Raw genomic sequence first — 144,179 nt, 5'->3', positions numbered from 1 at the left:
ATGGAGTGGAACTTCCTGGAAACAGCCTAAAACTTTATCTCAAATCGCTTGGCTCAACTGCCAAGTTTTCTTGGTGACCTTTACTCTTTAATGCTTTCAGTTCAGTTCAGTTCTGTCACTCAGTCGTGTCCGACTCTTTGCGACCCTATGGACTGCAGCACACCAGGCTTCCCTGTCCATCATCAACTCCCAGAGTCTACTCAAACTCATGTCCATCGAGTTGGTGATGCCATCCAACGTTCTCATCCTCTGTCATCCCCTTAGCCCCCAGCCTTCATCTTTCCCAGCATCAGGGTCTTTTCCAATGAGTCAGTTCTTCACATCGGGTGGCCCATGTATTGGAGTTTTAGCTTCAGCATCAGTCCTTCCAATGAATACTCAAGACTGATTTCCTTTTGGATGGACTGCTTGGATCCCTTTGCTGTCTATTTTCATAATTAACCATCTGATTATCCCTATCTACTGAAGAAAAATGTAAAGTTTTTCTGTTTCTTCACTCTTTTTGAGTTTGTGATGACTACCACCATTTCTCTTCCCTACTGAATTCAAAGCATTTTCTAAGAGCATTTGGATTTACACCTTGAACTAGTCCTAGTGTTTCCCCACCAGCAGACATGGATATGGTAGAAATTGTCACAATCTCTATGTGAACAGCTGACACTCAGGAATGGAAACACGTTGTTCCACAAACATCACACCAAGCACTCTGGTATATTCTCTCCCTCCAGTAGCCACTTATGTTTCTCTTTGACTCTCGTTTTCTACACAGTGCATCCCAAACCATAGCAACTGTGTGGACAGGATGATGGTAAGCTCCAGATGACGGTGGCCCTGGTGCTTTGGTCATGTTCCCTGGCTCCTGCTTCTGTTCCGTCCCCTCCACGTCTCAGAAACACTACCTGTTCTTCTTCATCTTTGTATTCTTGCACTTACTGGATCTCAGGGTTTGTGGGAACTTGAAGACCAGTCACAATCAGAGGATAAGTGTGATCAGATCACAACAAAAATAAAGTGCTACATCAATAAACATCTTTATTATAGAAGGAGCTGATAATAATGCAAAAGAAATCTCAGATTTGCAAGGAAGTGTTCAAGGAGCTCTTATTCAGTTCAGTTCAGCTCAGTCCCTCAGTTGTGTCTGACTCTTTGTGACCCCATCGACTGCAGCACACCAGGCTTTTCTATCCATCATCAACTCTCATAGCTTGCTCAAACTCATGTCCATAGAGTCAGTGATGCCATTCAGCCATCTTATCCTGTTGTCTCCTTCTCCTCCTGCCTTCACAGAATAAGTGTGATCAGATCACAACAGGAATAAAGTGTTACATCAGTAAACATCTTTATTATAGAAGGAGTTGATAATAATGTATAAGAAATGCTCAGTTCACAAGCAAGAGTTAAAAAAGCTTTTCTTTGGTAACGTGCATTTCAACATCTGCTGAATGTTCATCCTATCCATCTTCAATGAGAACAATTTCTTCATGTCCTGGAGCAAGCACACCTATTGTTCTTGTTCTGATAACTGGAAAATTCTCCTCAATATAGTGTTCATGATTTCCACCCACAAATTCAGATGAATAAGAAGAAACACAGTTATTCGTCCTTCTTGAAATAGATCTTTCTTAGAAAATGGTAGCTGAAGAACATACTCTAGTCTAGATACAGAACCAAGACTTGGGAGTACCCCCATCATCAGGGACTAGCTCCACAGAGATACCCATTGTCCCAAGTCCTTTGTGCATTCAGGCCCAGCTGCCTGCATGGTGATCAGCCCAACTTCAGAAGGACAGGAGAGGGTTACTGCTTCAAGGTCTCAATGTCTAATTGTTGATACAAAACAGAAATAAGAAAAAAATCTTAATACAATTGCCTATATGAGTGTTTGGAGAGAAGACAAATTTGGACCGTGCTGGGAGAAAAGATCCCACATCAAGTCACAAAAAGTCTCTCTCGGGCAGTATGTCGAAGGTTTCATGTCTGAATTTTGGCATTCACAGTAGAAACATATCAAGGACTACTCCTCAAATATACAGAAATTCAAGATCATTCATCTTATTATTTGGTCACAAACTTTTTAAGTTGCTTTCAGTCAAGCCTGTGTTCTCATCTCTAAAGCCTCTTTAGTTTCCCTTTTGGGGGAGAACCCTGACCTGGTGGACACAACACATTTAAGGTACGCAACACGTCTAGTGGATCCAAGGAAGAGAGCTCGTTACTCACCACCCAGGTAACACTAGATTTACTTTCACATGTATGCAGACGTGGCTTTGGCAGTTTTGATGCAAAATTGCTCTTGCAATTCTTATTCAGTTCCAGGGTCAAAGACACAAAGCCCGCCCCTATTAAGAAAAATTCACTCATCCATTCACTATAGCCCAGAACTATGGCAACATTTTCTTTTTTATGAATTAAAAAAAAATTTTTAGGGAGAAATTTTTGGAGGAAAATTGCTTTATAACGTTGTTTAGGTTTCTGCCATACAACGACATGATTCACTAATAATTATATTTTCTTAATTGATAAGATTTGAACTTATATCAACCTGTGCTTCATTTTTATGTTTATTTAGAAATTAGAACAGTCAGAATGCAGTATGACTGGAGCAAAAGTTAGAACACAAGAATGGTTGGACAATAGTGTATTGCATTGGGGATGTTAGATTCCTTATGAGGAAAGAAGCAGGTAATAACTCATTAAATACACATGTGAGGTGTTGTTAGACATCTCCAAAGGAAAAAACAACAACAACAACAACAACAACTCAAACTCTAAATGGTCTTCCCAATGGGAGGAAAGGATCTTTAGGCATTTGGGATGGACACATACACACTGCAATATTTAAAAGAGGTGACTGACAAGGACCTACTGTATAGCACAAGAAACTCTGCTCTATGTTATGTGGCAGCCTGGATAGGAGAAGTTTTGGGGGGGAAATGGATACAAGAATATATATGGCTGAGTCCCTTTGCTGTTTGCCTGAAATCATCACAACGTTGTTAACTGGCTATACTCTAATATAAAAAAAGTTTAAAAATAAATAAATAAAAGGGTCTTCCCAAATATCAGTCTACAGAATAGCTGCATTCAACTTACTGCTGAAATTTTTATAAAAATGCAAAATCCTGGGCCCACATTGGGATTTAGGAGAAAACAAAGAGGAAGTTGGTCTGACTTCCTGTCAGTAAAAATCCAGTTTGTGGATTTGGCTGCAGCGTGGGCTTGAACTGGAGAAGACAGAGATGGGAGGGAACCATGCTCCCCACCACCGAGGACCCCTTCAGCAAGGAAATGATCCCCCTTTTCCTTTCATTTATGTCCCATAAGTACACTCTGGTTGACTCTGCTCTTAAAATATATTCCAATTCTAACAATTTCTGACCGCCTTTACTACTCGCTCATTCCATGGTCCAGGTCAATATCATCTCTCATCTGAATTTTTGTAGGGCCCTAAAAGAGGACTCTTTTTCCTCCTTTTCTCCCCACAATGTAACACCTGTGCTTAGTTACTCAGTCATATCTGACCTTTTCTACCCTATGGACTGTAGCCTGCCAGGCTCCTCTGTCCATGGATATTCCAGGCAAGAATACTAGAGTGGATTGCCATTTCCTCCTTCAGGGAATATTCCTGACTCAGGGATTGAACCCATGTCTCCTGTGTGTCCTGCATTGGTGGGCAGATTATTTACTACTCTGCCACCTGGGAGGCCCACCAGGAATTATTCCATATCCCCAGTATGACATAAAATGTAGAAATGATATTTTGGAAATGATATTTTGGAATAGCATTAACCTTGGAGAACCTATGGAAAGGTGCATGTAAGAATTATAAATGCATGCAAGAATGTATTATGTGCCAGAATAGTATGGACTGAAATGCAAATGCTTTTTTCCCTCAGGGAAGTCATTAAGAATAAAAGCCAATAGGTTATTGTGACTTGGTGCTGATTTTATGGCTGTTTGGAAAAAAAAGCAGAACCTCTTTTTTCTTAAAAAGACCAGTTGAGATACCCTGAGCAAAGTCCAGATAGAGTGGGTATGTGGATATGCCTTAGATCTGGAAGAAAAGGAAAAGGAAAAATACATACAGATACGCAGATCACACACACACACACACACACACACACACACACACACACACACACTGATCTTCCACTTAGTTTCTCTAGCCTGTCATACAATCAGGAAATCATAGAACATAAGAACTGGAAGAGATGATTCAGCTATCTGAGTTATCAACCCTATCTATAATAGTTCCTCTAAGGGTTATCAAATGTTTGCATGACAGAGATAATGAGATACTCTTTTTCATTGCTGTAGAACTAATTCGGGTCATCTGGGAGGCCTTGTATCATGATGAAAAAAACACAGATTTTGGAAGCAGAATCAGTACAGTTCAGTGGCTCAGTCATGTCCAACCCTTTGCAGCCCCATGGACTGCAGCACGCAGCACTGTAATAGCTGGAGTGATTTTTTTTTTTTTTTTTTTTTTACTTCTGATCATGTAACTACCCTGTTCGAAGCCTGAAATATTGTTGTCCATTTCTCTCAGCCTGAAGTCCTTTCAAGAGCCTACATGACACAGACCCCCTAGCCTCACTAGCTTTCTGACCTTATCTTCAGCTCCTTTCTCCATCCCTCACTAAACTCCACCCACATAAGCCAACTTGCTTGCCCTTAAATGTGACAGAGGCACTCCTCCTGGACTTAGGTTTTCTATTCTGTGCCTGATGTGTCCATTGTTTGCCTTCACTTTTGCTCAAGTGCATCCATCTCAGTGACATCTATTCTAACTCTCTTGTAAGAGCACTCAACCATTTCACCTCCCAGCATGACCCATTCCCTCCCTGCTTTCTCTTTCCCCTTATCACTATTAGAAGTCATGAAGAATATAAGATTTTAATGTGACTTGCAGGCCTTCAAATCACCTTACCCTGGGTTTCAGAGAATCTCTTCCTAGGTAGGTTGATAAAAAGTCCAGGTTTCCCCAAGAAGACAGGGGTCTGAAATTCTCAAGGAGGATGAAAGGACAAACTTTTTTTTTTGTCTACATTCCTTCAGTTCAGTTCAGTTCAGCTCAGTCACTCAGTCATGTCAGACTCTTTGAGACCACATGAATTGCAGCACGCCAGGCCTCCCTGTCCATCATCAGCTCCTGGAGTTCACTCAAACTCATGTCCATCGAGTCGGTGATGCCATCCAGCCATCTCATACTCGGTCATCCCCTTCTCTTCCTGCCCCCAATCCCTCCCAGCATCAGAGTCTTTTCCAGTGAGTCAACTCTTTGCACAAGGTGGCCAAAGGATTGGAGTTTCAGCCTGAGCATCATTCCTTCCAAAGAACACCCGGGACTGATCTGCTTTAGAATGGATTGGTTGGATCTCCTTGCAGTTCAAGGGACTCTCAAGAGTCTTCTCCAACACCACAGTTCAAAAGCATCAATTCTTCGGAGCTCAGCTTTCTTCAGAGTCCAACACTCACATCCATACATGACTACTGGAAAAACCATAGCCTTGACTAAACTGACCTTAGTCGGCAAAGTAATGTCTTTGCTTTTGAATATGCTATCTAGGTTGGTCATAACTTTCCTTCCAAGGGGTAAGTGCCTTTTAATTTCACGGCTGCAATCACCATCTGCAGTGATTTTGGAGCCCCCCAAAATAAAGTCTGACACTGTTTCCACTGTTTCCCCATCTATTTGCCATGAAGTGATGGGACCGGATGCCATAATCTTTGTTTTCTGAATGTTGAGCTTTAAGCCAACTTTTTCACTTTCATCAAGAGGCTTTTTAGTTCCTCTTCACTTTCTTCCATAAGGGTGGTGTCATCTGCATATCTGAGGTTATTGATATTTCACCTGGCAATCTTGATTTCAGCTTGTGTTTCTTCCAGTCCAGCGTTTCTCATGATGTACTCTGCATAGAAGTTAAATAAGCAGGGTGACAACATTCAGCCTTGACGTACTCCTTTTCCTATTTGGAACCAGTCTGTTGTTCCATGTCCAGTTCTAACTGTTGCTTCCTGACCTGCAGGCAGATTTCTCAAGAGGCAGGGCAGGTGGTCTGGTATTCCCATCTCTTTCAGAATTTTCCAGTTTATTGTGATCCACACAGTCAAAGGCTTTGTCATAGTCAATAAACCAGAAATAGATGTTTTTCTGGAACTCTCTTGCTTTTTTCATGATCTAGCGGATATTGGCAATTTGATCTCTGGTTCCTCTGCCTTTTCTAAAACCAGCTTGAACATCAGGGAGTTCACGGTTCACGTATTGTTGAAGCCTGCCTTGGAGAATTTTGAGCATTACTTTGCTAGCATGTAAGATGAGTTCAATTGTGCGGTAGTTTGAGCATTCTTTGGCATTGCCTTTCTTTGGGATTGGAATGAAAACTGACCTTTTCCAGTCCTGTGGCCACTCCTGAGTTTTCCACATTTGCTGGCATATTGAGTGCAGCACTTTCACAACATCATCTTTCAGGATTTGAAATAGCTCCACTGGAATTCCATCACCTCCACTAGCTTTGTTCATAGTCATGCTTTCTAAGGCCCACTTGACTTCACATTCCAGGATGTCTGGCTCTAGATGAGTGATCATACCATCGTGATTATCCGGGTCATGAAGATCTTTTTTGTACAGTTCTTCTGTGTATTCTTGCCACCTCTTCTTAATATCTTCTGCTTCTGTTAGGTCCATACCATGTCTGTCCTTTATCTAGCTCATCTTTGCATGAAATGTTCCCTGGTATCTCTAATTTTCTTGAAGAGATCTCTAGTCTTTCCCACTCTGTTCTTTTCCTCTATTTCTTTGCATTGATTGCTGAAGAAGGCTTTCTTATCTCTTCTTGCTATTCTCTGGAACTCTGCATTCTGATGCTTATATCTTTCCTTTTCTCCTTTGCTTTTCACTTCTCTTCTTCTCACAGCTATTTGTAAGGCCTCCCCAGACAGCCATTTTGCTTTTTTTGCATTTATTTTCCATGGGGATGGTCTTGATCCCTGTCTCTTCTACAATGTCATGAACCTCATTCCATAGTTCATCAGGCACTCTATCTATCAGATCTAGGCCCTTAAATCTATTTCTCACTTCCACTTTATAATCATAAGGGATTTGATTTAGGTCATACCTGAATGGTCTAACGGTTTTCCTTACTTTCTTCAATTTAAGTCTGAATTTGGTAATAAGGAGCTCATGGTCTGAGCCACAGTCATCTCCTGGTCTTGTTTTTGTTGACTATATAGAGCTTCTCCATCTTTGGCTGCAAAGAATATAATCAATCTGATTTCACTGTTGACAATCTGGTGATGTCCATGTGTAGAGTCTTCTCTTGTGTTGTTGGAAGAGGGTGTTTGCTAAGACCAGTGCATTTTCTTGGCAAAACTCTATTCTTTGCCCTGCTTCATTCCACATTCCAAGGTCAAATTTGCCTGTTACTCCAGATGTTTCTTGCCTTCCTACCTTTGCATTCCAGTCCCCTATAATGAAAAGAACATTTCTTTTAGGTGTTAGTTCTAAAAGGTCTTGCAGGTCAACTGTAGAACCATTCAACTTCAGCTTCTTCAGCGTTACTGGTTGGGGCATAGGCTTGGATTGTGTGATATTGAATGGTTTGCCTTGGAAATGAACAGAGATCATTCTGTCATTTTTGAGATTGCATCCAAGTACTGCATTTTGGACTCTTTTGTTGACCATGATGGCTACTCCATTTCTTCTGAGGGATTCCTGCCTGCAGTAGCAGATATAATGGTCATCTGAGTTAAATTCACCCATTCCAGTGTGTTGTAGTTCGCTGATTCCTAGAATGTCGATGTTGACTCTTGCCATCTCTTGTTTGACCACTTACAATTTGCCTTGATTCATGGACCTGACATTCCAGGTTCCTATGCAATATTGCTCTTTACAGCATCGGACCTTGCTTCTATCAACAGTCACATTCACAGGTGGGTATTGTTTTTTAAACTCTGTACTAGGGATTATACAACAACAATGTATCCTGCTTGAGGACAGTTTCTCCTTCCTGAAAACCTTCAGACTAATCTTGTTATCTTAAAATGTAAATTATGGGAGTGAGTCTAGTAAGATCTTTACAACCTCCAGACATTCTATTGATTCATTGTAATAACTAATTAAAAGTATGTAACTCTATTGCTAAGACTAACGAGAGGTGTACTCTTTCTGCCCCCTTCTGATCTCTATGTCAGAATCTTTCTTGATCCCTTTTATACTTTAATAAAACTCTATTACACAAAAGCTCTGAGCCATCAAACCTCGTCTCTGGCCCCGGACTGAATTCTTCTCCTCCAGAGGCCAAGAATCCCAGTATCTTTCATGGTTCAGCAACAACCTTTCAGTCATGGATGCTGGTGAAAGATGGAATGTTTATCACCCACAACAAATGCCATAGTCAACCTAAGAATATTGTTTTTCAGCTTTGCTGAGACATAGTTGACATGTCTCATTATGTAGTCTTAAAGATTACCATGTGATGATCTGGTGTACATAGATATCGTGAAAATGTTCACCACAGCAAGATTCATTCTTATCTCTTTCTTTCTAAAGATTGAAATGGTGGGACCAGGTGACACCTAAACAGGCAATGGATAGGAGGAAAAGTTTAAGTCTAGGGGCCCTGGATGAACTGCACTAAGCACTCAGTATGTCTGCCCTTTTTCTGGTTTTCTTTATATCACTGGACAGTGAGCACACCCTCCATTTCTCTGGAGGAAGCCACTGTCTCTATGTTGCAAGGCTGTTCCCTGTACAAATAAGAATTAGTGTGGCAGGAAGGTTAGTCAGTGCCTCTGCATCTCAGCTCTCAGAAATGCAAGATGCTGTTGGCAGTCATCTCCCAAAGGGCAATGATCCATTTCTAACAGCTAAATACTCGTGACTTCATTTATCATCTTCACTCTCCACTAGACTATTATTTCAAGACACTTCTTACTTTCATTTCATTCTTGTCTGCTTTATGTATTGACAAAACACTGTCTTATTAAAAGTGTTTGATAAAGTTTTGTTGAGCAAATCAGTGAATGAATGAAGAACTCATCAAAACACTGACCATGGGAGAACAACGTGGCAGAGGAGTAGGTGGACGTGGAGTACATCTCTCTCCTCGGATACATCAGGAATACACCTTCAAACACAGAAGTGCATGCAGAACACCAGCTGAGAGCAGACAGGCGTACCTGACCAGTGGAAAAGAATATACAGAATCATGTAAAACTCGGTAGGACAGAGGAACTAGGGGAAAACAGGAGTGTCAGTAGGACTGCACCTGCCCTTGCTGGGTGTGGGAACTGAAGCAGGAGTCTGATCCCCACAGCAAGGCAATTGTCTGAGTCAGAGGGGAAACATTTAAGGCTGAAAGTGAAACAGCTGCTCTGTGGCAGCCTAAATGGAATGAGAATCAGACAGTCCTTGCCACAGCCATACATACGCTGGGCAGGAATGCGGGTTTCCAGGAAGGGACAGTGGCTGGGAGCTGAAGTTTAGGGGTTATGGAGCAATTCCAGTGTGCGGGCTACTGTTGACTGTGGAGAGATGGATTGAGGGGATGTGAGGGAGGAGACTGTGGTGGGAAATGCCTGTGCAGGAAAGCTAGGCAGCCACGGAAGTAAGGTGATACTGCTGAGTCATGCATAGGGGGTAGAGCCATCACCATAGCCTCTCTCTCCCCACCCACCAGAGTCAGCAGATGAACAACAGAGAGGCTGGCCCATCAAACCCCTGGAGCGCTGAACTACTGAGTAGGACCCAGGGTGCCCCTTTAAGTGCCTGATGTGCCAAACAACAAAGAAGGACCCCAGGCAAAGGAGCCCTCTAAGTGCCTGAATGGGCAGAGCTATGAACAAAGGCTGGACAAAGAGGTCTGATCGCGAGCTACAAGAGACTCGAAAAAAGACTCTGATGGGGCCATAACCCCTGCCACGGAGGCAGTCCGTGTCCCTGCACATCTGGTGCCATCAGGGTCCCTGCAAGCCAAGCAGCTGCACCACCTTCACACTCAACCCTCACTGTGGTAGAGCTGCAACGGTGGGGGCGGGGGGTGGGTGGGGTAGGGGGGGAAGTCTTGTGTTTATGCACACAAGGTCGCTTTGGCCATGTCTGACTCTTTGCGACCCTGTGGACTGTGGCCTGCTAGGCTTTTCTGTCAGAGAGGGGGTTCTCCAGGCAAGAATACTGGAGCGTATTGGCCAATAATTGTTGCCACACCTTCTAGAGCACTTTATTTTCTACTACCCTAGCTAAGAGTTGGATACAACTGAGCGACTTCCCTTTCACTTTTCATTTTCATGCATTGGAGAAGGAAATGGCAACCCACTCCAGTGTCCTTGCCTGGAGAATCCCAGAGATGGGGGAGCCTGGTGGGCTGCCATCTCTGGGGTCGCACAGAGTTGGACATGACTGAAGTGACTTAGGAGTAGCAGTAGCAGTAGCAGTGAACTTTCCTAAGTACCTGGTGCTGCCAGAACCCCTGCAACCCAAGCAGCTGCACCACCTCCACACCTGGCCCTCACAGAGGCAAACCTAAACCCTCTAGGACAGCCTCAGGAGCTAAACCCCAGTGGACGACCCATATGTAGATGTGGAAATAAAACCACAATTGAAACCCAGGGGTAGTGTGGCTAAGGAAGAAGACTCAAAATCTTCCCACCAGCTGTACAAGCTGCAGATTAAACCCACATGATCAACTAAGCAGACTCTGTGTCTATGGAATACATAAAAGGCCATTGAGAGCTCCCACAAAAGAAAACGCACTAGCTCTGATAACTGTGGACATTGGAGGCAAGAACCCACAGGGGTAGGACCAGATTAGAATCTGAGCAGCCCCCACAGCAGGTCCAGAGATCAGTACAGTGTTGGAGGGCATCCTAGGGAGGTGAGGTGAACTGTGATTTCCAGCAATGGGAAGGATTCTGACAGCAGTGACTCAAGAAAAGCATTTATTAGTCTTATTTTTTTACTTGTTTTGTAGATTCTTTGGATTTTCTTTTTTTGTCTCCTTTGTTGTAGTTGATTTTATTGCCACTAAGAAATTCAACTAAATTTTTGAGCTTTTTGTTTTTCCTCAGTCACATTATTTTTATTGTTGTCATAAACCTCTGCCTCTACATTGGGCTTTTGCAGTTCTGTGGAGTTTTCCTCTTTCATTTTCTTTTCTCTTTTTTTAATTTTAATGTTTAATTTTTTAAACCTACTCCTATTTTTTTCTACATTTGTTCCTTTCTTTGCTTTTCCTACTTTTTTCCCCCTTGTAGTTAATCTTTAATGTATATAGCTCTTCTTTGTCTACCTCTATTTAACTTTGCATATCTGTTCTTTCTTTCTTTTCTTTCTCTCCTTTCCTCTCAACATATTTGTTAGTTTCATTTTCATTGCTTTATTCCCCAATTGGCACCTTGCTTTAGTTTCGTTTTCCAGTTTGTGCTTTAATTAGTTTTGTTTGGGTAGATATAAATTTTGGTTTCCTTTGTTCACCAGGTCAATCTATTGTACTTAATTTTTGTTGGACTGCTTTGATTTTGTTTATGGGTGTATATGTATATGTGTATATTCAATCACATCTTCTATTGTTATAAAACCTCTGCATCTGCATTAGGCTTTGGCAGTTCTGTGGAGGTTTCCTTTTTCTCCCTTTTTTCTTTCTTCCATTTTTTTCTCTTCTCTATTTTTCATAATTTTAATTTTTAATTTTTTGAACCGATTATAATTTTTCTACATTTATTCAGCATTTGCCTTTCCAACAGTTCTTTTCCCCTTACAGGCAATCTTTAATGTATATAAATCTTTTTCATCTATATATATTTAATTTTGCATATCCTTTCTTTTCTTTCTTTCTTTTCTTCTCAACATGTTTGTTAGTTTTGTTTTCATTGCTTTATCCCCTACTTGGCATCCTGCTTTAGTTTTGTTTTCCAGTTTGTGCTTAAGTTAGCTTTGTTCTTAATGGATAAATACAATTTTTTATTTCCTTTGTTCACTGGATTAATCTGCTGTACTTTATTTTTGCTGGACTGTTTTCACTTTGCTCATGGGTGTGTATGTATATATTCCATTATTTTTATTATTATTTGCCTGATTTTGTAACTGCCATTTATCTGGGCTTCATCTTTGGTTTCTTGTTTTTGGATGTCTGTTTTACTCTCCCTTAATGCCATAATAAACCACCTGTGGAATCTTTGTTACTGACCAGAGATCAAACCCTGAGCCTTTGGAGTGGGAGCACTGACTCCAAGACCCTAGACTACCAGAGAGCTAACCCTAGGGAGTTATCAAATAGTGAAAATTCACACAAAGGAAAGCACTTGAATACAAGACCCAGCATCACCCAACCACCAGTAGCACCCTGTGCAGCATGCCTCATCTAAACAACAAACAAAGCAAAAACAAACCCAATCATCAGCAGACAGGAGTACCACCTCACTCAGCCTTGCCCATCAGAGGAAAACCAACCAAACAAACAAAAATTCAGCACATATCTCACTGTATATGAAGCTCACACAAACCACTGAACCAACCTTAGGAGGTCAGAACCAAAAGGAAGAAAGAATTCAACCTTCTTCAAGGAAAGAATTCAACTTTCCTTGAAGCTTGGGAAAAGGAGACATCAAACACAATACCTTTAAAAAAAAAATGAAAAGGCAGAGAATTACTGCACAAATGAGGGAACAAACTAGAAACACAGAAGTCCAAATAAATCAAGAGGAAATAGGAAAATTACCTAAAAAAGAATTCAGAATAACGATAGTAAGGATGATCAAAAACCTTGAAAACAAAATGGAGAAAATGCAAGAATCAATTAATAAAGACCTAGAAGAACTAAATAATAAGCATAAAGAGACAAACAACACAATTACTGAAATCAAAAATACTCTAGAAGGAATCAATAGCAGAATATATGACTCCGAAGAACAAATCAGTGAGCTGGAAGATAAAACGGTGGAAATAACTTTTGAAGAGCAGAATAAAGTAAAAAGAATGAAAAGAGCTGAGGACATTTTCAGAGACTTCTGGGACCATATCAAACACACCAACATTCTAATTATAGGGGTTCCAGAAGAAGAAGAAAAAAACAAAGGATATGAGAAAATTTTTTGAAGAGATTATAGTTGAAAATTTCCCCAACATGGAAAAGGAAAGAGCCAATCAAGTCCAAGAGGCACAAAGAGTCCCATATAGGACAAGCCCAAGGAGAAACATGCCAAGACACATACGAATCAAACTAACAAAGACTAAACACAAAGAAAGAATATTAAAAGAAGCAAGAGAAAAGCAAGAAGTGACATGCAAAGGAAACCCCCTATGCTTAACAGCTTATATTTCGGCAGAAACTCTTCAGGCCAGAAGGGAATGGCAGGATATATTTTAAGTACTGAAAGAGAAAAATCTACAACCAAGATTACTGTACCCAGCAGGGATCTCACTCAAAATTGATGAGGAAATCAAAAGTTTTTCAGACAAGCAAAAGTTAAGAGAATTCAGTACCACCAAACCATCTTTACAACAAATGTTAAATGGACTTACATAGTCAAGAAATATAACAGAAGAAAAAAGATATACAAAATCAACCCCAAGCAATTAGAAAATGCCAATAGGAATATATATATATATATATATATATATACATACATATACTTACTTTAAATGTAAGTGGATTAAGTTCTCCAACTTAAGACACAGACTGGCTGAAGGGATACAAAAACAAGACCCATATATACGTTGTCTACAGGAAACCCACTTCAGACCTCAAGACACATGTAGACTGAAATTGAGAGGATGGAAAAATATATTCCATGCAAATGGGAAGCAAAATAAAGCTGGAGTAGCAATTCTCATATCAGACAAAATAGACCTTAAAATAAAGCAGATTCCAAGAGATAAGCAAGGGCACTACACAATGATTAAGGGATCAATCCAAGAGGAAGACAAAACAATTGTAAATATCTATGCATCCAACATGGGAGCACCTCAATACATAAGACAAACAGTAACAGACATAAAAGGAGGAATTGACAGTAACACAATAACAGTAAGAGTCTTTAACACCCCACTCACACCAATGGACAGATCATCAAAATAGAAAATTAATAAGGAAGCACAAGTCTTAAATGATACATTAGATGAGATGGATCTCACTGATATCTTCGGGACATTCCATCCAAATGCAGAAGAATACACCTTCTCAAGTGCACATGGAACATTCTCCAGGATAGACCACATCTTGGGTCACAAATCAAACCTCAGTAAATTTTTAAAAATTGAAATTGTATCATGCATCTTCTTCGACCACAATGCTATTAGATTTGATGTCAATTACAAGAAAAAACTGTAAGAAACACAAACACATGGAGATTAAACAACACATCTCTAAATAACCAACAGGTTACTGAAGAAATCAAAAGAGAAATCAAACGATTTCTAGAAACAAATGACAATGGAAACATGACAACTCAAAATTTATGGGATGCAACAAAAGCAGTTCTAAGAGCGAAGTTTATAGCAATAAAATCCTACTTCAAGAAACAAGAAAAATATCGAATAGACAACTGAACTTTATACCTAAAGCAACTGGAAAAGGAAGAAGAAAATAAACAAAATTAGGAGAAAGAAAGAACTTATAAGATCAGAGCAGAAATAAATGGAAAAGAAATGAAAGAAACAATAGTGAAGATTAATAAAATTAAAAGCTGGTTCTCTGAGAAGATTAAAAAAAAATTGACAAATCCTTAGCCAGACTCATCAAGGGAAAAAGAGAGAAGAATCAAATCAACAAAATTGGAAAAGGAAAAGGAGAGGTTACAACAGACACTGTAGAAATACAAAGGATTATAAGAGACTATTATGAACAACTATAAGGCAATAAAATTGATAACCTGGAAGAAATGGACAGACTCTTAGAAAAATTCAATCTTCCAAGACTGAACCAGGAAGAAATAGAAATTATAAACAACCCAATTACAAGTACTGCAATTGAAGCTGTCATCAAAAATCTCCCAAAATACAAAAGCCCAGAACCTGATGGCTTCACGGGAGAATTCTATCAAACATTTAGAGAAGAGCTAATGCCTATCCTTCTAAAACTTTCAAAAAATTGCAGAGGAAGGAACACTTCCAAACTCATTCCACAAGGCCACCATCACCCTAATACCAAAACCAGACAAAGACAACACAGAAAAAGAAAACTATAAGCCAATATCACTGATGAACATAGATGCAAAAATCCTCAACAAAATTTTAACAAACAGTGTTCAGCAACACATCAAACAGCTCATACACTGTGATCAACTTGGGTTTATTCCAGAGATGGAAGGATTCTTCAATACATGGAAATCAATCAGTGTGATACACCATATTACCAAATTGAAAGATAAAAACCATATGGTAATCTCAATAGATGCAGAAAAAAAACCTTTGACAAAATGACAAAATTCAGCACCTATTTATGATTAAAACTCTTCCAAAAATGGGCACAGAAGGAACCTACCTCAACATAGTAAAGGCCATAAATGATAAGCCTACAGCAAACATTATTCTGAAAGCATTCACCTTAAGATTCCCTGATCCTAAGATCCCCAAGACAAGGGTGTCCACTTCCTCCACTATTATTCAGCATAGTTCTGGAAGTGCTACCTACAGCAATCAGAGAAGAAAAAGAAATAAAAAGAATCCAGATCAGAAAAGAAGTACAGCTCTCACTGTTTGCAGATGACATGATACAGTGCATAGAAAACCCTAAAGATATTATCAGAAAATTACTAGAACTAAGACTATGGTTTTTCCAGTAGTCATGTATGGATATGAGAGTTGGACTATAAAGAAAGCTGAGCACTGAAGAATTGATGCTTTTGAACTGTGGTGTTGGAGAAGAACTGTGGTGTTGGAGAAGAACTGTGGTGTTGGAGAAGAACTGTGGTGTTGAGAGTCTCTTGGACTGCAAGGAGATCCAACCAGTCTATCCTAAAGGAGATCAGTCCTGGGTGTTCATCGGAAGGATTGATATTGAAGCTGAAACTCCAATACTTCAGCCACTTGATGCAAAGAGCTGACTCATTTGAAAAGACTTTGATGCTGGGAAAGACTGAGGGCAGGAGGAGAGGGGATGACAGAGTATGACATGGTTGGATAGCATCACCAACTCAATGGACATGAGTCTGGGTAAACTCCAGGAGTTGGTGAAGGACAAGGAGGCCTGACGTGCTGCAGTTCATGAGGTCACAAAGAGTCGGACATGACTGAGTGACTGAACTGAAGTGAAGTGAATCAGTGAATTTAGAAAAGTTGCAGGATACAAAATCAATATGCAGAAATCACTTGCATTTCTATATACTAACAATGAAAACTATGAAAGAGCAATTATGGAATCAATCCTATTCACCACTGCAACAAAAGGAATTAAATATCTAGGAATAAACTTACCTAAGGAGATGAAAGAACTATACACAGAAAATTACAAGACATTAATGAAAGAAATCCAAGGTGACATAAACAGATGGAGAGATACTCCATGTTCCTGGGTAGGAAGAATCAATATTGTGAAAATGACTGTATTACCAAATGCAGTCTACAGATTTAGTGCAATCCTTATCAAATTACCAATGGCATTTTTCACAGAACTAGAACAAAAATTTCACAATTCATATGGGAACACAAAAGACCCTGAATAGCTAAAGCAGTGAGAAAGAAGAATGGAGCTGGAAGAATCAAGCTTCCTGACTTCAGGTTATACTACAAAGCTATAGTCATCAAGACAGTATGGTACTGACACAAAAACAGAAATACAGACCAGTGAAACAAGATAAAGTCCAGAAGTAAACCCATGCATCTATGGGTACCTTATTTTTTACAAAGGAGGCAAGAATATACAATGGGGCAAAGACAGACTCTTCAATAAATGGTGCTGGGAAAACTGGACAGCTACATGCAAAAGAATGAAATTAGAACACTTCCTAACACCATACATAAAGATAAACTCAAAATGGATGAGAGACCTAAATGTAAGACCAGAAACTATAAAACTCTTAGAGGAAAACATAGACAGAACACTCAGTGACATAAATTAAAGCAAGATCCTCTATGACCCAACTCCTAGAGTAATGGAAATAAAAAGTAAACAAGTGGGACTTGTTTACTTTTAACTTAAAAGCTTTAAACTTAAGATTAAACTTAAAAGCTTTTGCACAGCAAAGGAAACTAAGAGCAAGGTGAAAACACAACCTTCAGAATGGGAGAAAATAATAGTGAATGAAACAACTGATAAAGGATTAATTTCCAAAATATATAAGCAGCTCATACAACTGAATACCAGAAAAACAACCCAATCAAAAAGTGTGAAAAAAGACCTAAACATTCATTTCTCCAAAGACATATAGGTGGTTAACAAACATATGAAAAGATGCTCAACATCGCTCATTATTAGAGAAATGCAAATCAAACCTACAATGAGATACCACCTCATATCAGTCAGAATAGCCCCCTCAAAAAGTCTACAAACAATAAATGCTGGAAAGGGTGTGGAGAAAAGGGAGCACTCTTGCACTGTTGGTGGGAATGTAAATTGATACAGCCACTATGGAAGACTGTATGGAGATTCCTTTAAAAACTAGGATTAAAAGCACCATATGACCCAGCAATCCCACTCCTAGTCATATACGTTGAGAAAACCAAAATTGAAAGAGACACATGTGCAAACTGAGAGTTTTACTTCTTCTTTTCCAATTTGGATTCCTTTTATTTCTTTTTCTGCTCTGATTGCTGTGGCCAAAACTTCCAAAACTATGTTGAATAGTGGTGATGAGAGTGGGCACCCTTGTCTTGTTCCTGACTTTAGGGGAAATGCTTTCAATTTTTCACCATTGAGGATAATGTTTGCTGTGGGTTTGTCATATATAGCTTTTATTATGTTAAGGTATGTTCCTTCTATTCCTGCTTTCTGGAGAGTTGTTTTTTTCTTTATCATAAATGGATGTTGAATTTTGTCAAAGGCTTTCTCTGCATCTATTGAGATAATCATATGGCTTTTATTTTTTAATTTGTTAATATGGTGTATTACATTGATTGATTTGTGGATATTGAAGAATCCTTGCATCCTTGGGATAATGCCCACTTGGTCATGGTGTATGATCTTTTTAATGTGTTGTTGGATTCTGATTGCTAGAATTTTGTTAAGGATTTTTGCATCTATGTTCATCAGTGATATCAGCTTGTAGATTTCTTTTTTGTGGCATATTTGTCAGGTTTTGGTATTAGGGTGATGGTGGCCTCATAGAATGAGTTTGGAAGTTTACCTTCCTCTGCAATTTTCTGGAAGTGTTTGAGTAGGATAGGTGTTAGCTCTTCTCTAAATTTTTGGTAGAATTCAGCTGTGAAGCCATCTGGACCTGAGCTTTAGTTTGCTGGAAGATTTCTGATTACAGTTACAATTTCCGTACTTGTGATGGGCCTGTTAAGATTTTCTATTTCTTCCCGGTTCAGTTTTGGAAATTTGTACTTTTCTAATAATTTATCCATTTCTTCCACATTGTCCATTTTATTGGCATATAACTGCTGATAGTAGTCTCTTATGATCCTTTGTATTTCTGTGTTGTCTGTTGTGATCTCTCCATTTTCATTTCTAATTTTATTGACTTGATTTTTCTCCCTTTGTTTCTTGATGAGATTATTATTTGTCAATCTTATTTATCCTTTCAAAGAACCAGCTTTTGGCTTTGTTGATTTTTGCTATGGTCTCTTTTGTTTCTTTTGCATTTATTTCTGCCCTAATTTTTAAGATTTCTAAAGTGCTGCACTCAATATGCCAGCAAATTTGGAAAATTCAGCAGTGGCCACAGGACTGGAAAAGGTCAGTTTTCATTCCAATCCCAAAGAAAGGCAATGTCAAAGAATGCTCAAACTACCACACAATTGCACTCATCTCACATACTAGTAAAGTAATGCTCAAAATTCTCCAAGCCAGGCTTCAGTAATACATGAACCATGAACTCCCTGATGTTCAAGCTGGTTTTAGAAAAGGTAGAGGAACCAGAGATCAAATTGCCAACATCTGCTAGATCATGGAAAAAGCAAGAGAGTTCCAGAAAAACATATTGCTGCTTTATTGACTATGCCAAAGCCTTTGACTGTGTGGATCACAATAAACTGTGGAAAATTCTTCAAGAGATGGGAATACCAGACCACCTCACCTGCCTCTTGAGAAATCTGTATGCAGATCAGGAAGCAACAGTTAGAACTGGACATGGAACAACAGACTGGTTGCAAATAAGAAAAGGAGTATGTCAAGGCTGTATATTGTCACCCTGCTTATTTAACTTCTATGCAGAGTACATCATGAGAAACGCTGGACTGGAAGAAACCCAAGCTGGAATCAAGATTGCTGGGAGAAATATCAATAACCTCAAATATACAGATGACATCACCCTTATGGCAGAAAGTGAAGAGGAGCTAAAAAGCCTCCTGATGAAAGTGAAAAAGGAGAGTGAAAAAGTTGGCTTAAAGCTCAATATTCAGAAAACGAAGATCATGGCATCCGGTCCCATCACTTCATGGCAAATAGATGGGGAAACAGTGGAAACAGTGCCAGACTTTATTTTGGGGGGCTCCAAAATCACTGCAGATGGTGACTGCAGCCATGAAATTAAAAGACACTTACTCCTTGGAAGAAAAGTTATGACCAACCTAGATAGCATATTCAAAAGCAGAGACATCACTTTGCCGACTAAGGTCCGTCTAGTCAAGGCTATGGTTTTCCTTGTGGTCATGTATGGATGTGAGAGTTGGACTGTGAAGAAAGCTGAGCGCCGAAGGATTGATGCTTTTGAACTGTGGTGTTGGAGAAGACTCTTGAGAGTCCCTTGGACTGCAAGGAGATCCAACCAGTCCTTTCTGAAGGAGATCAACCCTGGGATTTCTTTGGAAGGAATGATGCTGAAGCTGAAACTCCAGTACTTTGGCCACCTCATGTGAAGAGTTGGCTCATTTAAAAGACCTTGATGCTGGGAGGGATTGGGGACAGGAGGAGAAGGGAACAACTGAGTATGAGATGGCTGGATGGCATCACGGACTCAATGGACGTGAGTCTGAGTGAACTCTGGGAGTTGGTGATGGACAGGGAGGCCTGGCGTGCTGCGATTCATGGGGTCGCAAAGAGTCAGACATGACTGAGCAACTGAACTGAACTGAACTGAACTAACCCTGGGGTTCTTCATTTCTTCCTCTTCTAGTTGCTTTAGGTGTGTAGCTGCTGCTGCTGCTATGTCACTTCAGTCGTGTCCAACTCTATGCGACCCCACAGACAGCAGCCCACCAGGCTACCCCATCCCTGGGATTCTCCAGGCAAGAACACTGAAGAGGGTTGCCATTTCCTTCTCCAATGCATGAATCTGAAAAGTGAAAGTGAAGCCGCTCAGTCATGTCCGACTCTTAGCATGTAGAGTTATTATTTATTTGACTTTTTTCTTGTTTCTTGAGGTATGCCTGTATTGCTATGAACTTTCCCCTTAGCACTGCTTTTACAGTGTCCCACAGGTTTTGGGTTGTTGTGTTTTCATTTTCATTCATTTCTATGCATATTTTGATTTCTTCTGTGATTTGTTGGTTTTCAGCAGCATGTTGTTCATCCTCCATATGTTGGAATTTTTAATAGTGTTTCTCCTGTAATTGAGATCTAATCTACTGCATTGTGGTCAGAAAAGATGCTTGGAATGTTTTCTTTTTTTTTTTTTAATGTATCAAGGCTAGATTTATGGCCCAGGATGTGATCTATCCTGGAGAAGTTTCCGTGTGCACTTGAGAAAAAGGTGAAATTCATTGTTTTGGGGTGAAATGTCCTATAGATATCAATTTGGTCTAACTGGTCTATTGTATCATTCAAAGTTTGTGTTTCCTTGTTAATTTTCTGTTTAGTTGATCTATCCATAGGTGTGAGTGGGGTATTAAAGTCTCCCACTATTATTGTGTTATTGTTAATTTCCCCTTTCATACTTGTTAGCATTTGTCTTACATATTATGGTGCTCCTATGTTGGGTGCATATAGCAACTGACAAACAACTAATATCAAAAATATGCAAACAACTCCTGCAGCTCAATTCCAGAAAAATAAATGACCCAATCAAAAAATGGGCCAAAGTACTAAATAGACATTTCTCCAAAGAAGACATACAGATGGCTAACAAACACATGAAAAGATGCTCAACATCACTCATTATCAGAGAAATGCAAATCAAAAACACAATGGGGTACCATTTCATGCCGGTCAGAATGGCTGCAATCCAAAAGTCTACAAGCAATAAATGCTGGAGAGGGTGTGGAGAAAAGGGAACCCTCTTACACTGTTGGTGGGAATGTAAACTAGTACAGCCACTATGAAGAACAGTGTGGAGATTCCTTAAAAAACTGGAAATAGAACTGCCATATGACCCAGCAATCCCACTGCTGGGCATACACACCAAGGAAACATGTGTGCCCCAATGTTCATCACAGCATTGTTTATAATAGCCAAGACGTGGAAACAACCTAGATGTCCATCAGTAGACGAGTGGATAAGAAAGCTGTGGTACATATACACAATGGAGTATTACTCAGCCATTAAAAAGAATACATTTGAATCAGTTCTAATGAGGTGGATGAAAGTGGAGCCTATTATACAGAGTGAAGTAAGCCAGAAAGAAAAACACCAATACAGTATACTATTGCATATATATGTAATTTAGAAAGATGGTAATGATAACCCTGTATGCAAGAGAGCAAAAGAGACACAGATGTATAGAACAGTCTTTTGGACTCTGTGGGAGAGGGAGAGGGTGGGATGATTTGGAGAATGGCATTGAGACATGTGTAATATCATATAAGAAATGAATCGCCAGTCCAGGTTCAATGCAGGATAGAGGATGCTTGGGGCTGGCACACTGGGATGACCCAGAGGGATGGTATGGGGAGGGAGGTGGGAGGGGGGTTCAGGATGGGGAACACGTGTACGCCCATGGCAGATTCATGTTGATGTATGGCAAAACCAATATAATATTTTAAAGTAAAAAAATAATAATAATAATAAAAGAAAGAGACACATATATCCCATTGTTCACTGCAGCACTATTTACAATAGCTAGAACATGGAAACAACCTAGATGTCCATCGACAGATGAATGGATAAAGAACTTGTGGTATATACACACAATGGCATATTACTCAGCCATAAAAAGGAACACATTTGAGTCAGTTCTAATGAGGTAGATGAATCTAGAACCTATTATATAGAGTGAAGTGAGTCAGAAAAGAAAAATAAATACTATAATCTAACACATATACACAAAATCTAGAAAAATGGTACTGAAGAATTTATTTACAGGGCAATAATGGAGAAATAGGCATAGAGAATAGACTTATGAACATGGGGAGAGGGGAGGAGAGGGTGAGATGTATGGAAAGAGTAACATGGAAACTTATATTACCATATGTAAAATAAATAGCCAATGGGAATTTGCTGTATGGCTCAGAAAACTCAAACAGGGGCTCTGTATCAACCTAGAGGGGTGGGATGGGGAAGAAGATGGGAGGTAGTTTCAAAAGGGAGAGGATATATGTATACCTATGGCTGATTCATGTTGAGGTTTGACAGAAAACAGCAAAATTCTGCAAAGCAATTATCCTTCAATAAAAAATAAATTAATTTTAAAAAAACGCTGAGCATGGGCAGATGACTTAAAATTGGATAATTTGATATGATGCACTGCTTTACAATAGACAAAATATAATACTGGAATTTTAAAATACTATGCTATAGCTTACCAAGATACTTAAGCTAAGTAAAAAGAAAACATGCAACCTGTGTGTTGAAGATTATTTCAATTTATAAATAAATACACAAGGTGGCGCCAGTGGTAAAGAACCTGCCTGCCAGTGCAGGAGACGCAGGTTCAATTTCTTGATCGGGAAGGACCCTTGGAAGAGAGCATGGCAACCCACTCCAGTATTCTTGCCTGGACAATGCCATGGACAGAAGGGCCTCACAGGGTACAGTCCATAGGGTCGCCAAGAGTCAGACACGGCTGAAGTGACTTAGCACGAACGCACACACAGTTGGAAAGGAAAATTACGAAAGTGTGAAATAAATTACATATTTTGTGAAAAGACAAGACAAACTTCAGCAACAAAAAATTCTTCTCTGTCCTTTGCACTCCTCTCTCCTCACTATGAGTTGTGTGTCTGCATGACCTGTGGATCAGACCTCCCCCATCAGAGGGAAGACCTGCTCATCCATGAAAAGCAACATTTTCCCAGAATCAGTAAGACAATTCCTTAAAAGAGAGCGTTCTATCTTGACCTTGTTAGGGGTTACATGACCCAGCACGATGATGCTTAGATCTGGATTGTACACTGTCAATAATAAGTCATTTGATGTACAGCCTTCTTTCTAAAAACTTCCATAACTGTACCTAGACCTCTAATGGACAGAACAGCTCTCAGAACTTTCTGAGATGCTCTTCCTTGAAGGTATTAATCCTCACATTTAAATCAAATAAAATTTTCCATTTCTTTCTCAGGTCGACTGACTAACATTTCACTGACAAAGGAAAATGCACCAAAGTTAAGTATTACTAAATGGATTAATCACAGGTTAGCCTCATTTTCTAAACTTTCCCTTTTATTTTCCAAATTTTCTGTAGCTTTTACATGTATTATTTTAATTATTGGGAAAGACAAGAATCAATACTTTCAAGACTTCACTATTTCATAAAATGTTTTTTAATAAAGGAAAGGCAAGTTTTTGAAATGGAAGACGCTTTTTTTAAGCACCTCTACCAAGTACAGAAATCCTCTTCACAGCCCTAGAAGCAAGTCGTTCTGGTATAATGCGCGTATACAGCTCACAGTCAATATTCTTCAAAAAATGGATACTCAGGGTGACCAACACCCCTGAAAGAGAAAGATGAGTGTTAATTTATTAAATCTGTCATGTTGTCATAGAGAGCTTGACTCTGTGTTGCAGTCAGGATGGGTTGACACTCTGAATCTACAAACACGTCCCTCCTTCTCCCCCAGCAAGAACACACGCAGATGCCATCTCCATGTGCACACTGGACCTGTACGTCCAGTCCCAAAATCTACACAATGACAGGTAATTTGACCCAGGTTACAGTTTATAAAAGGGCCCAAGAACTATGGCTAGGGGCTTCCCTGGTGGCTCAGTAGATAAGAATCTGCCTGCCAATCCAGGAGACACGGGTTTGATCCCTGGTCCAGGAAGATCCCATATGCCATGGAATAACTAAGCCCATGCATCACCACCACTGAGCATGTGTTCTAGAGCCCGGGGACCACAACTCCTGAAGCCCATGCACCCTCGAGCCTGTGCTCCACAACAAAAGAAGCCACTGCAATGAGAAGCCCATGAAGCACAACTACAGAGTAACCTCCACTCACCTCAGTTAAAGAAGAAAGCCCACGCAGCAACAAAGATCCAGCATAGCCAAAATAAATAACTTTTTAAAACTTTTAATAGTTTTTTAAAGTTTTTAAAAAATGAACGATGGCTAAAGATGGAGCCATAGGTAAAACATAGGACGCTAGATGATGAAAAGTAGAACCCTTAAGGAACTAGTTGATCTTTTTCACACAACATTCAGAAAATAACTACTGAAGCCAGGACACAGGGTGCCCCTGGTGAGGAGCTTCTAATATAATGAAGAGTTACCACATTCATCTGAGTGATCATAACTAGAGAATAAATCATTGCATAATTTATGAGAATGCTTATTGTTCATAATTGGTATTACCATTGTCTTCTGCTTCTTGTGTTCCCATTTTTCTTTCTAAATTTGTCCTTTTCACTTCAATTCATTAAAGAGTGTATTCTGAGCAATTCCATATCAAAAGAACCATGCTGTTTACCTAAACCCACAAATATGAGCAAGTCTAGGCATTCACAGCTTAATGAAGGAGCACATAGAAGTATACTTCAAAGGCTGAGAACAGAAAAGGATCCATCTTTTTTCATTTATCAAGATACAGCTTTACAATCAAGAGAGAGTTTTGAGATCTTTCATTCAAAACTAAATGTTTGTTTTATCACTAAATTGTATGTTCTTCTCTTTAAACTCCTTTCAACTTCTTTGTGTTTGATTAGCCTTCTGTCTCTTCAATTCTGACAACCACCTGCAGTAATTAAGCAGCTGAAATTCCATGGTACTGATTAAGTCAAAGTCAAGGAGGTATGGGCTCTCCGTGGGATGGAGCCCTGGTTGACAAAGGCTATACTGGGGTGAGTCTGAACTCAAAAAACCAGAGAGACCAGACGATCTTACCTGAGTGTGTCCTGCCAAGGACACAGCCATCACTCACTGGAGGGTCAGTTAAGCTCATGATCTACTTATGATTCATTTGGTGACATTATAAGGATGAAGAAATGGAAATTGGAACAGGGGAAAAAGGCCAATGAAGAGATAAATTTGAAAGAAATGAATGATGGCTTGGTAAAGAAATGCCCACTAGGGAGAAAAGCGACTAGACTCTTGGCAGGGGGCGGGGGTGGGGCAGAGTTGAAGCAGGCCCACTGTGACCTCTCAGTACCCATACACAGTGGCCTTTGTGGGCCCCTCCTCCATAAAAACATAAGCATGGCATTTAACAATTGTATTAGGATAAACATGAACGTGCTACAGGATGGATTCATTATTACGTAGTAATCATTAATATAATCATTTCCCCCTGATATAAAAAAGAATTGAAGATGAAATATTTTCATAAGTCCTTAAAAGAATAGTGGGCTGAAAGCTCTGTGCTGTCTGTGTCCACAGGGTGCCTGGGCCCTGAGAGGAGGTGCACCAGACACAGGGATGAGAGGTACAAAGTAGTGAATTTACCACCATATCATCTCTGGGCTGGCCTGGGCCCCAGTCACATTTCTGTTGGTCAGAGATAGAGCCTTGGAGGAAACCTCTGGTCTGAGGTCTACAGGAAGCCCCTGGTTTACTCCTATGCTGGAAATTAGGACTGTCTCCCTAAAACTAAGCTTTGAAAAACATTAGTTCCCTGTTGACCTGCCTGCTACAGAAAATCGTGAAACATCTGCAAGTCACTTACAGTAGTAGCTCATTATATCTTATGCTGCTGTTGAGGCCATCGATTGCTTTCATGTCTTCTGGAGTCAGTTCAAAGTCAAACACCTGGGAGGAAGGAACAATCACATTACCTCTCCCCCCAAGGAGCCAGCCTTCCCCTGGGGACTGGAGGACTTTCCAACTGGATGGGGACAAGAAGAGGGGACAGGGAAGCCGTATCTGTCCTCAGTTGGACAAAGAATGACCCTTGTGAAGGATATTCCTTAGGAGCCCTCTGCCCACAGCCCCACTCATCACCTGTATGTTCTCTTTGATCCGCTTCTTGTTGTAACTCTTGGCCAGAACCACAACCCCACGCTGTATCTGGTAGCGAAGGGCAACCACAGCTGGGGTTTGCTTGTGCTTTTTGGCAATGGCAGAGAGAACTGGGTCCTCCAAGAGAAAGGGGAGGTTTGGGTTCACCCTGAAAGGAAATTCAGAAATGCTGAGGAGCTGAGACTTATTTGTAAGGTGACTTCCCAAACAGACCAAGTAGGTCCACTCTAGACAGTGCTTCTCAAAGTGTGGTCCATGGACCAACAGCATCAGCATCACTTGGGATCTTGTTAGAAATACAAATTCCATGTCTGAGCTGAATACCAACTGAATCAGAACCGCAACTGTGTCACTTCCCATTCTGTGTTTACAAAGCTGTGCAGGTGATTCAGATGCATTTTTGAGTTGAGGCCAGTGCTGCCAAACAGGTGGAATTTATTTCTGTTTTTTACTTTTTTTCTTCTTTAACCACCATGAATAGAAAAAGAGAAGGAAAAGACTAGGAATTTTTTTTTTCACTTTTCTAGGGTATTGATCAAACTTGAATAGTCTCAAAATGAGAACTATTCATTTCACCATTAGTCTTCTATGGATGTTTAAAAAAAGGCTTCATATTTGAATTTTTTCTATCATGATAGATCTGGGAGTTGCATATTACTATCCCAATTTTAAACATAAGGTAAGTGAGGCTAGAAATGCATATTTTTAGAAATATGTTCACGAGTTAATAGATAAGTAAATCATGACATAAGCTTGTGTCTTTGGTCTCAAAGAGAGATTATATAGAGATTTTAATACAGACACTTGTTCCTGATGAATCTATAAGGCTAACACAATGTAGAAAAATTGTCTGAGAGCTGGGAAAATAAAAGAGAAGAATTCTTTCCATCCTTCCCCTTTCTCCCCTCTGCCTATGAGAGTTATCTGAGTACTGTACGATTTAAACTATTTCATCAAAAATTGAATTTTAGGGAAACTCCCACTTGTCTTCAATAGGATTCAATACCATTCTTTTAGTCTTTGGGATCCCAGAGCACCATAGGCAACAAGAACAATATCATGTGACTTGCAGAAATCCAACAGTTTGCTCTGATTGAGATAAGGGTGACATTCCACCTGTAGAATGCCAACAAAGAAGAGTGTCAGATTATATGAAAAGGCAATATTAACAGGAAAGAGGAAGATTAAAAGTTTAAGAGGTGCTAAAGGAAAAACTGCAACTTAAATGTAAACTGGAAATATCAATATCAAGAGAAAAATAGAGAAAGTGTGTTTATATAGTTAATTTTATCATAGACACAGGTGGGAGAACTAATCCAAGATGGAGAAAATCACAAGGTGGGCTCTACATTTGAGTAAATATTTCATCTAGTGTTAGCATCACCATGATCCTTTACCTTCACCCTCTTACCTGGATGATTTTCATCATCTCCAGTACATTTTTGTGTACTGTGCTGCTTGTTTCTCTACTGTGCTCATAAATGCCAAGACATCAAGACTAAGGATTCAGTCATTCAAACCCCATACAAACTCTGAAACCCATCTTATATGACTTTTCTTTGGTGGTGGTGGTTTAGTTGTTTAGCTGTCCAACTCTTGCAACCCCCATGAACTGTAGCCCACCAGGCTCCTCTGTCCATGGGATTTCCCAGGCAAGAATACTGGAGTGAGTTGCCTTTTCCTCATCCAGCAGATCTTCCTGACCCAGGGATGGAGCCTGCTTCTCCTTCAGTGCAGACAGAGTCTTTACTGATGCTCCACTTGGGAAACTCATATGTTCATTGTCTTTCTTCCTGTACACAGTTCCCTCTGAGCACTTTCACATCAACCTCTGGTCATGCTTTCAGCTCAGGGAAACACCTCCTTCCTTTAGTTCTGCCTGTCTAGTCTAACCCCTTTCACCTCCATTACCTCCCCTCAGTCCCTACTACAATTTAACAGAAAGGTCTCCCACATTTTCTACCCAGACATTAGCAGACACAGATACCACTGTGAGTCCTATTCTCTAGAATCTTCTGTCCACAAAGGAGTGGAGGACAGACAGACATCAGGCTCCAGTGCAAGAAGGAGGTTGTGAAGAGCAGGAGGGAGAGGAGCCGAGCTGCTCACCTGGTTGCAGACGGGCTTGTACTTGAGCCTGGGCTTGTTCAGGATCTTCTCCAGCTGCTTGTGGTTAAAATTGGACACCCCGATGGACTTGGTCAGCCCCGCATCCTTACACTTCTCCAGGGCCTGGGAGAGAGGGGTGGTGAACAGTCACGAACAATCACTTGGAATGGTCAATAGAACAAGAATAAAAAAGCTGAAAAACAATCTGTAAAAAAAGCTGAAAAACAATCTGTAAAAAAAAGCTGAAAAACAATCTGTAAGAAAAGCTGAAAAACAATCTGTAAGAAAAGCTGAAAAACAATCTGTAAGAAAAGCTGAAAAACAATCTGTAAAAAATGTCTCCTGTCCAGAATTAGCATTGATTATAAGGAAGGAAAAAGGGGAAGAAGGTCATGACACACAAAAAATTACTATCTCCTAAGAAAAAGCTCAGAGAAGACATATCACATGGAAGGAAATAGATGCCTGTCTTACTGGCCAAAATTCTCCTCCTCTATTCCTTTCTGTGAACATTTCAGCAATGGTTTCCTCCCCCACAACCCTAGCATCACAGCCCTTAGATTCATGAACTGCTGAATCTGATGGTCCACAGCCCATTCTCACAGGTGGAAGAAAGGAAGGAGGTTCCCCCTCTCCTGGTTCCTCCTCTGGTTCTCTCCTCCCTAGACTCACCTCCCACGTGCGACAGAGATCCACTGAGTCAAATATTGGTTTTCCATTTTCATCTTTTGGGAAAAGTGCCTCTCCTGGCTGAAATGGAAGCAGTCATTTTGAGATGTCACAAATTAATTTCTCCACATTTAGCCAGCTTGCCAGGCACCAGGGATTAAACCTTCATGAGGTAGGTTTATAAATTTCTAGATACTAATATTTGCAGTGATTGTATATGGAGTTTTAAGCAATGTCTTTAAAGGGAGGCTTATTCTAATCTCTTATACATACTATCTATTGTAATAAATATAATTTTTCTAGATCCTAATGGGACTCATATTGGCTTATGTGAAATTTGTTTGTTTCCTATAATTGCCTCTTTTGAAATGCCTCTTTTGAGCTGGGAATGGAAGTAAGCTACATGGCTTTATTTCCAGAATAAAAATTGCAACCTTGACCTGGGCTAAATATTCAGACTTCCTTTTCCCTCTGAGCATCTGATACCCTAGGGCAGGCGTATGAACTAGCAATGCTCTCCTTAAGTTGATATGGAATGTGGATGATCCAGACGTGCTTTCAAATGTTCATGACCATGAGCTTTGAGCTGCCCCAAGGCCATATTTGCCACCAATGGAAAATGTTCAGTAAAAGTAAAGCAAACCTAGAGGATTGCCTTGATAAAGGTTTTTTGTTTTTGTTTTTGTTTTTAAGACATTTCTGAAGAGTACTGCAAATCCTTAGATCTCCATGGTTGGGACCTGCCATCTTTATAGTCCTCCAAGCTATTTTGCATTAGGTGGCTTGAGTAGATTTCTGTAACTTAAAATCAAGAGTTCTACATGATACAGTTCTTAGTGGTTGAGTGCAGTCTACAAACATCATGAAAATAGACATTAGTGTAGGCAAGGCTTCCCAATTCCCTATAAAGGCTGGGAGGTTTAGACCTACACAGAAAGAGCACCAAATCTGCTCAACTCGAAAGAAAAGATAAACTCATCATGTTCAATGTAAGGCAGTGTCATGCTCACCATGGCTGCACCAAACTCTGGGTTCATGAAATCCCCAGAGACTCAGGAGTCATAATCTTGACGATGTTGAACTTGCCTATTTTTATTTTCACAAGTTTTCGAGTCAGATTATTTAACTCCTTTCTCTGGGAAGCAAGTAACGTATTCAAAGAAACTCAGTAAAAAGATTATCACAAATGATTATTTGAAAGGATTCTGCTGTAGTGAGGGCTTCCCTACAACCTACTAAGAAAAATCTTGTCACCCATCCATGCAAGTTTATAATCATTCTGAGGCAAGAAAAAATATATATGCGACTGATTTTAAAAATAGATTGCCAACCTTCAGAGCCACTGGAAAATGAATAATATAGAGGTCGACATAGTCCAGTTGAAGATTATTCAGTGACTTTTCCAAGGCTGGTCTGACCAATTCTGGACGAAGAGAAGTGGACCAAAGCTGCAGAGGTTAAACAATAGAAGCTGTGTTAAATTAATTCTTTAGGTAATTTGGTGGGGGGAATGGTGGGCCCTAAATGTGAGGCTGAAGAGATCTTAGTTCCCTAGTTAGGGATGAAACCCAGGCCCATGGCAATAATACACTGAGTCCCAACCATTGGACCCCCAGGGAATTCCAATACTTCAGGTAATTTTTTTTCTTCTTTCATCTAATATTTAGACATTTGGGGGCTTCCCTGGTAGCTGAGACAGTAAAGAATCTGCCTGCAATGCAGGAGACCAGATTTGATCCCTGGGTTTGGAAGATGCCCTGGAGAAGGGAATGGCAACCCACTCCAATATTCTTACCTGGAGAAGATCCCCTGTAGAAGGAGACCCACTCCAGTATTCTTCTCTGTACAATTCCATGGACAGAGGAAACTGGCAGGCTGTAGCCCATGGGGTCACAAAGAGATGGACACAGCTAATGGACTATGTCTAACACTTTAGACATTTTTATTGATTAAAACAAATGACCTCAAGAAAGATGCTCATTTTCCTTTTGAGGTCCTTTTTGATCTAACTTACCCATGTAAGCTTTATTATTTGCTTAAATTATCATCAGCTGAATCAGACATAGTTACATCACTCACAATGGAGTGAAATGAAGGAAGAGATAAAAAGAATTATTGAAAAATTACCATGTTCATCATCTGATTATGTTTGATAGAATGTGAAACCTGCTCACAAACTTGCTCTAACTGGATCAAACAATCAGATCTCTCAGAATTAATTAATATCTTGCTGTTTACGTAACTGTAGGAAAAAGACCTTGAACATATTAACATGGGCAGAAGATAAGTCAAGACACTTTGGCTAGGTCTTGTGTGATACACAAAGTGCCTGTCCTAATGCTCTCATACTGACAGATCTAAGAACTGATTCAGAATGAGAAGAAATTCTAGAAAGTCTACCAGGTGATAAGGAAAGCTATAATCTGACAACTGTTCTCTCTGATTCATTTGCCCATACTAAATCACATTGCTCTGGTATAGGCTCAGAGAAGCAAGTGACTAATTTAAAATTAAAATTTGAACACACCGATGATGAGAAGGGTACAATCACATTCTTCCTTTGGTGGGAGAGTATGGTTTGGTGGAGAAAGATATTAGATTTAATATATAAATATATGTGAAAAAAGTTGTAGCAATAAGTACCATTGACCAAATAACTACTGATCCTATTACCTAATTGTTACCTGCACACAATCACTTACGCACATGTGCACACAGAAAACACACAGCACCTTTGAAGTGTAGAATACATCTTCTCTCTTCACAGTGCCATCGGCAATCTTGCTTCGAATGGCCTGGCCAACCTGCTCTTCATTTTGGTACAAATGAGCACTGTCAATATGGCGGAACCCAACCTCTATAGCAAATTTGGTGACTTCCAGAGCTTCACTCTTAGGAACCTACATAAGCAACAAAAATACAAGTTAAATATCCACATGATTAAGAGATTGCTAAGGCTCAGGCTGATCTTCCCAAGAACCCACTTTTTTGTGTGCCTTTGGTTAGTTCTGTATGTGTGGTGATGTAGCCATGACAGTTTCCCTGAACATTGTTGTTGCTCAGTCACCAAGTCGTGACCAACTCTTTGAGACCTCAGAGACTACAGCAAGTCAGACTTCCCTGTCTTTCACTATCTCCTGGAGTTTGGGTCATATCCATTGGGTCAGTGATGTCGTCCAACCATCTCATCATCTGTCGTCTGCTTCATTCCTAGTAAGTAACTAAATGGACACGCAGAAACATTTAATACCAGGCAATCGGTGGTTGATTGCTGGCATCAGCAAGACCACTTCAAGTTTCAGAAATTTGCTGGAAGAAATCATAAGACTCAGTATAAGGTTGTAGTCATGGATATGATTTATACTGTGAGATGTTTGAAGCAAAATCAATAAAGGTGTAAGTTGTCTGGTAAAAGCATCAGGAAAGCAGGTGAAAGCTATTGAGACCTTTGTTTACCAGTGAAGCCACGCAGAATACACTAAATAAAAACTGTATCTATTAAAGCTGTGCAAAGCTATATTCTCATAAAAGATCCATTGTTGGTGATCACCAACACTCCTCTTATGACCAAGCTCTGAAAATTATACTTTAATAAAAACATATTACGACACCCAAGGAAACATTACAAAACCTTTCCTGTAAGACTGTAGCTTATCCTCTCAAATGACAGTATATTTTCCATTAGAAGAAGCTTCCAAGCAGAAACAGAAGTACAGGCAAAACACAGCTGGAGTGTCTTTCTTAGCACCAAGCAGGCACTCCAGAGTAGAAAAGAAATTGTCTCCCGTTAGTTTTCAGTCACCTCATCTTTGAGAACTTTAACTCAAATATTTCTCTGGGTCGTGTCTTTTCAGAAGGAGCAAATTTTTGAACTAATTAAATACACAGAGAAACCCCACCATTGCAATCCCCCTCAAAGCAAATCTGGGAAAGAGGTGGAAACTGGAGGGGAACCCAGAGTAATCTGCAGGTGAGCACAGCCTCAGATCCTGATGCAGAGTGAAGACTGGATGCTCTCTCCCCTTTCACAGGGCATGGTTCTAGCCTGGTTAGTGGAACCTCGTGATCCTCCCAGAGTCACACAGGAGTTCAGTGCTTGACAATCCAAGTCCCTTCCTCTCATGTTACATTCACTTACTATTTATATCTCAACCCGCAGCCACTAATGTTACCTCTGGAGGTGCAAAGGTTCCAAATCCCAGGACGGGAATGAAGTGGCCATCATTAAGCTTCACTCGCTGGCCTTTGGGATCCATTGTTTGTTGCTCCACTGAGTAAGCAGACTGATATTTTTCTTTTGCTTTCAGAGATTATAAATAACAGGAAGTTAACGCCCCAGCTGACTGTCCAATGTTAGCAGACACGCTGTAGGAGGAGAAGGATTAAATGAGTCCCACAGGGTAAGAGGAGTATTTAACCACTTAGCTTGTTTGCTTTTTCTTATCAGAATATCTCAAGTTATATAATGATGAGATGTGCAGAACAATTATTGACCATAGGTTACACAGAAACCTCCAATGCCTGTCATTTCATTTTTCTAATTAAGAAGCCCACTCTTGATCAGACATCATTTGAAGTAACTATCTGTAGTACATACAAACACACAAGTCACACAATTTGAAAGAATGTTTAATAAGCATTTTTTCAAAATGTAATCCCTTAATAAAGAATAAAAATATCAAATGAAAACAAACTGCCTTTTTACATTTCCCACCAGCAAAATTATTTTGCTTTACAGACCTGTACTGGTGGAAGTTTTAGTTGCTAAGTCCTGTCTGACTCTTACAACCCCATGGACTGTAGCTTGGCAGGCTACTCTGTTCATGGAATTTCCTAGCAAGAATACTGGAGTGGGTTGCCATGTACTATATCATGGGAAATTCCTGACGCAGGGAATCTAACTCACGTCTCTTACAACTCCTGCATTAACAATCAGATTCTTTAACACTGAGCCACCTGAGAAACCCTTATAGATCTGACAAGGGTAAAATCCTGAAAAGGATTCCAAAACCAGACATTTGGCAAGATGTTTATAGGAGACTAAATATTAATAATTATTGGTTACCATGTGCAGTGTGCAAACAGACTCTGAGTGTTTATACCATGGACTTTGTTGCATAATTTTTAAAAAACACTCATAATGTAGCTGACAAATATTTACATAATTTACTATCCTGCTCAACATTATTCATAAAAGGAAAACCTATAAACAACTGAAACTGCAACAAAATTGAGAAGAGTAAGGGAAATCATGATGCACTAGTACAAGGGGATGTTGTGAAGGAAAATATAGTTTAACACATAGAGTGATGTTAGCAAAATAGTGAGCTAGGAGGAGTGAAGTCTCCCTTGGAGAAGGAAGTATGGAAACAGGAAGCAGCTGAAAATGTCATAGGCATTCTGGGAAACAGTCAAAGATCTACAGCTACAAAGTGAACATGCAACAAGGAAAGATCCAGAACTATAGAAGGACATTTCTGTGTGTTTTTATTCACATTCACCTCTCCTCTGACTTGTATAGTGGTGTCTTAATCTGTAAAGGGCAGCAGCTCAGCACCTACTTGCCTCCCTCAAAACAAACTGATGACAGAAATCCTTATGTGCAAAGTTCCCACCTACTTGGGGGCTGACTGAAGACTGGTGTCCATTTCACTTAACTCTGAATTTAAACTGAAGAGCAGCTGGGGTGGCTCCTTACAGCTGCAGAGGGATTTATATATGCGGGGACAGGGACAAGGGAGTAACGGTGGAGACACAAGACTAGACCATGTTGAACACTGAGTATAACAGGTGTGGATTTGGGGGATAGTAAAGCATTCAAAAACAGTCATAAATTCCCCAGAACCAGAGTCATCCACTGGTCAGCTACATTGTTGACTCAGAAGTGAACTCGGTTGCAGATGACACCACCCTTATGGCAGAAAGTAAAGAAGAACTAAAGAGCCTCCTGATGAAAGAGAAGAGTGAAAAAGTTGGCTTAAAGCTCAACATTCAGAAAATTGAGATCTTGGCATCCAGTCTCATCATTTCATGGCTAATAGTTGGGGAAACAGCGGAAACAGTGGCAGGCTTTATTTTTTGGAGCTCCAAAATCACTGCAGATAGTGACGGCAGCAATGAAATTAAAAAATACTTACTCCTTGGAAGGAAAGTTATGACCAACCTAGACAGCATATTAAAAAGCAGAGACATTGCTTTGTCCATCTAGTCAAGGCTATGGTTTTTCCAGTAGTCGTGTATGGATGTAAGAGTTGGACTGTAAAGAAAGCTGAGCACAGAAGAATTGATGCTTTTGAACTGTGGTGTTGGAAAAGACTTTTGAGAGTTTCTTGAACTGCAAAGAGATCAAACCAGTCCATCCTAAAGGAAATCAGTCCTGAATATTTGTTGGAAGGACTGATACTGAAGCTGAAACTCCAATCCTTTGGCCCCCTGATGCAAACAACTGACTCATTGGAAAAGACCCTGATGCTGGGAAAGATTGAAGGTGGGAGGAGGAGGTGATGACAGAAGATGAGATGATTGGATGGCATCAGTGACTCAATGGACATGAGTTTGAGCAAGCTCCGGGAGTTGGTGATGGACAGGCAGGCCTGGCATGCTGCAGTCCATGGGCTCACAAAGAGTTGGACACAGCTGAGCAACTGAACTGAACTGAACTGCTCTTAATTTTCTGTTGGGCTGATCCCAGACCAGGCACATGCCATGCCACCTAGTGAAGGACAATCAGGATGTGGTACAAATCTGCAAACAGTGGGTGTGTTGTGGTTGTCCAAGTACCCAGTCATGAACATACAGAGGAAGAGAGAGAAAAAGTGTACAATAAAGAAAAGTGAAACACGAAAGCTAAAAAAAAAAAAAAAAAAAAGACAGAGTGGAAAAAGAAAGAGGGAATGACATGAGCCATGAAACTGTTGTTGTTACTGTTTAGTTGGCTAAGTCAAAACCCCTCTTTTGCGACAGCATGAACGGTAGCCTGACAGGTTTCTCTGTCCATGGGATTCTCCAGGCAAGAATACTGGAGTGGGCTGCCATTTCCTTTTCCAGTGAATCTTCCTGGATCTGAGATCCAACCTGTATCTCCTGCACTGTCAGGCAGGTTCTTTACCACTGCCCTACCTGGGAAGCCTGATCCATGAAAGGAAGAAAAGAAATCAGCACCAACTCTTCCTGAACAATCACAGGAGCCACACTTAGCAAACAGTGAGTGTCACAACTGTGCTGGGAGGAGCTCCAGGTGGGCAAGAGGACACTGAGCTCAGCTCCCCCAGGAACACATCAGGATCACATCTCCTAATAACACACGACAACAGCAGGAAGCCTTGTCCACACCATGGCTGTAAAGAACTGTCCCCATAGAGCTGGGTGGGAAAGGAAGAGAAGCCGGCAGCTCAGGACTGAACCCCAGGAGGGCCCCAGACAAGTTGGGTGACAGGGGCTCAGAGGTCCTCCCTGGAGAGACCCTTACACACCACACACTGAGCACTGCAGCCCTGGGATGACTCTGGGAGGTCGCGACCCCGCAGCTGCTATGAACCCAGGTGGACCCACAGGAAGCCCAGGAACCTGACTCCTCTCCTGAGACATGAACCCACTCCTGCTCCTGGAACAGGCTGAGAGGGTGACCAGATGCTGCCCAGGACTCGGCCAGTTTACTGGGCAGCCTGTGTGCCCCCAAGCCCACAAATGCCCCCTCAGCACCTCTGGATCCAGTTCACTCTCCCTGGGGCAAGGGCCACTCATGCTGGGCAGAGTGAGCAATGGGGCGGACAGATCCGGCTCAGACCAGCAGGATGTCTGGATGGGCCAAGGTGGTCATCAGCTATCAGAGAGAGGCCTGAGGAAGAGTGTTCTGGAACTATCCTTCTCCATTTCCCTCACAGTAAAGTCCTTTAAAAGCCTATGTGACAAGGACCCCCTGCCCCACTGGCTCTCTGACTTGTCTTCAGCTCCTGTCTCCCCACCTCACTAAACTCCACCCACATCAGCAGACTTGCTGGCCCTTAAATATTCCATGAACACCCTTCCTTCCTGGAATAAGTGTTTTCTGTTCCAGAAAAATGCAGGGAACCACTGTCTCTATTTTCAAGGCTGTTTGATACAAATGAAAATTTGTGTGGGGTGAACGGTAGTTTGTGTCTCTGCCTAACAGAAGTACAGAAATGAGAGAGATTGTGCAGAATTATCTCAACAGACACTTACCCATTTCTAACAGTTAAATTCTCCTGATTTCATTCAGTCTCATTCTCCATGAGACTAATGACTCAAGACATTTCTCATTTCAGTTATTGACATTTGTTGATACAACAATGTCTTTCTAAAGAATATTCAGTAAAGTTTTGCTGAATGACCACTGAATAAACTCAAAATGTGTAAGGATTCATCAAAATGCTGAGCACAGGCAGACAAATAAGAAATTACACATATGACTAAGATGTGCTGCTTGCTATACAGGAAGCAAAATATAATGCTGGATTTTTAAAATCATGTTTTTAGCTTACCAAGATACTTAAGCTATGTTTCAAAAGAAGTATACAACCTGTAGATTGAAGTTTATATGTCTTTGTAAATAAACAAACACACACATTTGTCAAGTAAAATCACAGTGTAAATGCACCAAAGAAAGTATTTTTGAGTGGGTGAACACAGCTGATCATCATTCCCTGTCCTGTCCCTTTTCTATCTAAATATTCTGTCATATATCTGTATTATTTTAATCATCAGGAAAAAGAGTATTCTTATTTTGAAGTCTATGCTGTTTCATAAAAAGTGTATTTTTAAAAGGAAAAGCATGGGTTTAGAAAGTTCAGACACTTTATTTAAACTTCTCCTTCAGGCACAAAAATTTTCTTAACCACTCTAGAAATAAGAAGTTATCAAAGAACTACAGTGAGAGCTGAGAGTCAATATTATTCAGAGAATGGATACTCAGGGTGACTGACACCACTGGAAGACAAAGAGATGGATTCATTCATGAAATCTGGCTTCATTATAACATAGTTTTGTAATTAATATAATCATTTTCCCCTGATGTGAAAATAATTAAACATTAACCATGTTCACTGATCCCTGAAAGAACAGTGGACTGTGGAGACTGCGCCCTTTGTGTTTCCTGGCTCCCTGGGCTGTGAGAGGAGGTACACCAAGCACAGGGATTAGGGGCACAAAGTAGTGAATTTATTTACCACAATGTCTACTGTGGGAATTTTACTGATGCGCTGTCCTGGGCCCCAATCTCATTTCTGCTGATCAAGGATGGGGCCCTGGAGGGAGCTTCTGGTTTGAGGTCTGCAGGAAGTACCTGGTTGACTCCTGTGCTGGAAGACTTCTATGCTAGACTGTCTTTCTTTTCAGTCTTGAAAAGAGGACTGACTTAAGGACTGACTGAAGCTTTTAAAAAGCTTAGTTCTCCTGCTCACCTGTCCGCTACCAAAAAACAACAACAAAAAAAACTCTGTGTGTGAAACAGCCACTTACATTAGAAATTCATAATATCTTATATTTCTGTTGAAGCCATCAATTGCTTTCATGTCACCCAGACTCAGTTCAAACTCAAACATCTGGAGGGAAAGAACAATCATTTTAACCTCTCCCAGAAGGAGCCAGCCTCCTCCTGGGCACTGGAGGACTTTCCAGCTGGATGGAGACAAGAAGAGGGGACAGGGAAGATGTGTCTGTCCTCAGCTTCCAGGAGAACAACCTGGAATCCTCTGATGAATTCTCATCTCTCCTTTCCACACCTTCTCCTACTCTGTCCACCTCACAAACATTGTGCATCAGTCCCTTATCTTTCTGAGTGAATCACTTGTGACAGAAATTAAACTAAAATTTGCTTTTTTCAAACACACTGCTTTAGACACTCCTGACTTGATACTGAACCTGAGCTGACATTAGACTGATTGCCTTTCCCCAACACTCCCTAAGGGTGACAGCATTCTGCTGAAGCAGTGTGGGAAGGAGGCTCCCTGTGAAAGCCTATTCAAGAATCTGATATGAAACTTGCTCATTATCTAATATAATAAATCTAACAAAACCTATATGTCAATGCCTTAGTGGAGAAGACCCCTGTGTTGGGAAAATGTCCTGGAGAAGAAAATGGCAACCCACTTCAGCATTCTTGCTTGGAGAATCGCATGGACAGAGGAGCCAGGCAGGCTATAGTCCATGGGGTTACAAAGAGTTGAACACAACTAAAGCAACTAACACTTTAGTGTAAACAGTTATGAATGAAAAGTGTTTTAAATATTAAAGAACACAAATTATTAAAAATTCACATCACAGTCATGAAAAAAAAAAGCTTAACTTTCTAAAGAAATACATTTTCCAGAGTGATCTAGTGATTCAGTGCAGTTTAGTTCAGTTCAATCGCTCCGTCGTGTCAGACTCTTTGCGACCCCAAGAATCGCAGCACACCAGGCCTCCCTGTTCATCACCAACTCCCAGAGTTCACTCAGGCTTGCGTCTGTCGAGTCAGTGATGCCATCCAGCCATCTCATCCTCTGTCGTCCCCTTCTCCTCCTGCCCCCAATCCCTCCCAGCATCACAGTCTTTTCCAATGAGTCAACTCTTTGCATCAGGTGGCCAAAGTACTGGAGCTTCAGCTTTAGCATCATTTCTTCCAAAGAAATCCCAGGGTTGATCTCCTTCAGAATGGACTGGTTGTATCTCCTTGCAGTCCAAGGGGCTCTCAAGAGTCTTCTCCAACACCACAGTTCAAACTCATCAATTCTTCTGTGCTCAGCCTTCTTCACAGTCCAACACTCACATCCATACATGACTACTGGAAAAACCATAGTCTTGACTAGACGGACCTTAGTTGGTAAGGTAATGTCTCTACTTTTGAATATACTATTTAGGTTGGTCATAACTTTTCTTCCAAGGAGTAAGCGTCTTTTAATTTCATGGCTCTAGTCACCATTTGCAGTGATTTTGGAGCCCCAAAAGATAAAGTCTGACACTGTTTCCATTGTTTCCCCATCTATTTCCCATGAAGTGATGGGACCAAATGCCATGATCTTCGTTTTCTGAATGCTCACCTTTTAGCCAACTTTTTCACTCTCCTCTTTCACTTTCATCAAGAGGCTTTTTAGTTCTTCTTCATTTTCTGGCATAAGGGTGGTGTCATCTGCATATCTGAGGTTATTGATATTTCTCCCAGCAATCTTGATTCCAGCTTGTGTTTCTTCCAGTCCAGCGTTTCTCATGATGTACTCTGCATAGAAGTTAAATAAGCAGGGTGACAATATGCAGCCTAGACTTACTCCTTTTCCTATTTGGAACCAGTCTGTTGTTCCATGTCCAGTTCTAACGGTTGCTTCCTGACCTGCATACAGATTTCTCAAGAGGCATGTCAGGTGGTCTGCTATTCCCATCTCTTTCAGAATTTTCCCCAGTGTATTGTGATCCACACAAAGGCTTTGGCATAGTCAATAAAGCAGAAATAGATGTTTTTCTGGAACTCTCGCTTTTTCCATGATCTAGCGGATGTTGGCAATTTGATCTCTGGTTCCTCTGCCTTTTCTAAAACCAGCTTAAACATCAGGAAGTTCACAGTTCACGTATTGCTGAAGCCTGGCTTAGAGAATTTTGAGCATTACTTTACTAGCATGTGAGATGAGTGCAATTGTGTGGTAGTTTGAGCATTCTTTGGCATTGCCTTTCTTTCAGTGCAACATGAACCAAAGTCTTAAACACATAATCTTTTGTGGAAATCAGTAAAGTAATACTAAATTTTAAATAAAAGAACAGCTGGTCAAGAGCAGTCAAGACATCCTTAAAGACAAATGTACCATTCTAAAGAAGAACACTGATTTTCCTTTTTAAAAACACAGAACAGAAAACTGAATAGTTAAATGGAAGAGAAGGGCCACAAATGTACTTATGGGCACTTATTATATGACAGAGTTGATAATAAAAATCGATGAAATACATAGACACTTAGATTTCTATTTAAATAAATAAATATATAGGCAATCATTTTTATATCATATTAGAAAGTCAGTTTCAGGTATATTTTTCAATGAAATTTCAATGGAAGCAGAAAAACAATTTTTCAGGGGACCATGCACCTAACCCTTGACATGGCCTGACCTGTAATTTGCAATGGAGATTTAAGTTTGCCAAAAGAAGTGGTGACTTAGTTCTGAGCTGAGACAATGACATGGATTTTTTCCCACTCCCTGGCTTGAAATTACAGCGTTGTCCTGAGATGAAAACCAAGTTAGTTGACCAGATTCTAGCCAAATATATATGAAAAACTACATGGAGAAGCATGCAGTCTCCTCTGACAAGAGTCATATCCACCTGCTAAAGCAGAACTGCCAAGCTGTACTGAACTGAATAGCAAATGCACGAGAGCACAGCCAAGAGGACAACAGTTGAGCTGAGTGCAGGCGGAATCTCAAACCATAGAATCAAGAGACACATGACTGATCTCTGCATTAAATCTTAAAACTGGAGAGTTTTCTGTACACCTATGCTTAAGGGCACAGTAATGCTCTGTTACACAGAAGACAAATGAGAGACACCATGCAAAAGTGGACAAAGTCTTGAAGAGGAACTTCACAAAGACAGAAACTCAAGAAGGTTAAATATATGAAGATGAAAACTTATTAGTATTCAGGAAAATGCAAAATAAAATCACTATTGTTTGGAGATTAAAGATTGCTGCCATAATTTTCATGCCCCCAAATTCACATGTGGATGGTGTTAGAAATGGAGCCTTTGGGGGTGATTAGGTTATGATGGTGGAGCCTTTTTGATGAGATTTCAACAACATCATGGTCATATAAGAAACTTGGGAGAACTCTACTGCCCACCTCAACTATGTTAAAATACAAGAAGAAGCCTGGAGGAGGACCCTCACCTGTCCAAGAGTGCTCCCTGACTTCAGACTTCCAGCTTCAGAAATGTGAGAAACAAATTTTCATTGTTTCTAAGACACCAAATCTGTGGCATTTTGTTAAAACAGTCCAAAAGGCGTAAAATAATCACATAGTAAAATTTCGTCCATTGAGAATGAAGGTAAGAAGACATCATTTGTACAAAGTGATAGGATAAATTTCAGACCTAGCACTGGAACTAAAGTCTCTATTTTCTGTATAAATTTATCTTCTTGGACTCCAAGATCTTGGACACTGAAGATCGTGACTTCAGCCATGAAATTAAAAGACCTTTGCTCCTTCTAAGAAAAGCTATGACAAACCTAAACAGCATATTAAAAAGCAGAAGCATTACTTTACCAACAAAGGTCCGTCTAGTCAAAGCTGTGGTTTTTCCAGCAGGCATGTTATGGATGTGAGAGGTGGACTGTAAACAAAGCTGAGTGCCAAAGAACTGATGCTTTTGAACTGTGGTGTTGGAGAAGACTCTTGAAAGTCCCTTGGACTGCAAGGAAATTAAACCAGTCAATTGTAAAGGAAATAAGTCCTGAATATTCATTGGAAGGACAGATGCTGAAGGTGAAGCTCCAATACTTTGGCCACCTGATGCAAAGAACTGACTCATTGGAAAAGACCCTGATGCTGGGAAAGATTGAAGGCAGGAGGAAAAGGGGAAGATAGAGGATAAGATGGTTGGATGGCATCACTGACTCAATGGACATGAGTTTGAGCAAGCTCTAGGAGTTGGTGATGGACAAGGAAGCCTGGTGTGCTGCAGTCCATGAAGTCGCAGAGTCATACATGACTGAGTGACTGAACTGAACTGAACTGAACCCTCCACAGCCAGGCCACCTCTCCTGTTGCCACAGCAGGAGGAGAAAACCATCAGGAATACACACAAGGCATTCATGCACAGGGAAGAACTGATAAATCATTTTAACTCAAGGAAAGTCTTGAGAAATAGACAAAGAATGACCCTTGTGAAGGATATTCCTTAGGAGCCCCCTACCCATAGCCTGACTCATCACATGTATGTTCTCTTTGAATTGTTTCTTGTTGTAGCTCTTGGACAGAACCACAACCCCACATTGTTTCTGATAGAGAAGGACAACCAAAGCTGGAGTTCGCTTGTGCTTTTTGGCAATGGCACAAAGAACCAGGTCCTCCAAGAGAATGGGGTGGTTCACATTCACCTTAGAAGGAAATTCAGAAATCCAGAGGAGCTGAGACTAAGTACTCAGTCTGTGAGTAGTTTTCCCAGACAGATTAAGTAGTGCTTCTCAAAGTGTGGTCCATGGACCAGCATCATCAGTATCACCTGGGATTTTGTTAGAAATACAAATTTCATGGCTTAGCTGAAGAATAACTGAATCAGCATCTCAACTGTGTCACCTCCCATTCTGTGCTTACAAAACTCTGCAGGTATTTGGATGCATTATTGACCTGAGACAAGGATTGCTAAAGTTGTCGGTTTTTTCTTTAATTCTCAGAGGTTGTTTTTCTTCCATAATCAAGGGCATGAACAGAGAAACAGAAGGGAAATTCCAGGGATTTTTTAAATTTCACTTTCCTGCTGCTACTGCTGGTAAGTTACTTCAGTCATGTCCGAATCTGTGCGACCCCATAGATGGCAGCCCAACAGGCTCCCTCATCCCTGGGATTCTCCAGGCAAGAACACTGGAGTGGGTTGTCATTTCCTTCTCCAATGCGTGAAAGTGAAAATGAAAGTGAAGTCACTCAGTCGTGTTTGACTCTTAGCGACCCCATGGACTGCGGCCTACCAGGCTCCTCTGTCCATGGGATTTTCCAAGCAAGAGTACTGGAGTGGGGTGCCATTGCCTTCTCTGCTCACTTTCCTAAGGTATTAATAAAAAGCAAGTAGTCTCAAAATCAGAGACATTTATTCCCTCATTATTTTTCTTTAGATATTTACATAAGTGGTTCAAGTTTGGTTTTTTCTATCATAATAGACCTCACAATTGCATATTATTATCCCAATTTTACACATAAGGTAACTGAGGCTTGGAATTTCTATTTTTAGAAATGTTTTATTAGTTAATAACTACATAAATCATGACATAAGCTTGTGTCTCTGGTTCCAACTAGGGGATTATATATAGATTTTAATGCAGACGTATGTTAATGATGAGTTTACGATCTAATCAGTTCAGTTCAGTTCAGTCGCTCAGTCGTGTCCAACTCTTTGCGACTCCATGAATCGCAGCTGATACAATGTACAAAAAAATGGCTGGGTGATGGGAAGTTATAAGAAAAGAAAATATTCCATCCATCCCCTCTCTCCCCTTTGCTTAGGAGAGTTATCTGAGTACTGTATTTTAAAATATCTTATCACGTGTTCCCCGTCCTGAACACGTGTATACCTGTGGCAGATTCATGTTGATACATGGCAAAACCAATACAATATTGTAAAGTAATTAACCTTCAATTAAAATAAATAAATTTATATTTTAAAAAATCTCATCAAAAATTGAATTTTAGGGAAACTCCCACTTGTCTTCAATAGGATTCAATACCATTTTTTACTCCTTGTGATCCCAGCACACCACAGGCTAAAAGAACAATATCATGTGACTTGCAGAAATCCAACAGTTTGCTCTGGTTGAGATAAGGGTGACATTCCACCTGTAGAATGTCAACAGAGAAGAGTGTCAGATTATTTGAAAAGGTAATATTAACATGACAGAGGCAGATTAAAAGTTTTAAGTGCCTAAAGGAAAGATTGCAACATTAAATGTAAATGGAAATATCAACATCTAGAGAGAAGTAGAGAAAAATGTGTTTATACAGTTAACTTTATGACAGACCATGGATGGGAGAACCAGTCCAAGTTGAGTAATAAAAAAGTGTCCTCTATATTTGAGTAGATATTCCCAGGTAAATGTTTTATCTTCTGTTAGCATCACCTCAAGCCTTTAACTTTACCCTCTAACCTGGATGACTTTAGTCATCTCCAGCACATATTCTGTTCTGTGCTCTCTGTTGAGACTCATAAAGGCTAAGACACCAAGACTAAGGATTCAGCCATCAGAACCACACACAAACACTTACCACTCATCTCAGCTGATTGGTTACTTTATTACTTTCCATTCAATGTTTTCAAGGCTTCCTGCCTATACACAGTTCGTTCCAGGGCACTCTCCCATCCAATCTTGTCATCCTTTAATCTCAGCAAAACACCTCCTACCTCTAGTTCTAGATTCTACCCAAAATTCAGAAGGATTCCCTCCCCACCTTTTCCATCCAGATTACATAGAGATACTACTTTGGGTTCTATTCACACCATCCAGACAGAGGCTCTGCTCTCTAGAGTCCTCTGTCCCACAAAGGTCAGATGAACAGGAGGGAAGGACAGCCAGATATCTGGCTTCAGTGTAAGAAGGAGGTTCTGAAGAGCTGGAGGGAGAGGAGTCGAGCTGCTCACCTGGTTGCAGACCGGCTTGTACCTGACCCTCAGCTTGTTCACAATCTTCTCCAGCTGCTTGTGGTTGAAGCTGGACACCCCAATGGACTTGAATCAGCCCTGTGTCCTTACACTTCTCCAGGGCCTGGGAGGGAGGGGTGGTGAGCAGTCACTTGGAATGGGCAAGAACAAGAATAAATGCTGAAAAAATCAACAAACACGGTCACCATCAAGAATTAGCATTGAGTATCAAGAGGAAAAAGGAAAGAAAGTCATCACATCAGTTGAACAATCACTATTTCCGCCTTAAAAAAATAAAAAAAAAAAACAAAGAAGACATATCACATGCAAGGAAAGAAATGCCTTGTCTTCATTGTCCAAAATTCTCCATCTCATTCCTCTATGTGAACATTTCAGCAATGGTTTCCTCCCCTCAACCCCAGCAACCCAGCCCTTATATTCATGAACTGCTGAGTCTGATGGTCCACAGCCCATTCTCACAGGTGGAAGAGATGAAGGAGGTTCTCCCTCTCCCAGCTTCTCCACTGGTTCTCTCCTCCCTGGACTCACCTCCCACGTGTGACAGAGATCCAAGGAATCAAATATCAATTTTTGATTTTCATCTTTTGGAAATAACTCCTCCCCTGGATGGAACAGAAGCAGGCATATTAGAGATGTGACAAAATAATTTCTCCACGATTAGCCAGGCTGCCAGGCACCAGGAATTAAATCTCCATGAGGTAAGTTTATAACTTTCTGCATACTAGTATTTGCAATGTGATTTGTGTTTGGAGTTATAAGCAATGTCTATAGGAAGGAGGCTTATTCTATTCTCTTACACTTATTACATGTTACAAAAAATACAATTTTTCTATGTTCTTCAAGGGACTTCCGTGACTTCTGTGAATTATGTCTGTTTCCTGTACTTGCCTCTCTTGAAATGTCTCTGGTCTGAGAATGGCAGTAAGTTCCATGCCATAATTTCCAGAATAAAAATTGCAAATGACTCCTGGGATAGATAATCAGGTTTCCTTTTCTCTTCAAGCATCAGATGTCCTAGAGCAGGCATGTGAACCAGCAAGGCTCTTGTTAGGCTGATATGGAAGGTGGAAGATCCAGACATGCTCTCAAATATTCATGACCATTAGGCTTGAAAAGCCTCCAAAACCATATTTTCCATCAATGTAAATGTTCAGTAAAAATATAGTAATGTCATGATAAGGGATAGAAAAAGGAGACATTTCTGAAGAGTCCTGCAAATCCTCAAATCTCTCTGTGTCTGAGATTTGCAACTACATAGTCTACTAAGCTTTTTTGCATCAGATGGCTTGAGTTGATTTCTGTAACTTGAAATCAAGAGTGCAAAGTAAACCTTTCCTTTTTTTAAATTCTTTTTTTTAAATTGAAGGATCAATGTTTTACATAATTTTGTTTTCTGTAAAACCTCAACATGAATCAGCCATAGGTAAACATATATCTCCTCCCTTTTCAACCTTCTCCCCATCTCCCTCCAAATCCTACCCCTCTAGGTTGATACAATGCCCCATTTGAGTTTTAAGCAAAACATTCTTAATGACTAATTGCAGTCTACAAATCTCATTGTAAAGTAGGGCAGGACTGTAGACAATGTCTCCCAATTCCCTATAAAGGTAGAAGGTTTAGGCTCACCAAGAGGGAACACCACCAAATCTGCTCAAGTTAAAAGGATGAAAGACAAGATAAAGTTATCATGTTCAATGTAAGGCAGTGTCGTGCTCACTACGACTTCAGCAAACTCTTGGTTCATGAAATCCCCAGAGACTCAAGAGTCATAACCAGGACTGTGTGCAGAACTCACCTGTTTCTACTTCTTCAAGTTTTTCAGGCAGAGACTCTAGATTATTAACTCCTTTGTCTGGGAGGCATGTAACAGATTCAAAGAAACTCGGTAAATAGATGACCACAAAGTGATTATGTGGGAAATCCTACTCTAGTGTAATCATCCCTTCAATCTACTAAGAAAAATCTTAATTCAACCATCCATGCAAGTTGATGCGTATTCTTTTTTTATTTATTTATTTTAGTTGGAGACTAATTACTTTACAATATTGTAGTGGTTTTTACCATACATTGATATGAATCAGCCATGGGTCTACACGTATTCCCCATCCTGAGCCCCCATCCCATCCCTCTGGATCATCCCAGTGCACCAGCCCTGAGCACCCTGTCTCATGCATCAAGCCTGGACTGGTGATATGTTTCATATATGATAATATACATGTTTCAAGGCTATTCTCCCAGATCATCCCACCCTCACATTCTCCCACAGAGTCCAGAAGACTGTTCTATACATCTGTGTCTCTTTTGCTGTCTCGCATATAGGGTCATCGTTACCATCTTTCTAAATTCCATATATATGTGTTAGTATACTGTATTGGTGTTTTTCTCTCTAGCTTACTTCACTCTGTATAATTGGCTCCAGTTTCATCCACCTCATTAGAACTGATTCAAATGTATTCTTTTAATGGCTGAGTAATACTCCATTGTGTATATGTACCACAGCTTTCTTATCCATTCATCTGCTGATAGGCATCTAGGTTGCTTCCATGTCCTGGCTATTATAAACAGTGCTGCGATGAACATTGGGGTACACGTGTCTCTTTCAATTCTGGTTTCCTCAGTGTGTATGCCCAGCAGTGGGATTGCTGGGTCATATGGCAGTTCTATTTCCAGTTTTTTAAGGAATCTCCACACTGTTCTCCATAGTGGCTGTACTAGTTTGCATTCCCATCAACAGTGTAAGAAGGTTCCCTTTACTCCACACTCTCTCCAGCGTTCATTGTTTGTAGATTTTTGCATAGCAGCCATTCTGACTGGCATGAGATGGTACCTCATTGTGGTTTTGATTTGCATTTCTCTGATAATGAGTGATGTTGAGCATCTTTTCATGTATTTATTAGCCATCTGTATGTCTTCCTTGGAGAACTGTCTCTTTAGTTCTTTGGCCCATTTTTTGATTGGGTCATTTATTCTTCTGGAATTGAGCTTCAGGAGTTGCTTGTATATTTGGGGGATTAATTCTTTGTCAGTTGTTTTGACTGCTATTATTTTCTCGGATTCTGAAGGCTGTCTTTTCACCTTGCTTATTGTTTCCTTTGTTGTACAGAAGATATTAAGTTTAATTACGTCCCATTTGTTTATTTTTGCTTTTATTTTCACTACACTGGGAGGTGGGTCATAGCGGATCCTGCTGTGATTTATGTCAGAGAGTGTTTTGCCTGTGTCTTCCTCTAGGAGTTTTATAGTTTCTGGCCTTACATTTAGATCTTTAATCCATTTTGAGTTTATTTTTGTGTATGATGTTAGAAAGTGTTCTAGTTTCATTCTTTTGCAAGTGGTTGACCAGTTTTCCCAGCACCACTTGTTAAAGAGATTGTCTTTTCTCCATTGTATACTCTTGCCTCCTTTGTCAAAGATAAGGTGTCCATAGGTGCATGGATTTATCTCTGGGCCTTCAATTTTGTTCCATTGATCTATATTTCTGTCTTTTTGCCAATACCATACTGTCTTAATGACTATAGCTTTGTAGTAGAGCCTGAAGTCAGGCAGGTTGATTCCTGTAGTTCCATTCTTCTTTCTCAAGATTGCTTTGGCTATTCGAGGTATTTTGTATTTCCATACTAATTGTGAGATTATTCTAGTTCTCTGAAAATACCATTGGTAGCTTGATAGGGATTGCATTGAATCTACAGATTGCTTTGGGTAGTACACTCATGTTCACTATATTGATTCTTATGATCCATGAACATGGTATATTTTTCCATCTGTTTATGTCATCTTTGACTTCTTTCAGCAGTGTTTTATAGTTTTCTATATATAGGTCTTTTGTTTCTTTAGGTAGATATATTCCTAAGTATTTTATTCTTTTCATTGCAATGGTGAATGGAATTGTTTCCTAAATTCCCTTTCTGCTTTCTCATTGCTAGTGTATAGGAATTCAAGGGATTTCTGTGTGCTGATTTTCTATCCTGCAACTTTACTGTATTCACTGATCAGCTCTAGTAATTTTCTGGTGCAGTCTTTAGGGTTTTCTATGCAGAGGATCATGTCATCTGCAAACAGTGAGAGTTTTACTTCTTCTTTTCCAATTTGGATTCCTTTTATTTCTTTTTCTGCTCTGATTGCTGTGGCCAAAACTTCCAAAACTATGTTGAATAGTAGTGGTGAGAGTGGGCACCCTTGTCTTGTTCCTGACATTAGGGGAAATGCTTTCAATTTTTCACCATTGAGGATAATGTTTGCTGTGGGTTTGTCATATATAGCTTTTATTATGTTGAGGTATATTCCTTCTATTCCTGCTTTCTGGAGAGTTTTTATCATAAATGGATGTTGAATTTTGTCAAAGGCTTTCTCTGCCTCTATTGAGAAAATCATACGGTTGTTATCTTTCAATTTGTTAATGTGGTGTATTACATTGATTGATTTGCAGATATTGAAGAATCCTTGCATCTTTGGGATAAAGCCCACTTGGTCATGAAGCATGATCTTTTTAATATGTTGTTGGATTCTGTTTACTAGAATTTTGTTAAGGATTTTTGCATCTATGTTCATCAGTGATATTGGCTTGTAGTTTTTTTTGTGTGGCATCTTTGCCTGGTTTTGGTATTATGATGATGGTGGCCTCATTGAATGTGTTTAGAAGTTTACCTTCCTCTGCAATTTTCTGGAAGAGTTTGAGTAGGATAGGTATTAACTCTTCTCTAAATTTTTGGTAGAATTCAACTGTGAAGCCGTCTGCTCTTGGGCTTTTGTTTGCTGGAAGATTTCTGATTACAGTTTCAATTTCCATGCTTGTGATGGGTTTATTAAGATTTTCTATTTCTTCCTGGTTCAGTTTTGGAAAGTTGTGGTTTTCTAAGAATTTGTCCATTTGTTCTAAATTGTCCATTTTATTGGCGTATAGTTGCCAATAGTAGTCTCTTATCATCCTTTGTATTTCTGTGTTATCTGTTTTGACTTCTCCATTTTAATTTCTAATTTTGTTGATTTGACTCTTCTCCCTTTGTGTCTTGATGAGTGTGGCTAATGGTTTGTCAATTTTATTTATCTTCTCAAAGAACCAGTTTTTGGCTTTGTTGATTTTTGCCATGGTCTCTTTGTTTCTTTTGCATTTATTTCTGCCCTAATTTTTAAGACTTCTTTCCTTCTACTAACCCTGGGGTTCATCATTTCTTCCTTTTCTAGTTGCTTTAAGTGTAGAGTTAGGTTATTTATTTGACTTTTTTCTTGTTTCTTGAGGTAAGCCTTTATTGCTATGAACCTTTCCCTTAGCACTGATTTACAGTGTCCCATAGATTTGGGGTTGTTGTGTTATCATTTTCGTTCATTTCTATGCATATTTTGATTTCTTCTGTGATTTGTTGGTTATTCAGAAGAGTGTTGTTTAGCCTCCATATGTTGGAATTTTGAATAGGCTTTTTTCACTGTAATTGAGATCTAATCTTACTGCCTTGTGGTCAGAAAAGGTGCTTGGGGTAATTTCAATATTTTTTAATTTACCAAGGCTAGATTTATGGCCCAGGATGTGATTTATCCTGGAGAAGGTTCCGTGTGCACTTAAGAAAAAGGTGAAAGTCTTTGTTTTGGGATGAAATGTCCTATAGATATCAATTAGGTCTAGCTGGTCCATTGTGTCATTTAAAATTTGAGTTTCCTTGTTAATTTTCTGTTTAGTTGATCTATCCATAGGAGTGAGTGGGGTATTAAAGTCCCCCACTATTATTGTGTTATTGTTAATTTCTGCTTTCATACTTGTTTGCATTTGCCTTACATATTGTGGTACTCCTATGTTGGGTACATATATATTTACTTATAATTGTTGCATCTTCTTCTTGGATTGATCCTTTAATCATTATGTAGTGTCCTTCTTTGTCTCTTTTCATAGCCTTTATTTAAAGTATATTTTATCTGATATGAGTATTGCTACTACTCCTTTTTTTTTGGTCTCCATTTGCATGAAATATCTTTTTCCAGCCCTTAACTTTCAGTCTGTATGCGTCCCTTGTTTTGAGGTGGGTGTCTTGTAGACAGCATATATAGGGGTCTTGTTTTTGTATCCATTCAGCCAGTCTTTGTCTTTTGGTTGGGGCATTCAACCCATTTACTTTAAAAGTAATTTTTGATAAGCATGGTCTTGTTGCCATTTACTTTGTTGTTTTGGGTTTGAGTTTATATGTACTGTCTCTGTTTCCTGTCTAGAGAAGATCCTTTGGCATTTGTTGAAGTGCTGGTTTGGTGGTGCTGAATTCTCTCAGCCTTTGCTTGTCTGTAAAGTTTTTGAATTCTCCTTCATATCTGAATGAGATCCTTGCCGGGTACAGTAACCTGGGTTGTAGGTTTTTCTCTCATCACTTTAAGTATGTCCTGCCATTCCCTTCTGGCCTGAAGAGGTTCTCATGAAAGATCAGCTGTTATCCTTATGAGAATCCCCTTGTTTGTTATTTGTTGTTTTTCCCTTGTTGCTTTAATATTTGTCCTTTGTGTTTGATCTTTGTTAACTTGATTAATATGTGTCTTGGGGTGTTTCACCTTGGGTTTATCATGTTTGGGACTCTCTGGGTTTCTTGGACTTGTGTGAGTATTTTGTTCCCCATTTTATGGAAGTTTTCAACTATTATCTCCTCGAATATTTTCTCATGGCCTTTCTTTTTGTCTTCTTCTTCTGGGACTCCTATGATTCGAATGTTGGGGCATTTCACATTGTCCCAGAGGTCTCTGATGTTGTCCTCATTTCTTTTAATTCTTTTTTTTCTCTCTCTCTGCTTCATTTATTTCTACCATTCTATCTTCTACCTCACTTATCCTGTCTTCTGCCTCCATTATTCTACTGTTGGTTCCCTCCAGAGTGTTTTTTATCTCATTTATCGCATTATTTTTTACCAAGGTGTACAAAGGGATGTTCTTATATAAGGATCCATTGTTGAAGATCACCAAAATCAAGCTATTTAGCAGATCTCTCATCTCACTTACTTTACTTTAGGGGAGTTAGTAAGAAGACTTCACATCTACTCTCTACAAAATCTCAGGGTATCACCCATTATTTTTAACTATTGTCACAGTGTTGTCCATCAAGTTACCAACTTATTTGTCTTATTGTTGAGGTTCTAGACTGTTGACCAATATTTTTCCATTTGTCGCAGATTTATCTCCAGCTTCTGGTCTTCATTTCTCTACTCTCTGTTTCTATAAGTTCCACTATTTTATATTCCACCTACAAAGAGACTCCCCTGGTGTTTCAGATGATAAAGTGTCTACCTACACTGTGGGAGACCTGGGTTAGATCCCTGGGTCGAGAAGATCTCCTGGAGGAGGAAACGGCAACCCACTCAAATATCTTGCCTGGAAAATTCCATGGACAGAGGAGCCTGGTAAGCTACAGTCCACTGGGTCCCAGTGAGTCAGACACGACTGAACGACTTCACTTTCACTTTTCACAAAGAGATCATGTAGTATTTGTCTTTTTATTTCTGGCTTACTTCACTTAGCTAAAGTTCTCTCAGTTCACCTGTGTGGTTTCAAATTGCAGGACTAACGGTTTAAATGCTGAGTAATATTCCATTTCTTTTACATGTGTAGAATCTTTTCTATTACAAGGAGTTAGATAATTGGTGTAACCGCCCTCTGTTGGGTTCAGTCCTGGTCTTTCTTAAACATTCTGGCATTCGGGGAATGTACTGAGGAATGGACCAGTAAGCTTCAGTACTAACCTGAACACTTTACTCCCTGCACCCTACTTTGCACTAAAAAGTCCTGTCTTCTCTTTCCAAAATGCCTCTGAATATTTCCTTCTGTTCTCCAAATGATAAAAGTGAGATGCAAAGTTTCAGGATCAGACCTTGTCACTACTACATTCTCTAAAGACAAGATGGACAGCAAACTTTCTAGCTTCAGGTCTAGAGACTTGTCCGCTAGACCCTTTTTTGTCCAAGCACTGAAAACTACACTTTAATAAAAAGACATTACAACGCCCAAGGGATTCATTACAAAACCTGGCCTGCAAGATGGTAGCTTATCCTCTCAAATGACACTATATTTTGCATTAGAAGAAGTTTCCAAGCAGCAACCAAAGTACAAGGCAAAACACACTTGGAGTGTCTTGCCTGGCACCTACCAGGTATCCCACCGTAGAGAAACAATTCTCTCCAATTAGTTCCTATTCACCTCATCCTTAGGACCTTCCACCTCAAATACTTCTCTGGGTCATGTCTTTTTGGAAGGAGGAAGAGTTCTGGAATAAAACATACAGAGAAACCTGGCCATTGCAAAGGCCCTCAAAGCAAAGCAGTTGACAGTCAGTGATCTTGACAACCAAGTCTCATCTCTTCTGCCAAGCTGGGAAAGAGACGGAAACTGGAGGGGAACTCAGAGTAATCTGCAGGTGAGCACAGCCTCAGACCCTGATGCAGAGTGAAGACTGAGTGCTCTCCCCTTTCACAGGGCATGGTTCTAGCCTGATTAGTGGAACCACGTCACCCTCCCAGAGTCATCCAGGAACTCAATGCTTGACAACCCAAGTCCCTTTTGCTCATGTTACATCCACTACTGTTTATACCTGAACCCCAAATCACCTCTGTTACCTTTTTAGTTTCTCTGGCCTCTAGGATACATTGCTTGTTTCTAATCTGAATAAGCAGACTGATATTTTCTTCTGCCTTCACAGGTTATAAATAACAGGAGGTTAACACCCTAGCTGACTATCCAATGTTAGCAGATACATTGGAGGAGGAGAAGGATTAAACCAGTGCCCATAGAGTAAGAAGAGAATTGAAGCCAGTTACATTTTTTTTTGATCAGAAAGAAAAACTTACGTTATATAAAAATGAAATGTGCCAAACAATTATTGACCAAACTTTACACAGAAACCTCCACACACGAGTCATTTCACTTTTCTAATTATGAAGCCCACTTTTGATCAAATATCAGTTGAATCAACTACTTCATAGTACAGAAAGACATACTAGTCACACAATTAAAGTGTTGATTATTAAGCATTTTCTAAAATGTAATCTCTTAGTAGAGAATCAAAATGTGAAACAAACCAAACTTGGCCTTTAAATTTTCCAGCAGCAAAATTATTTTGCTTTACACACCTATGGTGGTAGAGGTATAGTCAGTAAGTCATGGCTGACTCTTTTACAACCCCACGGACTGTATCCCTCCAAGCTCCACAGTTCATGGAATTTCCCGGCTAGAATACTGGAGTGGGTTGCCATTTCCTACACCACCGTATCTTCCTGATCCAGGGATCAAACCCAAGTCTCTTGTGTCACTTACATTGGCAGGGGAATTCTTACCACTAGGCCCCCTGAGAAGCCCTTACAGACCTGACTAGGGTGAAATTCTGAAAAGGACACTAAAACCAGACAGTTTGCCAAGTATTTATTGGCATTAATCATTAACAATGTTTTGATACCATGTGCAAGTTCAAACAGACTCGGGTATTTATACCTTGTACTAAGTTACATAACTTTTTAGAGTACTCTTATAATGTAACCAGTACATATTTTACACAGTGTGTTATCATGCTAAATATTATTCATAAAATAAAAACCTACAAACAACTGAAATTGCAACAAATTTGGGAAGAGTAAGGGAAATCATGATGCACTGGTACAAGGGGATGTTGTGAAGAAAAATTCATTTTATCACATAGAGTGATGTCAGCAAAATAGTGAGCTAAGAGGAGTGAAGTCTCCCTTGGAAAGGGAAGTATGGAAAGAGAAAGCAGCTGGAAAATGTCGTAGGAGTTCTGGGAAACAGTCAAAAAAACATCTACAGTAACAACGTGAATGCACAACTAGGAAAGTTTCAGAACTGTGGAAGGACATTTTTGTATGTTCTCTCACCTCTCCCCTGACTTGAACAGAGCCATCTTGCTCTGTAAAGGGCAGTGGCTCAGCACCCTGTTGTCTCCCTCAAAGCAGACTCATTGCAGAAATCCTTGAATGCAGTATTCTCCCCTATATGTGGCTTGCCTAGAAACTGGTATCCATTTCACTTAACTCTGAGCTTGAACTGAAGAGCAGCAGGAGTGGCTCGTTAAAGCTTCAGGGGGACTAGATATATATGGGACCAGGGCCAGGGACTAAGTGTGGAAACACACACAAGACCATGTAAAACCCTGATAGAACTGGGGTGTGGATTTGGGGAATAGTAAGGCATCCAAAATCACTGCAGATGGTGACTGCAGCCATGAAATTAAAAGAGGCTTACTCCTTGGAAGAAAAGTTATGACCAACCTAGATAGCATATTCAAAGCAGAGACATTACTTTGCCAACAAAGGTCCATCTAGCCAAGGCTATGGTTTTTCCAGTAGTCATGTATGGATGTGAGAGTTGGGCTGTGAAGAAGGCTGAGCCCCGAAGAATCGATGCGTTTGAACTGTGATGTTGGAGAAGACTCTTGAGAGTCCCTTGGACTGCAAGGAGATCCAACCAGTCCATTCTGAAGGAGATCAGCCCTGGGATTTCTTTGAAGGGAATGATGCTAAAGCAAAACTCCAGTACTTTGGCCACCTCATGCAAAGAGTTGACTCATTGGAAAAGACTCTGATGCTGGGAGGGATTAGGGGCAGGAGGAGAAGGGGACGACCAAGGATGAGATGGCTGGATGACATCACTGACTCGATAGACGTGAGTCTGAGTGAACTCCAGGAGTTGGTGATGGACAGGGAGGCCTGGCGTGCTGCGATTCATGGGGTCGCAAAGAGTCGGACATGACTGAGTGACTGAACTGAACTGAACTGAACAGAAGGCATTCAAAAACAATCATAAATTTCCCAGGATCAGAAAGCCACTCATGCTCCAGGTATGTTGTTGACTTATAAATGACCTGAGATTCCCTATGTTTTCTGTTGAGCTGACCCAAGGACCAGGCACATGCCATGTCAGCTAGTGAAGCACAATCAGGATGTGGTACAAATCTGCGAAGAGTGGGTGTGCTGTGCTTTTCCAAGTTCCCAGTCATGAACACACAGAAGGAGACAAAGAGAAGGTGTACAATAAAGAAAGGTGAAACAAGAAAGCTAACAACAACAACAAAAAAAGACAGAGAGGAAAAGAGAGAGAAAAACATGAGCCATGAAACAGTTTTTGTTACTGTTTAGTCGCTACGTCAGATCCCTATATTGCAACCCAATGGACGGTAGCCTCACCAGTTTTTCTGTCCATGGGATTCTGCAGGCAAGAATACTGGAGTTGGCTGCAATTCCTTTTCCAGTGGATCTTCCTGGATGAGATCCAACCCACGTCTACTGCATTGGCAGGCAAATTCTTTACCACTGCCCTACCTGGGAAGCCTGATCCATGAAAGGGGAAAAAAAAAAAAAAAAAAAAAATGGCACCAAGTCTTCCTGAACAATCACAGGAGCTACACTTAACGAACAGTGAGTGTCACAACTGTCCTGGGAGGAGCTCCAGGTGGGCAAGAGGACACTGAGCTCAGCTCCCCCAGGGGCACATCAGGGGCACATCTCCTAATAACACACGACACCAGCAGGAAGTCCCCTCCACACCAAGGCTGTAAAGAACCACCCCCACTGAACTAGGTGGGAAGGGAAGAGAAGCCAGCAGATCAGGACTGAGCCCCTGGGAGGACCCCAGATGAGGAGAGGAGGACAGGGGCTCAGAGGTCCTCCCTGGAGAGACCCGTGCACACCATGCACTTGGCACTGCAGCCCTGGCACAACCCTGAGTGGTCTTGGCCCCACAGCTGTTGTGAACCCAGGGGGACCCACAGGAGACCCAGAAACCTGACTCCTCTCCTGAGACATGCACCCGTTCCTGCTCCTGGAACAGGTTGAGGGGGTGGCCAGATGCTGCCCAGGACTTGGCCAGTTTACTGGGCAGCCCATGTGCCCCCCAGCCCATAAATGCCCCCTTAGCACCACTGGATCCAGTTCACTCCCACTGGGGCAAGGCCACCCATGCTGGGCAGAGTGGGCAGTGGTGGGTACAGATCCAGCTCAGACCAACAGGATGTCTGGATCGGGCAGGGCTGCCATCAGAAAGGGGCCCGAGGAGCAGTGTTCTGGAAATATCCTTCTCTATTTCTCTGACAGTAAAGTCTTTTTAAAACCTATATGACAAGGACCCTCTGCCCCACCAGCTCTCTGACTTGCCCTTAGCTCCTGTCTCCCCACCTCACTAAACTCCACCCACATCAGCAGACTTATTGGCTCTTAAATGTTCCATGAACACTCTTCCTTCCTGGAATAAGCATTTTCTGTTTCAGAGAAATGCAGGGAGCCACTTTCTCTATGTTTCAAGGCTGTTTTGTACAAATGAAAAAGTTGTGTGGAATTAAGTGCAGTTGATACTTCTGTCTAACAGAAGTACAGAAATGGGAGAGATTGTGCTGAATTATCTCAACAGACATTTCTAACAGTTAAATTCTCCTGATTTCATTCACAGAAATGGGAGTACAGAAATGAAAAGTTGTGTGGAATGAAGTGTAGTTGATAACTCTGTCTAACAGAAGTACAGAAATGGGAAAGATTGTGCTGAATAATCTCAACAGACATTTCTAACAGTTAAATTCTCCTGATTTCATTCACAGTCTCATTCTCCATGAGACTAACAACTCAAGACATTTCTCATTTCACTTATTTACATTTGTTGATATGACAATGTCTTTCTAAAGAATGTTCAGTAAAGTTTTGCTGAATGACCACTGAATAAACTCAAAATATGTAAGGATTCATCAAAATGCTGAGCACAGGCAGACAAATAAAAAATTACATAAATGACTAAGATGTGCTGTGTGCTATACAGGAAGCAAAATATATTACTAGATTTTTAAAATCATATTTTTAGCTTACCAAGATACTTAAGCTATGTTTGAAAAGAAGCATACAACCTGTAGAATGAAGTTTATTTGTCTTTTTAAATAAAAAAATGCACATATGTGTCTAGGAAAATTACAAGGTAAATGCACCAAAGGTAAGTATTATCAAATGGGTAAACACGACTGATCTTTATTTCCTATGCTGTCCCTTTTCTATCTAAATATTCTGTCACATATATGTATTATTTCAATGACAGGAAAGAAAGAGCATTCTTACTTTAAAGTCTATGCTGTTTCATAAACTGTCTATTTTTAAAAAGAAAGGCATGGTTTCAGAAGTTCAGACACTTTATTTAAACTTCTTCATCAAACACAAAAATATTCACCACCCCAGAAGTAAAAAGTTATCGAAGAACCACAGTGAGTTGATCAATATTCTTCAGAGAATGGATACTCAGGGTGACTGACACCACTGGAAGACAAAGAGATGGACTCATTTATGAAATCTGGCTTCATAATAATGTAGTTATTATTAATATAATAACTATATTCTTTTTATTCTTATATAATAACTAATTGTTTTTCCTTATGTAAAAAGAATTAAAAATTAAACATGTTCACTGGTCGCTGAAAGAATAATGGGCTGCAGGCTTTGTGCCCTTGTGTTTCCTGGCTCCTTGGGCCCTGAGAGGAGGTACACCAGGCACAGAGATTAGGGACACAAAGTAGTGAATCTATTCACCACAATGTCAACTGTGGGAATTTTACTGATGGGCTCTCCTGGTCCCCAATCACATTTCTGTTGATCAAGGATGGAGCCCTGGAGGAAACCTCTGGGCTGAGGTCTGCAGGAAGCACCTGGTTCACCCCTATGCTGGAAATCAGGACTGTTTCTAGACTTAAGCTTTTAAAAAGCTTAGTTCCCCTACTCATCTCTCTGCTACAAAAAACAAAAACAAAAATGGCTGTGCTTGTGAAACAGTCACTTACACAAGAAATTCATAGTATCTTATATTTCTGTTGAGGCCATCGATTGCTTTCATGTCTTCTGGAGTCAGTTCAAAGTCAAACACCTGGAAGGAAGGAACAATCATGTTAACGTCTCCCCCAGGGACCCAGCATCCCCCTGGGGACTGGAGGACTTTCCAGCTGGATGGAGACAAGAGGGGACAAGGAAGACGTGTCTGTTCTCAGCTTCCAGGAGAACAACCTGGGACCCTTGCTGAGTTCTCACCTCTTCTTCCCATACCTTCTCCTACTCTGTCCACCTCACTAACATTACTGTGTATCAATCCCTTATCTTTCTAAGTTAATCACTTGCGACAGGAAACAAACTAAAATCTTCTTTTTCCAAACAAACAGCTGTGGACACTCCTGACTCAATACCTGAACCTGAGCTAACATTAGACTGATTTCCTCTCCCCAGCACGCCCTAAGGGTGATAGCATTCAGCTGAAGCAGTGTGGGTGGAGGCTCCCCCTTGAAAGCCTATTCAAGAATCTGACTTCAAACTTACTCCTTACCTATGAATAAATCTAACAAAACCTATATGTCAGTGCCTTAGTGGAGAAGATCTCTGTGTTGAGAAAATTCCCTGGAGAAGGAAATGGCAACCAGCTTCAGTATTCCTGCTTGGAGAATCGCATGGACAGAGGAGCCTAATGGACTACAGTCCATGGGGTCGCAAGGAGTCACACACAACTGAAGCAACTAACACTTTAGTGGAGAAAGTTATGAAAAGTGTTTAAAATGTTAAAGAACAGCAACTTATTAAAAATTAACATCATAGTCATGAAAAGAAAAGCTCAATTTTCTAAAGAAATTTATTTCTCCAGAGTGATCTAGTATTTCAGTGCAGCATGATCCAAGGAGTTAAACAAATATTCTTTTGTGGAAATCAGTAAAGTGATACTAAATTTTAAATAAAAGAACCATCAAGAGCAGTCAAGACATCTTTAAAGACGAATGTACTATTCTGAGAAAGAACACTTATTTTCCATTTTAAGAACACAGTACAAAGAACTGAATAAATAGAAGAGAAGGGCCAAGGCAGTCCTAAGATGGCAGAGGAATAGGATGGGGAGACCACTGTCTTCCCCACAATCATCAAAAGATCATTTGAATGCTGAGCAACTTCCACAAAACAACTTCTGAATACTGGTGGAGGACATCAGGCACCCTGAAAGGCAGCCCATTCTCTTTGCAGGGGGATAGGACAAAATATAAAAGACAAAAAGAGAGACAAAAGAGTTAGGGATGGAGACCCATCCTGCAGAGGGAGTCTTGAAGGAGAGGTTTCCAAACACCAGGAAACCCTCTCATCAGCAGGTCTGTGGGGAGTTTTGGAATCTCAGAAGGCAACATAACTAGGAGGAAAAGAATAATCCACAGAATACATGCCTTAACTGCAATTCCCAGCAAAGAATAGCCCAGATGCTCATGTCTGCCACCAGTGCGTGGGGGCTGAACAGGGAGGTGGGGGTTACATTCTTAAGGTAAGGACTGGGCCTGAATGCTCTGAGGACAATCTGAGGGAACTAACCTGAGATAGCAACCCAAACCGTGGGTTAGCCAGAGAGAAAAACAAGAGAGAGTGAGAGAGAGAACTTTCCTGCAAAAAGCTCTAACCAAAGGTACAGCCTGGCCTACTCCCAGAACAAAGGACTGAGCAAATACCAAAGGAAAGCTAGCTGGCTGTGGACAGGCCCATCCTCCTGCCAGAGGAAGATTGGCTGGCAGGCAACAGCCAGAGCCAGAAAGTGAGGGGCAATCTCAGCCCCAGAGATGGCATCCTCCACCAAATTGTGAGCAGGCTTCCAGTTGCTAACAAAGTTCCTGGGCTCCTGGAAGGTTGACATCTGCCAGGAGGGTTGCAGCCTGAGATCAGCTCCCCAGAAGAGACAGAAGGCACACATGAGAGGCGCTTTCACTGTGTACCCTGGAAACCGAGCAGCTGGGACCAGGGAGGTGATTAAGATGCACAGTCCTCCTGGGACAGTGCACTCACCACGCACCTGGTCACTTGAGCTCCTTGGACCTGGGAAGGGCATAAAACGAAGGCCCAACCAAGTCTGTGCCTTTGCTAAGTACACAAGAACCTGGACCTGAGCAGCTTAGACCCAGGAAGTGCATGCAACCCCAGGCCCACTTTGGACAGTTCTCCTGCACAGCAACCTGGAGCCTGAGCAGTGTAGACTGGGAAAGCATGCACCGCTGTGAGCTGGGGCAAACTCAGTGTAGCCCAGACACTGCAAGCACTCCCCATACATACCAGTGATATTTGTTTGCAGTGTTCCGCCCTCCCCACAGCACAACTGAGCAAGTGAGCCTAAATAAGTGACCACTTTCACGCCCTTGTGTCAGGGCAGAAATTAGACACTGAAGAGACTTGCAAACAGAGGAAGCCAATAAACAAAGAAGAGGGAACCGCTCTGGAAGTGACAGGTGCAACAGATTAAAACCCTGTAGTTAGCATTGACTAGCCATTGGAAGGTGCCTATATAGACCTTGAGAAGAAGTATAAGTTGGAACAAGGAACTATCTGAAACTAAACTGACCTCACACTGCCCTCAAGAGCTCCAGAGAAATTCTTAGATATATTTTTAATATTATCATTTTTTAGTTTATTTTTATTTTTAAGTTCTTTATTACTCCTTTAATTTTCATTTTTATAACCTACTATTACCTTGCAAAAAAAAGACCCTATTTTTAAAGCAAATTTCACATTTTTTTATAGTTTTTGTGATTGCTTTTGTTTTGTATTTTTGATATTGTATTTTTGAGAGTCTAACCTCTACTCTAGATTTTTAGTCTTTGCTTTTTGGTATTGTTATCAATTTTGTACCTTAAGAATCTAATCTTCAGTATCCATTTTCACTTGGGGTGTGATTACTGGCTTATTTGCTCTCCTCCTTTTTGACTCTTCCTCTTCTCCCCCAGGTCACCTCTATTTCCTCCCTCCCCCTTCTCTTCTCTGCTGAACTCTGTGAATCTCTCTGGGTGTTCCAGGCTATGGAGAACACTTAGGGAACTGATTACTGGCTAGATTGCTCTCTCCCCTTTTGACTGCCCCCTCTTCTCCTCATTTTTACCTCTATCTCCCTTCTCCCTCTTCTCTTCTCTCCTCTATGTAACTCCATGAACCTCTCTGGGTGTTCCAGACTGTGAAGAACACATAGGGAATTGATTACTGGCCAGATTGTTCTCTCCCCTTTTGATTTTCCCTCTTCCCTTTTTGATCACCTCTACCTCCCTCCTCCCTCTTCTCATCTCCATGTAACTCTAAGAAGTTCTCTGGGTGTCCCTCGCTGTGGAGAATCTTTTCACCATTAACCTAGATGTTTTATCATCTATGCTGTATGGATGGAGAAGTCTTGAGGCTACTATAAGAATAAGACTGAAAGCCAGAGGCGGGAGGCTTCAATCCAAAACTTGAGAACACCAGAGAACTCCTGACTGCAGGGAACATTAATCGATGAGAGCTCATCCAAAAACCTCCATACTTACACTGAAACCAAGCTCCACCCTAGAGCCAACAAGTTCCAGAGCAAGACCTACAATGCTAATTCTCCAGCAATGCAGGAACATAGCCCTGAGCATTAAAATGCAGGCTGCCCAAAGTCACACCTAACACACAGACATCTCAAAACTCACTACCAGACACTTCACTGCACTCCAGAGAGAAGAGATCCAGCTCCACCCACCAGAACACTGGTTCAAGCTTCCCTTCCTCCCCTTGTCCAGGAAACTTTGACAAACCACTAGTCCAACCCCACCCACAGGGAGCAACCTCCACAATAAAGAGGAACCATAAACTTCCAGAATACAGAAAGGTCACTCCAAACAGAGCAATCTAAACAAAATGAAAAGGCATAGAAATATTCAGCAGGTAAAGGAATATGATAAATGCCCACCAAACCAAACAAAAGATGAAGAGACAGGGAGTGTACCTGAAAAAGAATTCAGAATAATGATAGTAAAGATGATTCAAAATCTTGAAAACGAAATAGAGTTGTAGATAAATAGACTAAAGACAAGGATTGAGAAGATGCAAGAAATATTTAACAAGGAGCTAGACAAAATAAAGAGTTAATTAATAATGAATAATGCAAAACTGAGATCAAAAGCACTCTGGAGGGAACAACAGTAGAATAACTGAGGTGAAGATAAGATGAGTGAAGTGGAAGCTAGCATGGTGGAAATAAATGAAGCAGAGAGGAAAAAAGAATTAAAAGAAATGAGGACAATCTCAGAGACCCCTGGGACCATGCTAAATGCCCCAACATTCGAATCATAGGTGTCCCAGAAGAAAAGGACAAAAATAAAAGCCATGAGAAATTACTTGAGGAGATAATAGTTGAAAACTTCCCCAAAATGGGGAAGAAAATAGCCACCCAAGTCCAAGAAACCCAGAGAGTCCCAAACAGGATAAACCCAAGGTAAAATACCCCAAGACCCATATTAATCAAATTAACAAAGATCAAACACAAAGAGCAAATATTAAAAGCAGTAAGGGAAAAGAAACAAATAACACACAAGGGGATTCCCATAAGGATAACAGCTGATTTTTCAATAGAACCTCTTCACGCCAGAAGGGAATGGCAGGACATACTTAAAGTGATGAAAGAGAAGAACCTACAACTCAGATTACTATACCCAGCAAGGATCTCATTCAAATATGAAGGAGAAATTAAAGGCTTTACAGACAAGCAAAAGCTGAGAGAATTCAGCACCACCAAACCAGCACTTCAACAAATGCTAAAGGATCTTCTCTAGACAGGAAAGACAGTTTATAAACTCAAACTCAAAACAATAAAGTAAATGGCAACAGAACCATACTTATCAATAATTACCCTAAAAGTAAATGGGATGAATGCCCCAACCAAAAGACAAAGACTGGCTGAATGCATACAAAAACAAGATCTCTATATATGCTGTCTATAAGAGACCCACCTCAAAACAAGGGACACATACAGACTGAAAGTTAAGGGCTGGAAAAAGATATTTCACACAATTGGAGACCAAAAGAAAGCAGGAATAGCAATACTCATATCAGATAAAATAGACTTTGATAAAGGCAGTGAAAAGAGACAAAAAAGGACACTACATAATGATTAAAGGATCAATCCAAGAAGAAGATATAACAATTATAAATATATATGCACCCAACATAGGAGCACCACAATATGCAAGGCAAATGTTAACAGGTATGAAAGGGGAAATTAACAGTAACACAATAATAGTGGGAGACTCTAATACCCCCCTCACACCTATGGATAGATCAACTAAACAGAAAATTAACAAGGAAACACAAACTTTAAGTGATGCAATGGAACAGTTAGACCTAATTGATATCTATAGGACAATTCATCCCAAAACAATGAATTTCACCTTTTTCTCAAGTGCATACGGAACCTTCTCCAGGATAGATCACATCCTGGGCCATAAATCTATCCTTGGTAAAATCAAAAACATTTGAATCATTTCAAGCATCTTTTCTAATCACAATGCAGTAAGATTAGATGTCAACTACTGGAAAAAAACTATTAAAAATACAAACTATTGGAGGCTAAACAACACGCTTCTGGATAACCAACAAATCACAGAAGAAATCACAATATGCATAGAAACAAAATATGCAGAGAAAATGAAAACACAACCACCCAAAACCTATGGGATTCAGTAAAAGCAGTGCTAAGGGAAAGGTTCATAGCAATATAAGCTTACCTCAAGAAACAAGAGAAAAATCAAATAAATAACCTAACTTTACACCTAAAGCAACTAGAAATTAAGCACCCCAGGGTTAGTAGAAGGAAAGAAATCATAAAAATTAGGGCAGAAATAAATGAAAAAGAAACAAAGAAGACTATAGCAAAAATCAACAAAACTGAAAGTTGGTTCTCTGAGAAGATAAATAAAATAGACCAACCATTAGCCAGACTCATCAAGGGGAAAAAAAAAAAAGGAGAAGAATCAAATCAACAAAATTAAAAATGAAAATGAAGAAATCACAATAGACAAAACAGAAATACAAAGGATCATAAGAGACTACTATCAGCAACTATATGTCAATAAAATGGACAACTTGCAAGAAATGGACGAATTCTTAGAAAAGTATAACCTTTCAAAAACTGAGCCAGGAAGAAATAGAAAATCTTAACAGACTCATCACAAGCATGGAAATTAAAATTGTAATCAAAAATTTTCCAACAAACAAAAGCCCAGGACCAGATGGCTTCACAGGTGAATCCTACCAAAAATTTAGAGAAGAGCTAACACCCATCCTACTTAAACTGAAGAGGAAATTAAAGAGGAAGGTAAATTGCCAAATTCATTCTATGAGGCCACCATCACCCTAATACCAAAACCAGAAAAAGATGCCACAAAGAAAGAAAACTACAGGCCAATATCACTGATGAACATAGGTGCAAAAATGCTTAACAAAATTCTAGTAAACAGAATCCAACAACATGTTAAAAAGATCATACATCATGACCAAGTGGACTTTATCCCAGGGATGCAAAGATTCTTTAATATTTGCAAATCAATCAATGTGATACACCATGTTAACAAATTGAAAAATAAAAAACATGATTATCTCAATAGATGTAGAGAAAGCCTTTGACAAAGTTCAACATCCATTTATGATAAAAACCCTCCAGAAAGCAGGCATAGAAGGAATGGATGTCAACATAATTAAAGCCATATATGATAACCTACAGCAAAGATTATCCTCATGGTGAAAAATTGAAAGCATTTCCCCTAATGTCAGAAACAAGACAAGGGTGCCCACTCTCACCACTACTATTCAACATAGTTTTGGAAGTTTTGGCCACAGCAATGAGAGAAGAAAAAGAAATAAAAGGAATCCAGATTGGAAAAGAAGAAGTAAAACTCTCACTGTTTGCAGATGACATGATCCTCTACATAAAAAAACCTAAAGACACCACCAGAAAATTACTAGAGATAATCAATACATTAGATTTAGTCAAGGCTATGGTTTTTCTAGTAGTCATGTATAGATGTGAGAGTTGGACTATCAAGAAAGCCGAGCACTGAAGGATTGATGCTTTTGCACTATGCTGTTGGAGAAGACTCTTGAGAATCCCTTGGACTGCAAGGAGATCTAACCAGTCCATCCTAAAGGCAATCAGTCCTGAATATTCATTGGAAGGACTGATGCTGAAGCTGAAACTCCAATACTTTAGCCACCTGATGCGAGGTGCTGACTCATTGGAAAAGACCCTGCTGCTGGAAAAGACTGAAGGTGGGAGGAGAAGGGGATGACAGAGGATGAGATGGTTGGATGGCATCACTGACTCAATGGACATGAGTTTGGGTAAACTCCAGGAGTTGGTGATGGACAGGGATGCCTGTCATGCTGCCTCCTTGGGGTTGCAAAGAGTCGGACACAACTGAGAGACTGAACTGAACTGAACTGAATCAATGGATATAGTAAAGTTGCAGGATATAAAATTAACACAGAGAAATCCCTTGCATCCCTATACACTAACAATGAGAAAACAAAAAGAGAAAGTAAGGAAACAATTTCATTCACCATTACGAAGAAAAGAATAAAATGCTTAGGAATATATCTACTTAAAGTATCAGAAGACCTATATATAGAAAACTATAAAACATTGATGAAAGAAATCAAAAATAACACAAATAGATGGAGAAATATACCATGTTCATGGATCAGAAGAATCAATATAGTGAAAATGAGTATATTATCCAAAGCAATCTATAGGTTCAATGTAATCCCTATCAAGCTACCAACGGTATTTTCCACAGAACTAGAACAAATAATTTCACAATTTGTATAGAAATACAAAAAACCTCGAATAGCCAAAGCAATCTTGAGAAAGAAGAATGGAACTACAGGAATCAACCTGCCTGATTTCAGACTATAGTACAAAGCTACAGTCATTAAGATAGTATAGTACTGGCACAAAGACAGAAATATAGATCAATGGAACTAAATAGAAAGCCCAGAGATAAATCCATGCACCTATGGACACCTTATCTTTGACAAAGGAGGCAAGAATATACAATGGAGAAAAGACAATCTCTTTAACAAGTGGTACTGGGAAAACTGGTCAACCACCTGTAAAAGAATGAATAGAACACTTTCTAACACCATACACAAAAATAAACTCAAAATGGATTAAAGATCTACACATAAGAACAGAAAAAATAAAACTCCTAGAGGAAAACAAAGGCAAAACACTCTCTGACATAAATCACAGCAGGGTCCTCTAGGACCCACCTCCCAGAGTAATGAAAATAAAAGCAAAAATAAACAAATGGGACCTAATTAAACTTAAAAGCTTTTGCACAACGAAGGAAACTATAAGCAAGGTGAAAAGACAGCTTTCAGAATGGGAGAAAATAATAACAAATGAAGCAACTGACAAAGAATCAATCTCAAAAATATAAAAGCAGCTCATGCAGCTCCATTCCAGATAAATAAATGACCCAATCAAAAAATGGGCCAAAGAATTAGACAGAAATTTCACCAAAGAAGACATACAGATGGGTAACAAACACAGGAAAAGATGCTAAGCATCACTCATTATCAGAAAAAATGCAAATCAAAACCACAGTGAGGTGCCATTGGTTCCTCATTGGTACTGCTATCTCATGCCTGTCAGAAAGGCTGCTATCACAAGTCTACAAACAATAAATGCTGGAGATGGTGTGCAGAAAAGGGAACCCTCTTATACTAAATTGGTGGGAATACAAGCTAGTACAGCCACTCTAGAGAACAGTGTGGAGATTCCTTTAAAAACTGGAAATAGAACTGTCATACAAGCCAGCAATCCCACTGCTGGGCATATACACTGAGGAAACCAGAATTGAAACAGACACATGTACCCCTATGTTCATTGCAGCACTATTTACAATAGCTAGGACATGGAAGCAACCTAGATGTCCATCAACAGAAGAATGGATAAGAAAGCTGTGGTACATATACATGATGGAATATTACTCAGCTATTAAAAAGAATGTATTTGAATCAGTTCTAATGATGTGGATAAAACTGGAGCCTATTATACAGAGTGATGTAAGTCAGAAAGAAAATCACCAATACACTATGTTAACACATATATATGGAATTTAGAAAGATGGTAACAATGACCCTATATGTGAAACAGCAAAAGAGACACAGATATAAGAACAGACTTTTGGACTCTGTGAGAGAAGGCAAGGGTAGGATGATTTGAAAGAATAGCATTGTATCATGTATATTATCATCTGTTAAATAGATTGCCAGTCCAGGTTCGATGCATGAGACAGGGTGCTCAGGGCTTGTGCACTAGGATGACCCTGAGGGATGGGATGGGGAGGGAGGTGGGAGGTGGGTTCAGGATGGGGGACACATGTACACCCATGGCTGATTCATGTCAATGTATGGCAAAAACCACTACAATATAGTAAAGTAATTAGCCTCCAATTAAAGTAAATTAATTAATTTTTTAAAAAGAGAGAAGAGCCAAAAATGTACTTATGGACACTTATTATATGACAGACTTGAAAATGAAAATTGATGAAATATAGAGACACTTAGATTTCCATTTAAATAAACATATAGGCAGTCATTTATATCATGCCAGAAAATTTGTTTCAGGTGCATTTCAGAGCCAAATTTGAATGGAAACAGGAAAACAATTCTTCAGGGGACCATATCCCTGACCCTTGACATAGCCTGACCTGAAACTTGCATTGGACAGTAAAATTTGCAGAAGTGGTGACTTAGTTCCGAGCTGAGACAATGACATGGATTTTTTTCCCACTCCCTGGCTTGAAATTACAGTGTTGTCCTGAGATGAAAACCAAGTGAGTTGACCAGATTCTAGCCAAATATATATGAAAATCTACATGGAGAAGCATGCAGTCTCCTCTGACAAGAGTCATATCCACCTGCTAAAGCAGAACTGCAGAGCTGCTCTGCACTGAACAGCAAATGCATGAGAGAACCCAACCAAGAGGACAACAGTTGAGCTGACTGTAGGCAGGATCTCAAACCACAGAATCAAGAGACACATAACTGTTCTCTGCATTAAATCTTAAAACTGGAGAGAGTTTTCAGTACAGTTATGTCTAAGGGTACAATAATGGTCTCATACACAGAAAACTAAAGACAGACACCTTGCAAAAGTGGACTTCACAAAGACAGAAACTCAAGAAGATTAAATATATGAAGGTGAAACCTTATGAATACTCAGGGAAAGGCAAAATAAAACCACTATGGTTTGGAGCTGAAAGATCACTGCCATAATTTTGTGCCCCCAAATTCACATGTGGATGGTGTTAGAAATGGAGCCTTTGAGGGGTAATTAGGTCATGATGGTGAAGCCTTCATGAATGAGATTTCAACAATATCATATTCATATAAGATATTAGGAGAGCTCTGTTGGCCCCTCCACATTGTAAAGATACATGGAGAAGCCTGTGACCTGTAGGAGGGCCCTCACCTGACCAAGAATGCACCCTGACCTCAGACCTCCAGCCTCAGAAATGTGACAAACAAATTTTCATTGTTTCCAAGATACACAATGTGGGGTGTTTACAGTCCAAACAGCGTAAAATAATCACATAATGCAATTTCATCCATCAGAAAGAAGGTAATAAGGCATCATCTGTACAAGGTGAGAGGATAAATTGCAGACATAAGCACTGGAACTAAAATCTCTTTTTTTTTTTTTTTTTTGGTCCAACTTTATTTTCTTGGGCTCGAAAATCACTACAGATGGTGACTGCAGCCATGAAATTAAACTACCCTTGCTCCTTCTATGAAAAGCTATGACAAACCTGCAAAGCATATTATAAAGCAGAGATATTACTTTACTAACACAGGTTCATATAGTCAAGCTATGTTTTTTCCGATAGCCATGTATGGATGTGAAAGGTGGACCGTAAAGAAAACTGAGTGCCAAAGAACTGATGCTTTGAACTGTGGTGTTGGAGAAAACTCTTTTGAGAGTCCCTTGGACTGCAAGGAGATCAAACCCGTCAATTGTAAAGGAAATCAGTCCTGAATATTTATTGGGAGGACTGATGCTGCAGGTGAAGCTCCAATATTTTGGCCACCTGATGCAAAGGGCTGACTCATTGGAAAAGACCCTGATATTGGGAAAGATGGAAGGCAGGAGGAAAGGAGGATGACAGAGGATGAAATGTTTGGACAGCATCACCGACTTAATTGACATGAGTTTCAGCAAGCTCCAGGAGATGGTAATGGACAAGGAAGTCTGACATGCTGAAATCCATAGGCCATAAAGGGTCAGACATGACTGGGCGACTTAATTGAACAGAACTGAACCCTCTCCAGGGAGGCCACCTCTCCTGCTGCCACAGCAGGAAGAGAAAACCATCAGGAATACACACAAGGCATTCATGCACAAGGAAGAACAGGTAATTCATCTTGTCTCAAGGAAAGTCTTGAGATACAAAGAATGACCCTCATGAAGGATATTCCATAGGAGCCCTGTGCCGAGAGCCCCACTCATCACCTGTATGTTCTCTTTGATCCGCTTCTTGTTGTAACTCTTGGCCAGTACCACAACCCCACGTTGTATCTGGTAGCGAAGGGCAACCAGAGCTGGGGTTTGCTTGTGCTTTTTGGCAATGGCAGAGAGAACCGGGTCCTCCAAGAGAACGGGGTGGTTCAAGTTCACCCTAGAAAAAAATTCAGACATCCACAGGAGCTGAGACTAAGTATGTAGATTGTGAGTAGTTTTCCCAAACAGATTAAGTAGGTCCACTCTATACCAGTGCTTCTCAAAGTGTACCAGCATCATCAGGATCACCTGTGATCTTGTCAGATATAAAAATTACATGGCTAGCTGAAGACAAACTAAATCAGAATTTCAACTGTGTTACATCCCATTCTGTGTTTACAAAGCTCTTCAGATTATTTGGATGCGTTATTGACCTGAGACCAGGATTGCTAAAGTCGTGGATTTTTAAAAAAATTCTCAGAGGTTGTTTTGCATCTATAATCAAGGGCATGAACAGAGAACAGAAGGAAAAAAAAAAAAAAACAGGGATTTTTTTTTTTAATTTCACTTTCCTAAGTGAATATTCCTAAGTGATAAATATTGAGTACTCTCAAAATCATAGATATCTATTCTATCATTACTCTTCTTTAGATATATACCAAAATGGTTCAAGTTTAGTTTTTTCTATCATAATAGACCTGAGAATTGCATATTATTATGTCAATTTTAGAGATAAGGTAAGTGAGGCTTGGAATTTCTATTTTTAGAAATGTTTTATTAGTTAATATCTATATAAATCATGACATAAACTTGTGTTTCTGGTTTCAACTGGGGGATTATATATAGATTTTAATGCAGATATTTGTGAATGATGAGTCTACATGCTAATACAATGTAGAGAAATGACTGGGTGATAGGAAGATAGAAGAAAATATTCCATCTGTCCCCTCACTCCCCTTTGCTTATGAGAGTTATCTGAGTACTGTATTTTAAAATATCTCATCAAAAATTGAATTTTAAGGAAACTCCCAGTTGTCTTTAGTAGTATTCAATACCATTCTTTTACTCGTTGGGATCCCAGAGCACCATAGGCTACAAGGACAATATCATGTGACTTGCAGAAATCCAACAGTTTGCTTTGGTTGAGATAAGGGTGACATTCCACCTGTAGAATGTCAACAGAGAAGAGTATTAGATTATCTGAAAAGGTAATATTAATATGACAGAGGCAGATTAAAAGTTTTAAGTGCTTAAAGGAAAGGTTACAATATTAAATGTAAATGGAAATATCAATATCTAGAGAGCAATAGAGAAAAATGTGTTTATACAGTTAATTTTATGACAGACCATGGATGGGAGAACCAGTTCAAGTTGAGTAATAAAAAGACATACTCTATATTTGAGTAGATATTCCCAGGTAAATGTTTTATCTTCTGTTAGCATCACCTTGAACCTTTAACTTCACCCTCTAACCTGGATGACTTTCATCATCTCCAGCACATTATTCTGTTCTGTGCTCCCTGTTGAGACTCATAAATGTTGAGACACCAAGACTAAGGATTCAGCCATCAGAACCCCACACAAACCCTTACCACCCATTTCAGTTGATTGGTTACTTTATAAATTTACTTCCCATTCAATGTTTTCATGGCTTCCTTCTACACAAAGTTCATTCCAGGGCACTTTTCCATCCAATCTTTTCATCCTTTTATCTCAGGAAAACACATCCTACCTCTAATTGTAGGTTCTACCCACAATTTAGCAGGATGCCCTCCCTACCTTTTCCATCCAGACTACATCAGATAGAGATACCATTTGGGGTTCTATTCATACTACCCAGACAGCGACTCTACTCTCTAGAATCCTCTGTGCCACAAAGGTTGGATGAACAGGAGGGGAGCACAGACAGACACCAGGCTCCAGTGCAAGAAGGAGGCTATAAAGAGCAGGAGGGAGAGGAGCCAAGCTGCTCACCTGATTGCAGACGGGCTTGTACTTGAGCCCTGGCTTGTTCAGGATCTTCTCCAGCTGCTTGTGGTTGAAGTTGGACACCCCGATGGACTTGGTCAGCCCTGCATCCTTACACTTCTCCAGGGCCTGGGAGGGAGGGGTGATGAGCAGTCATTTGAAATGAGTGATACATCAAGAATAAATGCTGGAAAAAAATCTTAAAAAGTGTCTCAAGTCAAGAATTTACATTGATTTTAAGAAAGGAAAAAGGAAAAGAAGGTCATGATATAAGAAGAACAATTACCAACTCCTCCTTAGAAAACCCTGGAGTAGACATATCACAAGGAAGGAAAGAGATGCCTGTCTACACTGTCCCATATTCCCCTCCTCCGTTTTTTTCTATGAACATTTCAGCAATGGTTTCCTCCCCACAAACCCAGCATCCCAGCCCTTAGATTCATGAACTGCTGAGTCTGATGCTCCACAGCCCATTCTCACAGGTAGAAGAAATGAAGGAGTTTCCCCCTCTCCTGGATCCTCCTCTGGTTCTCTCCTCTCTGGACTCACCTCCCATGTGTGACAGAGATCCACCGAATCACCTATCAGTTTTCCATTTTCATCTTTTGGAAGCAATTCCTCCCCTGGCTGGAATGGAGGCAGATATATTAGAGATGTGACAAAATGATTTCTCCACATTTAGCCAGGCTGCCAGGCACTAGGAATTAAACCTCCATGAGGTAGGTTTATCACTTTCTACATACTAATATTTGCAAAGTGATTTGTGTATGGAGTTGTAAGCAATGTCTTTTGAGGGAGGCTTATTCTAATCTCTTATGCTTATTATATGTTGCAATAAATATAATTTTTCTATGTCCTAAAAGGGACTTCCGGTAACTTCTGTTAATTTTTTGTGTTCCCTGTACTTGGTTCTTTTGAAATATCTCTGATCTGAGAATGGCAGTAAGTTACGTGCCATAATTTCCAGAATAAAAATTATAAACTAGACCTGAGCTAGATAATCAAATTTCCTTTACCCTTCTAGCATTAGATGCCCTAGGACAGGCATGTGAACCAGCAAGGCTCTCATTAGGTTGATATGGAATGTGAAAGATCCAGACGTGCTCTCAAATGTTTATGACCCTGAGCTTTGAAATGCCCCCAAGGTCATATTCCCACCAATGGAAAATGTTCATTAAAAATAAAGTAATTCTCTTATAAGGGATAGAAAACAGAGACATTTCTGAGGAGTCCTGCAAATCCTCAAAACTCTCTGTGTCTGGGACTTGCCACCTACATACTCCACTAAGTTTGCATTAGATGGCTTGAGTTGATTTCTATAACTAGAAATCAAGATTTCTAAGTAAACCATTCTTAATGACTAAGTGCAGTCTACAAAGCTCTTCATAAAGTCAAGCAAGACTGTAGACAATATCTCCCAACTCCTTATAAAGGTACAAAGTTTAGACGCACCCAGAGGGAGCAGCACCAAATATGCTAACCTTGAAAGGGTGAAAGACAAGATTAACTCATCATGTTCAATATGAGGCAGTCCCAGGTTCACCACGGCTCCACCAAACTCTTGGTCCACGAAATCCCCAGACACTCAGGAGTCATAATCAAGACTGTGTGCAGAACTTGCCTATTTCTACTTCCTCAAGTTTTTCTGGCAGAGAGTCTCAGATTGTTAACTCATTTGTTTGGGGGGCATGTAACAGATTCAAAGAAGCTCAGTAAAAGGCTGATCACAAATTATTATTTTGGGGATTCTACTCTGGTATAATCATCCCTTCAATCTACTAAGAAAAATCTTAATTCAACCATCCATGCAAATTGATGCACATTCTAACACAAGATTTAAAATTGATGTGATCACACATATATCCAACCTTCATAGCCAGTGGAAAATGAATAATATAGAGATCAACATAGTCCAGTTGAAGATTTTTCAGTGACTTTTCCAAGGCTGGTCTGACCAACTCTGGTCGAAGGAAAGTGCACCAAAGCTGAAAATATTAAAGAATAGAAATTTTATTAATAATAATTTAGGAAATTTTCTTTTGGTCTTACTGCATGGCTTGTGGGATATTACTTCCCTGACCTATGATAGAATGGGGGCCCATGATAGTAATGTGCCAAGTGTTAAACATTGAACACCAGGGATTTCTAATACCTAAAGAATATACCAAGAAGCATAGTTCACCAATCAATTCTTTTTTGTGTGTGTATTATTATTATTTTATTTTATTATTATTTTTTTAATTTTTATTTTTACTTTATTTTACTTTACAATACTGTATTGGTTTCACCAAACATGATCCTATTATATAATAGTGATCTGGGCACACTCACTAGCACACATGTTCAACATACACCATGCAGCACCTTTGAAGTGTAGAATATGTCTTCTCTCTTCACAGTGCCATCTGAAATCTTGCTTTGAATGGCCTGGCCAACCTGTTCTTCATTTTGGTACACATAAGCGCAGTCAATATGGCAGAACCCAACCTCTATAGCGAATTTGGTGACTTCCAGAGCTTCACTCTTAGCAGCCTACATAAGCAACAAAGGTAGATGAATATCCACATGATTAAGAGATTGCTAGCACAACCTTTGATCTTCCAAAACTTTTTTTCATATCTTTGATTAGTTCTCTATGTCTAGTGCTGAACACATGATAGTTTCCCTGAACATTCCTGGTCAGATTTTAAATACACACCCAGTAACCCTTACATCCCAAATGATCTGTGGTCGATCACAGTCATCGGAGGACCCCAAGACCACCTCCAGGTTCACTGGACCCAAACGACTCAGCATTAAGTTGTAGTCATGAATATGATTTGTACTACAAGATTCTTGAAGCAAAATCAAAAAGGCATAAGGTATATGGTAAAGACATTAAACAACAGGAGATAGTGAGAGACAGGGAGCTTGGCCTGTTGCGATCCATAGTGAGAGGGTAACAGGCAGGAAGGCCAGGGGTCTGCAGTCGGAGGAAATAGCCTGCAAGTGTCAGACATTTTTATCTCTCTTAAGCAGCAGGAGGAAACAAACTAGAGATATTTTTTCCTTCTCTATACAAATTTAAAAGAAGTTTTCTCTTAAAATACTGTGTTGCCATGACACCTGGTTTCACCTGAAGTTAACTATACTCAAACCTAGAGATAACCAATGCCTTTTTCTTATGGAAATGTTTGTCTTAAGCTCTGCTAATGTACTATGCATTTACCCCAAACTCTGTCTTCAAGTTGGTTCCACCTCTTGGCTCAGAATCCACTTGACAAACCAGTATGTTATACTCAGATATTGTTCCCCTAATCTATGTAAATAAAACTATTTGTATGGTGATCTGCCCTTCTTCAAGATTCAAGGTAATCATTTTATGGCCCATGATGAACCATTTGGTGCCAAGATTATCCCAAAATGCATTTTATGGGTGAGGGGCCTGGTGCCACTCTGAGTTTTAAGACATTCCTTTCTTTCATTAACAGACTGCTAGTGACTATATAACTTCCAGCTGAAGACTAGCAGGGCATACTCTTTCTGCCCCCTTCTAATTCCTATGTCAAAAGCTTTCTCTATATCCTTTATACTTAAATAAAACTTTATTATACAAAAGCTCTGAGTGATCAAGCCTCGTCTCTGGCCCAGGATTGAATTCTTCTCCTCTGGGGGCCAAGAATCCTGGCGTCTTTGATGATTCAACAACAATCTTTCAGTAGGATCACAAAGAGTCAGACATGAATTAGTGACTGAAAAACAACAATAACAAAAAGCATCAAGAAGCAAGGTGAAAGCTTCTAAGACCACTGTCTACCAGTGAAGCTACTTGGTATACACCAAATATAAACTGTATCTATTCAAGGTGTAAAAAGTGATGTACTCATATAAGGATCCATTGTTGATGATCACCAAAATCAAGCTATTTAGCAGATCCCTCATTTCACTTACTTTACTTTATGGGTTTTGTAAGAAAACTTCATATCTAATCTCTACAAAATCTCAGGGTATCACCCATTATTTATAACTATAGGCACGGTGCTGTGCATCAGGTCACCAACTTATTCTTCATATCACTGAAGGTCTAGACTGTTGACAAACATCTTTCCATTTTTCACAGATTTATCTCCAGCTTCTTGTCTTCATTTCTCTACTCTCGGTTTCTATAAGTTCCACTATTTTAGATTCCACCAACAAAGAGACTTCCTTGGTGGTTCAGACAGTAAAGCATCAGCCTAAAATGAGGGAGACCCAGGTTTGATCCCTGGGTCAAGAAGATCTCCTGGAGAAGGAAATGGCAACCCACTCCAGTGTTCTTGCCTGGAAAATCCCATGGACAGAGGAGCCTGGTAGACTACAATCCACTGGGTTGCAAAGAGTTGGACACGACTGAGTGACTTCACTTTCACTTTTCACAAAGACATCATGTAGTATTTGTCTTTTTATTTCTGGCTTACTTCACTTAACTAAACTTCTCCCGGTTCACCTGTGTAATTTCAAATGGCAGTATTAACTTTGTTTTAAAAGCTGAATAATATTCTATTTCTTTTTCATGTGTCAGAATCTTTTCTATTTCAAGGAGGTAGATAATTAGGGTAACTGTTCTTTGTTGGGTTCAGTCCTGGCCTTTCTTAAACACTTTGGCATTCAGGGATGTACTAGGAATGGGCCAGTGAACTTTAGTACTAGCCTGGTCACTTTACTCCCTGCACCCTACTTTGCGAAGTCCTGTCTTCTCTTTCCAAAATGCCTCTGAATATTTCCTTCTGTTCTCCAAATGATAAAAGTGAGACCCAAAGTTTCAGGACCAGAACTTGTCACAACTGCATTCTCCAAAGACAAGATGGACAGCAAACTTTCTGGCTTCAGGTCTAGAGATTTGTCCGCTAGTCCCTTTTCTGTCCAAGCACTGAAAACTACACTTTAATAAAATGACATTACAACACCCAAGGATACATTACACAACATGACCTGTAAGATGGTAGCTTATCCCCTCAAGTGACACCATATTTTCCATTGGAAGAAGTTTCCAAGGAGCAACTGAAGTACAAGGCAAAACACAACTGGAGTGTCTTGCCTGGCACCTACGAGGCACCCCATGGTAGAGAAGCAGTTCTATCCCATTAGTTCCTATTCACCTCATCCTTAAGAACTTCCACCTCAAATACTTCTCTGGGTCACATCATTTTTGAAAGAGTTAACAGTTCTGGAACTAATGAAATACACAGAGAAACCAGCCATTGCAATCGCCCTCAAAGCAAAGCAGTTTACAGTCAGTGATCTTGACAGCCAAGTCTCACCTCTTGTGCCAAGCTGGGAAAGAGACAGAAACTGGAGGGGAACCCAGAGTAATCTGCAGGTGAGCACAGCCTCAGATCCTGATGCAGAGTGAAGACTGGATACTCTCTCCCTTTTCACAGGACATGGTTCTAGCCTGGTTAGTGGCTAAAGGAGCTAGCCAGAAGCTCAGTGCTTGACAACCCAAGTCCCTTTCACTCATGTTACATCCACTACTATTTATATCTCAACTCCAAACCACCTCTGTTACCTCCTTAGCTTCAGCGGTGCCAAATCCTAGGACAGGAATGAAGTGGCCGTCATTAAGCTTCGCTCTCTGGCCTTTGGGATTCATTGCCTGTTTCACCTCTGAACAAGCAGACTGATCTTTTCCTCTGCCTCCACAGGTTATAAATAACAGGAAGTTAACACCCTAGCTGACTGTCCAATGTTAGCAGATACATTGGAGGAGGAGAGGATTAAACCAGTGCCCATAGGGTAAGAAGAGAAATTAAGCCAATTACATTGGTAGTTTTTTTTTTTAATCAGAATAACTTCAGTTATATAATGATGAAATGTGCCAACAATTATTGACCAAATGTTACACAGAAACCTCCACATACCAGTCATTTTACTTTTCTAATTATGAAGCCCACTTTTGATCAAACATCAATTGAAACAACTACTTCATAGTATAGGAAGGCACACTTATCACACAATTAAGAAGTGTTGATTATTAAGCATTTTCCAAAATGTAATCTCTTAATAGAGAATCAAAATGTGAAACAAAGCAAATTTGCCTTTTAAATTTTCCAGCAGCAAAATTATTTTGCTGTACACACGTATGGTGGTAGAGGTATAGTCAGTAAGTCATGGCTGACTCTTTTACAACCCCATGGACTATACCCTGCCAGGCTCCGCAGTTCATGGAGTTTCCCGGCTAGAATACCAGAGTGGGTTGCCACTTCCTACACCACAGTTTCTTCCTGATCCAAGGATCAACCCTAAATCTCTTGTGTCACTATTTAGCAGGTGAATTCTTACCACTGGGCCACCTGAGAAGCCTTCACAGACCTGACTAGGGTGAAATTCAGAAAAGGATACCAAAACCAGACATTTTGGCAAAGTGTTTATTGACGTCAATTATTAATTTGTGGATACCATGTGCAGGTTCAAACAGACTCTTGAGTGTTTATACCTTGAACTAAGTTACATAACTTTTTAGAGTACTCTTATTATATAACCAATACTTATTTTACACAGTTTGTTATTGTGCTAAACATTATTCATAAAAGAAAAACCGATAAACAACTGAAATTGCAACAAATTTAGGAAGAGTAAGGGAAACCATGATGCACTGGTACAAGCAGATGTTGTTAGAGTGATGTCAGCAAAATAATGAGCTAGGAGGAGTGAAGTCTCCCTCGAAAAGGGAAGTATGGAAAAAGAAAGCAGCTGAAAAATGTCGTCGGAGATCTGGGAACCAGTCAAAAAAACATCTACAGCAACAAAGTGAATGCAAAACTAGGGAAGATCCAAAAGACTGGAAGGACATTTCCGTATGTTTTATCTACACTCATCTCTCCCCTGACTTGAACAGAGCCATCTTGATCTGTAAAGGTCAGCGGGTCAGCACCCTGCTGCCTCCCTCAAAGGAGACTCATCACAGAAATCCTTATATGCGATATTCTCCACTACTTGGAGCTTGCCAGGAAAATGGTGTCCATTTCACTTAAGTCTGAGCTTGAACTGAAGAGCAGCTGGAGTGGCTCATTACACCTACAGGGGGAATAGATATGTATGGGACCAGGGCCAGGGACTAAGGGTAGGGACAGACACAGACCATGTAAATCCATGATAGAATTGGGGTGTGGATTTGGGGGGTAATAAGACATTCAAAAACAATCATAAATTTCCCAGAATCAGAAAGCCACTCATGGGCCAGTAAGTTGTTGACTCAGAAATGACTTGAGTTTCCCTTAGATTCCTGTTGGGCTGACCCCAGAACAGGGATATGCCATGTCAACTAGCAAAGGACAAACTGGATGTGGTACAAATCCGCAAACAGTGGGTGTGCTGTTCTTGTCCAAGTACCCAGTTAGGAACACACAGAAGGAGAGAGAGAAAAGGCATACAATAAAGAAAGGTGAAACAACAAACCTAAAAAAAGAGACAGAGAGAGAAAAAAGAGAGAAAAACATGAACCATGAAACTATTTTTGCTACTGTTTAGTCGCAAAGTCAAGACCCCTCCATTGTGACCCCCATGAACCCCACAGTCTTCTCTGTCCATGGTATTCTCCAGGCAAGAATACTGGAGTGGGCTGCCATTTCCTTTTCCAGCGGATCTTCCTGGATCAGAGATGCAACTCATATCTCCTGCACTGTCAGGCAGATTCTTTACCACTGCCCTACCTGGGAAGCCTGATCCATGAAAGGAAGAAAAGAAATTGGCACGTACTCTTCCTGAACAATCACAGGAGCCACACTTAGAGCACAGTGAGTGTCACACACTTACTGTCCTGGGGAGGAGCTCCAGGTGGGCAAGAGGATGCTGAGCTCAGCTCCCCCAGAAGCACATTAGGGGGTCCCATCTCTTGAAAACACATGGCACAAGCAGGAAGACTCCTCCACACCAAGGCTGTAAAGAACCATCCCTATTGAGCTGGGTGGGAAGGGAAGAGAAGCCAGCAGATCAGGACTGAGCCCACAAGAGGGCCCCAGATGAGAAGGGGGGACAGGGCCTCAGAAGTCCTCCCTAGAGAGACCTGTGCACACCACACACTGGGCACTGCAGCCCTGGGATGACCCCGGGAGGTCGCAGCCCCGCAGCTACTGTGAACCCAGCTAGACCCACAGGCGGTCCGGGAACCTGACTCCTCTCCTGAGACATGCACCTGCTTATGCTCCTGGAACAGGCTGAGAAGGCGGCTGGACATTGTCCAGAACTTGGCCAGTTTACTGGGCAGCTTGTGTGCCCCCCAGCCCACAGACACCCCTTCAGTGCCTCTGGATCCAGTTTACTCCCCCCAGGGCAAGGGCTGCCCATGCTGGGCAGAGTGGGCAGTGTAGGGTATAGAGCCAGCTGAGACAGGCAGGATGTCTGGACGGGACAGTGTGGCAGTCGGCTATCAGAGAGTAGCCCGAAGAGCAGTGTTCTGGAAGTATCCTTCTCCATTTCCCTCACAGTAAAGTCCTTTAAAAGCCTAGGTGACAAGGACCCCCTGCCCCACTGGCTCTCTGACTTGTCTCCAGCTCCTGTCTCTCCACCTCACTAAACTCCACAAACATCAGCCAACTTACTGGCCCTTAAATGTTCCATGAACACTCTTCCTTCCTGGAATAAGCGTTTTCTGTTCCAGAGAAATGCAGGAATCACTGTCTCTATCTTCAAGGCTGTTTTGTAGAAATGAAAAGTTGTGTGGGGTCAAGGGTAGTTGGTGTCTCTGCTGAATAGATGTACAGAAATGCAAGACATTATGCAGAACTATCTCAACAGACACATAACCATTTCTAACAGCTAAATTCGCCTGATACCATTCACAGTCTCATTCTCCACGAGACTAAAGACTCAAGAATTTATTTCACTTATTGACATTTTTTGATGAAACAATGTCTTTCTAAAGAATATTCAATAAAGGTTTGCTGAATGACCAATGAACGAACTCAAAATATGTAATGATTCATCAAAATGCTAAGCATGGGCAGACAATTAAGAAATTATATAAATGAGCAAAATGTGCTGCTTTACAGGAAGTAAAATACAACACCCGATTTTTAAAAATCATTCTTTTAGCTTACCAAGATACTTACGCTGTTTCAAAAGAAGTATACAATCTGTCGATTGAAGTTTATTTGTCTTTGTAAGTAAACAAATGCACATATTTGTGTAGGAAAATCACAAGGTAAATATACCAAAGGTAAGTATTTTTAAATGGGTAAACACAACTGATCTTTATTTTCTATCTGGTCCCTTCTATTTTCCAAATTTTCTACAATTTGGAGGTATTATTTTAATGATCAGAAACAAGAATCTTACTTGAAGTCTTTATTGCTCATTGTTTCATGAACTTTTTATTTTTTAAAAAGGAAAGTCAAGCTTTCAAAAGTTCAGACACTTCATTTGAGTACCTCCACCAGGACAAAAGTGACACAAGAAAATCTTGAAGAATCTCAGTGAGAGTTGAGAGTCAATATTCTTCAGAGAATGGATACTCAGGGTGACCAACACCACTGAAAGAGAAGGAGGAGGATTCATTTATTAAATCAGTCATGTCATTAAATCAGTATTACTCTATGATGCGGTCAGGATGGGCTAAAACTCTAAATCTACAAACACGTCCCTCCTTCTCCCCCGACAAGCACACACGCGGTGTCTGCTCCATGTGCACACGGCACCTGCACATCCAGTCCCAACATCCACATGCGACATTCACTCCACAGTGACGGGTAGTTTGACTTGTTATAATTTATATGAGAGCACAAGACCTGGCAGTAACTGTAGCGATCATCTCAGACACAGGTGTAACTTCTGCTCCTAGATGATGAAAAGGTGCCCAGTGAATAAATTAGCTGCCCTTTTTCATACACCCATGGATAAGCTAGTGAACACTCCATAAATGCAGAGTGCCTGCATTAAGGAACTTGTCATCTATTGAAGAGCTACCACAAGCACTTGAATAATCACACAGCTCAAAGAGGGAATATTCCTTTCTTAATTTATAATACATTAAAACACTTGTTACTCAGAAATTAGTATTACTGCTGTTTTCCTTTTTTTTTCCATCATTTTACTTTTCTTTCTGAATTTGTCCTTTTTCATTAATTAAAAAGTGCACTCTGAGCGATTCCAAGTGCCAGGAGCTGTGCCATTGACCCAAGCCCACAAAGAGGAGTAAGTCTAGGCATTTGCAGCCTAATGAAGAACATAGAATTATACTTAGAATCTCCTAAGTACAGAAAAATAACCTTCCACATTTTTTCCTTTCATCATGGCTTTTCTCAGAAGCATGATACAGCTTACAAGCAATAGGGAGAGTTTTGAGATCCTTCGTTGGAAACAAAAGCTTCATTTCACCAATAATTTGTATTCCCTTCTCTCTAAACTCCCTTCCAGCTTCTCCCTGTTTGATCAGTCATCTGTCTCTTCAGTCTTGACATCCTCCTGCAGTAATTCGGCAGCTGGAATCACATGTTAGTGACTAAGTCAAAGTACGGGAGGTAGGGACCCCACAGTGGATGAATCACTGATGAACAGATACAACACAGGTGTGAGTCTTTACTCAAGAAAGCAGAAGACCCAGATGATCTTACCTGGGTGTGTCCTGCTAAGGACACAGCAGTCACTCACTGGAGGGTCAGTTAAGCTCATGATCTACTGGTAATTCAGCTTTGTGAGATAACAAGGGTGAGGATGTAGGAGTTGCAACAGGGAAAAAAAGGCCAATGAGGAAACCAATTTGAAAGAAGTGGATGATGTGTTGGAGAAAAAAAATGCCCATTAGGGAGAAAATCCACCGGACACTTAGGGGACAGGGTGGAAGCAGGCCCCCTGTGACTTCTCAGCACAGATGCACATTGGATTTCATGGGACCATCCTTCATAAAAAATATCAACAATACATTTTGTAATTTTGTTAGGCGTAATATGAATGCCTTCTTCCCAGGTGGCTCAATGGTTAAGGATCCACCTACCAAGCAGGAAACCTGGGTTCAATCCCTAGGGTAGCAAGATCGATTGGAGAATGAAATGACAATCCACTCCAATATTATTGCCTGGGAAATGTCAAGTGCAGAGGAGCCTGTTGGGCTGTAGCACATGGGATGGTAGAGAGTCATACAGGACTTACAGATTAAACAAAAACAACAAAACAAGAATGTAATGCATGATGGAGTCATTATCATATAGTTATTATTAATATAATTATTTTCCCCTGATGTAAAAAGAATTAAAGATGAAACATGTTCACAAGTCCTTGAATGAACACTGGGCTGCAGACACTGTGCCCTCTGTTTCCTGAGTCTCTCAGCCCTGAGGGGAGGTACACCAGGCACAGGGATCAAGGGCACAAAGTAGTGAATTCACTATGATGTGAACTCGGGATTTTATTGATGCGCTGTTCTGGGCTCCAATCACATTTTGGTTGGTCTGAGATGAAGTCCTAGAGGAAACCTCTGGTGTGAGGTCTGCAGGAAGCCCCTGGTTTATTCCTATGCTGGAAATCAGGACTGTCTTCCAAGAATTAAGCTTTAAAAAGCTTAGTTCCCCTACTGAACTGCCTGCTACAGAAAATAACATATGTGTGAAACATCTGCAAGTCACTTATGGTAGAAATTCATAGTATCTTCTATTTCTGTTGAGGCCATCAATTGCTTTCATATCTTCCAGAGTCAGTTAAAAGTCAAACACCTGGAAGAAAGGAAAGAACCATGTTCACTCCCCCAAGAACTGGCGTCCCCCTGGGGACTGGAGGAGTTTCCAGCTGGATGCAGACAAGAAGAGGGGACAGGGAAGCCATATCTGTCCTCAGCTTCCAGGTGAACAAGCCTAGGAACCTCTGCTGAGTTCTCACCTCTCCTTCCCACACCTTTTTTTTCACTGTCCACCTCACAAACATTACAGTGCATCAGTCCCTTATCTAAGTGAATCACTTGAAAAAACAAATTAAAATCTTTTACCAAGCATGGTCATTGGACACTCTTGACTCGATACTGAATCTGAGCTAACATTAGACTAATTAACTCCCCCCAACACACCCTAAGGGTGACAGCATTCAGCTGAAGCAGAGTCAGAAGGAGGCTCCTCCATGAAAGCCTATTTAAGAATCTGATACCAACATACTCATTACCTATCAGTTCAGTTCAGTTGCTCAGTTGTATCCGACTCTTTGCAACCCCATGAATTGCAGCCTTTGCAACCCCATGAATTGCAGCAGGCCAGGCCTCCCTGTCCATCACCAGCTCCCAGAGTTCACTCAAACTCACGTCCATAGAGTTGGTGATGCCATCCAGCCATCTCATACTCTATTGTCCCCATCTCTTCCTGCCCCCAATCCCTCCCAGCATCAGAGTCTTTTCCAATGAGTCAACTCGCCGCATGAGGTGGCCAAAGTACTTGAGTTTCAGCTTTAGCATCATTCCTTCCAAAGAACACCCAGGACCGATCTCCTTTAAAATGGACTGGTTGGATCTTCTTGCAGTCCAAGGGACTCACAAGAATCTTCTCCAACACCAGAGTTTAAAAGCATCAATTCTTCGGCACTCAGCTTTCTTCACAGTCCAACTCTCACATCCATACATTACCACTGGAAAAACCATAGCCTTGACTAGACGGACCTTTGTTGGCAAAGTAATTACCTATAATTGAACCTAAAAAACTTTATGTAAATGCCTTTGTGGAGAAAGTTATGAAGTGTTTAAGACATTAGAGAACACCTAAATAATTAAAAATTCATATCATAATTTTGAAATGGAAAGCTCAATTTTATCAAGAAATTCATTTTCTCCAAAGTGATGTAGTGTTTCAAGTGCAATATGAACCAAAGACTTAAACACGTATTATTTTGTGAAATTCAGTAAAGTGATACTAAGTTTGAAATAAGAAATAGCTAGTCAAGAGCAATCAAGATATCCTTAAAGAAGAAAAATATGCCATCCTGAAAAGCAAGACTTATTTTATACTTTTGTAACAGAGTACAGAAAACTGAATAGTTAAATATAAGGGAGAGGCCAGAAATGTATTTATGAACATTTGATATATGAGACAGTTGGCAGTGAAAATCTGTGGGAAAATGTGGACACTTAGATTTCCATTTAAATAAAAAAATAGGTAATCATTTTATATCATATTAGAAAATCAGTTCCAGGTGTATTTCACAGCCAAATTTGAATGCAAACACAAAAACAATTTTTCAGGGGACTATATAATTGTTCTTGACTTGGCCTGACCCATAACTTGCATTGGGCAGTGAAATTTGCCAGAAGAAATGGTGAGTTAGTTTTGAGCCTAGACATGAAGAGGATTTTTTCCTACTCCCTAGCTTGGGATCATAATTGGGAAATTAAAAGACACTTGCTCCTTGAAAGAAAAGCTATGACAAACCTAGACAGCATATTAAAAAGTAGAGACGTCACTTTTCTGACGAAGGTCCATCTGGTCAAAGCTATGGTTTTTCCAGTAGTCATGTATGGATGTGAGAGTTGAACTATAAAGAAAGCTGAGTGCTGAAGAATTGATGCTTTTGAAATGTGGTGTTGGAGAACACTCTTGAGTCCCTTGGACTGCAAGGAGATCAAACCAGTCAATCGTAAAGGAAATTATTCCTGAGTATTCATTGGAAGGACTGATGCTGAAGCTGGAACTCCAATACTTTGGCCACCTGATGCAAAGAACTGACTCATTGGAAAAGACCCTGATACTGGGAAAGATTGAAGGCAAGAGCATAAGGGGACAACAGAGAATGAGATGGTTGAATGGCATCACTGACTCGATGGACATGAGTTTGAGTAAACTCCAGGAGTTGGTAATGGACAGGGAAGTCTGGCGTACTGCAGACCATGGGGTTGCAAAGAGTCGAACATGATTGAGTAACTCAACTAACTGACTGACTAGGGATCATAGGGCTGTGCTGAGGTAGTTGTCACAGTCTAGCTAAATATATATGAAAAAATACACAGAGAAGCATGCAGGCTCCTCTGACAAGAGTCACATCCAGCTGGTAAAGCCCTGAACTGCAAATGCCCAAGAGAGCCCAGCCTAGAGGACAACCACTTAGCTGAGTGCTGGCTGATTGTCAAAGTACAGAATCGAGAGATGCAGAAATGATCTCTGCATTAAATAGTAAAACTGGGGAGAGTTTCCTGTACAGCTACACCAAGGGTACAATAATGGTCTCCTAGACAGAAATTAAAACACAGACAGCTTAGCAATAATAGGCACAGTCTTGAACAGGAACTTTGCAACAGCAGAAACTCAAGGAGATTAAATATGTGAATTAAAACCTTATAGTATTCATGGAAATACAAGATAAAACCACAATTAGGAGGTTAAAGATCACTGCCATAATTTTTGTACCCCAAAATTCACATCTTGATGGTGTTAGAAAAGGAGTTTTTTACAGGTTATTAGGACATAATTGTAGAGCCCTCATGTATGAAATTTAAACAATATCATATAAGAGACTTGGGACAGCTCTGGTGGCCCCTCCAACATGTTAAGATACAAGGAGAAGCCAGTGACCTGGAGGAGGGCCATCACCCAACCACATGGGCACCCTGACCTCAGAACTCCAGCTTCAGAACTGTGAAAAACAAATTTCATTTTTTTCTCAGTCCCTCAGTGTGTAGTATTTTGTTAAAACACACAAAATGGCCTTAAAAAAAATCACATAATGCAATTTCATCAATTGAGAAAAAGACAATAAGATATCATTTGTACAATGTGACATAATAAACTGGAGACATAGCATTGGAGCTAAAATCTCTGTTTTCTGTCCAACTTTAGCAAAAGTGAAAGAGGAGAGTGAAAAAGTTGGCTTAAAGCTCAACATTCAGAAAACTAAGATCATGGCATCTGGTCCCATCACTTCATGGGAAATAGATGGGGAAACAGTGGATGACTTTATTTGGGGGGCCTCCAAAATCACTGAAGATGGTGATTACAGCCATGAAATTAAAATACTTTTACTCTTTGGAAGGAAAGTTGTTACCAACTTAGCATATTAAAAAGCAGAGACATTACTTTGTCAACAAAGGTCCATCTAGTCAAGGCCATGGTTTTTCCAGTGGTCATGTATGGGTGTGAGAGTTGGACTGTGAAGAAAACTGAGCACCGAAGAATTGATGCTTTTGAACTGTGGTGTTGGAGAAAACTCTTGAGAGTCCCTTGGACTGCAAGGAGATCCAATCAGTTCATCCAAAAGGAGATCAGTCTTGGGTGTTCCTTGGCAGGACTGATGTTGAAGCTGAAACTCCAATACTTTGGCAACCTGATGTGAAGAGCTGACTCATGAAAAGACCCTGATGCTGGGAAAGATTGAGGGCAGGAGGAGAAGGGAACAACAGAGGATGAGATGGTTGGATGGCATCACCGACTCAATGGACATAGGTTTGGATGGACTCCAGAAGTTGGTGAATGACAGGGAGGCCTGGCGTGCTGCAGTTCATGGGGTTGCAAAGAGTCAGACATGACTGAGAGACTGAACTGAACTGAACTGAACTGTAAACCTCTCTAGTCATGCCAACTCTCCTGTTGCCACATCAGGTGGAGAAAACCACGAGGAATACGCACAAGGCTTTCATGCACAGGAAAGAACAGGTAACTCATCTTGACTCAAGGCAAGTCTTGAGAGACAGACAAAGGATGACCCTTGTGAAGGATATTCCCTAGAAGCCCTCTGCCCACAGACCCACTTATCATCACCTGCATGTTATCTTTGACCCACTTCTTGTTGAAACTCTTAGTCAGAACCACAACCCCATGTTGTATCTGGTAGCGAAGGGCAACCAGAGCTGGAGTTTGCTTGTGCTTTTGGGCAATGGCAGAGAGAACTAGGTCCTCCAAGAGAACAGGGTGGTTCAGGTTCACCCTTGAAGGATATTCAGAAATGATGAGGACCTGAAACTCATTTGAGAAGAGACTTCCTAAATAGACCAAGAAGGTCCACTGTAGACAGTGCTTCTCAAAGTGTGGTCCATGGACCAACAGCATCGGCATCACTTGGGATCTTGTAAGAAATACAAGTTCCATGGCTGAGCTCAGGACAAGCTGAATCAGAACCTCAACTGTGTAACCTCCCATTCTGTGTTTACAGAGCTCTGCAGGTGATTCGAATGCACTATTGAGTTGAGACCAGGACTGCCAAACTCGTGGACTGTTCTTTAATTCTGAGAGGTTGTTTTTCTTCTATTATCAAGAGCATGAATAGAGAAACAGAAGGAAAAAAAAAAAAACAGGGATCGTTTTTAAATTTCACTTTTCTAAGGTACTAATGAAAATTGAGAAGTCTCAAAGTAAGAGACATTTATTTCATTATTATTCTACTATCAGTTCAGTTCAGTTGCTCAGTCGTGTCCATCTCTTTGCGACCCCATGAATTGCAGCACGCCAGGCCTATAGATGTTTACAAAAATGGTTCATTGAAATTTTTTCTATCATGATTGATCTATGAGTTATATATTATTATCCTAATTTTAGACATAAGAGGCTTGGAACATCTATTTTTAGAAATGTGTTCCATGGTTAATAAATAAGTAAATCATGACATAATGTTGTGTCTCTGGTCTCAATTAGTGGACTATATGTAGATCTTAACGCAGACATTTATTACTTGTGAGTTGACAAGCTAATACAATGTGGAAAACAGACTGGGTGGTGGGGAAATAAAAGAGAAGAATTCATTCCATCCCTCCCCGCTCTCCCCACTGCCTAGCAGAGCTATCTGAGTACCATACAATGTAAACTATTCCATCAAAATTTGAATTTTAGGGAAACTTCCAGTTATCTTCAATAGGATTCAGTACCATTCTTTTACTCATTGGGATCCCAGAGCACCAAAGGCACAAGAATGATATCATGTGACTTGCAGAAATCCAACAGTTTGCTCTGATTGAGATAAGGATGGCATTCCACCCGTAGAAAGCCAACAAGAAGAGTGTTAGATCAAGCGCATCCCAAACTATAGGTTAACTGTACCTAATACAACCAAGGTGATGTTAGTCAGACCACTGATGACCAATGTGAAGATGACTGTTAGAGACGACTATGCTGTTTCTGCATGTAACCCCCCCACACACACACTCTCCCTATAAATGGTCTCACCCACTCCTGGTCGAGCGTGCAGGGGAATTGGCCTTTGGGCAGGTGTCTGCCACCCTCCCCTCCAGTTGCTGGCACCTGAAATAAAGCAAACTTTCTTTTCCAAAAAAAAAAAAAAAAAGATTATATGAAAAGGTAATATTAACAGGACAGAGAATGATTAAAAGGTGAAAAATATGCTGAGGGAAAAACTGTAACATTAACCGGAAACTTGAAATATCAACAGCAAGAGTGAAATAGAGAAAAGTGTGTTTATATAGTTAATTTTATGATGGAAATGGATGGGAGAACCAGTCCAAGACTGAGTAGTCAAAATATGGGCTCTAGATCTGAGTAAAAATTTCAGAGTAAATATTTTATCTCCTGTTAGTTTCTCATGCATTGGAGAAGGAAATGGCAACCCACTCCAGTGTTCTTGCCTTGAGAATCCCAGGGAAAGGGGAGTCTGGTGGGCTGCCGTCTATGGGGTTGCACAGAGTCGGACACAACTGAAGCGACTTAGCAGCAGCAGCAGCAGTTTTACCGTGAGCCTTTAACTTCACCCTCTAACCTGGACAGTTTTCATCATCTCCAGCACTTTTTTATTTTTCTGTGCCCTGTTGAAGGCCCATAGAGGATGAGACCTCCAAGAATAAGGATTTAGTCATCAAAATTCCACACTAATTCTTAAGCCAGTCTTACATGATTTGTATTTTTTATTTACTTCCCATTCCATCTTTTCATGGTTTTCCTTCCCATACACAGTTTGCTACAAGGCACTTTCCAGTCCAATTTCTGGTCATCTTTTCATCTCAGAAAAATGCCTTCTCCTTATTCTAAGTTCTGGGTTCTACCCTCAATTTACTTGGAAGCTTTCCCCACCTTTTCCACCCGAATTTATCAGACAGGGATACCATTCTGGGTTCTATGCACACCATCCAGACAGAGGCTCTGCACTCTAGAATCTTCTGTCCACAAAGGTCAGATGAACAGGAGGGGAGGAAAGATAGACATCAGGCTCCAGTGCAAGAAGGAGGCTGTGAAGAGCAGGACGGAGAGGAGCCGAGCTGCTCACCTGGTTGCAGACGGGCTTGTACTTGAGCCCCGGCTTGTTCAGGATCTTCTCCAGCTGCTTGTGGTTGAAGTTGGACACCCCAATGGACTTGGTCAGCCCTGCATCCTTACACTTCTCCAGGGCGTGGGAGGGAGGGGTGGTGAACAATTACATGGAATGATAGAGCAAAAATAAATGCTGAAAAACATCGGTAATCACCGTTATCCATCAAGAATTAATTAGCATTGATTATCAAGAAGGAAAAGGGAAATATCGTGACACAAGAATTACTGTCTCCTCCTCAGAAAAACTCTAGAGAAGACATATCACATGGAAGGAAAGAGATGCCTGTCTTACTGCCCCATATTCTCCTCCTTCATTCCTCTCTGAGGAGCATTTTAGCAATGGTTTCCTCCCCACAACCTCAGCATCATAACCCTTAGATTCATGAACTGCTGAGTCTGATGGGCCACAGCCCATTCTCACAGGTGGAAGAGATGAAGGAGGTTCCCCCTCTCCTGGCTCCTCCCCTGGTTCTCTCTTCCCTGGACTCACCTCCCACGTAAGACAGAGATCCACTGAGTCAAATACCAGTTTTCCATTTTCATCTTTTGGAAATAATTCCTTCCCTGGTTGGAAAAGAAGCCGGCATTTTAGAGATGTCACAAAATAATTTCCCAACATTTATCCAGGCTGATAGGCATCAGGAATTAAACATCCATGAGATAGGTTTACAACTTTCTAGACACTAATATCTGCAAAGTGATTTGTGTATGGAGTTGTAAGCAGCATTTCTAGGAGGAATGCTTATTTTAATCTCTAATACTTAATATATGTTGTAAAAAATACAATTTTTCTAGGTCCTAAAAGTTACTCAGTGATTTCTGTGAATTTTGTCTTTTCCTTGTACTTGTCTATTTTGAAATGCCTCTCTTGAGTTAGAATTGGTAGTAAGTTCAGTTCAGATCAGTTCAATCACTCAGTCGCGTCTCTTTGTGACTCCATGAACTACAGCACGTCAGGCCTCCCTGTCCATCACCAACTCCCGCAGTTTGCCCAAACTCAGGTGGCTCAGAGGTTAAAGCCTCTGCCTCCAATGCAGGAGACCTGGGTTCGATCCCTGAGTCAGGAAGATCCCCTGGAGAAGGAAATGGTAACCCACTCCAGTATTCTTGCCTGGAGAATCCCATGGATGGAGAATCCTGGTAGGCTACAATCCACGGGGTCACAAAGAGTCAGACACGACTGAGCAATTTCACCTCACCTCATGTCCATTTAGTCGGTGATGCCATCCAACCATCTCATCCTCTGTCGTCCTCTTCTGCCGGGGTCCAGCCCCGGTGGATCCAGGGAACTCGAAGGGTGGACGGCGTTGGCGTGGAAAGACTTGTTTGTTTATTAATGTAAGATTAGATTAAGAAACTATAGTGTAGTAAGAAGGTTAAGTGGAGGAAGAGGGCTGAATAGCTTGGTTTACGCGGAAGGCCAATAAAATTCCAGACAAGGAATTTGCACCATCTACGTTGGGCCACCGGCGCCCGCTTGAATATCTAAGGGTGCCTCGCCTTAAGCTCCCTTTCGTGCGGGTCTTAACAGCCAGGGCAAGTAAGTAGACCTGGCGAGCCTCCGCGCCCCAGATGGAGATTCAGCCTGAAGTTAAAGTAAAGAGCAGAGAGAGGGAAGGGGAGAGAAGAAGAGAGAGAGAGAGACATGGGGGGAGCCAGAGTCCCAAGAAACCAGGCCGAGAGACTAGTTCGAGAAGCTGGCCCGAGAAACTGGCCCCCGGCCCCTGGCCCCCATCCTTTATTGTTCAGAAGGCCTTTTATACTTTTGATAAAACATGGAGATCAATGGGTAACACAAAATTATGTAGCGTTCGCAGCCCAGACTCTTTCTATACATCATTTTGTATACAAAAGGTCTCAGGTGATTTACATTATCTTCTGGCCAAGAAGCTTGTTAACACTTTTTATCTCTCTTCCTTAATGAATGTTGATTTTGTTTCCCCTGAAGTGTTTTTCTTTAATTTGCATCTCCTTAAAGCATTAAAGTTACATCTCTATAGAACAAAGGTGCAGTGGGATATAACAAAGAAGGTACTTAACTCGAAGATCTAATGTTGCTAATACCAGGTCTACTACTTGTTTTTCTATATACCAACTATATCTAAAAATAAAGGATATGAAAATTTGGCAGCAAGCATTGACTCAACAAATGAAACTTTTAATCAGTCCTATTCTAAAGATTTTGACTCTTCGGAAGCCCCTACATTCCTAGGATGTTTTAAGCTTCCTGTGCCTCCTGCGGTCAGGAGGCCTCAAACAATCACACTCGCAGAGTCCTGCAGGCAGGCTAGAAAGCCATCGGAGGGGTTTTTGGATTGAAACACTCTTTCAAATGCAGAAGACTAAAGCCCTGAATTGACTTTTTCCAGAAAATGTCAGAAGAGTGGAAAAGCAGAGCACAAAAGCCGGCAGATTTTTGTTGGGGTACATGCTTAGGAATTTCCAGAGGGGTCCCTGAAGTCTGAGCACGCCTTGCGTATGTCAGCTTCCTTCCTCATGACCTTGTCACGGGTGGGATTCCTCACACTGGCTCCCGGCACTCTTCTCTTCCTGCCCTCAATCTTTCCCAGCAGCAGGGTCTTTTCAAATGAGTCAGCTCTTCACATTAGGTGGCCAAAGCACTGGAGTTTCAGCTTCAACATCAGTCCTTCCAATGACACCCAGGACTGATCTCCTTTAGGATGGATTAATTCGATCTCCTTGCAGTCCAAGGGACTCTCAAGAGTCTTCTCCAACACCACAGTTCAAAAGCAACAATTCTGGACTCAGCTTTCTTTATAATCCAACTCTCACATCCCTATATGACTACTGGAAAAAACCAAAACATTGACTAGATGGACATTATATGGGTTTTATTTCCAGCATAAATATTGCAATCACTTCCTTTTCCCTCTGAGGATCTGATGGCCTAGGGCAGGCATATGAACCAGCAAAGCTCAAGTTAGGTAGATATGGAATGTGGAAGATCCAGACAAGCTCTCAAATTCATGACCACGAGCTTTGAACTGCCCCAAGGCCATATTTTCCACCAATGGAAATATTCAGTAAACATAAAACATACCATGAGTAGAGCCATGATAAATCATAGAAATTAGGAGACATTTCTGAAGAGTACTGCAACTCCTAAAATCTGTCTGTGATGGGACTTGCCATCTACATAGTCCATCAAGCGATTTTGTATCAGATGACTTGAGCTGATTTCTATAACTTGAAATCAAGAATTCTAAGTAAACTGTTCTTATTGGCTAACTGCAATCTACAAATGTCATCTTGAAGACAGGCAAGAGTGTAGGCAAGGTCTTCCAAGTCCCTATAAAGGCATGAGAATTAGACGCACCCAGAGGGAGCACCACCAAATGTGCTCAACTTGAAAGGGTGAAAGACAAGGTAAACACATCATGTTCAATGTAAGGCAGTGTCATGCTCACCACAACTACACCAAACTCTTGGTTCATGAAATCTCCAGAGACTCAGGAGTCATAACCAGGACTATGTGCAGAACTGGCTTATTTCTCAAGCTTTTCAGGTAGAAAAACTCAAGTTATTTAATACTTTCCCTAAGAGTCATGTAAGGGATTCAAAGAAACTCAGTAAAAAGAGGATCACAAATGATTATTTAAGGGACTCTACTCTAGAGTAATCATCCATTAATTCAACCATCCATGCAAGTTGATGCACATTCTAACACAAGATATAAAGTTGATGTGATCACACAAAGTTCTAACCTTCAGAGCCACTGGAATATGAATAACATGGAGATCAACATAGTCCAGTTGAACATTTTTCGGTGATTTTTCCAAGGCTGGTTGGACCAACTCTGGTCAAAGGGAAGTTAACCAAAGCTGCAGAGGTTAAAGAATGAAAGTTGTATTAATAACACATTATGTAACTTTTTCCTTACCACTTGCCTTGTGAGATATCACTTCCTTGACCAAGGATAGATCCGAGCACATGGTATTAAAGTACCAAGTCTTAACCACTGAATCACCAGGGAACTCTAATACTTCATGAATGTAAGAATACTTCACCAAACAATTATTCACCGAACAATGATCCTATTATATAACTGTCACCTGGGCAAAATCACTTGCACACATCTGTACACACTCAACACACAGCACCTTTGAGGTGTAGAATATGTCTTCTCTCTTCACAGTGCCATCTGCAATCTTGCTTCGAATGGCCTGGCCAACTTGCTCTTCATTTTGGTACACATGAGCACAGTCAATATGGCGGAACCCAACCTCGATAGCGAATTTGGTGATTTCCAGATCTTCCCTCTTAGCCGCCTACATAAGCAACAAGGTAGAAGTTGAATAGCTACATGATCAAGAGATTGCTAAGGCACAAGATTGATCTTCCCAAGAATCAACATTTCTTTGTGCTTTTAGTTCATTTTGCAACTGTTGTGATGAACTCATGACAGTTTCTCTGAATGTTCTGGCCAGAGATTAAATGGGCACTAAGGAAGCCTTCAATCCCAGATGGCCAGTGGCTGATAACAGGCCTCAGAGGACCCCAAGACAACCTCCAGGTTCAATGATTTGCTGGAAGACCCAAAGGACTCAGCATAAAGTTGTAGTCATGGATAAGATTTATACTGTGAGATGTTTGAGGCAAAATCAACAAAGGTGTAAAATCCCTGGTAAGAGCATCAAGAATCATGTGAAAGCTACTAAGACTTCAGTCTTCAGTGAAGCCACACAGAATACACCAATTAAAAAGCATATATATTTAATAAAGTGATGTTTTCATATAAGTATACATTGCTAATGATTACCACAATCAACCTAGGCAACAGATCCATCACCTCACATACTTAAATTTATGGCATGTTTGTAAGAAAATTTAAGGTCTAGTCTCTACAAAATCTCAAGATATAGCCCATTATCTTTAACTATAGTCACTGTGCTATACAACAGGTGTTCAGATTTATTCACCTTAGGACTGAAAGTCTGTACCCTTGACCAAAATCTTTTCATTTTTCCTAGACTTGTCCCCAGCTTCTGGTCACCATACCTTATTCTTTCTTCTATGAGTTCCACTGTTTTAGATTCCACCTATAAGGAAATTATACAGTAATTGTCTTTCTGTTTATGGCTTATTACACTTAGCTTAAAGTTAGTTTATCTGTGTGGTTCAAAATGATGGGATTAATTTCATTTATAATATTGAATAATATTCCACTTCTTTTTATGTGATTCAGACTCGTTCCTATTTCAAGGAGGTAGATAGTTGGTGTAGCTTCTCTCTGTTAGGGTTGGTCCTGGATTTTCTTAAATGCTCCGGTATTTGTGTGTATACCAAGGAATGAACCCAATGAGCTTCAGTAACAGCCTGGACTCTTCCCTCCCCTCACCCCAATTTGTACTACAAAGTTCTGTCTTACGTTTCCAAAATGTATCTAATTATTTCCATCAGTTTTATAGATGAAAAATTTGAGGCTTAAAGTTTAACGACCAGTCCATTGTCTCAACTACATACTATAAACACAAGATGGATAGCAAATTTTCTGGCTTACAGTATAGAGACTTGTCCACTAGCTCCTCTTTTATAACCCAGCACTGAAAACAATACTTAAATGAAAACACATTACAAAACACAAAGATACATTACAAAACCTAGCCTGTAAGATTGCATCTCATTACGTCAAATGATACTATAGTTCCCATCAGAAGTTTCCAAGCAGAAACAGAAGCACAGGGCAAAATACAGCTGGAGTGTTTCTGCCCTGGCACCTACCAGGCACCCCACAGTAGAAAAACGATTTTCTGCAATTACTTTTCAGTCACCTCATCTTCAGGACCTTCCACCTAAAAGCTTCTCTGGGTCATGTGTTTTTGGAAGGAGGAAAGAGTTCTTGAACTAATAAAATCTACAGCAAAACCCCACCATTGCAATCACACTTAAAGCAAAGCAGCTAACAGTCAGTGTTCTCTACAGCCAAGTCTCACCTCTTCTGCCAAGCTGGGAAAGAGATGGAAACTGGAGGGGAACCCAGAGTAACCTGCAGGTGAGCACAGCTTCAGACCCTGATGTGGAGTGGAGATTGGATGCTCTTTCTCCTTTCACAGGGCATGGTTCTAACCTCGTTAGTGGAATCACGTGACCCTCCCAGAGTCACACAGGAGCTCAGTGCTTGACAACCCAAGTCCCTTTTGCTAATGTCACATCCACTACTATTTATATCTCAACCCCAAACCACTACTGTTACCTCTGGAGGTGCGTAGGTTCCAAATCCCAGGACAGGAATGAAGCGGCCATCATTAAGCTTCACCTTCTGGCTTTTGGGGTCCATTGCCTGTTGTTCCCCTGAGTAAGCAGATTGATTTTTTCTTCTGCCTTCAGAGGTTAGAAATAACAGGAAGGTAACACCCCAGCTGCACTGTCCAGTGTTAGCAGATGCATTGCAGGAGAAGTGTGATTAACCTAATGCCCATGGAGTCAGAGAGTTAACTTGTTTGATTTTTTTTATCAGTATAACCTAAAGTTTTATATAAAGTGAGATTGGCTGAGCAATTAATGACCATTAGTTAAACTAGAAATTTCCACACTCCAACCTTTTATATTTTCTATTATAGGCCCAATCTCAATCAAACATAAACTGAGACAATTGTCTTACAGTACAAACAGCACACATACACACATCACAAAATGTAAAGTGATAACAGCATTTTTGAAAATGTTATCCCTTAATAAAGAATCAAAACTTCAAGTGAAAGTAAATTTTCCTTTTTACATTTCCCACCAGAAAAATTATTTTGCTTTACAGACCTGACTGTGGTGAAATCCTGAACAGGATACCTAAACCAGACATTTTGGAAAAGTATTTATTGGAGGTTAATTATTAATAGCTTTAGGATACCACATGCAGTGTGCAAAGAGAACGTTGTACTTAGTTATATAACTTTTACAGTACGCTTGCTTTCCAGGTGGCCCTAGTGGTAAAGAACCTGCCTGCCAATGCAGGAGATGTACAGTTTCAATCACTGGGTTCAATCCCTGGGTTGGGAAGATCCCCTGAAGGAGGGCATGGCAACCCACTCCAGTATTCTTGCCTGGGGAATCCCATGAACAGAGGAGTCTGGCGGGCTGCAGTCCATGGGGTTGCAAAGAGTCAGATGGAACTAAAACAGCTTAGCACACACCCAGAGTACTTTCATAATGTAACTGATACATACTTTACATAATTTGCTAAATTGTTGAACATTATTCATAAAAGAAAATGTAAGAAACTACATGTATATTAGTAGCTCAGTTGTGTCTGACTCTTTGCGACCCCATGGGGTGTAGCCCACCAGGCTCCTCAAGCCATGGGATTTTCCAGGTAAAAATTCTGGAGTAGTTTGCTATTTCTTTCACCAGAGGATCTTCCTGACCCAGGAATAGACCCGAGTCTCCTGCATAAGCTACACAAATTATAACAAATTTGGAAAGAGTAAGGGAAATTGTGATGCACTGATATATGGGGGTGAGGTGAAGTTAAATAAAATTTAACATATATAGTGATGTCAGCAAAATGGTGAAGTAAGATGACTGAATTCTCCCTTGGAAAGGCTAGAAAAGAAAGAGAAAGCAGCTGAAAAACCTAGTAAGATCTCTGGAAAACACTCAAAGATCTACAGCAACAAAGTGAACACACAATTAGGAAAAATCCAGGACAGAATGGTAGGAAATTTCATCGTGTATTACTCACCTGTACCCTCCTCCTGCCTGGGACAGTGCACTCTTGATCAGCCCCCAGATGCTTCCCTCAATCCAGAGTGATCAAAGAAAAACAATTGTGCAATGTTCCAACCAACTTGAGGGCTGCCTGGGGACTGGTGCCTGTTCCAATTAACTCTAACCTTAAACTGAAGAGCAGCTGGAATGGCTATTGCAGCTTGAGGGGAACTATATATATATATATATATATATACACACACACACACATATGCACACACATATACATATGTATATACATATATGTATATGTATACATACATACGCACAGAGCCAAGGACAAAGGAATAAGGGTGGAGCCATAGACTAGACCATGTATTGATAAAACCCTGAGTAGAACTGGGGTGTGGATTTGGGACCCATAACCATTCAAAAACAGTCATAAATTCACTGGACTCAGAAAGCCACCCATGGGCCAGGCAAGATGCTGACTCAGAAATGAACTGAGTCACCCTTAGCTTTCCTGTTGGGGTGAAAGAAGGACAAGGAGAATGCCAGGCAAACTAGTGAAAGCCAGTCAGGACAGGGAACAAGATCTACCAAGACTGAGTATTTGCCTGCTATTTCAGGTAGTCAATTATGAACACATACATACACACACACACACACAGGAACACACACACATCTGGATGGGGCAGGGAGGCCAGACGGGCCTGAGGAGCAGGGTCTGGGGCTCTGACGGTGTGCCAGGGATGCACCACAGGCACGGCTGCCCACACCAGGGGCTGCTCCAGCATTCCTCCCTCCAGCTCTGCCACCCTCTAGGGCAAAGGTGCCAGAGTGGGGGAGGGGGGTGCACACTTACAAAGGGTGGAACCAGTGTGGGCCCAACCCTCAGAGTTCTGCTCCAGCATATTGGGACCTGCCTGGCCCAGTAGGGTGGGGACAGCCACTGAGCGCAGGAGAAGCCTTTGCTCACACGGGGGTCTGGCTTTAGTCTTCCCCTCCCCCTCCCACCAAGATGACAGTTGCCAGCACTCCCTGGGAAGGGGTGACCCTGCCCACCTCAGCTCCAGCTCTGCCCCAAAGCCTCTGGGCACACAGACTGCACAGGGACATGTCCACACAAGGACAGCCCCGCAAAACCAGGACAGGTAACTTTTTCACCTAATTTCATAGAGACAGAGGATGTTAAACAAAATGAGAAGACAGAGGTATCTGTTTCAAATGAAACAATTAAAAAAAAAGAAAAACCTGAAAAAAATCTGCTAATAAGATAGATATTAATAATTTACCAGAATTCAGAACAGTGATAAGAATGTTATTCTAACTAGGGAATAGAACATACTAACATTCACATGATACGGGTTCCAGAAAGAGAAGAGAGAGGAAAGGGGGCAGAAAATGTATCTGATGAAAATATGGCTAAAATTTTCTGAACCTGGGACTTTCCTGGTGGTCCAGTGGTGAAGATTCTGTGCTTCCACTGCAGGGGGCACAAGTTCTGAAACTGGTCAGAGAACTACTTAGCAAAGGTGATTAAAACCATGAGATGGGGCCACGGCGTGCTGGCTCCTGTGCAGGCTTTGTCGCCCGGTCTGCGGGGCGTGCAGCTGGCAGTCCGCGTGTGGGGCGCCGGCGTCCTCTTGCCGTTGGGCGCCGGGTCAGTGGAGCGTTCCGGGCCCCGAGCGGGTCGGCAGGGTCCTCTGGTCGGGTGGACGGGCGGGCTGAGCGCGGCCGGCCCTTCACGGGGGTCCCGGAGCCTCAGGCTCGGGGAGCCTGGCTCCCAGCAGCCGTCACGGCCGCCCCCGCCGGACTGCAGTCCGGCCCGGGTCCCGCAGCTTCTCTCCCCAGGGAACGTCGTATGGGTAAATTCCACTCTCTTGGTTCCTTTCCCTGGCTCCAGGGGCCACACACCCAGGCGCAGAGGCCCCAGCTTCAGCGTCTGTGTCGCGGCTTTCAAGCCCACTGCCTGCTTTGGGGTGGCCTGAGGGTAGGTGAGGGGCACGGTGCGGGTAGTGCTGCTCTTTTGTTGCAAGCCAGCCGGCCTCTCCCTGGAGCCCGAGGGAGCTCTCCAGATGATGCTGGGAGACTGACCCGCGCCTCGAGCCTGCCTGTGCTGGAGGAGGTGCAGAGCCGGCACCGGTGCCCTGGCCGGGTAGAAGTGAAGAAGAGAATCCCCTCCAGACGATGGGCTGCGCTGACCTTTTCTCGAGTCATATCAGTCCTGGAGGCCGTTTCTGCTGGTGCCCTGGACGTCCTACCCCTTATGCAGTGGCTGCATCGTAGTCATGGGAGCCTCAGGGCCTGAGTAACATGCCTTTCTGTATTCCCCGGAGTGTTAGCTGGAGACCAGTTTGAACGCTGGCAGTTTGTCTGTAGAGCTCATGCTGTTAATCAGGCCACAGTGCCCTCTTTCTGGAGCACATCTTTCCCCTGAGCTCCAGTCCCAGTGAATGACAGGACTTGGTCCTGTCCATGGAGGTGGGACTTAGATGTGACAATAACAGTATCTTAATAATGGCAATAGCTACAGCATCACTCATGTGGAAGATACCAGAGAAATGGGGCAGGGCGGGGCGAGGTTGCTATGTCTTTTCACAAGCCTAACTTCCTTAGTTCCAGTGTCTCCTGGAGAGATGGGGATGGATTTCTCCTGCAAAGGCCTTAGGGATGGTAAGGCTTGCACGGTGGAGCTGAGAAAGCCCTAACCACGTTCAGAAGCTGGTAATGGAAGAGGTGCTCAGAGAAGCAGCTGATCCAGACTAGGCCAGGGCCTTGAAGCAGTTCAGGGAGCTGTCAGGCACGTCCAGTGCTGCCTCAGGTTGTGGAATATGACTGGTGAAAGGACACTGAACTGCTCAGGAAAGGAGAAGACCATTGACATCTGGGCAGAGTCCTGGGAGCAAAGCAGATGGCTGTGCAGTGGTTGGGGGAGGAGACCGCAGCTAGCAGCTGGCTCAGCTGTAAGTCAGTCACCTCCCTGAACCTCATGGATGATTGTGTGGTGAACACAAAAAATAAGAAAAGCATGTGCCAGGTACTTGGTCCCCGCTGTGGCTGTGGTGGCATGAGTGCAGGGTGTTGGCATGAGTGCAGGTTGGTGACACTGGCGGCCGTGGGGCCGCGCAGGGGTGCAGATTCTCCTGCAGCTCTAGTCCGTGTCTTCCTTGGGTGCCCTTTTACTATCCTTTTCCTGCTGCTCCCAAGGGTGGAGCTCTGCACACCTACCTGCTGCCTTTCTTTAGACTGTAAGCAGCAGACAGCCACGCTGGTAACTTGCAAGCCCAAGGCTTATAACACCCCTTTACTAGTGCGCATGCACAAACAGCTTCCTGCCCCTGCAGTGGTCACTGCCCTCTCCCGTCTCAGAGCCACTCCAGCAGTTCATAGCCTTCACTCCCAGCTCTGAGGCTCGCCCCATCTCAACATCAACAATGTGTTATATTTTGTCCAGCAAGTTCTAACAGAAGGGAGGGCCATGTTAGCTCCAGACATTATGGAACCAGCAGTCTGATATATTTTTACTTCGTTTGCTTATTTCATTCAGGTTTCTTTAAATGAAAAATTATCAATTTAACTTTATATGAATTCACAGGGGGAAAAGGCGTTAAGGAGAAACTGAAAGATTGCTGACATTCAGATAAATGGTTATTCAAAGCAAAGTATATTTAATTTTTAAAACTTCCTGAAAAGTTAAAGTTATGAAAATCACGAAAAGGCACACATTTTAAAGCTATATTCTTATAAATAGATGCAAGCCTATTTTCAGGTGGTATAACAGTCCTTTTAAACAACAACAACAACAACAACAAAATCAGGAAATATCACCTCCAAAACAAAAAAACGAATATACTCCCTTTTTTTGGATTAAAAAAATAACAAGATTTAAAATATAAGACTTTTAGAATACCAATCCCACCTGCTCTAAGCAAAATACCCTGTAACAGCAACATCACACTTGGGGAGGGAAAAACATCTTTGAGAATGGACTCTGGAGGCAGACAGGCCTGACTCTGAACCTAAGCTCTGCCACTGACTGGCTTGGCAGCCTTGGGTAATTGACTTTCTCAGCCTCTGTAAAATAGAGTAAACAATCGAGGTCATGGCTGCCTTGCAAGGTTTGGAGCTGTGCCTGAGACTGTTCAGGCCAGTTCAGCAGTGCCTGGTTGGGGTTGAGGGACACTCATCAATAGCACCCCTCCTGCCCTCCCAAATCTGCAACATGAAGAGGTGAGGCCCATGAAGAGTGAAAGTTCAGCTCGCCACTTGTCCAAGCCTTGGTTGGAGTGATGCTGGACCTCTAGACCAAGTGCCGGTTAGGCTATGTCCTGCCTGCCCACAGGGGGTGCTGGATCGCCACAGCCTCTCCACAGCACTGCACTCCTGGCCCAGAGCAGCAGGACCTGTGCCCCAGTGGACGAGGCTGGGTGCTACGTGCCTAGTTATTCTCCCACCCTTTCATTCGATTAACTCCTTCCCCCAGTCTGGGGAAGGGAGGTGGGCTGAGTACTTCAAGGAATGTCGTTCCTCATGACACCAGGGGCACCTCCAGCATCTGAAGTGTAGTGGGACCTCCGAGCATCAGGGCTCCATGTGAATGAACTTGAAGGATGTGGGGATGTGTTAGAAGTCGGGGGAAGGTGTACAGATGGACAGGTATATGTGATCCCATGTTTATACCTACAGATGGCGTACATGGAAGTAAATGTGTTGTTTTTGCTTAAGCAGAAGTCTGGATGAATATGTATAAACTGAACAGCTTGCAGCGGTCTCTGGGATTGCTGAGGATTATCCTTGTTTTTGTTTACCACTTGAAGTGTTCTTACAGTGTGGGTCTTGTGTCTGTTATCGCTCAGAATGGACAGTATAAAAGTGAAGTAAAATAGGATATGAGACTGAGGAGTGTGATCCTCATTTCATAATACATTGGTGCAGAAAAAAACACTAGAGGAAAATGTCACTGTGTAATTTGAGTACTGGGGTTAAGAATAATTTTATTTTTAGTCTTAAAGTTTTTATCAACTAGCATAGTTTACCGTTATGCCTTGAAAAAATAACTAATTTCTGTAAGCAGGAAAAAGATTTAAATCAAGTTAGTGGGCCTTTAACTCAGAAGAGCAGTGTCAGTGAATGTCACCGGCCAATGGTCAGAAATGCTGTGTCACAGGGCACCCAAGAGGGCCACTGCTCCAGGAAGCTGTGTTGCAAAACTCACATGGAGAGAAACGCCTCACATAAACTTGCAGCTTCTCACTCTTACTGTCAGCTGTTGGTTCAGTGTCTTCATCATCACAGAGAGCATTGCATCTGAATAGTCGGGTTATCTAACAGCATTATTTAAGCGAGGGTTCCTCTTGCTGTAACGGAGATTCAAAACTAGTTTTCCCAATAGGAAACTTGGTTTCTGGTATCCCATCTCAGAGGCAGGGGGAGGGTCCTGCCCCCCAGGAGCCTGCAGTACGGCCTCGTGCACATCCCACGGGCTGGGCAAGAGGGTGGCATGCTGGAATCAGTCACAGGTCACCCCTGACGTCAGGGGACTTCAGGAAACATGGTGGTTCACTGCTGGCTCTGTGTCCACTGAAATTTCTGGAGGGATTTCTGTCACTCAAAGCAGGGACACTGGGCAGCTTCATGTTTGCCGTAGCTGACCAGCTGACCCTCTGGCCCTCATACTAGGCTGTGCTCAGTTGCTGCCTCCAGCTGGAGCCAGGATCTCTGGCCTGTGGCCTTCTCTCAGCACCAGTGCATGTCCACACAGCCACAGTCTAAACTCAACAAGTTCCGGCCTCCCCAGATGCTGCCTCCTCCCCCAGCAAGAGCAGATGACCATGTGAATGCATCCACTCAGGAAGGGGAGGAGCCCTGAGCACAGGCAGTCGCTGGTCCACAGCTTCAGCAGTTCCCGGGAGTCTCCAAGGGTGGCCACTGTAGCCACTGAAACGAGGGAGTTCCAGGGCTCAGCAGGAATGAAGACCTCTGTCGGCCAGAAGACAAGCACAGGACCATGCCCAGCCCTGAGCTGCCAGTCCCTTGGGGTGAAGGGCAAAATCATGGAAAGGACACTGCATTGTGCTCACACAATGAAGGCTGCCCATGCTGAGGTCCATGCAACATAGGCAGCCTCCCTGGTGTGGTGCTCAGCATCAGCAGACACCTGGGGAGGGGGAGGGTCCTGACAATGCTCAAATTAGTGTGAAAAGTCCTACAACCTTAGAAATATGCTAAGAAGAAGTGAATTGTATGCTTTAAAATGGTGGATTTTATGATGTGTGAATTCTAGCTCTATAAAAAGTGGGTGCCTATTGAATAAAAAGCAGGCACAAACAAATAAATAAAACCATGACATGGGGATGTTCCTGGATTACCTGGGTCACCCTGGTGTAATCACAAAGTCCTTATACGTGGGACCTGTCAAAGGGTTGTAGCCAAAGAGAAGGTGGGAAGATAGGAGCATTAGATAAGAGACTCGAAGACACTATGTGCTGTCTCTGAGATGGCTGGAGAGTCTAGAAGACCAAGAACGGAGTGTTCTCCTGCTGTTCAGTCCCTCAGTGTTATCCAACTCTACCACAGCATGGACTGCAGCGCACCAGACACTTCTACCCTTCACTGTCTCAAACTCATGTCCAGCGAGTTGGTGACGTCATCTAAGCATCTCATCCTCTGTTACCGACTTCTCCTCCTAATCTTAATCTTTCCCAGCATCGGGGTCTATTCCAATGAGTTGCCTCTTCTGGTCAGATGACCAAAGTATTGGAGATTCAGCTTCAGCATTAGTCCTTCCAATGAATATTCAGTGTTGATTTCCTTTAGGATTGACTGGTTTGATTCCCTTGCCGTCCAAGGGACTCTCAAGAGCCTTCTCTGGGACCACAGTTTGAAAACATCAATTCTTCAGCACTCAGCCTTCTTTATGGTCCAGATCTCATATCCGTACATGACTACTGGAAAAACCAGAGCTTTGACTATATAGAACTTTGTCAGAAAAATGATATCTCTCCTTTTTAATATGCTGCCTAGTTTTGTCATAGTTTTTCTTCCAAGGAGCATTTAATTTTATGGCTAAGGTCAGTGTCCACAGTTATTTTGGAGCCCAAGAAAATAATATCTGTCACTGTTTCCATTGTTTCCCCCATCTGCCATGAAGTGATGTAACCAGATGCCATGATCTTAGGTTTTTGAATGTTGAGTTTCAAGTTGGCTTTTTCACTCTCCGCTTTCACCTTCGTCAAAAGGCTCTTTAGTTCCTCTTCCCTTTCTACCATAAGGATGGCATCATCTGCATGCATGAGGTTATTGATATTTCTCCCCAAATCTTGTTTCCAGCTTGTGATTCATCCAGCTTGGCATTTTGCAGGATGTACTCTGCATGTAATATAGATAAGCATGGTGACAACATACAGCCTTGATGTGCCTCTTTCCCAATTTTGAACCACTTTGTCATTCCATATCCAATTCTAACTGTTGCTTCTTGGCCTGCATACAGGTTTCTCAGGAGGCAGGTAAGGTGGTCTGGTATTGCCAACTATTTAAGATGTACCACAGTTTGTTGTGATCAGTACTGTCAAAGGCATAAGCCTAGTCAATAAAGCAGAAGTAGACATTTTTCAGGAATTCTTTTGTGTTTTCTGTGATCCAGTGGATGTTGGCAATTTGATCTCTGGTTCCTCTGCCTTTTCCAAATCCAGCTTGTATATCTGGCAGTTCTCAGTTCACATGCTATTAAAGCTTAACTTGAAGGATTTTGACCATTACTTTGCTAGCATATGAGATGGGCACAATTATGTGGTAGTTTGAACATTATTTGGCACCGCTCTTCTTTGGGATTGGAGAGACAACTGACCTTTTCCACTGCTGAGTTTTCCAAATTAGCTGCCATGTTGAGTGCAACACTTTAACAACATCATCCTTTAGGATTTGAAATAGCTTACCTAGAAATCCTTCATCTCCAATAGCTTTGTTCATAGTAATGCTTCCTAAGGCCCACTTGACCCCACACTCCAAAATGTCTGGCTCTAGGTGAATGAACATACCACCCTGGTTATCCAGGTCATTAAAACCTTTTTTGTACAGTTCTTCTGTGTATTCTTGCCACTTTTTCTTAATCTTTTCTGCTTATGTTAGAGCCTTACAGTTTCTGTCCTTTCTGTGGTCATTTTCACATGAAATGTTCCCTTGGTATCTCTAATTTTCTTGAACAGATCTCTGGTCTTTCTCATTCTATAGTTTTAATCTCTCTCTTTGCATTGTTCACTTATGAAGGTGTTCTTAATCTCTCTTTGTTCTTCTTCAGAGCTCTGCATTCAGTTGCCTATATATTTCCCTTTCTCTTTTGCCTTTCACTTCTCTTCTTTCCTCAGGTATTTGTAAGGCCTCCTCAGACAACCATTTTGTCTTCTTGCATTTCTTTTTCTTGGGGATGGTTTCAGTCACTGCCTACTCTACAATGTTATGAACCTCCTTCCACAGTTCTTAAGGCACTATGGATCAGATCTAATCTCTTGACTCTATTTGTCACTTTCATTGTATAATCATAAGGGATTTGATTTAGGTCATGCCTTAATGGCCTAGTAATTTTCCATACTACAGGGAGGAACCACAGTCCCATCCATTAACAGAAAATTGGGTAAAAGATTTACTGAACATGGCCCTGCCCAACAGAGCAAGACTCAGTTTCCCTCACAGCCAGTCCCTCCCATCAGGTAGCTTCAACAAGCCTCTTATCCTCATCCATCACTAGACAGACAGAAGGAGCAAGAATTTCAATCCCATGGCCTCCAAAATGAAAACCACAATCACAGAAAAGTAACCAAAATGATCACATGGGTCACAGCCTTGTGTAACTCATGAAACTATGAGTCATGCCATACATGGCCCCCAAGATGGATGAGTCATGGTGGAGAGTTCCAACAAAACTTGGCTCACTAGAGAAGGGAATAGAAAACCACTTAGAATTCTTGCCTTGAGAACCCCATGAATGGTGGGAAAAAGCAAAAAAGATACAACCCTGAGAGATGACTCCGCCAGGACAGTAGGTGTCCAATATGTTATATGCTAGAGAAAAGTGGAGAAATACAACCTGAAAGAATGATGAGGCTGATCCAAAGCAGAAATGACACCCAGCTCTGGGTGTGTCTGGTGGTAAAAGTAAAGTCTGATGCTTTAAAGAACAGTATTGCATAGGAACCTGGAACATTAGGTCCAAGAATCTAGGGAAGTTGGATTTGGTCAAACAGAAGATAGCAAGAGTGAATATTGATTTTTTAGGAATCAGTGAACTAAAATAGATGAGAATGGGTGAATTTAATTCAGATGATGATTATATCAACTACTGTAGGGAAGCATCCCATAGAAGAAATGGAGTAACCCTCATAGTCAACAAGAGTCCAAAATGCAGTACTTAGGTGCAACCTCAAAATGACAGAAGGTACCCGGTCCATTTCCAAGGTAAACCATTCAATATCACAGTAATCTAAGTCTATGCCCCAACCACAAATGCAGGAGAAGCTGAAGTTGAACGTTCTATGAGGACCTACAAGACCTTCTAGATCTAACACCAAAAAAAAGATGTCCTTTTCATCACAGGGGACTGGAATGCACATGTAGGAAGTCAAGAGATACCTGGAGTAACAGGCAAGTTTGGCCTTGGGGTACAAATGTAGCAGGGCAAAGGATAACAGAGTATTACCAAGACAACACTGTGGTCTTAGCAAACACACTCTTCCAACAACCCAAGACCTGTTCTCTAGGAGCTGGATAAAGCAACAAAATGGATTTCCCCTACAAACTCCAGAAAAGACCACAAGCCTGCTGGCACTTTGATTTCAGACTTCAGAACTGTATTTTGAATTTCTGACCTCCAGATATGTAAACGAATACCTTGGTGTTGTTTCAAAGCACAAAGTTTTTGGTCATTTGTTATAAGAGCAGCATTAACTAAGACAGATGGGGTTCAAGTTAGCCCCACCTCCATCTGCAGCATCACGAGTTTTACTCTTTACTGGAATGTTCCTCTGACCTCAGAGACTGGTGGTCATCTCCCCAAACACAGGAGTCTTGTCTCTTGATTCCACTTTCTTCCTTAGTGACTGATTCCGTGGTCCTCATTACAACAAAGTCTTTGAAAACTGTATATACTCAGTTCCACATTGGTCTCTTCACATCATTTCTTGAACCAACTTTACTCAGGGTTTGCCTTCACTACTCTATCAAAGCTGCACTTGATCCTGCCAAGGTTAACTGCTGAGTCCAGTGGTCCATTTTCAGTCTTCTCTTACTTGACCCGTTGAAAGCACTGGACTCTTTTCTCCTGCAAACACTTACTTCACATACCTTCTAAAACAGTCCCTCCTACCTCACTCCCTGATCCTTTTCAACCTCTTTTGATGGTTCCTTCAGGTTTGTTTGTTTGTTTTCCTTAAAGCAATTTCTTAATGCTTATTGCTCATGAAGCTTGACTTCCCTGTCCACACCACTCACTGCATAATGTAATATCTCTGACTAGTTAGTTTCATGGTTTTAAGAGACTATATGTTACAAATTTCAGATATGAATATTTTGTCTAAACCTTTCCTCTAATTGACTTGCATGTCCAGCTCTATGTACGCATCTTCACTTGGATACCTAAAGGCATTTGGAAGATGCATATCTATAACTGAACTCATGATCTGCCCCGATTGTCTCCATCTGAGAAAATGGCATCTGCATTTCCTGTTACTTAAACACAAACACCTGGAGTCAACTTTGATTCCCCTTTACCTTTCACCATATGTCCAACATGTTAGCAGCCTAGTTAATGCTGACCCTAAAATAAGTTCCTATTCCAATACCTCTGGCCATCTTTACTGCTCCTTCTGTGGTTGCAGCCAACATTACCTCTCACCTAAATTCCTGTAGAGTCCTAAAAAGGGGCTCTTTCTCCTCTTTTTCTTCTAAACATAACAACCAGAGTGATTTTTTTTGAAAACATGTCAGCTCATGTAACTACTGTGCTCAAAACCAAAATATCATTCTCTACTTCCCTCAGAGTAAAGACCTCTCAAAAACCCACATGACACAGACCCCATGGCCCCACTGGCTCTCTGGCTTGTCTCTAACTCCTGTTTTTTTCCCTCACTAAACTCCACCCACATCAGCAAACTTGCTGGCCCTCAAATGTTACATGAACACTCTTCCTTCCTGGACTTAACATTTTCTGTTCCAGAGAAATGCAAGGAGCCATTGTCTCTATGTTTCAAGGCTGTTTCTTGTACAAATGAAAAGTTATGTGGGATTAAGGGTAGTTGGTGTCTCTGCCTAACAGATGGACAGAAATGTGAGAGATTGTGCAGGATTTTCTCAACAGACACCTACCCATTTCTAACAGCTAAATTCTCCTGATGACATTCGCTGTCCCATCCTCCACTAGACAATAAACTCAAGGATTTCTCATTTAGTTAATATTTATTGATAAAACAATGTCTTACTAAAGAATGTTAAATAAAGTTTTGCTGAATGAATGAATGAATGACAACCAATGAATGGATGGTAAAATATGTACATATTTATCAAAATGCTAAGCGTGGGCAGACAATTAAGAATTTAAATAAATGAATAAGATGTGCTGCTTTACAGAAAGCAAAATATAATGCTGGATTTTTTAAATCATATTTTAGCTTACCAAGATGATTATGCTAAGTTGAAAAGTATACAACCTGATTGAAGATTATTTGTCTTTGTAAATAATCATGCACGCAAATTTGTATAGGATTCTATAAGGAAAATGTACCAAAGTATTATTTAATGGTGAATTACAGCTTATCTTTATTTTCTATCATTTCTCTTTTACTTTCCAAATTTCCTGTAATTTTTTTTTTAATTAGCAGGGAAAAAAAGAGCATTCTTCCCTTGAAGTTTTAATTGTTTCATAAACTATTTATTTTTTCACACGGAAAGGCATTTTCAAAAGTTGAGACACTTCATTCAAGCACCTTCACCACTTACAAAAATCCTCTTCACAGCCCCAGAAGCAAGAAATTCTTAAAGAACCACAGTGAGATCCGAGAATCAATATTCTTCAAGAAATGGATATTCAGGGTGATTGATACCACTGAAAGAGAAGGAGGAGGATTCATTTATTAATTCTTTCATGTTGTCATAGAGAGCATTACTCTGTGAGTGCATTCAGGATGAGCTAAAATTCAAAATCTACAAACACATCCCTCCTTCCCCCCCAACAAACACACATCAGCTGTCTGCTACATGTGCACACGGCACCTGCACATCCAGTCCCAACATTGATGTGTAACCGTCACTCCACAGTGACAGGTAGTTGTCCTCAGGTTACAATTTTAAGAGGGCCCAAGACCTGGGACTAACTCTGGAGATCATTTCAGCCCCTTCGTTGAACTTCTGTCCCTAGACTATGAGAAGGATCAGAGCAAACAAAGTAGCTACTCTTTTTTCACACATCCATCGGTAAGCAAATACTGAGCACTCCCCAAAATACAGACTGTCTCCATTAAGGAAATTCCACTCTATTGAAGAGATACCACAGTCACCTGAATAATCATACAGCACAAAGTGGCAATGATATTTTCTTAATTTATGATGTATTAAAACATTGGTCTATATTTCTGTCTTTGTGCCAGTACCATTCTGTCTTGATAACTGTGGCTTTGTAGTAGAGACTGAAGTCATGCAGGTTGATTCCTCCAGTTCCATTCTTCTTTCTCAAGATTGCTTTGGCTATTTGAGATTTTTTGATTTCCATACGAATTGTGAAATTATTTGTTCTAGGTCTGTCAAAAATACAGTTGGTAGCTCAATAGGGATTGCATTGAATCTATAGATTGCTTTGGGTAGTATACTCATTTTCACTATAGTGATTCTTCCAATCCATGATATTGGTATATTTCTCTATCTATTAATGTCCTCTTTGATTTCTTTCATCAGTGTTTTATAGTTTTCTATATATAGGTCTTTAGTTTCTTTAGGTAGATACATTCCTAAGTATTTTATTCATTTTGTTCCAATGGTGAATGGAATTGTTTCCTTGATTTTTCTTTCTGTTTTCTCATTATTAGTGTATAGGAATGCAAGGGATTTCTGTGTGTTGATTTTATATCCTGCAACTTTACTATATTCATTGATTAGTTCTAATAATTTTCTGGTGGAGTCTTTAACGTTTTCTATGTAGAGGATCGTGTCATCTGCAAATAGTGAGAGTTTTACTTCTTCTTTTCCAATCTGGATTCATTTATTTCTTCTTCTACTCTGTTTGCTGTGGCCAACACTTCCAAAACTATGTTGAATAGTAGTGATGAGAGTGGGAAGCCTTGTCTTGTTCCTGACTTTAGGGGAAATGCTTTCAATTTTTCACCATTGAAGATAATGTTTGCTGTGGGTTTGTCATATATAGCTTTTATTATGTTGAGGTATGTTCCTTCTATTCCTGCTTTCTGGAGCGTTTTTTTTTTCTTTATCATAAATGGATGTTGAATTTTGTCAAAGGCTTTCTCTGCATCTACTGAGATAATCATACGGCTTTTATTTTTCAATTTGTTAATATGGTGTATTGCTGCTGCTAAGTCACTTCAGTCATGTCCGACTCTGTGTGACCCCAGAGATGGCAGCCCACCAGGCTCCACCGTCCCTGGGATTCTCCAGGTGAGAACACTGGAGTAGGTATTACATTGATTGATTTGCAGATATTAAAGTATCCTTGCATCCCTGGGATAAAGCCCACTTGGTCATGGTGAATGATCTTTTTAATGTGTTGTTGGATTCTGATTGCTAGAATTTTGTTAAGGATTTTTGCATCTAAGTTCACCAGTGATATTGGCCTGTAGTTTTCTTTTCTGTGGCATCTTTGTCAGGTTTTGATATTAGGGTGATAGTGGCCTCATAGAATGAGTTTGGAAGTTTACCTTCCTCTGCAATTTTCTGTAAGAGTTTGAGTAAGATAGGTGTTAGCTCTTCTCTAAATTTTTGGTAGAATTCAATGGAACAAAATAGAAAGCCCAGAGATAAATCCACTCACCTATGGACACCTTATCTTTGACAAAGGCAGCAAGAATATACAATGGAGAAAAGACAATCTCTTTAACAACTGGTGCTGGGAAAACTGGTTAACCACTTGTAAAAGAACGAAACTAGAACACTTTCTAACACCATACACGAAAATAAATTCAAAATGGATTAAAGATCTAAATGTAAGACCAGAAACTGTAAAACTCCTAGAGGAGAACATAGGCAAAATCCTCTCTTACATAAATCACAGCAGGATACTCTATGACCCACCTCCCAGAAATAAAAGCAAAAATAAATAAATGGGACCTAATTAAAGTTAAAAACTTCTGCATAACAAAGGAAACTATAAGCAAGGTGAAAAGACAGCCTTCAGAATCCGAGAAAATAATAGAAATGAAGCAACTGACAAACGCCTAATCTCAAAAACATACAAGCAACTCCTGCAGCTCAATTCCAGAAAAATAAACGACCCAATCAAAAAATGGGCCAAAGAACTAAATAGACATTTCTCCAAAGAAGACATACAGATGGCTAACAAACACATGAAAAGATGTTCAACATCACTCATTATCAGAGAAATGCAAATCAAAACCACAATGAGGTACCATTTCATGCCAGTTAGAATGATGCTTTCCAAAAGTCTACAAGCAATAAATGCTGGAGAGGGTGTGGAGAAAAGGGAACCCTCTTACACTGTTGGTGGGAATGCAAACTAGTACAGCCACTGTGGAGAACAGTGTGGAGATTCCTTAAAAAACTGGAAATAGAACTGCCATATGACCCAGCAATCCCACTGCTGGGCATACACACTGAGGAAACCAGAATTGAAAGAGACACGTGTACCCCAGTGTTCATCACAGCACTGTTTATAATAGCCAGGACATGGAAGCAACCTAGATGTCCATCACCAGATGAATGGATAAGAAAGGTGTGGTACATACACACAATGGAGTATTACTCAGCCATTAAAAATAATACCTTTAAATCAGTTCTAATGAGGTGGATGACCTGGAGCCTACTATACAGAGTGAAGTAAGCCAGAAAAAACAAAACACCAATACAGTATACGAACACATATATATGGAATTTAGAAAGATGGTAATGATAACCCTGTATGCGAGACAGCAAAAGAGACACAGATGTATACAACAGTTTTCTGGACTCTGTGTGAGAGGGAGAGGGTGGGATGATTTGGGAGAGTGGCATTGAAACATGTATAATATCATATATGAAACGAATCACCAGTCCAGGTTCGATGTATGATACTGAATGCTTGGGGTTGGTGCACTGAGATGACCCAGAGGGATGGTATGGGGAGGGAAGAGGGAGGGGGTTCAGGATGGGGAACACGTGTATACCTATGGCGGACTCATGTTGATGTATGGCAAAACCAATACAATATTGTAAAGCAATTAACCTTCAATTTAAATAAATAAATTTATATTTAAAAAAACATTGGTTACACAGTAGTTAGTATAACTATTTTTTTCTTTTTTCCATGTTTCTACTTTTCTTTCTAAACCTGTCCTTTTTAATTCAATTCATTAAAGAGTGCATTCTGAGCAATTCCAAGGGCCAGGAGCTGTGCTGTTGACCTGAGCCCACAAAGAGGAATAAGTCTAGCCATTCACAGCCTAATGAAGGAGAAGATAAAAGTCTTTAAGGACAGAAAAGTGAGTCTCCACCATTTTTTCATTTATCATGTATTTTATCAGAATTGTGATATAGTTTTACAAACAATAGGGAGAGTTTTGAGATCTTTCCCTTCAAACAAAGTCTTTGCTGTACCAATAATTTGCATTCGCTCCTCTCTAAACTCCCTTCCAAATTTCTCTTCTGTCTCTTCAATCCTGACATTCTCCTGCAGTAATAAGGAGTCTGGAATCCTATGTTAGTGACTAAGTCAAAGGCAAGCAGGTGGGGGCTCCCCAGGGGATGGACTTCTGCTGGATAAAGGCTAAACTGCAGTGAGTCTTCACTCAAGAAACCAGAGAGACCCAGATGATCTTACCTGAGTGTGTCCTGTTAAGGACACAGCAGTCTCTCACTAGAGGGTCAGTTAAGCTCATGATCGACTGGTAATTCAGCTTGGTGAGATAACAAGGATGAGGACATGGGAATTGTAATAGGGAAAAAAGATCAATGAAGGAAAAGATTAATTTGAAAGAAATGGATTGTGTCTTGGAGAAGAAATGCCCATAAGGGAGAAAATCCACCAGACCCTCAGGAGACTGGGTGGAAGCAGGCCCATGTAATTTCTCAAAACTATTGCAGGTTGGCCTTTATGGGACCTTCCTCCATAAAAAAGTGTCAACAAGATGTTTTATCATTCTGTTAGGAATAACAAGAATGGGGGCTTCCCAGGTGGTCAGTGATAAAGGATCCACCTGCCAAGTAGGAGACATGTGTTCAGTGATTGGCAAGACAACTTGGAGAAGAAAATGACAACCCACTCTGGTATTCTTGCCTGGGAAATCCCATGGACCCTGGAGCCTAGCAGGCTACAGTCCGTGGGTCCAAAGAGTTGGACACAACTAAGCAACTCGCGCATGGATGTGAGAGTTGGACAGTGAAGAATGCTGAGCACTGAAGAATTGATGCTTTTGAACTGTGGTGTTGGAGAAGACTCTTGACGGTCCCTTGGACTGCAAGGAAATCCAACCAGTCCATTCTGAAGGAGAACAGCCCTGGGATTTCTTTGGAAAGAATGATGCTAAAACTGAAACTTCAGTACTTTGGCCACCTCATGCGAAGAATTGACTCTTTGGAAGAGACTCTGATGCTGGAAGGGATTGGGGGCAGGAGGAGAAGTGGACAACAGAGGATGAGATGGCTGGATGGCATCACTGACTCAATGGACATGAGTCTGAGTGAACTCCGGGAGTTGGTGATGGACAAGGAGGCCTGGCGTGCTGCAATTCGCAGGGTCGCAAAGAGTCAGACACGACTGAGAGACTGAGCTGACTGACTGAAGTAACTAAACAACAACAAAACACAAATGTAATCCAGAAAGGATTCATTATTATACAGTTTTTATTAATATAACCATTTTATCCTGATGTAAAAACAATAGTGGGCTGCTGGCACTGTGCCATCTGTGTTTACTGGGTCCCTCAGCCCTGAGAGGAGGTGCACCAGGCACAGGGATTAGGGGCACAAAGTAGTGAAGTCACCACGATGTCAACTCTGAGGATTTTACTGATGGGCTGTCCTAGGTACCAATCATTTCTGTTGGTCAGACACAGAGCCCAAGAGGAAACCTCTGCTTTGATGCCTGCAGGAAGACTCTGGTTGGTTCCTATACTGGAATCAGGACTGTCTTCCTAGAATCAAGTTTTCAAAAGCTTAGTTGCCCTACTGATCTGCCTGCTACAGAAAAAAAAAAATGTGTGTGAAACATCTGTAAGTCAATTATGGTAGAAATTCGTAATATCTTATGTTTCTATTGATGCCATTGGTTGCTTTCATGTCTTCTGGAGTCAGTTCAAAGTCAAGCACCTGGAAGGAAAGAAGAATCACATTACCTCTCCCCCAAGAAAATGGCCTCCTCCTGGGAACTGGAGGACTTTCCAGCTGGATGGGGACAAGAAAAGGGGACAGGGAAGCCATGTCTGTCCTCAGCTTCCAGGTGAACAAGCCAGGGACCCTCTGCTGAGTTCTCACCTCTCCTTCCCACACCTCCTTCTCTGTCCACCTCACAAACACTACAGTGCCTCAGTCCCTTATCTTTCTAAGTGAATCACTTCAGACAGAAAAGAAATGTACTAAAATACCCTTTTGTCTTTGGACACTCCTGCCTTGACACCTGAGCAAACATTAGACTGCTTCATGCTCCCCAACACACCCTAAGTGTGACAGCATTGCACTGATGGGCTGAGGACTGATGTGGGGAGGAGTCTTCCTTGCAAAAGCCTATCCAAGAAGCTGATAGCAAACTTACTCTTTATGAATAAATCTAAAAGAAACTTTGTGTAAATGCCTTTGTAGATAAAGTTATGAAAAGTTTAAATATTAAAGAACACCTGAAATATTAAAAGTTCACATCATAATCATGAAATGGATAGCTCAGTTTTGTAAAGAAATTTGTTTTCTCTGAAATCATCTAGTGTTTCAATGCAACATGAATCAAAGACTGACATACACATTCTCTTGTGGAAGTCAGTAAGGTGATACCAAATTTTAAATAAAAGAACTAATAAAAAGCAGCCAAGACATTCTTCAGTTCAGTTTAGTTCTGTCACTCAGTCGTGTCCCACTCTTTGAGACCCCATGAACTGCAGCACACCAGGCCACCCTGTCCATCACCAACTTCCAGAGTCCACCCAAACCCATGTCCACTGAGTCAGTGATGCCATCCAGCCATCTCATCCTCTGTCGTCCCCTTCCCTCCTGTCCTCAATCTGTCCCAGCATCAGGGTCTTTTCAAACGAGTCAGCTCTTCGCCTCAGGTGGCCAAAGTATTGGAGTTTCAGCTTCAGCATCAGTCCTTCCATTGAATATTCAGGACTTATTTCCTTTAGGATGGACTGGTTGAAGAATTTACCATTCTGGAAATAAGACTTATTTTACAATTTAATAACACAGTACAGAAAAATAAATAGTTAAATAGAAGAAAGAGGCCAGAAATGTACTTAAAATCTCTATATATATGACAGAGTTGACAATGAAAATCTGTGGAAAATATGGACACGTTGTTTTTATTCAGTTGCTAAGTCATATCCAATTGTTTGTGACACACTGGACTGTGGCAAGGCAGGCTTCCATGTTCATTATCAACTCAGAATTGCTCAAACTCGTGTCAATTGAGTTGGTGATACCATCCAACCACCTCATCCTCTGTCTCCCCCTTCTCCTTCTGCCCTCAGTCTTTTCCAGCTTCAGGGTCTTTTCCAGTGAGTCAGCTCTTCGCATCAGGTGGCCAAAGTATGAGAGCTTTGGCTTCAACATCAGTCCTTCCAATGAATATTCAAGGTTGATTCCCTTTAGGCTAGATTGATTTGGTATCCTTGTTGTCTTAGATTTCCACTTAATAAACAAACATATATGCAACCATTTTCATATTACATTGGAAAACCAATTCTAGGTGTATTGCAGGGCCAAATTAGAATGGAAACACAGAAGCAATTTTTTAGGGGACCATACACTTGACCTTGACTTAAATGGACCCTGTAACATTGGGCAGTGAACTTTGCCAGAATTGATGACTCAGTTCTGAGTCTAGAAATGAAGAGTTGTTTTTTTTTTTTTCCATTCACTGACTATGGGTCATAGTACTGTGCTGATGTGATAACCAGGTTAATTGACCACAGTCTAGCCAAATATACATGTAAAACTACATGGAGAAGTGTGCAGGCTCCTCTGACAAGAGTCATATCCACCTGCTAAAGCAAAACTGCTGAGCTGCTCTGCACTGAGCTGCAAATGCATGAGCGAGAACAGTTAAGAGGACAGCAGCTGAGCTGAGTTCAGGCTGATTGTCAAAACACAGAATCAAGAGACACAGAAATGATCTCTGCATTAAATCCTGAAAATGGGGAGAGTTTCCTGTATAGCTGTGACTAAGGGTACAATAATGGTCTCCTACAAATAAATCAAAAGAGAAACAACCTAGCTAAAGTGGACACAGTCTTGAAAAGGAGCTTCACAAAGAGAAACTCAAGAAGATCAAATGTATAAACATGAAAACCTATAATATTAAGGGAAAAGCAAAATAAAACCATGATGGTTTGGGGGTTAAAGATTGCTGCTATAATTTTTGTGCCCCCAAACTTCCAAATAGGAAAAGGAGTACATCAAGGCTGCATATTATCACCCTGCTTGTTTAACTTATATGCAGAGTACATCATGAGAAATGTCGGGCTGGAAGAAGCACAAGCTGGAATCAAGATTGCCAGGAGAAATATCAATAACCTCAGATATGCAGATGACATCACCCTTATGGCAGAAAGTTAAAAAGAATTAAAGAGCCTCTTTATGAAAGAGGAGAGTGAAAAAGTTGACTTATAGCTCAACGTTCAGAAAACTAAGATTATGGCATCTGGTCCTATCATTTCATGGCAAATAGATGGGGAAACAGTGGAAACAGTGGCTGACTTTATTTTGGGGGCTCCAAAATCACTGCAGATGGTGACTGCAGGCATGAAATTAAAAGACACTTACTCCTTGAAAGGAAAGTTATAACCAACCTAGACAGCATATTAAAAAGCAGAGACATTACTTTGTCAACAAAGGTCTGTCTAGTCAAGGCTATGGTTTTTCCAGTAGTTATGTATGGACGTGAGTTGCACTATAAAGAAAGCTGAGTGCCGATGAATTAATGCTTTTGAACTGTAGTGTTGGAGAAGACTCTTGAGACTCCCTTGGACTGCAAGGAGATTCAACCAGTCCATCCTAAAGGAGATCAGTCCTGGGTGTTCATTGGAAGGACTGATGTTGAAGCTGAAACTCCAATATTTTGGCCACCTGATGCAAAGAGCTGACTCATTTGAAAAGACCGTGATGCTGGGAAGGATTGAGGGCAGGAAGAGAAGGGGACGACAGAGGATAAGATGGCTGGATGGCATCACCTACTCAACGGACATCAATTTGGGTAAACTCTGGGAGTTGGTGATGGACAGGGAGGTATGGCATGCTGTGGTCCATGGGGTCACAAAGAGTCAGACACGACTAAGCGATTGAACTGAACTCAACTGAAATTTACATTTTGATGTTGTTAGAAATGGAGTCATTGAAAGGTCATGATAGTGGAGCTCTCACGAATGAGATTTTAAAATAGCATATTCATATAAGAGACTTGGGAGAAAGCTCTGTTGCCCCCTCCATGATATTAAGATGCAAAGAGAAACCTGTGACCTGGATGAGGGCCTTCACCTGACCACACAGGAACCCTGACTCAGATCTCCAGCTTCAAAACTGTGAGAAATAAATTTCAATTTTTCTCAGCCACTCAATCTGTGATATTTTATTAGAGCAGTTCAAATAGTCTAAAAAAAATCACATATTGCAATTAGAACAAAGAAAATAAGATGTCATTTGGACAAGATGACAGAATAAATGCTGACATAACTCCGAAACCAAAATCTCTGTTTTCTGTCCAACCTGAACCCTCTCCAGCCATACTGCCTCTCCTGTTGCCATATCAGGAGGAGAAAATCACCAGGAACACACACAACACATTCATGCATGGGGAAGAACTGGTAACTTGTCTTGATTCAAGGAAAGTCTTGAGAGACAGACAAAGAATGACCCTCGTGAAGGATGTTCCTTAGGACCCCTCTGCCCACAGCCCAACTCATCACCTGTATGTTCTCTTTGATCCGCTTCTTGTTGTAACTCTTGGCCAGAACCACAACCCCACGTTGTGTCTGGTGAAGAAGGGCAACCAGAGCTGGGGTTTGCTTGTGCTTTTTGGCAATGGCGCAAAGAACTGGGTCCTCCAAGAGAACGGGCAGGTCCAGGTTCACCCTGGAAGGAAATTCAGAAATGCTGAGGAGCTGAGACGAAGTACTCAGTTTGTGAGTAGTTTCACCAAATAAACCAAGTATGTCCACTCTATACCAGTGCTTCTCAAACTGTGATCCATGTACTAAGAGCATCAGCATTACTCAGAATCTTGTTAGAAATACAAATTCCCAGCTTAAATGCAGACACACTGAATCAGAACCTCAAAGGAGGCACCTCCTAATCTGTGTTTACAAAGTTCTCCAAGTCATTTGGACGCATGTTTGAGTGAGACCAGAACTACCAAACTCGTGGATTTTTTTCCTTTTTTAATTCTCATTTGTTGTTTTTCTCCATTCATAGCTCTAAAGTTTGTACAATGGCATGAAAAGAAACAGTGATGGAAAAAGACTGGGAATTTTTTTTTTAATTATAACTTTTCACAGGTATTGACACAAGTTGAATAGTGCAAAATATAGAACTATTCATTTCATCATTATTTATATTATGCAATTTTCTATAGATGTTTACAAAAATGGTTCATATTGAAATTTGTTATCATGATAGACCTGGAAGTTGCATATTATCATCCCAATTTTAGATAAAAGATATGTGAAGTTTAGACATGTATTATTAGAAATATGTTCATTGTTGAATAAATAAATAAATCATGATATGAGCTTGTGTCTCTGGTATCAACTGGGGGATTATATATAGACTTTAATGCAGACATTTGTTATTTATGGCTCAACAATCTAATACAATGTAGAAAAATTGGCTGGGTGATGGGAAGATAAAAGAGAAGGATTCATTCCACCCCTCCCTGCTTATCCCCTGTGCCTATGAGTTATCTGAGTAATATATGATTTACACTATTTTATCAAAAATTGAATTTTACATAAACTCCTTGTTGTCTTCATGAGGGTTCAATACCATTCTTTTAGTCGTTGCGATCCCAGAGCAGCATAGGCAACAAGAACGATATCATGTGACTTGCAGAAATCCAGCAGTTTCCTCTGGTTGAGATAAGGGTGACATTCCACCTGTTGAATGTCAACAGAGAAGAGTGTCAGATCATATGGAAAGGTATTAATGTGACAGAAAAAGATGTAAGCTGGGACTATCAACACCAAGAGAGAAATAGACAAAAGTGTGTGTGTACAGTTAACTTTATGATAGACATGGATGGGAAAACCAGTCTAAGACTGAATAATCAAAACATGGGCTCTACATTCCAGTAAATGCTTCTGAGTAAATATTTCATGTAATGTTAGCATCACCATGAGCCTTTAAATTAACCCTGTAACCTGGACGATTTCCATCATCTCCAGCACAGTTTCCTGTTCTGTGCTCCCTGTTGAGACTCATAAATGCTGAGCCACCAAGATTTTATATACAGCCAACAGAACCACACACGAACGCTTAACACCCATCTCAGCTGATTTGTCTCTCTATTACTTCCCATTTCAGTTTTTTTTAATTATTTTTTACTGAAGAATGATTGCTGTACAGAATTTTGCTGCTGCTAATTTGCTTCAGTCGTGTCCAACTCTGTGAGACTCCATGGACGGCAGCCCACCAGGCTCCCCCATCCCTGGGATTCTCCAGGCAAGAGTACTGGAGTGGGGTGTCATTGCCTTATCCACAGAATTTTGCTGGTTTCTGTCAAACCTCAACATGAATCCATTCCAGGTGTTAATGGTTTTCCTTCTTGCTTGCAGTTCGCTCCAAGCCACAAAAGCTGGTCATCCCTCCATCTCAGGGAAATGCCTCCTTCCTCTAGCTCTGGATTCTACCCACAATTTACCAGGAAGACTTCCACACCTATCAACCCAGACTTAATCAGAGATATTGTTATGGATTTCATTCAGAAAGTCCAGACAGAGGCTCTGCTCTCTAGAACCCTCTGACGCACAAAGGTCAGATGAACAGAAGGAGAGGACAGACAGACATCAGGCTCCAGGGCAAGAAGGAGGTTGTGAAGAGCAGCAGGGAGAGGAGCCGAGCTGCTCACCTGGTTGCAGACGGGCTTGTACTTGAGCCCTGGCTTGTTCAGGATCTTCTCCAGCTGCTTGTTGTTGAAGTTGGACACCCCGATGGACTTGGTCAGCCCTGCATCTTCTCCAGGGTCTGGGGACAGATGGGTGCTGAAAAACCACTTGGAACGGGCAATAGGACAAGAATAAATGCTGAAAAAAATACCTGTAAAAAGCGTCATCCAGAAAGAATTAGCATTGATTATCAAGAAGGAAAGAGGGGAAGAATGACATGACACAAAAAGGAGAATTGCCATCTCCTCCTTGGAAAACCCTGGAGAGCACATGTCACATGGAAGGAAATAGATATCTGTCTCACTGTCCCAGATTCTCCTCCTCTGTTCCTCTCTGTGACCATTTCAGCAAGGGTTTCCTCCCCACAACCCCAGCATCACATCCCTTAGAGTTCATGACCTGCTGAGTCTGATGGCCCACAGCCCATCTCACAGGCAGAAGAACTGATGGAGGTTTCCCCTCTCCTGGCCCCTCCTTTAACTCTCTACTCTTGGAACTCACCTCCCATGTGTGACAGAGATCCACTGAGTCAGCTATCAGTTTTCCATTTTCATCTTTTGGGTATAATTCTTTCCCTGTCTGGAATAGAAGCAGTCATTTTAGACATGTCACAAAACAATTTCTCCACATATAGCAAAACTTCCAGGCACCTGGGATTAAACCTACATGAGGTAGGTTTATAACTTTCTAGATACTAATATTTGCAAAGTGATTGCATATGGAGATGTAAGCAAGGTCTTTAGGAGGGAGGCTTATTCTACTTTTCTACACTCAAAACATGTTGTAATAAGTACAATTTTTCTAGGTTCTAAAAAGGACTTCAAGTGACTTCTGTGAATTTTGTCTGTTCTTGTACTGCCCTCTTTTGAAATATCTCTAATCTGAGAATGGCAGTAAGTTACATGGCTTTATTTCCAGAATAAAAATTGCAACCTTGACCTGGGCTAGATAATCAGATTTCCTTTTCCCTCTGAGCATCAGATGCCCTAGGGCAGGCACATGAACCAGCAAGACTCTCCTTAAGTTCGTATGGATTGTGGAAGATCAGGGTCTCAAAGATCAATGGTCTTTGAGACCATTGTGGAAGATCAAGGGTCTCAAATATTCATGGCCATGAACCTTGAGCTGCCCCAAGGTCATATTTTCCATCAGTGGAAAATTTTCAGTAAAAAATAAGCAAACCATGAGTAACATCCTGATAAGGCATAGAAATTAGTAGAAATTAGGAGACGTTTCTGAAGAGTACTGTGAATCCCCAGTCTCTCTGTGGCTATGACTTGTCATCTACATAGTCCACTAAGCTATTGTGCATCAGATGGTTTGAGCTGCTTTTTGTGACTTGAAATCAAGAGTTCTCAGTAAACCATTCTTAACAGCTAAGTGCAGTCTACAAACCTCATCATAAAGTCAAGCAAGAGAGGAGGCAATCTCTCCTATGTCCTTATAAAGGAACCAAGTTTAGATGCACCCAGAGTTTAAGGACCAGTCCCTTGTGACAGTTACATGGTCTAAAGACAAGACAGGCAGCCAACTTTCTGCCTTCCAGTCTAAAGACTGGTCCACTAGCCCCACTTATGCCCAGGCACTTCAGACTATACTTTAATAAAAACACACACTGAAACCCAAGAATACATTGCAAAACTTGGCTTGTAAGACTGCAGTATCCCCTCAGTGATTTCCCCTCAGTTATATCCTCCTGCCCACTCAAATGATACTATAGTTCTCATCAGAAGAAGTTTCCGAGCAGAAAGAGGAGTACAGGGAAAAACATAGCTGGAGTGTTTCTGCCCTGGCACTGAGCAGGTATCCCACAGGAGAAAAGCAATTCTCTCCCATTATTTTTCAGTCTCCTCATCTTCAGGACCTTCCACCTCAAATGCTTCTCTGGATCATGTCTTTTTGAAAGAAGGAAAGTGTTTTGTAATGAAATAAAGAGAAACCCTAACTTGCTGTTCCTTAAATGTTACATAACACTCGGCCTTCTTGAACTTAGTATTTTCTGTTCCTGAGTAATGAATGGAGCCACTGTCTCTATGTTGCAAGGCTGTTTCTTGTACAAATGAAAAGTTGTGTGGGATGAAGGCTAGCTGGTGTCTCTGCCTAACAGATGTACAGAAATGAGAGAGATTGTGCAGAATTATCTCCTACAGGCACTTACTCATTTCTAACAGCTAAGTCCTCCTGATTTCATTCACAGTCTTATCCTCCAGTAGGCTGTCGACTCAAGGATTTCTCATTTTAATTGATATTTACTGATAATAAATGTGTTACTAAAGATTATTCTATAAAGTTTTGCTGAATTAATGAGTGAATGACAACCAACGAATCAATGGCAAAATATATAAAAATTCATCAAAATGCTAAGCATGGGCAAAAATTAAGAAATTAAATAAAAGAATAAGATATGCTGCTTTGCAGTAAGCAAAATATAATACTGAATTTTTAAGTCATATTTTTATTTTACCAAGATAATTATGCTTAGTTAAAAATAAGTAGAAAACCTGTAATTGAAGATCCTTTCCCTTTGTAAATGAAAACACACACGCATTTCTACAGGAAAATCATAAGGGAAAGGCACCAAATTTAAGTATTATTAAATGGGTTAATCACAGCTTATCTTTATTCTCTATCATTTCCTTTCAACTTTCCAAATTTTCTGTAATTTGCATTTTTTAACTATCATAAAAAAGTATTTTTACTTTGAAGTTTTTATTGTTTCATAAACTGTTTATTTTTTAAAAGGAAAGGCAGACTTTCAAACATTCAGACACTTCATTTAAGCACCCCCACCAAGTACAAAAATTCTCTTCATAGTCCTAGAAGCAAGTAATTCTCAGAGAACCACAGTGAGAGCTGAGAGTCAATATTCTTCAGAAAATGGATAGCCGGGCTGACCAACACCACTGAAAGAGAGGAGCAGGATTAACTTATTAAATCTGCCATGTTGTCAAAAACTGCTGCTCTATAGATGCAGTCAGGATATATTTGTCTAAATATGCAAACACGTCCCTCGTTCTCCCCTGACAAGCACACCTGCAGGTGCCTGCTCCGTGTGCACACGGCACCTGCACGTCCAGTCCCAACATTCACGTGTGATCTCCACTCCACAGTGACAGGTAGCTGGACTCAGGTTACAGTTTATATGAGAGCACAAGACCTAGGGCTCACTGTGGAGCCATTTCACACACAGGGAGAACTTCTTCAGTCCCTAGTTGATGAAAAGGTGCACAAATTAGCTGCCCTTTTCCACACATCCATGGATAAGCAAATACTGAGCACTCCAAAAATACAGAGCACCTCCATTAAGGAACTTGTCGTCTATAGGAGAGCTAGCATGCACACCTGAATATTCATACAGTTCAAAGCGGGATTATTGCCTCTTTAATGTAGTCAAACATTGGTTATGCAGTAATACTGCTTTTTTCATTTTTCCCATGTTTTTACTTTTCTTTCAGAATTTGCTTTTTCAATTTGATTCATTAAAGAATGCATTCGCAGCGATTCCAAGGACCAGGAGCCTGGCTAATGACCCGAGCCCACAAAGATAAATAAGTCTAGGCATTCACAGCCTAATGAAGGAAAACATACAATTATACTTAAAAACCTGTAAGTACAAAAAAGTAACTATCCACCTTTTTTTCAATTATCATGTTTTTTATCAGAAGCATTATAGCTATAAAAACAATAGGGAGAGTTTTGAAATCTGTCATTGGAAACAAAATTTCATTTCTCCAATAATTGTTATTCCCTTCTCTCTAAACTCCCTTCCAAATTCTCCCTGTTTGATTAGCTCTCTGTCCCATCAATCCTGACATCGTCCTGCAGTAATTGGGCAGCTGGAATTCAATGTTAGTGACTAAATCAAAGCCAAGAAGGTAGGGGCTCCCCAGGGGATGGACCTCTGATGGACAAATACAACACTGGTGTGAGTCTTGACTCAAGGAACCAGAGAGACCCAGACGATCTTACCTGAGTGTGTCCTGCTAGGCAGTCACTCACTGGAGGGTCAGTTATGCTCAAGATCTACTTGTAATTCAGTTTTGTGAGATAACAAGGATGAGGACATGGGAGTTGTAATAGGGAAGAAAGGGCAGTGAAGAGATTGATTTGTAGGAAGCAGATGGTGTCTTGGTGAAGAAATGCCCATAAGAGAGAATGTCCACCAGACACTTAGGGGACAGGGTGGAGGCAGGCCCATGTGACATCGTAGCACTGATGGATGTTGGCCTTTCTAGGACCCTCCTCGATAAAAAAACATTTACAATACATTTTATAGTTGTGTTGGGGTTAACATGATTGCAGGCTTCCTAGGTGGCTCAGTGGTAAAGGGTCCACTTGCAAAGGAGGAGACATGGTTTGACCCCTGAGTCAGCAAGATCCCCTGGAGAAGGAAATGGCAACTCACTTCAGTATTCTTACCTGGGAAATCCCAGGGACAGAGGAGCCTGGCGGGCTACAGTCCATGTGATACCAAGAGTTGGAAATGACTGAGTGACTACATAACAACTAAACTTGAATGCAATTCATGATGGATTCATTATTATACAGTTATTATTAATATAATAATTTTCCACTGATGTAGAAAGAAATAGAGATTAAACATGTTCACAGGACCCTGAAAGAATACAGGGCTTCAGGCACTGTGCCTTCTGTGTTTCCTGGGTCCCTCAGTCTTGAGAGGAGGTACACCAGGCACAGGGATTAGGGGCACAAAGTAGTGAATTCACCAGGATGTCAACTCAGTGATTTTATTGATGGGCTGGCCTGGGCCCCATCACATTTCTCTTGGTCAGAGACAGAGCCCTGGAGGAAACCTCTGGTCTGAGGTCTGCAGGAAGCCCCTGGTTTACTCCTACTCTGGGAATCAGCACTGTTTTCCTAGATTTAAGCTTTTTATTTTTTTTTATTATATTTTTTTTCCACTATGGCTTTGTTGTTCTATCATTCTTTTTTTTTTTTTTAATTTTAAAATCTTTAATTTTTACATGCGTTCCCAAACATGAACCCCCCTCCCACCTCCCTCCCCATAACATCTCTCTGGGTCATCCCCATGCACCAGCTCCAAGCATGCTGTATCCTGCATCAGACATAGACTGGCAATTCAATTCTTACATGATAGTATACATGTAGATGTGTATAATGGACTTTTGGACTCAGAGGGAGAGGGAGAGGGTGGGATGATTTGGGAGAATGACATTCTAAGATTTAAGCTTTTTAAAAGCTAAGTTCTCCTGCTGACCTGCCTGCCCCAGAAAACAGTATTTGTGGGAAACATAGGCAAGTCACTTACGGTTGAAATTCGTAATATCTTATATTTCTGTTGAGGCCATCGATTGCTTTCATGTCTTCTGGAGTCAGTTCAAACTCAAACACCTGGAAGGAAAGAAGAATCACATTGACCTATCCTGCAAGGAGCCAGCCTTCCCCTGGGGACTGGAGGACTTTCCAACTGGATGGAGACAAGAAGAGGAGACAGGGAAGCCATGTCTGTCCTCAGCTTCCAGATGAACAAGCCTGGGACCTTCTGCTGAGTTCCCACCTCTCCCTTCCCACACCTTCTCCTTCTCTGTTCACCTCACAAACATCACAGCGCATCAGTCCCTTATCATTCTAAGTGAATTACTTGAGACAAAAAAATATCTAAAACCATTTTTTTTTCCAAACACACTGCTTTTAGACACTCCTGACTCGATACCTGAACTTGAGCTGACATTAGACTGATTGCCTCTCCCCAACACACCCTAAGGGTTACAGCATTCAGCTGAAGCAATGTGTGAAGGAGGCTCCCCTGAGAAAGCCTGTTCAGGAATCTGATATCAAACTACTCATTATCTATGATTGGATCTAAAAAAAAAAAACTTTATGTATATACCTTCCTGGGGAGAGTTATGAAAAGTGTTTAAACATTAAGGAACAACAAATTATTAAAAATTCACATCATAACAAAGAAATGGAAAGCTCAATTTTGTAGAGAAATTCATTTTCTCCAAAGAGTTCTCTTGTTTCAATGCAACATGAACCAAAGACTTAAACGCATATTCTGCTGTGAAAGTTGGTATAGTGATACTGAATTTTAAATAAGAGAAGACTAGTCAAAAGCAGTCAAGACATCCTTAAAATAGAAGAATGTACCATACTGAAAAGCAAAACTTATTTTTTACGTCAGTAGCACAGTACAGAAATGGTTAAATAGAAATGAGTGGGCAGAAATGTACTTATGGGCACTTGATATGTGGCAGAGTTGACAAGGAAAATCTGTGGAAAATATGGACAGTTGTTTTTGTTATTCAGTCACTTAGTATGTCCGACTCTTTGTGACCCCAAAGGAAGAGGTTTTTCTCCCCACTCACTGACTGAGAATCATATCACTGTGCTGAAAAGAAGACTAGGTTAGTTGCCTTATTCTAGCCAATAAAAACTATACACAGGAGTCTTCAGGCTCCTCTGACAAGAGCCACATCCACCTGCTAAAGCAGAACTCCCGAGCTGCTCAGCACTGAACTGCAAATGCACAAAAGAGCCCAGCCTAGAGGACAACAGCTGAGCTGAGTGCAGGCTGATTTTCAAACCACAGATTCAGATACACAAATGAACTCCACATTAAATCCTGAAATTGGGGAGAGTTTCCTGTACAGCTAAGGGCAGAATAATGGTCTCCTACAAATAAATCAAAAGAGAAACAACCTAGCTAAAGTGGACAAAGTCATTAAGAGGAACTTCACAAAGACAGAAACTCAAAAAGATTAAATGTATGAAGATGAAAGCCTATTAGTATTCAGGGAAATAGTAATAAAACCACAAGGCTTTGGAAGTTAAAGAAAATTTTTGTGCCCCTAAATTCACATGTTATGGTATTAAAAATGGAGCCTTTGTGGGAGGAGTAGGTCATGATGTCAGAGGCCTCACAAATGAGATTTCAAGAATATCATATTCATATAAGAGACTTGGGAGAGCCGTGTTTCCCCTCCAACATGTAAAGATACAAGGAGAAGCCTGTGACCTGGAGGAGAGCCCTCACCCAACCACACAGGTACCCTGATCTCAGATCTACAGATTTACAACTGTGAGAAACAAATTTAATTTTTTTCACAGCCACTCAGCCTGTGGTATTTTGATAAAGCAGTTCAAACAGTCTAGGAAAAATCACATGATGCAATTTTATCAATTGAGAACAGAGAAACTAAGATATTTTCCTTAGGAGCCCTCTGCCCACAGCCCTGCTCGTCACCTGCATGTTCTCTTTGATCCACTTCTTGTTGTTACCCTTGGCCAGAACCACAACCCCACGTTGTATCTGGTAGCGAAGGGCAACCAGAGCTGCTGTTTTCTTGTGCTTTTGAGCAATGGCAGAGAGAACCGGGTCCTCCAGGAGAACGGGGTGGTTTGGGTTCACCCTGGAAGGAATTTCAGAAATGCTGAGGAGCTGAGACTGCACAGTTTCTAAGGAGGCTTTTCACAAAGAACAAGTAGGTCCACTCTAGACCAGTGCTTCCCAAAGTCTGGTCCAGGGACCGTCAGCATCAGTTTCACTTGGGATCTTATTAGAAATACAAATTCCATGGCTGAGCTTAAGACAAACTGAATCAGAACCTCAACTGAGTCACTTCCCATTCTGTGTTTACAGAGCTCTGCAGGTGATTCGGATGCATTACTGAGTTGAGACCAGATTGCCAAATTGTGGATTATTTTCTTTAATTCTCAGGGGTTGTTTTTCTTCTGCAATCAAGGGCATGAATAGAGAAACAGTAGGGAAAGCCCAAGAATTCTTTTTAAATTTCACTTTTTAAGGTACTGATAAGTATTGAGTAGTCTCAAAAATAAGAGACATTTATTTTATCATTATTTTTCTATAGATGTACATAGAAATGCTTCAAACTGAAATTTTTTCTATCATGATATACTGAGGATATTATTATCCCAAATTTAGATTTAAGGTAAGTGAGGTTTGCGACATCTGTTTTTACAAATGTGTTCATTAGTTTAAAAGTAAATCATAACATCAGCCTGTGTCTCTGGTCTCAGCTGGGGGATTCTATATAGATTTCAATGCAGATATTTGTTATTGATGAGTCTACAAGCTAATACAATGTAGAAAAATTGTCTGGGTGATGGGAAGATAAAAGAGAAGGATTCATTTCATCCCACCCCTCTCTCCCCTCTGCCTATGAGAGTTATCTGAGTGCTGTGTTATTTAAATTATTTCACCAAAAATTGAATTTCAGGGAAACTCTCACTTGTCTTCATTAGGATTCAATACCATTCTTTTACTCGTTGGGATCCCAGAGCAGCATAGGCAACAAGAACGATTTCATGTGACTTGCAGAAATCCAACAGTTTCCTCTGGTTGAGATAAGGGTGACATTCCACCTGTAGAATGCCCAAAGAGAAGAGTGTCAGATTATATGTAAAGGCAATATTAATATGACAGAGAAAGACTAAAAGTTTTCAAAGGCTGAAGGAAAGACTAGAACATTAAATGAAAACTGAAAGTGTCAACATCAATAGAAAACCAGAAAAAAAGTGTATTTATACAGTTAATTTTATAATAGACGTGGCTAGGAGAACCAGTCCAAGACTGAGTAATCAAAAGCTATGCTATACATTTGATTAGATCAGTTCAGTTCAGTTCCGTCACTCAGTCGTGTCGAATTCTTTGTGACCCCATGAATCACAGCACGCCAGGCCTCCCTGCCCATCACCAACTCCTGGGGTTCACTCAGACTCGCTTCCATCGAGTCACTGATGCCATCCAGCCATCTTATCCTCGGTCATCCCCTTCTTCTCCTGCCCCTAATCCCTCCCAGCATCAAAGTCTTTTCCAATGAGTCAACTCTTCGCATGAGGTAGCCAAAGTACTGGAGCTTCAGCTTCAGCATCATTCCTTCCAAAGAAATCCCAGAGTTGATCTCCTTCAGAATGGACTGGTTGGATCTCCTTGCAGTCCAAGGGACTCTCAAGAGTCTTCTCCAACACCACAGTTCAAAAGCATCAATTCTTCAGCACTCAGCCTTCTTCACAGTCCAACTCTCACATCCATACATGACTACTGGAAAAACCATAGCCTTGACTAGATATGCAGATGACACTACCCTTATGGCAGAAAGTGAAGAGGAGCTAAAAAGCCTCTTGATGAAAGTGAAAGAGGAGAGTGAAAAAGTTGGCTTAAAGCTCAACATTCAGAAAACGAAGATCATGGCATCTGGTCCCATCACTTCATGGGAAAGAGATGGGGAAACAGTAGAAACAGTGTCAGGCTTTATTTTGGGGGGCTCCAAAATCACTGCAGATGGTGACTGCAGCCATGAAATTAAAAGACACTTACTCCTTGGAAGAAAAGTTATGACCAACCTAGATAGTATATTCAAAAGTGGAGACATTACCTTGCCAACTAAGGTCCGTCTAGTCAAGGCTATGGTTTTTCCTGTGGTCATGTGAGAGTTGGACTGTGAGAGTTGGACTGTGAAGAAGGCTGAGTGCCAAAGAATTGTTGAGTTGAACTGTGGTATTGGAGAAGACTCTTGAGAGTCCCTTGGACTGCAAGGAGATCCAACCAGTCCATTCTGAAGGAGATCAACCCTGGCATTTCTTTGGAAGGAATGATGCTGAAGCTGAAGCTCCAGTACTTTGGCCACCTCATGTGAAGAGTTGACTCATTGGAAAAGACTCTGATGCTGGGAGGGATTGGGGGCAGGAGGAGAAGGGGACGACCCAGGATGAGATGGCTGGATGGCATCACAGACTCGATGGACGTGAGTCTGAGTGAACTCCAGGAGTTGGTGATGGACAAGGAGGCCTGGTGTGCTGCGATTCATGGGGTCACAAAGAGTTGGACTTGACTGAGCGACTGAAATGAACTGAACTGACTAGACAGACCTTAGTCGACAAAGTAATGTCTCTGCTTTTGCATATACTAACTAGGTTGGTCATAACTTTTCTTCCAAGGAGTAAGCGTCTTTTAATTTCATGGCTGCAATCACCATCTGCAGTGATTTTGGAGCCCCCAAAAATAAAGTCTGACACTGTTTCCACTGTTTCTCCACCTATTTCCCATGGAGTGATGGGACCAGATGCCATGATCTTCGTTTTCTGAATGTTGAGCTTTAAGCCAACTTTTTCACTCTCCTCTTTCACTTTCATCAAGAGGCTTTTTAGTTCCTCTTCACTTTCTGCCATAAGGGTGGTGTCATCTGCATATCTGAGGTTATTGATATTTCTCCCAGCAATCTTGATTCCAGCTTGTGTTTCTTCCAGTCCAGCGTTTCTCATGATGTACTCTGCATATAAGTTAAATAAGCAGTGTGACTATATACAGCCTTGATGTACTCCTTTTCCTATTTGAAACCAGTCTGTTGTTCCATGTCCAGTTCTAACTGTTGCTTCCTGACCTGCATACAGATTTCTCAAGAGGCAGGTCAGGCGCTCTGCTATTCCCATCTCTTTCAGAATTTTCCACAGTTTATTGTGATCCACACAGTAAAAGACTTTGGCATAGTCCATAAAGCAGAAATAGATGTTTTTCTGGAACTCTCTTGCTTTTTTAAATGTTTCATAAATTACTAGTATCACCTTGAGCCTTTAACTTCATCCTCTAATCTGGATGATTTTCATCACCCCCAACACATTTTTTTGAACTGTACTCCCTGTTTAAGACTCATAAATGCTGAGACAACTAGACCAAGAATTCAGACATCAGAACCCCACATAAACCCTTAAAATCCATCTCAGCTGTTTTGACTCTTTATTAATTTACCTCTGTTTCCATGTTTTCATTGTCTTCCTTCCTGTATGCAGTTCTCTTCAGGGCACTTTTCCCTCCATCTGCTTATTCTTTCATCTCAGGGAAACGCCTCCTTCTCTAGTTCTGAGTTCTACCCACAGTTTAGAAGGAAGGCATCCCACCTTTTCCACCCAGACTGTTAAGCAGAGATACTGCTACAGATTCTATTCACACCATATAGAGCGGCTCTGCTCTCTAGAATCCTCTGACCTACAAAGGTCAGATGAACAGGAGGGGAGGACAGACAGACATCTGGCTCCAGGGCAAGAAGGAGGTTGTGAAGAGCAGGAGGGAGAGGAGCCGAGCTGCTCACCTGGTTGCAGACGGGCTTGTACTTGAGCCCCGGCTTGTTCAGGATCCTCTCCAGCTGCTTGTGGTTGAAGTTGGACACCCCGATGGACTTGGTCAGCCCTGCATCCTTACACTTCTCCAGGGCCTGGGAGGGAGGGGTGGTGAACAATTTCACGGAATGTTAGAGCAAGAATAAATGCGTCAAATCATCAGTAATCACACTCATCCATCAAAAATTACTCTTGACTATCAAGAAGAAAAATGAGGAAGAAAATCATGATATAAAAGGAATTATGGCCCCCTCCTTAGAAAAAAACCCCAAAAGACATATCACATGAAAGGAAAGCGATGCCTGTCTGCTGCTAAGTCACGTCAGTCGTGTCCGACTCTGTGCGACCCCATAGACGGCAGCCCACCAGGTTCCCCCGTCCCTGGGATTCTCCAGGCAAGAACACTGGAGTGTGTTGCCATTTCCTTCTCCAGTGCAGGAATGTGAAAAATGAAAGTGAAGTTGCTCAGTCGTGTCTGACTCTTCGCGACCCCATGGACTGTAGCCTACCAGGCTCCTCCATCCATGGGATTTCCCAGGCAAGAGTACTGGAGTGGGTTGCCATAACTGCCCCCATATTCTCCTCCTTCGTTCCTCTTTGTGAACATTTCAGCAATGGTTTCCTCCCCACAACACCAGCATCACAACCCTTAGATTCATGAACTGCTGAGTCTGATGGTCCACAGCCCATTCTCACAGGTGGAAGAAATGAAGGAGGTTCCTCCTCTGCTGACTCCTCCCTTTGTTCTCTCCTCCCTGGACTCACCTCCCACGTGTGACAGAGATCCACTGAGTCAAATATCAGTTTTCCATTTTCATCTTTTGGAAGTAATTCCTTCCCTGGCTGGAATGGAAGCAGTCATTTTAGAGATGTCACAGAATAATTTTCCTGCATTTAGCCAGGCTGCCATACACCAGGGATTAAACCTCCATTAGGTAGGTTTACAACTTTCTAGATGCTAATATTTGCAATGTGATTTGCATATATAGAGTTGTCAGCAATGTCTTTAATAGGGAGACTTATTCTAATGTCTTATATTCAATTTATGTTGTAATAAATACAATCTTTCTAGGTCCTAAAAGGGACACACAGTGACTTCTCTGAATTTTCTCTGTTCCTTGTACTTACCTATTTTCAAATACCTTTCTGTGCTGGGAATGGCAGTAAGTTACATGACATAATTTCCAGAATAAAAATTTCTATCTTGACCTGGGCTAGATTTCAGATTTCCTTTTTCCTCTGAGCATCAGATGCCCTAGGGCAGGCATGTGAACCATCAAGGTTCTTTTTAGGGTGCTATGGAATGTGGACCATCCAGACATGCTCTCAAATGTTCATGGCCATGATGAGCCTTAGGCAGCCCCAAGGCCATATTTGTCACTAATGAAAAATGTTCAATAAAAAGAAAGCAAACCATGAGTAGCGCCATGATAAAGGATAGAAAAAAGAAGACATTTCTGAAGAGTACTGTAACCCTCAATTCTGCCTGTGGCTGGGATTTGTCATCCACATAGTCCATGAAACTATTTTGCATTGTATGGCTTGAGTTTATTTCTGTGACTTGAAATCAAGACTTCAAAGTAATAATATTCTTAATGGCTAAGTGCAGTCATAAACCTGAAGACCAGGGAGAGTGTAGGCAAGGTCTCCCAAGTCCCTATAAAGGTATGAGGTTTAGACGCACCCTGAGGGAGCGCTGCCAAATCTGCTCACCTAGAAAGAGTGAAAGACAAGATAAACTCATCATATTCAATGCAAGGCAGTGTCGTGCTCATCACAGCTGCACCAAACTCTTGGTTCATGAAATCTCCAGTCATAACCAGGACTGCGTGCAGAACTGATTTATTTTATTTCCTTTAATTTTTCAAGCAGAGCCTCAGATTATTAACTCCTTTCTCTGGGAGACATGTAAGGGAGTCAAAGAAACTCAGTAAAAAAAATGATCACAAATGATTACTTGGGGGATTCTACTCTAGTGTAATCATCACTACAACCTATTAAGACAAATCTTAATTCAACCATCTGTGCAAGTTGATGAACATTCTAACACAAGACATGACATTGGTGTGATCACACAAATTTCCAACCTTCAGAGCCAGTGGAAAATGAATAATATAGAGATCAACATAGTCCAGTTGAAGATTTTTCAGTGACCTTTCCAAGGCTGGTCGGACCAACTCTGGTCGAAAGGATGTGCACCAAAGCTGTAGAGGTTAAAGAATAAAAATTGTATTAATAATACTTTAGGTAATTATTTTTGGCAGTACCATGTGGCTTGTGGGATATTACTTCCCCAACCAAGGTTCAATGCTGGCTTATGGAAGAAAGCACCAAGTTGTAACCACTGAACCACCAGGAAACTCTAATACTTTAGTAATGTACCAATAAACATAATTCACTAAACAATTCTTCACCAAAAGATCCTGTTTTATAATTGTCACCTGGGCACAATCACTTGCACACATGTGCACACACTCACAACACACACAGTACCTTTGAAGTGCAGAATATGTCTTCTCTCTTCACAGTGCCATCTGCAATCTTCCTTTGAATGGCCTGTCCAACCTGCTCTTCATTTTGGTAAAAATGAGCACAGTCAATATGGCGGAACCCAACCTCTATAGAGAATGGGGTGAATTCCAGAGCTTCCTTCTTAGCAACCTGCATAAGCAACAAAGGTTTAAGTTGAATATCCACATAAGAAATTGCTAGGCACAAGCTTTGATCTTCCCAAGAATCAACTTTTTTCTGTCTTTGGTTAGTTCTTTATGTTTAGTGACGAACACATGACAGCTTCCCATAACATTCCTAATAAGTAATTAAATGGTCACCACCCAGAAACCCATCAACATCAGGTGATCAGTGGTTGATTGCTGTCATCAGAGGATGGCAAGACCACCTCTAGGTTCAATGATTTGCTGGAAGAACCCAAGGGACTCAACAAAATGTTGTAGTCATGAATATGATTTATAATGTGGGGTGTTTGAAGCAAAATGAACAAAGTTACAATGTTCCTGGTGAAAGTATCAGAACCAAGGTGAAAGCTTCTGAGACTTCTGTCCACCAGTGAAGCCACACAGACAGAATACAATGAAAAAAATTGTCTCTCTCCAAGGTGTACAATGTGATGTTCTCATAAATGTTGCTCCTGTTATTCACTCACTCAGCCTGTCAGATTCTTTGTAACTCCATGGACAACAGCATGCCAGGCTTCCCTGTTCTTCACTAACTCCCAGAGTTTGCTCAAACTCATGTCCACTGGGCCAATGATGCCATCAAACCATCTCATCCTCTGTCACCTCCTTCTCCTCCTGCCCTCAATCTTTCCCGGAATCAGGGTCTTTTCCAATGAGTCAGCATTAGCATCAGGTAGCCAAGTACTGGAGCTTCAGCTGTAGCATCAGTCATTCCAAGGAATATTCAGGTTTGATTTCCTTTAGGATTGATTTGTTTGATCTGCTTGCTGTCCAAGGTACTCTCAAGAGTCTTCTCCAGCATCATATTTCGAATGCATCTTCTTCAGCAGTTATGGTCCAACTCTCACATCCATACATGACTACTGGAAAAACCATATCTTTGACCATATGGACCTTTGTTGGCAAAGTAATATCTCTGATTTTTAATGTCCAGGTTTGTCACAGCTTTTCTTCCAAGGAGCAACCTTCACAGTGATTTTGAAGCCCAAAAAAATAAAGTCTGTTCCAATTAAAATAAATAAATTTTTATTTTTTAAAAAAGAAAAAAATGATAAAATTTAAAAATAAATAAATAAATAAATAAAGTCTGTCAGTGTTACCATTTTCCCCATCTATTTGCCAAAAAGTTATGGAAATAGATGCCATGAGCTCAGGTTTTTTTATTGTGGCATTTTAAGCCAACTTTTTCTCTCTCCATTTTTACCTTCATCAAGAGGCTGTTTAACTCCTCTTCACTTTATGCCATTATTGTGGTGTCATCTACATATCTAACATTATTGACATTTCTCCCAGCAATCTTGATTCAAGCTTGAGCTTCATCCATTTATTTATTTATTATTTTACATAATAAAATGCACAGAGAAATTTTGCAATTGCAGTCACCCTCAAAGGAAAGCAGCTGACAGTCAGTGTTCTTGACAGCCGAGTCTCACCACTTCTGCCAAGCTGGGAAAGAGATGGAAACTGGAGTGGAACCCAGAGTAATCTGCAGGTGAGCACAGCCTCAGACCCTGATGCAGAGTGAACTGAATGCTTTCTTCCCTTTCATAGGGATTGGTTCTAGCCTGGTTGGTGGAACAATGTGATGTTCCCAGAGTCACACTGGACTCAATGACTTGATAATCCATGTCCCCTTACTCTCATGTTGCATCTGTCTACTATTTATGTCTCAACCACTAACCCCTACTGTTACCGCTTCAGGTGCATAGGTTCCAAATCCTAGGACAGGAATGAAGTGGCCATCATTAAGTTTCACCTTCTGTCGTGTGGGATCCATTGTTGTTTCTTCTCTGAGTAAGTAGACTCTGATTTTTTTCTTCTTCACAGGTTAGGAAAAACAGGAAGGTAACACCCCAGCTGCACCATCCAATGTTAGCAGATATATTGTAGGAGGAGCATGATTAAACCAGTTTCCATTGTGTAACAACAGGATTGAAATCAGTTAACTTATTTGTTTTTTCTTATCAGTAAAACATTATTACCTAATGACGATATGTGCTGAAAAATTACTGACTGTATGTTAGACTAGAAATTTCCATAAGAGCAATATTTTTCACTTTTCTATTTCAAAGCCAATTTCAATCAAATATCAATTGAAACAACTGTATTACAATGAAAACATACACAAACCACACATGACCCAGAGGGATGGTGCGGGGAGGGAGGTGAGAGGGGGGTTCAGGATGGGGAACACGTGTATACCTGTGGTGGATTTATGTGGATGTATGGCAAAACCAATACAATATTGTAAAGTAATTAGCGTCCAATTAACATAAGTAAATTTAAATTTTAAAAAAAAGTCCTGAATGTATAAAAAATAATAATAAAATAATTTAAAAATTTTTTTCAAAATGTTACCCCTTAATAAAGAATCAAAATTTCAAATGAAAATAGATTTGCCCTTTTACATTTACCACCAGCAAAATTATTTTGCTTGCAGATCTGACTGGTGAAATCCTGAACAGGATACATAACCAGACATTTTGGCAAAGTACTTATTGGAGGTTAATTATTAACAGCCTTAGGATACCATGTGCACTGTGAAAAGAGACTATGAATGTTTACACCTTGTACCTAGTTATATAACTTTTAGGTACTCTCATGATGGAAACAGTGTCAGACTTTATTTTTGGGGACTCCAAAGTCAGTGCAGATGGTGATTGCAGCCATGAAATTAAAAGAGGCTTACTCCTTGGAAGGAAACTTATGACCAACCTAGATAGTATATTCAAATCAGAGACATGACTTTGCCAACAAAGGTCCATCTAGTCAAGGCTATGGCTTTCCCAGTGGTCACATAGGGTTGTGAGAGTTGGGCTGTGAAGAAAGCCAAGTGCTGAAGAATTGATACTTTTGAACTGTGGTGTTGGAAAAGACTCTTGAGAATCCCCTGGACTACAAAGAGATCCAACCAGTCCATTCTAAAGGAGATCAGTCCTGGGTGTTCATTGGAAGGACTGATGCTAAAGCTGAAACTCCAGTACTTTGGCCACCTGATGCAAAGAGTTGACTCATTGGAAAAGACTCTGATGCTGGGAGGGATTGCGGGCAGGAGAAGGATACGACAGAGGATGAGATGGCTGGATGGCATCACCAACTCGATGGACATGAGTTTGAGTGAACTCTGGGAGTTGGTGATGGACAGGCAGGCCTGGCGTGCTGCATTTCATGGGGTCACAAAGAGTTAGACACAACTGAGCGACTGAACTGAACATAATGTAACTGATACATATTTTACATTATCTACTAAATGTTGCACATTATTCATAAAAGAAAAATCTATTTTAAAAATTTTAAATACAACAAATTTGCAAAGAGTAATGGAAATTGTGATACACTGATGCACAGGGATGTTGTGAAGACAAATAAAATTTAATATATGCTGTGATGTCAGCAAAATGACATCATGTGAGCTAGGAGGACTGAATTCTTCCATGGAAAGACAAGAAAAGAAAGAGAAGGCAGCTGAAAAACCTCATAGGAGTTCTGGGAAACAGTCACATACCTATAGCAACAAAGTGAACATGCAACTAGGTAAAATCCAGAACAGAGTGACAGGGAACTTCATTATGTATTTACTCACCTGTCTCCTCCTCCATAGTCAGTCTCTCCCATCAGAAAGCTTCCATAAGCCTCTTAGCCTTATCTGTCAGAGGGCAGACAGAATGAAAACCACAATAACAGAAACCTAATCAAACTGATCACATGGAACATAGACTTGCCTAATTCAAGAACTATGAGCCATGTCATCTAGGGCCACCCAAGATGGACGGGTCATGGTGGAGCATTCTGACAAAACGTGACCCACTGGAGAAGGGAATGGCAAACCACTTCAGTATTCTTACCTTGAGAACCCCATGAACAGTATGAAAAGGTAAGAAGATATGACATTGAAAGATGCACTCCCCAGGTCAGAAGGTGCCCAATATGCTGTTGAAGAAGAGTGGAGAAATAATTTCAGAAAGAATGAAGAGATGGAGCCAAAGCAAAAATTACACCTAGTTGTGGATGTGACTGGTGATGGAAGTAAAGTCCGATGCTGTAAAGAGCAATATTGCATAGGAACCTGGAATGTTATGTCCATGAATCAAGGTAAACTGGAAGTGGTCACACAGGAAATGGCAATAGTGAACATAGACATTTTAGGAATCAGTGAACTAAAATGAACTGGAAAGGGTAAATCTAACTCAGATGACCATTATATATACTACTGTGGCCAAGAATCCCTTCAAAGAAATGGAGTAACCATCATAGCCAACAAGAGTCTGAAATGCAGCACTTGGTCCCAATCTCATAAACGACAGAATGATCTCTGTTCATTTCCAAGGCAAACCATTCATTATCACAGTAACCCAATCTATGCCCCAACCAGTAATGCTGAAGAAGCTGAAGCAGAGTGGTTCTATGAAGACGTACAAGACCTTCTAGAACTAACACCAAAAAAAAGAAAAAAAAACAGATGTCATTTTCATCATAGGGGACTGGAATGCAAAAGTATGAAGTCAAGAGATACCTGGAGTAACAGGCAAATTTGGCCTTGGAGTACAGAATGAAACAGGGCAAAGGCTAACAGAGTTTTCTCAAGAGAATGCACCAGTCATAGCAAACACTCTCTTCCAACAACACAAAAGAAGACTCTAAACATGGACATCACCAATGGTCAATACGGAAATCAGATTGATCATAGTATTTGCAGCCAAAGATGGAGAAGCTCTATACAGTCAACACAAAAAAGACTGGGAGCTGACTATTGCTCAGATCATGAACTCCTCATTGCCAAATTCAGACTTATATTGAAGAAAGTAGGGCAAACCACTAGACCATTCAGATTTGACCTTAATCAAATCCCTTACGATTATATAGTGGAAGGGACAAATAGATTTAAGGGATAATATCTGACAGACAGAGTGCCTGAAGAACTGTGGACAGAGGTTTGTGATATCATACAGGAGGCAGTGATCAACCATCTCCAAGAAAAAGAAATGCAAAGAGGCAAAATGGTTGTCTGTTAGTTCAGTCACTCAGTTGTGTCCAACTCTTTGCAATGCCATGGACGGCAGCACGACAGCCATCCCTGTCCATCACTAACTCTTGGAGCTTTATCAAAGTCACGTTCATTGAGTCAGTGATGTCATCCAACCATCACATCCTCTGTCATCCCCTTCTCCTCCTGCCTTCAGTCTTTCCCAGAATCAGGGTCTTTTCAAATGAGTCAGTACTTCACATCAGGTGGCCAAAGCATAGGAGTTTCAGCTTCAGAATCAGTCTTTCCAATGAATATTCAGGATTGATCTTTAGGATGGACTGGTTGGATCTCCTTGCTGTCCAAGGGACTCTCAAGAGTCTTCTCCAACACCACAGTTCAAAAACATCAATTCTTCAGTGCTCAGCTTTCTTTATACTCCAACTCTCACATGCATACATGACTACTGGAAAAATCATAGCCTTGATGAGACGGAATTTTGTTGGCAAAGTAATGTCTTTTCTTTTTAATATGCTGTCTAGGTTGGTCATAATTTTCCTTCCAAGGAGTAAGCATCTTTTAATTTCATGGCTGCAGTCACCATCTGCAGTGATTTGGGAGCCCAAAAATATAAAGTTTGTCACTGTTTCCACTCTTTCCCCATCTATTTCCCATGAAGTGATGGGACCAGATGCCATGATCTTAGTTTTCTGAATGTTGAGTTTTAAGCCAAGTTTTTCACTCTCCTCCTTCACTTTCATCAAGAGGCTCTTTAGTTTTTCTTCCCTTTCTGTCATAAGGGTGGTGTCATCCATCTGCATATCTGAGTTTATTGATATTTCTCCCAGCAGCCTTGATTGATGCTTGTGCTTCAACCAGACCAGCATTTCTCATGATGTACTCTGAATATAAGTTAAATAAGCAGGGTGACAATATACAGCCTTGATGTACTCCTTTCCCTATTTGGAACGATTTTATTGGTTGTCTGAGGAAGCCTTAAAAATAGCTGAGAAAATAAGAGAAGCTAAAGGCAAAAGAGAAGAGGAAAGATATACCCATTTGAATTGAGTTTCAAAGAATAGCAAGGAAAGATAAGAAAGCCTTCCTCCATGATCAATGCAAAGAAATAGATTAAAATAATAGAACAGGAAAGACTAGAGATCTCTTCAAAACATTAGAGAAATCAAGGGAACATTTCATGCAAAGATGGGCACAATAAAGGACAGAAATGGTATGAACCTAACAGAAGCAGAGGATACTAAGAAGAGGTGGCAAGAATACACAGAAGAACTATACAAAAAAGATCCTCACAACCCAGATAATCATGAAGGTGTGATCATTCACCTTGAGCCAGATATCCTGGAATGGGAAGTCAAGTGGGCCTTAGGAAGCATCACTACAAACAAAGCTAGTGGAGGTGATGGAGTTCAGGTTGAGCTATTTCAAACCTTAAAAGATGATGCTGTGAAAGTGCTGCACTCAATATGCCAGCAAATTTGGAAAACTCAGCAGTGGCCACAAGACTGGAAAAGTCAGTTTTCATTCCAATCCCAACGAAAGGCAATGCCAAAGAATGTTCAACCTACCGCACAATTGCACTCATCTCACACGCTATCATAGTGGTACTCAAAATTCTCCAAGCCAGGCTTCAACAGTACATGAACCATGAACTTCCAGATATTCTGGCTGGATTTAGAAAAGGCACAGGAACCAGAGAACAAATTGCCAACATCCACTGGATCATAGAAAAAGCAGGAGAGTTCCAGAAAAACATCTGCTTCATTGACTATGCCAAAGCCTTTGACTGTGTAGATCACAACAAAGTGTGGAAAATCCTAAAGAGATGGGAATGCAAGATCACCTTACCTGCCTCCTGAGAAATCTGTATGCAGGTCAAGAAGCAACAGTTAGAACTGGACATAGAACAACAGACTACTTCTAAGTCGGGAAAACAGTACATCAAGGCTGTATATTGTCACCCTATTTATTTAACTTCTATGCAGAGTACATCATGCGAAATGTCAGGCTGGATGAAGCACAAGCAGGAACCAAGATTGCTGGGAGAAATATCAATAACCTCAGATACACAGATGACACTGCCCTTATGGCAGAAAGGGAAGAAAAACTAAAGAGCCTCTTGGTAAGAGTGAAAGAGAAGACTGAAAATGTTGACTTAAAACTCAGCATTCAGAAAACTAAGATCATGGCATCTGGTCCCATCCCTTCATGGCAAATAGATGGGGAAACAATGGAAACAGTAAAAGACTTCATTTTGGGGGGCTCCAAAGTCGCTGCAGATGGTGACTGCAGCCAGAAATTAAAAGACGCTTACTCCTTGGAAGAAAAGTTATGACCAACCTAGATAGCATATTCAAAAGCAGAGACATTACTTTGCCGACTGAGGTCCGTCTAGTCAAGGCTATGGTTTTTCCTGTGGTCATGTATGGATGTGAGAGTTGGACTGTGAAGAAGGCTGAGTGCCGAAGAATTGATGCTTTTGAACTGTGGTATTGGAGAAGACTCTTGAGAGTCCCTTGGATTGCAAGGAGATACAACCTGTCCATTCTGAAGGAGATCAGCCCTGGGACTTCTTTGGAAGGAATGATGCTGAAGCTGAAGCTCCAGTACTTTGGCCACCTCATGCGAAGAGTTGACTCATTGGAAAAGACTGATGCTGGGAGGGATTGGGGGCAGGAGGAGAAGGGGACGACCGAGGATGAGATGGCTGGATGGCATCACTGACTCGATGGATGTGAGTCTGAGTGAACTCCAGGAGTTGGTGATGGACAGGGAGGCCTGGCATGCTGCAATTCATGGGGTTGCAAAAAGTTGGACTCGACTGAGCAACTGAACTGAACTGAACATTCACGGTGTAGGGATTCCAGAAGCAAAAGGGAGGGTGAAAGGGGCAGAAAATGTATCTAATGAAATTATGGCTACAATTTTCTGAATCTGGGACTTCCCTGGTGGTCCAGTGCTTCCACTGCAGGGGGCACAGATTTCGAAACTGGCCGGGGAACTATTTACCAAAGGTGATTAAAGTCATGAGATGGGGGATGTTCCTGGATTACCTGGATCACTCTGGTGTAATCAGAGTCCTTATACATGGGAGTTGGGAGGGTTGTAGTCCCAGAGAAGGTGGGAAGATAGGAGCATTAGATAAGAGAATCCAAGACACTATTCACTGTCTCTGAAGATGGCAGAAGAGTCTCCAAGACAAAAAATGAAGTGTTTTCTTGTTGTACAGTGACATAGTCGCATATGACTCTGCACCCCATGGACTACAGCACACAAAGACCCCTGTCCTTCACTATCTCCCCGGGTTTGCTCA

At 41.0% G+C, this 144,179-nt stretch overlaps 3 protein-coding genes and 1 pseudogene across 5 annotated transcripts; all 4 read right to left on the bottom strand.

The window, feature by feature from the left end:
* LOC102187204 (dihydrodiol dehydrogenase 3) lies at positions 23,709–33,512 on the bottom strand. 2 transcript variants are annotated; one of them, XM_005701156.3, is made up of 9 exons: positions 33,312–33,512; positions 31,872–32,039; positions 30,471–30,587; positions 29,143–29,220; positions 28,471–28,593; positions 27,368–27,477; positions 26,344–26,509; positions 26,069–26,151; positions 23,709–23,902 (listed from the first exon to the last, which is right to left on the bottom strand). In XM_005701156.3, exons 1-9 carry the CDS (start codon positions 33,393–33,395, stop codon positions 23,860–23,862), a joined length of 972 nt encoding a protein of 323 aa, XP_005701213.1. In that variant the 5' UTR covers positions 33,396–33,512; the 3' UTR covers positions 23,709–23,859. The 2 variants fall into 2 exon arrangements, with proteins under 2 accessions (XP_005701213.1, XP_017912810.1); XM_018057321.1 differs by lacking the exon at positions 29,143–29,220.
* LOC102189383 lies at positions 38,049–46,909 on the bottom strand (annotated as a pseudogene).
* On the bottom strand, positions 58,595–78,386 carry LOC102187932 (dihydrodiol dehydrogenase 3-like). The gene is made up of 9 exons (XM_018057320.1): positions 78,263–78,386; positions 75,100–75,267; positions 74,604–74,720; positions 73,285–73,362; positions 72,742–72,864; positions 71,823–71,932; positions 70,780–70,945; positions 59,255–59,337; positions 58,595–58,736 (listed from the first exon to the last, which is right to left on the bottom strand). Exons 1-9 carry the CDS (start codon positions 78,344–78,346, stop codon positions 58,694–58,696), a joined length of 972 nt encoding a protein of 323 aa, XP_017912809.1. The 5' UTR covers positions 78,347–78,386; the 3' UTR covers positions 58,595–58,693.
* Positions 72,771–137,696, bottom strand: LOC102188299 (prostaglandin F synthase 1). 2 transcript variants are annotated; one of them, XM_018057323.1, is made up of 10 exons: positions 137,579–137,696; positions 135,683–135,850; positions 135,277–135,393; positions 133,955–134,032; positions 133,162–133,284; positions 130,329–130,438; positions 129,300–129,465; positions 127,362–127,444; positions 122,573–122,650; positions 72,771–72,864 (listed from the first exon to the last, which is right to left on the bottom strand). In XM_018057323.1, the coding sequence occupies exons 1-9, from the start codon at positions 137,660–137,662 to the stop codon at positions 122,608–122,610; spliced, it is 972 nt and encodes a 323-aa protein (XP_017912812.1). In that variant the 5' UTR covers positions 137,663–137,696; the 3' UTR covers positions 72,771–72,864; positions 122,573–122,607. The 2 variants fall into 2 exon arrangements, with proteins under 2 accessions (XP_017912812.1, XP_017912813.1); XM_018057324.1 differs by lacking the exons at positions 72,771–72,864; positions 122,573–122,650; positions 127,362–127,444 and adding an exon at positions 115,596–116,078.

The sequence above is a fragment of the Capra hircus genome, chromosome 13 (genome assembly GCF_001704415.2).
Source record: "Capra hircus breed San Clemente chromosome 13, ASM170441v1, whole genome shotgun sequence".
In the NCBI taxonomy this organism is placed as follows: domain Eukaryota; kingdom Metazoa; phylum Chordata; class Mammalia; order Artiodactyla; family Bovidae; genus Capra; species Capra hircus.
This window is presented reverse-complemented; position numbering and strand designations above follow the sequence as displayed.

Bases quoted from the DNA above. Each gene is read 5' to 3' on its own strand.
- LOC102187204 (XM_005701156.3), bottom strand. From the start codon at position 33,395: ATGGATCCCAAAGGCCAGCGAGTGAAGCTTAATGATGGCCACTTCATT. The intron at 27,478-28,470 runs GTGAGCAGCTCG...GGCATTCTACAG, and splicing joins ACAAGCCCGTCTGCAACCAG to GTGGAATGTCACCCTTATCT. The intron at 23,903-26,068 runs GTAAGTGACTTG...TTTCTCTTTCAG, and splicing joins AGATATAATGAGCTACTACT to GGGTGTTGGTCACCCTGAGT.
- LOC102187932 (XM_018057320.1), bottom strand. From the start codon at position 78,346: ATGAATCCCAAAGGCCAGAGAGCGAAGCTTAATGACGGCCACTTCATT. The intron at 71,933-72,741 runs GTGAGCAGCTTG...GACATTCTACAG, and splicing joins ACAAGCCCGTCTGCAATCAG to GTGGAATGTCACCCTTATCT. The intron at 58,737-59,254 runs GTAAGTGACTGT...TTTGTCTTCCAG, and splicing joins AGATACTATGAATTTCTTGT to TGGTGTCAGTCACCCTGAGT.
- LOC102188299 (XM_018057323.1), bottom strand. From the start codon at position 137,662: ATGGATCCCACACGACAGAAGGTGAAACTTAATGATGGCCACTTCATT. The intron at 135,851-137,578 runs GTAACAGTAGGG...TTGCTTATGCAG, and splicing joins GAACCTATGCACCTGAAGCG to GTTGCTAAGAAGGAAGCTCT. The intron at 122,651-127,361 runs GTAAGTGACTTG...CTTCTATTCCAG, and splicing joins AGATATTACGAATTTCAACC to ACAGGGAAAGAATTATACCC.